At 40.2% G+C, this 130,957-nt stretch overlaps 3 protein-coding genes across 14 annotated transcripts; 1 reads left to right on the forward strand and 2 right to left on the reverse strand.

Moving 5' to 3' along the window:
- Positions 1-12,824: 12,824 nt before the first annotated feature.
- Positions 12,825-85,491, reverse strand: PARG (poly(ADP-ribose) glycohydrolase). 4 transcript variants are annotated; one of them, XM_082310652.1, is made up of 19 exons: positions 85,045-85,491; positions 81,725-81,791; positions 78,241-79,224; positions 77,555-77,647; positions 75,519-75,705; positions 74,231-74,353; positions 72,812-72,895; positions 71,641-71,715; positions 54,032-54,124; positions 51,703-51,860; positions 38,882-38,961; positions 36,338-36,398; positions 35,555-35,630; positions 33,046-33,193; positions 27,926-28,004; positions 26,998-27,106; positions 22,570-22,675; positions 17,044-17,172; positions 12,825-16,269 (listed from the first exon to the last, which is right to left on the reverse strand). In XM_082310652.1, the coding sequence occupies exons 1-19, from the start codon at positions 85,223-85,225 to the stop codon at positions 16,100-16,102; spliced, it is 3,003 nt and encodes a 1,000-aa protein (XP_082166778.1). In that variant the 5' UTR covers positions 85,226-85,491; the 3' UTR covers positions 12,825-16,099. The 4 variants fall into 4 exon arrangements, with proteins under 4 accessions (XP_082166778.1, XP_082166780.1, XP_082166779.1 ...); XM_082310654.1 differs by lacking the exon at positions 77,555-77,647 and having other exon boundaries at positions 12,826-16,269; positions 75,519-75,702; positions 85,045-85,478; XM_082310653.1 differs by lacking the exon at positions 77,555-77,647 and having other exon boundaries at positions 12,826-16,269; positions 85,045-85,478.
- Positions 85,492-85,579: 88 nt separating this feature from the next.
- Positions 85,580-109,901, forward strand: TIMM23B (translocase of inner mitochondrial membrane 23 homolog B). Of its 4 annotated transcripts, none has more exons than XR_014228052.1 (9): positions 85,580-85,742; positions 86,309-86,367; positions 89,472-89,565; positions 89,789-89,873; positions 92,200-92,258; positions 94,471-94,581; positions 103,343-103,788; positions 105,093-105,198; positions 107,246-109,901. XR_014228052.1 is itself a non-coding variant. In XM_082310663.1 (7 exons), the coding sequence occupies exons 1-7, from the start codon at positions 85,646-85,648 to the stop codon at positions 103,456-103,458; spliced, it is 621 nt and encodes a 206-aa protein (XP_082166789.1). In that variant the 5' UTR covers positions 85,580-85,645; the 3' UTR covers positions 103,459-105,079. The 4 variants fall into 4 exon arrangements, 1 of the variants encoding a protein (XP_082166789.1); XR_014228053.1 differs by lacking the exon at positions 107,246-109,901 and adding an exon at positions 105,554-107,218; XR_014228054.1 differs by lacking the exons at positions 105,093-105,198; positions 107,246-109,901 and adding an exon at positions 105,554-107,218.
- Positions 109,849-121,577, reverse strand: NCOA4 (nuclear receptor coactivator 4). 6 transcript variants are annotated; one of them, XM_082310657.1, is made up of 11 exons: positions 121,495-121,571; positions 117,956-118,051; positions 115,200-115,353; positions 114,605-114,745; positions 114,396-114,484; positions 113,785-113,893; positions 113,106-113,177; positions 112,297-112,443; positions 111,057-112,067; positions 110,591-110,680; positions 109,849-110,004 (listed from the first exon to the last, which is right to left on the reverse strand). In XM_082310657.1, the coding sequence occupies exons 3-11, from the start codon at positions 115,338-115,340 to the stop codon at positions 109,999-110,001; spliced, it is 1,806 nt and encodes a 601-aa protein (XP_082166783.1). In that variant the 5' UTR covers positions 115,341-115,353; positions 117,956-118,051; positions 121,495-121,571; the 3' UTR covers positions 109,849-109,998. The 6 variants fall into 6 exon arrangements, with proteins under 6 accessions (XP_082166783.1, XP_082166785.1, XP_082166784.1 ...); XM_082310659.1 differs by lacking the exon at positions 121,495-121,571 and adding an exon at positions 116,437-116,498 and having other exon boundaries at positions 117,956-118,174; XM_082310658.1 differs by lacking the exon at positions 117,956-118,051 and having other exon boundaries at positions 121,495-121,577.
- Positions 121,578-130,957: the final 9,380 nt, after the last annotated feature.

The following is a 130,957-nucleotide window of genomic DNA, read 5'->3' on the forward strand; positions in this document are numbered from 1 at the left end:
GAAAGTCCATCAGTGGAGTGAAAACTTAGGAAAAATTGCAATTCATAGCAGACACAGAGCCAAGTTTGCCAGTTTGCTTAGCATCGTTCTCATGCCAGGTCCGGACTGAAAGTGTGTTATGCGTTAGACAGGTTTTACACTGGATAAAATGTATAGCACAGGATAGTCACGACAGGAGACCTTATCGCTCTCTACAACTACCTGAAAGGAGGCTGTAGCGAGGTGGGGGTCGGTCCAAGTAACAAGCGATAGGACGAGAGGAAATGGCCTCAAGCTGCGCCAGGGCAGGTTTAGGTTGGATATCAGGAAAAATTTCTTCACCGAAAGGGTCGTCAGGCTGGTCGAACAGGCTGCCCAGGGAAGTGGTTGAGTCCCCATCCCTGGAGGTATTTAAAAGATGGGTAAACGCGGTGCTTAGGAATATGGTTTAGTGGTGGACTTGGCTGCGCTGGGTGAACGGTTGGACTAGATAATCTTGAAAGTCTTTTCCAACCTAGACGATTCTTGATTCTATGAAATGGAAGTCAGATGTGAGATTGTCTCTTGTGTTGAAAGACACACTGCCTCACCACGATTTATTTTTATATTTATGCTTATTTTCTGTAGCACGTCAGCGTTAATCTGACATGTTTTCTTACTTATTTCTGCCTCTTTTATGTCTTAACTCAGGCATGAGTTAACAAAACTAGAACCAACCTATTTGAGCAAACCAAAGCACGTCTTAACAAAACTAGAACCAAGCTGGTTTTGGAAACACACCGTGTTGCCCACTGGGGGCACAGTGTGACCCATCGTTTGTTCCGCGGCATGGTATTGCAGGGCTCTCTAATGCCTTGCCTCTGTCTTTGCTTGTTTCTGGTACATCGGTTTTCTTTGCCGGATCAGCAGCTACTTGCAATCAGCATTGCGGTTCCTGTGGTTAACTGCTTCACACAACTCTCTCTCTAGCACAGCATGACTTCTCAGTAGGCTTGTTTCTTCAAAGGGTAATCTCATAGGAGGTGGTCTGGATACAGGATTACTCATAGAAGGACAATCTCATTAATAGCTTCCCCTCCTGAGATAGATATATTTATGTACTTTTGGCAACTCTTCATTGTTATTGATAATGTAATTCCACTAGAGACAATGTTTACCAGAAGTTCTCTTAAGCCAAGCACAGAAACTCCATTTTACTTTATTTCCCAATGTGTTTATTGCACATGAAGACTACAAACTAACATAGATTCAAATCAAAAGTATCATGTCTTCTTAAAGCAAGTCAATTTGGAAACGGTAAAGCATCCTCTCACTCTGAGCCAAACAATAAACACAGTGAATGTCCTATGGGGCTCTGGTCATTAGGCTTGTCTAATATTTAGATCTGAGATTTAAAACACTTAGACCATCCTAGACCAAACAGCTCCAACGAACGATTCAGTCTGTTTTCGAAGGTGGGGATTTGGGGTTTTGCTGCTTATCCTAGGTAGACATTTCAAATAAGTGCTAAAAAACTTTTAAAATCCCTATGAACAGTAGCAGAGTAGTGGCACTCACTCTTCCAGTTGGGATTTGCACCGATTCCTTGTACAACATTTCTCCTCCTTTTCCACAGCCCTCTCAGTTGGAATATCCTGAAATTATTTGGCAGGCACCTCTTCTGCCGGCCACAGGAGCCTTTCCTGGGCAGGGTACCTCACTTGGGGTGCTCGCAGCTGCTTTGACCCTTCTCCCCAGAAGGGCTCTACATCTCGAGCAGCTCACACAGGAGGGTAACCACAGATTCTTGCTTCAGGCCACACGCAGCATAATGAAGACCTTTCCCCTTCCAGCCCCGGCCCTGCATGCCACGGTCTCCCCGTGCAGCATCCAGCGTCCTGCCTGCTGCTAAGCACCCTGCGCTGTCAGTGCTCCACTTTTGTCCATTAGTGTGAAAATATATTAATTGTAAACATACTTTTCAGCCTGGAGTTCACACCATGTTTTCAGGAGGAACCAAATTACTTTTAGCAGGAACTGACAACTGCCGAGCGCTGCCGGGCAGTTCCTCTGGCAGATTTCTAATTCAAACTTCCCTCGGTTTGCTCCGTGGCTTTTGCTTTAATTCTAGCAGACATATCTGCATTGAATGGGGAAATGTTTTTGGTAGCACTAGTACAGATCTGCTTTGAGCTGAGCTGCTGTGTAGCCAGGGTGACAGTACTACATTTCATGGTGAACTTACTTATTGCGCTCCCTAAAACGGCACATGCTTAGGCATTGGCAGAAGGTTTCTTTGAAATAGCACAACGCAGTGCTTCATGCTGATGTTCTCAACGGTTGGCTCAAGTGGGTTCCAGCATCTGGGCATACCTTCACGGATACTTCCCCGTGGTAGCTACACGGCCACATTCAGCACGTTTTACTACTACAAAGTCAGCAGGTGAAACCATGACCCTAATGAATCAGCAGCATATTTCCGTTCACTTCAGTGCTCTCCCCCAGTCTCTTCTCTCTTCCTTTTTTTGTCAACCGGTGTCATTTATCAGGCTTTTCTCCCTCCCCAGTCCTACACGGGAGAAGCTTATTAATTACCTCTGACACCTCCTGCAGTGAAGTTTATGTGGGGAATTTCACATGGGTTATTTCCATTCCCTTTGCTTGCAGAAACCTTGGCGTTGTGTGCCACGAGCTTCAGTAATATCCCTGACTTCCCAGAATAAACTTCCCCTGGTAAAGGAGACATGGGCTGCTGGATGCCTGAGGGAGAGAAAAATCGGTCCCAGTATTGGGTTGCTGCTTCTTGTATTGGGCAGGTTAAGCGTGAGGCAGCGAGGAAAGCCAACAGCATGCTGGGCTGTGCCAACAGAAGCACAGCCAGGAGCTGGAGGAAAAAAAATTACTGCCCTTTCCTCAGCAGTAGGGATGACCTGGGGGGGGTCAGCAGGAAGACAGAGCTGGCAGAGCCAGGCTCTTCACAATGCTGCCTGGCAGGAGGATGAGAGACGGTGAAATAGGAGTGGTTCAGTCTAGATACAAGGAAAACAGTTTTCCCTCAGAGGATAAACAAACACTGCAACAGGGCCCCAGAAAAGCAGTGGATCCTCCATCCTTGGAGGCTTCAATATCCAACTGAACAAAGCCCTGAACAGCCTGGTCTGACTCCAGTGTTGACCCTGCTTGGAGCAGAAGTTGCCCCGGATGACTTCCAAGGTTCCTTCAAACGTGACTGAAGCATCTATGATTCATACCAATTTCACAACAGAAGTCACGTCAGATCTAAGGTTAAGCATGCAATCATTATTTGGTCAACAGACAAACTCACATCGATACTTTTATATGGATAGCATCTATCTTGGTTTTAATTATTCTCTATTCTAAAATTTCAGGCTGTATTGCTCTGGAGAAAACGGTAGCTTAGAAGTACACAATGTTTTATTGGAAGACCAAGATCACCAAAGACTGCTCCTCAATTGATTCTGGCCAACAGGTTACTTTCAAGTGACTTTATTTTCCAAACGTATTCCTGGGTAGAATCAAACTGCAGGAGACCATTTGTCTGGCCACAGATCCGTTAGAGAGAGACAAGCTAGACAACAGAGCTAAATGAAAGGCAGGAAAACACAACTTCTACCTGTCTCTTTCACAAGTCTTTCCTAATAAATTAGCCCACTACAACTACAAGAACAAAAGCAACTGTTGCTGTAATTATTTCTCTGATATGTCATTGTATTACCATTAAAATATCAGAGTAAACAAAGAACTACAGCATATACAATCAGCAAGTGAGTCAATGAAAAAGGTAGGTTAGCAAGGAACTCTGGCATACAACATTTATTATAGCTGCCAAATGACGAATTCATGTTGAAATTAGCAAGAGCACTAAACTTAATTTGTCCTAGTATTTCAATGGGAAGCTAGTATGTTTGCAGGAGAAACAGCAAGAAGTTTTCCCACTAACTGTGGAAGTAGATCACCACTGGCACTGCAAAAAAGCCTGCTAGCATTTGGCATGTTGATGATGAACGAAGCACTGCCAACTGCCCTTTCCTTAACCAACAAAGAATTGAAAATGCTATTTTTTCTATTTTACCAGTGGATTAGGAGAAAACTGCTAGAAAATTGTTTTCAATATTTGCAGGTGTTTTCGTAAGAGAATCCTAACAAAAATAGAAGAAAATCTTTATTTTTGATAGCTTTCTTTTAGCTACGTCTAAAACACACTATGTTTTTTTAGATTGTCCCTTTAGGTGAAAAGTACCCTGACTTCATCATACTCAACCAGAAAATTATCCTCATCTCTTATTCTATACCACTGGCTGTGTTTTCTTCAGGAGGATCTATTTTGATTTTTAATGGTATTTATCCTGATGAGGGAATGTGTAATTATCTTCCCACTTCTTTCATTTGGAAGAAAATAAATAAGGCAAGACAGTTCTCCATCAGTTAAAAAACTTCTGGGGTATCTGAGATTTGTCGCTCTCACTGGGAGTAGGGTTTGCTAATGAAGCTTTTGAAGCCACAGTGGTGGTGTCTGATTGTAATTGCTGAAAGGTGACTCTTGAAGAGGTTTGTTTGCACTAATCAACACCATGTTGTGCCTCAAAGCTAGAGTTCCCTTAGATGCACTGTCCCTGGCGAGTTATTCTGCAATAACTAAACAGGGTTTTCTGTTTACTTCTGTTCTGGCACCATATCTGTTTTTTTAATGGGATCCTTTGAAGCTGCTCTCCAAACCTGTTGTACAGTTAAAACTTCATAATTTCTTCCTAACACTTTCCTCTTGCAGCCCCCAACCCCTTCTCCTCTGGTGCCTGAGCCAAAGAGACCTTCAGCGAAAGTGTTAGTGTAAAATATCCAAGGGCTCAGGGGTGGGCTGGAAGTATCGAATCTATTACGTGCAGAGTAGCAGTCATTTCTTACTTTCCTGATGGCGGCCATTTGGAAACATTACGTTCACAGTGCTGGACACAGCTGGACAATATTAGAGAGTGATTCTTGTTCACAGCTGAAACAGCTCTACGCTTCCCTTAATTTCTGTTGCCTGTATCTTACTGTACAATTGTTCTCCAGTAAAGTAGAAAATAGTCTGAGTGTCTCAGTTACCAAGGTGAGCTTACTGTTCATGCTTCACGTGGACTGGTGATCCGTTAGCAGCCACCGTATCACTGACTATTCAGAAAAAATAATGTTGGTGTTATAGGAAAAATGCAACAACTCACCCCAAACTTACCCCCAGCGTGTTGTTTTGTGCTTGTTTTATCAACTCAGAATAAATTGTTCTAACTTTGCTCTAAATTCCTTTCAGACTAGATTGCTGTGCAGTTCAGGCCGTCACGTTACACAGGTCCTCCTGTTTTACAAAGTCTTCACCCCTCGATGCTGAGCTCGCTGAATTGTCTTAATGCTTAGTAACAGGAGGCCGTTGTGGTGCTCAGGACACAGCACCATAACAGCGTCCAGCTCTCTGGTCTTCTCCGCAGGCCAACGGATGCCTGGATGGTGCTTGTTTCACTAACGTGAAGGAAGTATCGCTACAGCTCCATTTTAAGGCATTTTGAGCTGCATGAAATCCTAGTCTGATTAATCATAGTATCACCTTCAATGCACAGTACACTACATGAAGAACATCATCATTGAGTGAAAGGCAGAACCCACAGCGAGATGAGTTTTGGATTGTAATGATGCTAGTGTTGGACTTTTAGCCCTATTGATTTGGCAGCCTAAGGCAATTGCAGACGCTGTCTTAACGAACAGACCTTTCCTGCATAGCCCCATTCCCCTGGATGTGCACAGTGCCTGTGAAAGGCTGTCACTGAAGCCAATTAAAGAAAAAAACATTGAAAACTCTGTAAAGGTGTTTGGAAAGTGAGAAATAAATCCTACCTGTCATTTCCTACTCAATCCAGCTAGCAAATCATAACCCTCACTAATTACCACCCTTGCACATTGTAGCAAGGGAAGGATCTGGCTCTGAAGAGCAAGGATTGCATGTCACTTTGGGGACTGTGATTAGCCAAAGTCTTAAGTAAATGAGTTTGAAGCTGACAGTTCACTCAATACTCTCAAGCCACTGAGCGTAGCTGGCACACACTGTCACCACGGGCGCTTTGCGCGCGATAGAGGCTTAGTGGGAGCGAGCCGGGAGGCTGAATTACGATTCCTGTTGCAGACAGGGTGAACCTTTCGGGCTGAGGCTGAGATCATCGGCTAGACACCGCTGAGGAGCCGAGCGCAGTGAGGCCATCAGACCAGAACAGAGATATAAAGCAAGCACTTCAGTAAACAAAGAGGCTTTTGCAAGGAATTAACACCTTCTCAAGCATGGGACAAAACACGCATGGGTTTCACCCACCAGGTCTGGGTTTGTGGTACTCCTGTGTTTTACCTGTCAGGAAAAGGCGCTGCCTGTGTCTGCCGGACACCAGCTGAGCAGGGGACCCGCACGAGTCCCTCACCTCCTCCTGGCTCGTTCTTGCCCTCAACCCACTTCAGAGAATTTCCCCCACCCGGGGATGTTCCAAATACTCATTTTTGGAAATGCTTTAAGATACAAACTACTAAATACAGCATTAGGATACTTTGGCCACTAGTTGCTGCTTGCATTATGTCTCAGCCCTAGAGAAATCTTAAGGCAGCAGAGAATACCTGGCGTTATTTGTTATTTCAAGATGCTGGTCGTTGTGATCCATACATTCCTGTGCGTGCCGTTCAATAAAACATTGGCCGAGTATTGTGAGAGATCAGAATCCAAAGCTGGATTTAACTCCCTTAAGTCATAGCTCTGTCAGGTCATTGCCACATGAATTTTCAGAACAGCAAAGCCTTCCCCTGCTGATTTAAGTATATAAACGCATTATTCGGTCATAGATTAAACATTTTTCATGAGTACAATTTTACACAGATCTGTCAGGAGCTTTTACTGGACTGTAGCAGAAACCAATCTCAAAGTCATTTATTAACATTTTGAGGCTATCTGAAGGTCACATGTGATCAAGATTTGAGGCAAAACAAGGGGGATGCTTGTTTAAAGCAAACAGGAATTTGATTAGCCTTGAAACCCTCCAAACCACTGGGGCCAAAAGCTTTCCTAGCAGGCAAAGGAGGTTCCTGCTGTCAGTCGGTAACAAAACCCTTCCAAAACTGACATGCAGAAGGTGCAGCTTCATCTGAGTGTTTCCAGCTCTCATGCCAATGACTGACAAACAATTTTAAGACTTCAAAAACTTTAAAAAAAAAAAAAAAAAGTCAGTCAAAAGACATAGAGCCCCAGATGCTGAAATCAGATGATTTTAGGAGGTACTTAGTTGTCATTAAAAACATCTATTCCTCATGATTGCCCGCAATCAAATGGTCAAGTTTCAGATGGGGGGGAAAAAAAAAGCTCCAGATTTGTTGCATTTTAAATTTAATCTTCTGGGTTTAGCCGCTAGTTTTTTTGTACATGGAGTTGGCAGAATAAGGGAGGGGTGGACTCAATCAATCAGTAGGTCTTTTTTTTCATCATGAACGCTCAGGGAATTGCCATCACCAACAGTAAAGTCTAAATGCCAGCTAGCTGAGATTTACAACGTGGAAGAATTGGAAGCCTTCCTTTCTCAAAGTTACGGTGTGTTCAATCCTTGCCCAGAAGACACTGATTTTTTTTTTTTTTTTTACGTTTCTCCTCAAAATGCAAAAGTTTTGATTTTCCACAGAATGTAAAATCAAACATCCCTTCATTCCTGCCCCACATTTGCTGCAGGTCAAGTAATTATGAATAAAAATGCCACTTTGTTTATATGAGTTCCGTTTATGACAGAGATTAAGTTATGAAATTTGTACTCCTGGCATCTTATTAATACTGCTCTGCTGTAAAATTCCTCAGGCAACAGGCGAAATAATGACTTAAAACTGCAACAAGATAATTACCTTACAATGCAGGCATTTTGACGAGAGTTAGCTCTGGATTTGAAAAGACAATTTTTTAGGACCTTATCCTTTATATAAAAGGGTGTGAAACACTTACAATCACTTTAATTTATTTCCATGGCATTTTGGTTTAGATCCAATCAATTCCTAGTACATTAAGGAAAATCTTGTCATTATTCAATAACGGGCTTTAGCTATTCAAAGCAATTTTCTTAACCTTTAATTCTGAAAAGGCAAGTCTTCAAATCTTAGCAAAATTAACTTCGTGCCGTGGTGGAACGCTTTGATCTATACAATATCTTTATTGCATCTGGTGTGCCAAGGTGCTTTGATGAATGAAAGAAATCAGCAAATTCAGCACTTGCCTTCAACTTCCAGCTGAAAGCCCAGCATACACGGTGCAGAGCAGCGATGTCCTCGTTGACGTAAGGCCATGAAGGAAGGTTCTTCTGAAGCATCTCTAAAGCAGATGACATAAACTACATCTAAATCTTAAGTGGACACTCTTCAAAATGAATTGATTTGATTTAGCTTCCTCTGCTTTCAAATGGAAGTAAACAAAGCTTCTTTCTGCTTAGTGATAATCCACACTAATGTCATAGTTCAAGACGATGAACTTTCCCAAGTGTCCCTTTGTAGGTAACACCTGATGTGGGAATAGCACAACAGATTAATCCAACCAATGAATTTCCATTACGAGTGGAGCGGGTCAAACTCCTGCAGTGGGGAAAGATCTCCATAGTGCATTCCATCCCTGTCAGCCCTGCAAAGCCGATACGCGCCCGAGGGGACACCCTGCCTTCTCTACACGTGGATACGGTTTCTCGCTTGCCCAGTTATTGAAGATCTCCAAAGGGGACAGCAGCTGCTCAGGACCATTAACATGGAAACATTGTTACTGATGAAGATGCACCAGCCCACTGAAATATTTCAGTGAAAACCTACTTTCTGCTGTTCCAGCTACACAAAGCAAAACAACTTGACCTAACGAGGCAGCCTGGAAAAAATTTTCTATTAATTTCTTATTCCCGATTATAAAGCTGCAATATTTTGGCCATGTAAGGTGCTCACGCTTGTCATTTCCTCACTGAGCTCCAAAATGAATGTGACTTACCCGGGCACGGTCAGAGCTCATATTGCTGTTCTCCAAAAAACGTCACCTTTTTTTTTTTTTCCTGCTGTAAGCAAAGCAAGACTACTGTCGGCATCCAGTCAGGGCAGTCTTTCACAAATGAAAAACATTCATCAAACAGGCACCTAAGGAAATCCATACAGGCATTTCTTGGACATCAGCATGTGGGAGATGGCAACGCAGCAAATAGGAACGTGGAAACAAAAATCAGTTGCCTCCCTAAAGTGTTTTCTGCCCTCTTTGCAAAGACCTGCAAACTTGGAAAGTAAAGGCTAATCAGAAAAAAAACCCTCCCCGAAAACTGGTTTTGATAATGATTGCTGAGAGAATCTAAGCATTACATTTGGAGAGCATGACTATAGCAGATTCCTGTAATAAATCTGAAAATGGTCAAGTTTACCCCTGATTTTGCCTATGTTTTCCTGGTTTGTTTTGTTTTTAACAGGTACTATTAGCAATTTCTGAGAATAAATGGTAACTGTTTCCCATCAATCAAAATAATTTTCTACCTATCTCTATAAAGTGAGTGTAAAAGAAAAGTGTCTTTGAGCCAGAAGATTGCAGCTTTCCCCTTTTGCCTCTTAACACACTCCTCCACCCTGAAAAGGAGATGCCAGATGCCCAATAGCCATTACGGAGCATGCCCCACCAGGATTTACAGAAGTTTATTTTCTCACGCACTCCAGACATTGCTCCTAATGCAAAACACAGTTTACACAAAAGCTAGAAAACATTCTACTTCCAGGCAAAAATACCGGTAATGCCTTTAACCTTTAGCTAAGGTCAGACATATTTAAAAAGCGACAACGTAAGCATACATTAAAACAAACCATTTGTAATTTGTCATAACTGCCTTCCTACAAAAATAGCCTTCGGAACTGAAGCTCAACATTTGTGTAGGGACAGCGATTAAATGCTAATACGCGTACCTATGTCTTGCATCCAAACGGGTAGCATCTTGTGTGGCACTGCACTCTCTTTCTTGGTAACTTTAAACACGGACTTTAAGAACAAACCTGCTCCACTGTTTTTTTGCTCCTTTCCTATTTAGCAAATGCAGTTTTTGTCTGGGCAGAATCTCACTTTGATAACATTAATTGCAGAAGGAAGCAGCTGTAGTAGGTATAAGAGTTCCAGGCAGTTGCAGAAGGCATCCCTTCAAAGAACAACAACAACAACAAAAGCTGTCACTGAACTGGGCCTTCCAAGAGGACCAGTTCTACAACCGAGAGCAGGGCAGACAACGTGTCTGTGGAAAGCTCTGTACAGGGTGGGTACGTCATTACCTGAACGTTACGTGAATTCTCCAAGAGGAGATTTACACAAACCAACGTTTACCACTCGGGTAGAAAGAGGAGTTGGGGCTTTTCAGTAACCTTCACCTAATCAGGCATGCTTTTACCGTTTTACACGCAGTGAAATCCCCTCGTTGTAGTCCATTGCTCTGGAAACTTGAACATGAAAGCAGTCCTCTTAGATACTCAAAAAGGAAAAGAAATGGGCAACAGGTCTCCCATTTTTAATAGCACCTGTTCGATTTACCTTCAAAAAAAAAAAAAAAAAACAAACCACAAAACACAAAACCTGTCTTTTTCTTGTTGTTAGGTAGATAAGCTACGGAAAGGATTTTCAGTGCAATCCATTTTCCACTGGATCTAGAGAAGAGCTGACTGTAAAGGCTGAGGCGTGTGACCTGTGGGTACCAGACAGCCAGCAAGCACAGTCAGATTGTAAAGACAGTGCAGTCTCTCTCTCTGTCGTGCACAGGTTCCACTGTCCTCTGCTTGGTAGATTTACAGCTGATTAACTACATATTAATGATCTGCACTCCCTGTAGTTTGTGACAGCTGCTTTAAGCTTCCGCAGCGTATGTACCAACTCGCCGGCGGGCAGAGCGCAGTGTATGCACATCCACAAACATCCCAACGGCGTACCGCAGCGTTACCAAGAGGACCTGGCACACACCAGCGCTTCCTTTAACTGCGTACCAAGCGCCGCTTACCGGAACCACGTCACGTCACCCCGGCTGGCAGCTCGGTTAAGCAGAAATTGATGGTATTGCTGTAATGGAGTTATCAGTGACAGATACCTCCTATGCAGCTTCCAGGTCACACTCACTTAAGCAATGATAAATGAGCACGAAACACTGTGAGCACAAAACAAGATCATAAATACTCCATTCTTAGTTAAAAAAACCAACAACTTCAGACAGCTGCAGCATCTTGCAGTTTCCATGGTTTCATGGATATTCTCACTCTTGTCAAAAATCTACCACAAAATAGTGAAAAGAAACTTTTTGCACATTTTAAAAAAAGAAAGGATAAAACCCCCAGTCATCCATCCAGAGCAAATATTGCATCACCCTACACTGGCTAATACGCAAATACTTTGGTGAACCTTACAGAGTTTATAACAGCTTTTGGTATCCCAAGGTCTGACATCCATCTGTCCGTCCTTCTGTCACAGGGAGCTGCTTAGGCTGAGCGGAGGCAGACTGTTTGGAAGATAAACGTCAAAAGTTGTGAAATTCAGTTGTCTGGGACTCCTCTATCCAAGTACTGACACAGGTGGGGAGCCAATGGTTTGCAACAGAGAAAAATGGGAACAGCCGTGGGGAAGCAGCCTTTGCAATTGTGCTTTATCCTTAAGGAGTTATCTCCACAGGCTCCAGTTGCTTTTAAGGATTAATAAAGCGTGTTCCTGAGGGTGTTTGCTGATTACACTTAAATCAGTGACAGCTTGGCACAGGAGGGAGCGGCAGCTGCTTCCCCACTGCAGCAGCAGTGTGGGAGCACCTTCTCCTGCTTCCCCATCACCTGGGATTTACAAGGTTCAACAAGAAGGGCATCAACCCTTCCCCACCCAGTCATCACACTACCAGAAGTCCGTCATCTCCAGATTATCCAACACTCAGTCAAACACCTCCTCGAGAGAATTGTATCATTTTTTTCCATTTACATGAGAAGAATTAAATCCAAAACCAGGCATGACAAACCATGCTTGAGGATGAACTGCGAGCTCGCCTGCAGCAGCCAGGGCACCCCTGCTCGGCCACCACCCAGCTGCTCATTCCTGCTCCTGCGGGCACGCCTGCTGGTCCACCTCTTCGTTACATTGCTGCTGTACTACAGCCTAAATCCTTTAGTATGAACACCGCAAACTTTAATAAGCTCAGCTACATCTAAAACCTTAGGAACAATCATAAATTATATTCTATCCTTATTTTCTGTCATGCTAAAAACAAAAATTAGTTCCTTACTGGCTTAAACCAAGATTTTTTGAAAAAAAATTCTAAATCTTTTCATTTAGGAGGATGTCAGTCCCACTTTTACAGACCATGGAAACATTTATGCAACATGTTCATTATTTACATCTTTTTAGGGTTTTATTTGCTTATATTTAGTTATATTTCCTTCATGAAGTTCAAAGAACAACCAAACACTTACTTGCTTACCAAAAGCAAACTGGGAATTAGCATGGAAATGTCTGCATATGGCCATACGCACGTATGGAGTCCCACACTCATGCTAACACCCTTCCAGTTTACAGTAGTTACCTCCTTTTTACATCGCTACGCAAATGGGAACCACCACTACAATATTGTACAGTAAGAATAAACTACTTAGCTATATTTTCTGTGCCAAAATACTTGAATTATTAAATTTACTGCTAGAACTATCTGTACTATTGCGCCATGTACATTCAAATGGGCTGGAATTTCTCTGTCCTGGGAAGCATATTACAAGACAAAGCACACAATATTGCTTCAGTCAGAATTTTTTAATCGTATTCCTACAAAATCATGTAAACATTAGCATACAGATCTGGAAAAATCAATATAACGGTGCATAAACTTGAAGTTTAGAAGAATGTCAGGAACACTTCAACAGTTTATAAATTAATATATACAGTAATGGGTACTCATCATTAGATAAGAACACCTCAAAACTGAGGAATTTAGGTGCAAGAGCTGTAAAACAACAGAAGTGCTCCGACACCAAACTTGACTATGAGGCAACATTGCAATCTAGATGACTGCCTGTTGTTGTTTCATATTAACCATTCAATTTAGCTGCTAAAAAGTATAAAACAAAAGTTTTGGTAGGAAGTTTATTTTTATTTGAAATCATATAGCAAACATCCTTAAAGTAATAAAAAACCCAAAAACCGGAATACTCCATAAATAGGTTTCTAGAAGAGAGAAACTGACGCTTACTAGGCTGCACAAAGAGATCGTCGGCGTCTCCATTCCACGCTACTTCAAACAGAGCACCAAAAGGCATCTCTAGCTAAGGAAACCGTTTCAGGTAGTTTATAAATGGAGAGTGGCGGGTGGAGGGAAAAAGAAAGAAAGATGCAGAGCACGTACTGGGCTGATGCAAAATTCCTGCTTCCACATGCAGCATTCTGGGCAGTTTAGCTCTTTATTGAATTAGAAAGTCATGGGAATGTAAACACCATTGTTAATTTGTTAACTCTGGGCTATTTTGCTTAAAAAAACCCCAAAACAACCAAGAAAAATATAATCTTCAGCCTGTCTGCGATCAAAATCATATTCAAAGTATTCTTACAACATTGCCCTTTACAAGATCAGGGACACACAGCAGAATGCAGGATACATCACACTCCTTCAGATGACACATGCAACAGAAAATGAGTTAGTATTTTCCTTTTCTCCTGTCCATACAACCATATTTCATAAGGGGAAAAAATGTATGGTAAACATATCCTCAAGACTGATCTCAAATAAAAGGCATTCTTCCCCATATTAGAAAATTCTCAGATATCAGTGAAAATACAGACTGCATAAAATGACTGGGATTGTTCTGGAAACACTTGACCCTGCAAAAACTCTCTTAACTGGATACCCTATATGATCTTCAGAGAATCTTTCCAAAGTTGAATATATTTTTCTGTTTCTAGAGTTGAACTGGAATTTTATGCCATCTGATTTTGGTACATTTTTCATACCTGACAAATCGCTTCCCCTCACAATGAAAATTAATATTACACTAATAAAGATGTATTTATTTACAACAAAGAGGAGGTCATATCTCGCCACCTAAAGCTTTTTGCTATATTTTCTTCCAGTTGTTCAGGGGCAAATTCTGTTCACCTGTTCAATAGGAAATCCTGAGTAGTAAGGTGAAAGTTTGGCAGATAGCACCAATTTTCCATCACTTGTCTTAATTAACAGGGTACATTTATCATTGGCAATGCATCTAGAAGCACTAGCGTAGTTAAACCTAAATACCCAAATAAGAGCTTACTATAAAACACTGTTACTCCTATTGCCAGGATGCGAGCCAACGCTGAAACACCAGGAGCAGGAGAAAAGATTGCCGCTAACTCTGAGGACACAAGCTGCAAACACAGAAAAAGGCCTGAAATTCTAGCCCAAATCTTCTCCTCATAATGGATGGGGGTGGAAAAAACCACAGCTGGTGGGAAGAAAAGGAAGAAACCCTTACACTGCTGTGTCTGTCACTTTCCAAGCTGCCCACTTAGCATTAATGCAAAGGTGCAGCACTCTGAAGGTGTTTATAAATGACCCAAACTCCTTGCTATTGCTTCCACCAGAGCAGCTCGAGCAGCGAGTGCTTTATTGTAAGCCAGACTGCCAACAGCTTCCAGCATTTAATTCCCACGTTGTGTTTCAGGCTTGGAGAGGTTTTATCTGACATTAGCCAAAAGGATTTGTTGGTACTAGAGCCTTAGCTCCCTACATTTCCTGCTGCGGTTTTTACTTGTATTGCTGAACTGGCAATAACAACCACGACAGACCTGAAAAATCTAACACATAGGAGGCTAAACTAAGCAATTTGGGCTTAAACTTAAACTGGGTTTAAACTACTAATGGACAAACGTTTCATTGGATTGGCCCTGTACATAGATCCGGAAAAGTTTTATCACAGATGCATCTGCAGTTTTGTGTAAACTATTAATGTGCTACAGCAACACTAATTTGGTATTCACAGAGATAGTAACAGCACAGTTTTTACACATCTTTTGCCCTCTCTTCATTGTTATCGGTCCCATGCCTAGAAAGACACAGGCGCAAACTCCTAACAAGACCTCATGTTCTTATCTGTAGCCTGCAGACTTTCCTCCCACTGATAACATAAGCGATTTCCATTTCCTCACTCACGTTATCCCATGGGGATCTTATACTCACATATGCGCACACTGCGATAACGGAGAAGTGATATGACAATATAAACACAGCTAGCAGACCTTAATTCAAATGATATCACCAACAACAGTGAACCTTGAGAAACTTCAAATATGCTAACATGTCTACGACCTTGTTCAATGTTGTAACAGATAGCACCAACAAAGCGGTATTGAGTTTCATGTGAAAACGTTTCCCTTTGCTTCTAACTTTGGTCATGCTTTTCATTTTCCCGCTCTCCCATACTTCATTTTTTCTCTACTTCTTCATGCTAACTTTTATGTCTGATTCGATACAGACAATGCAGTTGTGAAATGCATCATAGCTCCTCCAGAATCTTTCAATTTTTAACCATTTATTAAAAAAATAGATTAAACCCAGGACATTTTAAGTTAAATGAATGAAAAAGTTGATAAGAACAACGAAGGTACCGTGGCAGTCTTAAGGACGTAATCAAATTATGACAATTTTCAGTAAGAACGATCATTACAACGGTTCTCTCTAAAATCATCCCAGGAGTTACATGCCTGCCTGTACTCCAGCACTAAGCTTACATGAGAAATCTAGATAACATCTCTGAAAAATAAAGGCAAAAGAGTACAGAGAAATCTTCTGAAGTCTTTCAGCAATCTCTTGACTGAAATACAAGTGTGTACCAAAATATCCAGCTTAACAAGGTATAATGCAAACCAGATTTACCAAAGAAATCTTTTCCATACACACATGAAGAAGGTTTTCATGTACAAAACCATCAAACAAAAAAATCTTGTCTCTCAAAGGTGTTTTTTTTTTTGTTTGGGTGTTATACATAACTACCAATGCAGTCAATATATACTAAGTTAAGCCAATTCATACATTATACCCAGCAATTCACACAATATACCAGTGGGGGGAGATGAACAATATTCTGGTCAAATACATTTATTTTAATCCTCAAAGCACAACCCTTTTTCTTCATCATCATCATCATCAGTAGAATCTGCATAGGACTCAACGGTGTTGTATATGAAAGAGTACAGCTTGACATCTGGTCCTGAAGTAGAACAGCTTCTGCATTCTTCATTGTAATATCTCAGTAACAGCCTATAAATGTCCCCTTAAAAATAAAAAGAAATAATTAAAAACCATGTAAGATCATGCCATATGAAGAATGCATGATTGCAAATGAAGACTAGAAATGCACACACTCTGAGACAGTGGCTAGGAACATCTCTTTAAATGAGCAGTGAAAGAGGAGGTAGACAACTGTACAAGGGGAACGTGACTGCTTCCAAGTTTGTTCAGAACATACGGTGAGCTCCCTCAACTTTCTGCTGAGCTTTCTGCACAAGCCGTCCGAACGTTAGGCTCGCATACGCATTACTTACAAACGTATTGCCAATTACCTAGCTTTATGCTTCTGTCCCAGAAATTAAAGACATGTAACAATTACAGTGGGGCAACGGATACACTGCGTTTCTTGTATTGCTACTGGATAACTCATCAGATCGCATCTTGCCAGAACAAGACAGAACCACTGTAAGACAAATCTATATCAAGAATGCGTAAGCAGATTTTACCTTTTTAAAGCATTTTGAGTTATATTAAAAACTTTTGCAAACCTTCTGTCTACCACATGTATCTGTATTTTCCAAATTCTGGAGCATAACTCTCAAGTGAATTAGAAAAGGATTCTAGAAGTCTTTAACAGATTAACATTGCACAGTTGACCCTGAATCAGAAGAGTTCCCCACTCTGGAAACAGGTACAAATAAACCGAGACCCATTTGCTTGTGTTCAGGACTTGATGACAATAATTCTTATTGGACAATTTCCACGTACAGAGACGATTAAGTCTCTTTGCTGCATGAAAAGATTTCTTTATGCTCACCAACAGTTTGGCCCTTCTCACAGAGAAAAGTGTGCATGCTGTAAATATCCCGCATCAGCTCCATATCTCCAAAGGTAAAATAAACAACATCACGTCCAGCCTCAGCAGCTGCCAATATCTGTATTAAGGCTGAAACAACAAAGAAGATTGCACACATGAATACAGGATAAAACAATTTGCTGAAGGGAAAAACACAGCCTAAGTTTACAGCAATTAATCATACCACCCATCTCCAGGTGAACACTGCAAAGCAATTTCAAAAATGGCTAGATAAGTATTACTTCCACTTTTAAAACAAAGTAAAGAATACTGGGCACTGCAGCTCGGAGCGTTGAAGTGTTCTGCTGGAGTCACCAGTGACAACCACCCTTACTTTCCAGATGAACAATGTGCTTAAAAATCAAAGGGGTTTTTGTGGTCCGTGTCCACCCCCAAGCAGCACGCAGCCATTAAATTATCCAATAAACGTGCGCGACAGAGCGCCATCTGACATCCTGGTTCAACCTGCGTGCATCAAGTCACAAATAGCGGAGTAAAAAGCATCCATTAGCGCATCACAATTTCCATTCTCTGTCACCCTTCAGAAGGAATAGAGCCAACCCTCTCACTAAATAAGCTACACAAAGCAGGAGCTGACCCAACTTTTGGCTCCCGAGAGGAGATGTATGGTTCTGCAGCCTCTTACTGCACAATCTGAGGTGTCCATCTTGCCTGTAATAGAAGTATGCAGCATGGAATATGACCTATAAAAAGTGAGTGGTGATGCCAGGAATGCAATTCAGGTTATTTAACTTCCAGCTTTATGTCAAACTCGCTGGACCAAGCTGCATCCCAAGTTCTGTCAATGGCTAACATTACAAAATAGACAGACTTTGTTTTCCTATATGGAGAAGAAAGAAGAATGCTTCCTATCTTGGAAACAGATTTTTTGAAGATTCATCTTGAGAAATCATCTGGGGTATTGATCACTGGTCCAGCTGAGCCAAGCTAATGACCCACTGCAATTGGAGAAAGTGGCTCTGGTCCAGCTGTCCAGCTACCTTTTCTCCCTTCTTGCCCACCTCCTGACTTTCCTGCAGCTCTCAGGTGCTCATCAGACATCTCTCTGAGCCAATTCCATTCACCAACCTGGCAGAAAAGTTACATGACAAAAGAATAAAAGCTAATTGTGTTCTGCTAGATCAGCAGTTGAATTGGCTGAGTGAAGGGTCTGCTAAGAGCCAGAGCTGATGCAAGGGAGGGCACCAGAACATATGGCCAAGAACAGGGAAGGAGACAAGAAAAACCAGGACGCTTTTAGGTAGCACCAAACTATTACAAGAGCGCCGCTTTTTCATCAACCAGTACTGTGAGGCTGGAGTGTCACAGATGCATGCAATCAATCAAACATTCATTTCAGGTAATGTTACAACAGTCCAAATAATGGAGCCCAGCAACTATTAAATCTGTTGCGGCTTGTCTTATTTCAGAGCCTATGGGTGCAGTTCTGATATTAATTCTTTCCTTTTCGACCCAGTAAGTAGAGTTAATTAAAAAGTGATTAATATTGTCTTTGTAAAGATTAATTTTAAATAAAATAGCATACATAGTGCATTACCACCTGCTAGTGGAAACTAAATACATAGCTGTTCGTAGCTCAGCTCAAGAATCTTTCACATTTTTAAACGGAGACCTAATAAAATACTTCATTCTTTAATCAAAAAAACCTCTTGTAAACCCACAGCTAAAATTATAAATGACATGATTCACATGTGAAATTAATCTCAATCTGGGAATGATATTTTAATTAAACTACTGAACCAGCTGTGGATTTGGTAAAGCTTCAGTAGTTCAGCTTTTAAAGGGTCTAATTAACTAGCTTGCATAGGGGAACAGAACCTAATGAATCTTATTATTCATTCCAAACAACGAATGCAGTTTCACTTTACAGAAGATATTAAAAATATCCTACTGTTTATTTTGAATTGCTACAAATCTTATGAAATGAGGGTCAAAATTTCTGTCAAGAATCATCAATGCCCAGAAGATTGTGAAGCCTGATATACAATACCACGTGAAATTTCCGTGCTACTGATACAGAAAGGAGCATCACAGGAAGAGCAACAGAGCCTGTGGTACAGGGGACTGGAGGGATTTGGGGTCTCTTGCCTCCTGCACCCAGCTGACGTGATCCATTTAACTCTTCTGGACTCACACCTGAAGGACTGCCTGTGCTGACATACCTTCTTCTACCACCCAGCAAGGGTGGTAGAAGCATAATACAAATCCCTCTGGGGACCCAACTATTCCCACAGGCCCTACACGTTCAGTCTCTTTTACCCAGAGGAAAGGATGTTATCACCAGGGACTCCCCTACTGTGGTACCATTGCAGCAGCGTAGCCCAAGTCCAGAGCTCAGCGCGAGGAAAGCGGCACCAGAGACACAGCGGGGGCAAGCAGAGCGGAGCTCCACTACTGCAGGCACAGCAGTGCCACGCAGGGTTAAACACCCAACGCTCCTTGCGTCGTTGCCTATGGTGTCCGTTCAGAACTGCAGTACTATCACGGTAGCACCTCGATATCACACGCATTTACATGAGGCAAGACGCATGCTTTTCTCTCCTTCCACTAATCCTACAAGGGTCTTTTTAAAGCTGATGGCAGTCTTCCTCTTGAACTTTATTTTCTCAGATAAATAAGAACACCAATTCAGCTAGAGAGCACGCTCTCACAATCATTAGAAGTTAAATGTATGTATTTATGAGGTGCCTCACCAGATCATCTCCTTCGCATTTTCAATAAAACAACACTTCTCCAATCTTTAGACAGTTGCACAGAGCCCTTGCAGCTAGTAATTGTTAAATTACCCTCTGGTTTGAAAGGCAAGACAAAAATCTTCCAACTTCTCCCAATTATATAAACATATTTTTTCAGTGTTGAAAGTCTTAAGTTTATACTAAAATTTTGTGGAAATATCCCTAACTTAGCTGGAATCTGTCCTGTTTATGTACCAGGTCTTTAATTTATAAAGCCAGATTATTTTTTTCCTCCCTTAAGAAGACTTTAGTTTTCGCATCATCTGTGACCTTGGGTGAAACCGTGTTTTATACACAATCATGTTCCCTTAATTCATGACTAAAAAAAACCATGATAAAATATATTAATGCATTATGGCGCTTATCCAGTTATATCCAATTACATCAAATGCTTTGGTGATTCTGAAGTGTCTCTTACAGATCCAGATACTACTTCTGAAAGGACAAGGGTTTATATTTAAGAATGTTAAATGGAAAAGCAAGATTTTAAACTACGAAAACTATTTTGTCATTGCAATACACTGTAAAGCCCGTGTAGTCAATAAAAGCTATTTATTTCAGTGGTTCAGGGTTCAGTGAAACAGTGATACTGATCATCTCAGAGTTTTATAAAACATATTCTGAAATGAAGAATTTATGACCCCCTATGAAGTGTAAAAGATTATTCTCCAGTGCAAGAGATTTGCTTATAATGAAGTGAAACCATTGAGAGAATTTGCATTTCAGAATAACCCTATACGGCATTTTAGAACAAAAGGGAGAAAGAGCTTTAGCACTTATGACTGTGCAGGGAGTATCTGTGAACTAGAAAAGGCTTCATTTGGTTATCACACATCAAATACAACTCTATTCTGACAAAAACGCACATGACAAACTACTGTACTCTTCATAGCTCATAGTTTACAAAAAAAAGAATGAAGCCATCTTGTTTCTAGTCAGCATCAGCTCAGACAAAAATGTCACATACTAAAAGACTAACTCCATATCCCATAGCACATTACTGTCATTTAATTCTCTTTATTAAGTATTGATTTTTCAGAGTCAACTAAGAAATTAAGCTGAGTTTACAAAAAGAGTAACTGAAGTGCAAGTTAAACCAATGTCTTTCTTTGTAAGGTCTGCCAAAAGAACAGGCGAAGACTTGAGAGTATACACGTAGATTTAGATGAATTTTTTTGTAACAGCAGCAGTGCTGTAAATTGCTGTTAAGTGTTAATTGTCGCAGACTTTGGAAAAAAATAAGGTTGATCCAAAACAAGAGGAAAAGTTACATAAATGAAAGCTCAAACTAAAATATTAAGTTAAAATGAAACTGAGAGAATGTTCAAGTCTTTACATGCTCTTGTTCTGCCTGGAGTTCATACCCAAGCTATGAAGCACACCTCATGGCTCATTCCTTTGTCTACATCAAAGACTTTTCTTATGGGCTGCCTCACCACATGGACTCGGCTCTGGTGGTCTTTGTCAGTATGTTTCAGTTTTGAGCTCTGGCCAATGGGGAGAGGAATTAAAGCATTGCAGTGAGCAATCCCTATTCTAAAAGTCACACCCAGTGTTGAACAAATAATGGCTTAGATCAGATGAGCCATATTTTTATCAGAAACCCATACATTAAAAGAAATATACATGGGATATTACAGTTCAGATCCAAGAGGAGGCCTTATGCACAAAGCATTTATTAAACCTTCCTAACATAGTCATAATCAAGTATGATCAGATCCTGCAATAAATACCACTTCTGATATTGATGATCTGCACTTGGCAGCCCATTTTATCTAATGGTAATCAAAAAACAACTGTCAGGAAATCAATGAGCATTGAGAAGAAAATAGATGCTCAATGAATAAAACATATTAAGAAAGAAAATTAATGAAGCTGGTAGCCTGATGATTGTTTGTCTCAATGTCACTACCTAAAGCTGTTCAGAAAAGCAAATTTTAAACACTCTTCAAGTGTTTGAAAACAATAAAAATGTAAATTTCTACTTAGAACTATATGAATCAGGATATCAATATAAATGTCAGGATGCGTCAGTTCTTGACTTGATGGGAAAAACTCTTACATGAATGTAGGCATGTGATATCTGCTGCATTATAAATACTCCAATTAAAAATAAAAACACGAGAGAGTGAGTGATATAGCAGGCAAGTCAGGAAAGAAAGAAGCATGTCTGAGTGACTGGAAACCTCTCTGGCATACAGCAATATATTAAGGAGCAAAGCTAAACATTAAGCATTGCCAGCAAGTTTATGAAACCTTGCAAATTACCAGGTATTTTAAACAGCTTTGCAGAGATACAAATTTTAGGCATAATCTGAAAAGACTGCTCCAGAAAGGTCAACTGATTTACACGATTGAGAACTGCAGTGAACATGTTCTTTTGTGAACTAATATTGCATGTCTGTGCTTTTGAAGGTTTCAGTGCTACAAGTCCTTGTAAATCCAGCATTCCACCATCACATACTTACCTCAAACTTTAAACAGAAAATAGCATATAAAAGCAGCATGCATTTTTGTTGTTTAAGGACACATTACTCATGGCCTAAAGATCAAAGCTAATGAACCAGTTCTATGGACAGTTTAACTATTATTCTGATTCTTGGCTAAAATGTATTAATTCAAACAAAACCAAAAAATGTACTTGAACAAAAAAAAAAAAAAAAAATAAGGCCAAGAATCAAAATCTAAGTTATTTGTTTCATTTGGACATTAATGAATTGCTACAATTTACCTTTTAATCGGGAGTCCCCTCCAAAGGCACCACATCCCCAGTTTCCTGTGGCTATGGCAGAGAGATGTTGAGGTGGAACGTTGGGTCGAGAGAAGCCACAGTAGGCCTGCAGGCAGACAAGAGTCAGAAGATGAAGTTGACAGGCAATCTAATGACATATTTTCAAACAATAAGATGATAACAATAATCAGTATTGTCTTCTAGCAATACCAGATTCAAACTACTTCAATGCACCATTAGTTTTCCTTTAAATTTAAGATCAATCACTAAAGAATTTAAGGTAAGAAGAATTTTGCCTTATTTGGATCCAAGTTAAAAATTAAGTACAGGTGCTGACTCCTAGGGATTTCATCACAGCTGTAGGAAACTTTTCAGGATAGCCAGAGCTGAGAATAATAGTAGATTGTACCATGTTTGTTGCTTTTCAGCCCATTTAGCATACATGACAGCTGACCTGCTGTGTCCAGTATTACTGAAATTCCTCAAAACTGAAAATAAAATACAAAATGGCATCTTAGAATACAGGTCTAATGCAATAAATGAGCATAGGAGGAAAAAGTGTGATATTCACTAAGAAATCTTGAGCAGGTGCTTCCATGTATAGAAAAAAGTATAAATCTCTTTGGGAAGTTTTTCAACAGTACAAAAGCTTATTGAATTGCTACAATTGTCTGGGACAGACTGAAGTACCCACGGTTTCACTCCAATCTGACCTAAGCTGCAAATTCAGACTTCTGTTAGTTATAATTTAGCAGGGTACCATGATACAGAGTTTGCATAAGGAGCACTTACGCATCATCAGGTGCGTGCAGCTTCTTGAGCTCTCTCAAGTCAGAGCTATTAGCGTGTTTAATGTCCAAAGCACATTTGTACGAAACTAGTGGGCCAAGCAAGGTAGTACTCTGGTTGCATGGACAATAATTCTTCAAATTCCACCCTCCCAGTGAGGGAAATGGATTGGTGTTGCAACAGCATGCCATTTTCTTTTCAGCTTTTATTTAACGGGCATGTATTTCTCAACTTGCCAGGACATGGAGAACAAAAACTGCCTCATCAGACACAATTAGAAAGTCAGCAAATACATGGAAGGTCTTCAGCAGCCATGAAAAGAAATATCTAAGTAAGTGCCTCCCTATGATTTTTCATAGCAAATAAAGGATAAAGATAAAACTAATCACTTTTTAAAAAAAGAGACAACACACCAATATTTTAAATAGGTTTCACCTAGGAATACAGGAACACGAAAGCTTTCCATGCAGTTTTAAAGCAGTTGCTTCCATATGGGAAGAAGAGCTGTTCCTTTTTAACTACATAAACGAAGCTGTTTTTAAATTGTACACAACTTCGAATATATGGTATCTCATATATCATTTAGAAGTTGTGTGATGTTTATAATTGGTTTGTTTTCATATAAAACAGTTATTATAGTTCTCAATTTTCACGTTTGAAACATAACTGTTCTGCATACCATAATTCTGAGGGAAGCATTTCTTGCCAAAGATGAAGCTGTAGCTTTTTGTAATCAGTGACTATCAAAATAGGCCTAATGACATTTATGAGTGGGATTGCAAGCCCAATTAGAAGTCAGTTGTTCCTTAGGATTTGCAAAGTGGAACTTGCAACTGGAAAAATTATTGCTAGTGAGAGTCTTTATTAGGCAATAATCTCAAGGGGCTAGCTAAGATGAAAAAGTGACATCTCTTACACATATATCTGCAAATCTTAATACTGAAATCAGATCAGATGATTTTTTTTTTTCTTATTCTGAACAGCTGTCTTTAGACAATATTAATCTTGTTTTCTGAGTATAGGTTAAACCAGAAACAAGGGCCAGCCTCAGACTGCTACCTTTTGAGAAAACTAACCAAGAGTGAACATCTGGTTCTTCAAGACAAATGGATCTTATAAAGGAGAAATCATATAGGCTTATAAGGAAATACAAGTTGTAAGAAGAATCACTTTAAGTTGTGTCAATCATTTCCTAATGTCTAAGAAAATAACAGACAAACAAAAGAACCTCTGGAAACAAATGGATGCTGAGCTGTGTCTACTAATACATAATACACTTGTATTTCAAAGCCTGTGAGCATATACTGTGCTTACTGAGTCCTGATTTATTAAATCATAATAGAAATGGAGTTGCAGCTTATTCCATCAACTTGTTTTCACCCATAGAAAAATCACAAGGTTATTGTTAATTTTAAATCAAACTGAAAAAAAACACCACAGTACATTCAAAAATATTTGATTTGTTAAAATATTATAGAACCTCCAATAAACTTAATGAAATTTTTACTGTAGTAAACAGAGAATTAACTCAGGCTTAAAATTTTCTTTAAATACCAGTCAGTCCTCAAACAACATCAGCCAAACAGACACACTGTATAAAAGTTGCATGGATCTACCATAATTTATTTTAAAAATCCAAATGCAATCAATAATATTGAAAATTGTAGGCAGATCATAAATTCACTAGAGTAGGTAATTTGAATTTTGTATTAAGATATCACTGAAGTTTACAAAATTTAATTTACTGTCTTTTTCAGGGCTAATTTCATTACCAACCATGAAGAAACAAGCTGATGAATGTTACTTTAGTCAAGATGCTAAGGTTTTACAACTAAATTAAATTAGTCCTTCAGCACTGTACATCATTTTTGGGAGAGGGAAAAAAAAAAAAAAAAAAAAAGATTAGCGCTCAGGTATATTTCCTTTCCCTTTCCAGCTGAGAATTAGGAGCACGCTGCCCTATGCTTGAATTTATTTAAAATGCATTCTGTATTATTCTATACCCTCCTACACTACAGAAAGCAGGAGACTTTAACAATGGTAGTATTGTGCCCTTATATTTAACACCCTAGCTAAAGCAGAAGCCCACTGTATCTATAAACATAGAAGCACACTAAGCAGACTTTATCATTAGCATGTTTTGAACCCAAATATAAGCACACTAATATAGTATAACTGTATAAGCATTCTTGGACTCAACTGCCCAGTAAAAATAGCATTGCCATTACTATAACAGGCCACATACCTTTCACTGCCTATGCCTTATCCTAGCCATGCAAGGCCTTCATTCTGGCCCATTAGCCTTTTTATTAACTTATGAGAATTTGATATGTAAACTGGAAATTGATACCAGGCATCTCTTGTTAGGACATAAAATTTATGCATGGGATAACAGCAAAGGCCTTGAAAACATTGGCACAGGTTGAAAGCTAAGGCCTCAGAACTATAAACAGCTCACTGATAGCAATTACTAGTCATTGAAAAAGTACAACTTCAAGAGCGGGGAAAAGACTGCTTTAGCTTCAAGAAAAGAAGCAACAGCAAAGCAAGAAGAAAAACAGACAACGTGAAAATCTCAGCCATGCAACATGATAAAGCACCTGCTGTGGCTTGGGAAAGTAACCGCATGTTCCCAACCATTATGCAGCACATAGTCCAGGGCAGAGACCAAAGGCTGGGAACCATCCAGAAACTCAAGTATTGTATTTAAGGACATGATCCCCAATTAGGAAGGGCAAGGGATAGAAAAAAGATGCCCACTGCAGTTCCAGCTTCCCTTGTCAAAGAGCTCTTCAGCCTGGCAACCCTGATGACCAAGACTATCAAGGACCATAGCCGTTGGCGCTAACTACGCAGTTTTGTATACACACAGCTAACGCAGGGTAAGGTCAAGGACTGACTGCTTTGAATACCTAGTGATAATGATTAATAATGTGCAAGAATTATTAGTAGGAAGTGTGCTGTTTCTGAATATCGGTCTAAAAGTCTTGCTTGGCCTGATTTATCAGTCTTATGAACACCCCCCATCACTGCAAGCTCTAACTGGCACGTATACACACATATTCAGTTGCCACAGCCCTTACAGCTATTGTGCAAATAAAGATAGGAGATTTATGAACAGCTGGACTTGATCTCAAAAAGACATCAATATATGAAAAAATAAACTCTCAGGTAATATGTCAATACTCCAAGAGCAAACAAGAAAGGTGGAAGAACAGCAAGTGACACCGTTTTTATGAACTATCACCATGTTAAAACATGAGGCACCCCCTTCTCCACCTTGACTGGAGGGCTGAGTAGGATTCAGCAGAGACAATCATGGGAAGAGAACTTAAAATCCTAATTTAGAAGCAGGACAGGAAAGAGTTAACAAAATCTATATCCAAATTTCATTTATATCTTTGAAAGTTAAATCAAATACACCTTTGAATAGTATATCAAAGGATAAGAGTCATTCTATTTGACAAGCTTCTGCTTTAACATTGGACACCAAAACCCTGGAAAGTACACTTTTTATAAGAGACACAACTAAGCACAAACTTACTTAGCTGAAGATAATAATACAAAAATATTTGAAAAGGTACTATAAACATTAATGAAACAGCCTTAGACTGCAGGCCGTTGTAAGAGGTTACTGGCCTTGTTGAGCTCTCTTCTAATTTTCTCCGGACCAAACTGATCAAGGAAACGTCTGAAGTGAAATGCATCTATAGCAACAATTTCAGTGTAGCGTCGCTGCCATTCATCCCTAAAATTGGAGGGAGGAGAAAAGTAGATGACATTAGTTGTTTAATATTGGCCATATAATTATATCCAAAATGAGCAATTCCCTGCAGAGGTACTCTGTTAGAAGAAGCAAGAAATGTGAGCTCATAACAGGCAACGGAGAAGTTTTTTTTTTCCTTTGTGGGTCAGAAATGAAAGCAGCATCAGAAATCAGACAGGTCTTCCTATAAATTTAGAAATACTCTGGCTAGACTTTGGGCATAAACGTGAAACAAATCTAATTACACAGCACTATTTATTAAGTACGTAAGAACACCGCAAGGTCAAAGAAAAGCACTTCAGCGCTCTGTCTTCCTCCAACATTTCAATGAGAGTACATTGTGTATGTTTCTATACCAAATGAATAATTTCATGCATACACTATGATAACATTGTTGGAGAAATAAATTCAAGAGCTCAGAGCTTTCTACTCAGGTTCATGGTATTAAATCGTATTTTGCCACATGTCAGCTGCACTGTGGCACCTGAGGTATCATTGTCAAACTTCTTGTGACATTACAATCCACAGTTCAGTCAGCTTAACAAGAAATTGGATTAAATACATATAACTGTAAAAGAAGTTGGTTTAAGAACTGACATATTGGCAGGTACCATTTATTAGTATTAATATCTCATTATTAATATGAGATAACTTTCTTAGCTTGTTGGCTCTACTGAAGAGAGCAGGATAACAGTCAAATTCTCTATTAAGGCAAATGCTAGGCAATACTTAAAGCACCAAGTTTGCAAACTTATAGCATTCGTTTATTCTTTCACTTGAAATATTTATGTGGAACTTTACCTCGGGGTCTTATCTTCATGGCTTCTTGCCCACCGGTAAGTTTCTGCATAGCCTGTATACTCACTGTACTGCTCAGTACCTGAAACAAATGATGTTCTGTATTACATACAAAATATATACATATTTTTTCACTTGGAAAATCTTTCATAGGAATCACTGCTTCTCCAAATGAACATGCAGCTCTCAGAAGCAATGGAAAATAGAGATTCATATCTGCACCAAGAATACAAGATCTTCTGGTAACCAGTAGAAGCTTCTTTTCGCATTTGTTCAGCAAGATTCCTGCACTATGGTTCCTGACATGAATTCTCAGCAATTAATGGCATTGAATGGACTGAAAGGCCGCTGCTCTCGGCTGCGGCGGTCAGTACCAAGAAGCTACTTCTGTAAAAGCTCGAGGACCCACAAAACCATGGTCTGGAACATACTTGACTGCTCTGTGAAAAAGTCCAGCAGGGTATCTTGGCAAGCATCAAGGGCTGTAAGAAAGTAGCTCATTAAGACCTCCAGCAATTTTAGCTATCATGCTCTACTGTGCCAACTCCTTTTCAAAGGTTTATCCCAAGACCAAGAAGGAGAGCATTTTAACTGAGAGTAAGGATCAGAGCCTTTCTAAAAGGCTGCTTTTCACCTCATTCTACTGAACTTCAGGACCTCGCTTTGAAACCTGGGGATGCACAAATGTTTCAAAGAAATACTCCTAAAGTAATGCCACAGCAAAATCACAACTTTTCCCCGTTTTGAGCTCGCAAGAGCTGAATTTCAAAAGTAGGTGATAGAACAGAATACCTTGTTTGGAAAATTTCAGCTCATACAGGTACTGTTTGGCACAAGTTATAAACAATACGAGTAAGAAGAGAAGTGTTAAGCAACCCCCTAATTACAAACAGTGACAGCAGCTACGCCTATAAATATAACGGAAAAATAGGTTTTAGAAAGACCTAAGCTGATAGCACAAACCATCTGATTACTAAGACAAGAGTAATGCCTAACTGTTGCACAGATCAGTGATACTCTGAGAATACAAATGTTTAAATTTAATGTCAAAGTTTTTCAATCTCTAAATAAAAAACTAAAAAAGTTGCAACAATCAGAAACATAAAACTATATACTTTTAACCTCATCTGACAAGGGAATTTGAATGCTTGCTTTCAGCAGTCTTAAGCATATGAAACATAAGCTGTTAAAAACTGTTTAAAATTATGCATATACTTCAAGATGTTTTCCCCATTTACCCAATTTTATTTTACCTGAAAAGACTTAACAGCACTTCTTTAAGTCATCTGCCCTATTATCCACTCATTATTTATTTAGCTTTGTCTAGATGATTAACCATACTGAGGGCACACAAATTCCACTCAAGGCTATTCAGAAAAGTTGCTATGGAAAATGAGCAGGACGGTAAAAGATTCCTCACCAAGAACTCACTCACTGTTACAAAATCAAACTCCTCAAAATTGTGATGGCAGAATATGCCTATATATTCACACACATTCATGCCCTCATACAAAGGACAACTGTAAGCAGATTAAGTACTCAGAAGTCAGCCTTCTAATCGAATTGTAGGCTATCAACCTTCAGTAAGACTTTTCTTGATGTAGGTAAAATTCAGATTTACTGATAGGCTTGGAAAAACTGTCTGAGCAAGTAGTAAGAAAAGACAGACAAGGGAATTACGTGACTTTTCTGACAGCTCTCTTGAGGGGACAACATAGCAAAACTTCCGACTTTGAAAAGGAAGCATTTCCTTTGGTGTCTAGCATGTGGAAAGAAAAGACTAGGTTATCAAGATATTGTAACAGGACAGATTAAATGACAGTCAGAGTATTAAGCTGACTTTTTCAAGGTTCATTGTTTTCATTAATTTTTATGGAAGTGCAGTGTCTGATGATGAAAGCACCAGGAAACAAACAAACAAGCAAACACATATATTAAAAAAAAAAAAAAAATTCAATAACAGAAACTCAAAGAAATCACATGAACTCTAAACTCATGTCCCAGAAACCCAAAGTTAATGAAAATCAATGGGTTTTCATAAGTGAAGGTCTGGAAATTTGTCACACAAAAACGGTTATTCAACTGGCAGCACTTTTGCCTGTGAACTACTGGGATACAAACTGCTGTTGCTGGGAGAACAGAAGCAGCACAGGATAAATTCGATATGCTAATGTTTCTGGTGAATCTTTTTTCTTCCCATAAAAAAAATAAAGGGGTAAAAAAAAGCCAAGCCACAAATACAGCATAATAGCACAGTTCCATCAGAACTTTAAAAACAAGCTACAAAACAAACTAAAAAGGCCTGCCTAAAGTCAAAAGAAAGTATAAACAAGTATTATTCAAAAACACATTCTTTGTGAAACTTGTAAGTTACCGCATCAGACAAACAGTGAAATTGCCAAGTGTTAGTGCTTATGGGACCTCATCCATCTAGAAAGAGTTCCGATTATTACTAAAAATAAATATACCTTTCTCAGACTCCATAGTCTAGCTTCATTTGCATATGATCTGTATGGCATTATAAAGTTCCCAGGGATTGGGAAAAAAAACTACCGTACTGTCCCTCTATTTCTTATGAGCTAGAAATTATACCTCTGAAGAGGCAGTACCACTAGCACTGAATAAAAAGGAGTACATGTGAAAAGCGCAAGGGTATAGTTTTGTGATCACCAATATAAATGCACGTTTACTGCCAAAAGTGAGGGGAAGATCCTTCTCTCCCTTTCTATCAGTTTTTCTGATCCTTATCGTGTGCCACCATTAGTCTTCTGGCTCTCCAGACAGAGGCACAATCAGCCTGCTAAATCCAGCTGAAAAACAATTTTTCCCCTCTGAGTAAATTTTCAGCTGAACCAATTATCTGATCTCATTTACTGCACGGGTAATATGCTTAGAAGTCTCTGAAAAACGCATTGCTAAGATGCAGTCAGGACCGGCCGTTGTTCAATCTGTAGATTTAAAGCAAACATGGAACACAGCTTAATCTGCTCGTAATACTGCCTGAGTATATGTGAACTGAAAGAGGGGAGAGAAAAGAAAAAAAAAAAGAAAAAGAAAAAAACCTGAATGAAAAACACTGACACTTATTCACAGCTCTACCAGAAATGCAACTGTGGGAATCTGCTGCTGCTGACATTTCTGTAGGTAGATGTCTGTGCTGAACAACTTGACTGTTTGCATGACCAGTTCCATATTCATTACAGCAGTGATCTTAACCAGATCCTGTGCAATCACAACAAATTTAATTTTTCTCCAATTTCTCAGACTCTTCTGCAAATTTAAGCTACACAGTTATGCCCATTATGCCGCTGAGTCAAGATGCATCACACAGAATGTAATTTATCAAGAGGATTGTGAGACTTGGCTAAGAACCGAGGTGGAAGAGCTCCAGGAATGAAATGAAAATGATGGACTGGCCATTTCCATTACAGAAGAACACCATATCACAAATACTAATTGCAAAACACTATAAAGTACAACAGCTCAAGAAAACTAAAATTATACTGCCGCAGGGAAAAAACACCCTCACCTTTATTTGTTCATGCCAAATCACTAGTTTTTGCAGGGGAATTGAAGGTCTTTCAAAACATTCACTTAGTGTTTTCCCCCAATCAGTTATTACACAGACCAATAGCTGCACTCTTTTTTTACCGTCTCCGGAGGAGCCTCACCCAGAGGACAGTACTTCAATATGTTAATCTTCTTATAGTATCATATCCAAAATACACAACAGAAATCAGCAATGGCCAAGAATTTTCTGACTCATTTTTTTAAAAGCCAATTTATCAAAAAGTTTTCAGAGAAAAGGCATTAGTTTTGGCAGGGTGGAAAACCAAAATAAAACATTGTCTTAAGATTACCAAGTATAAGAATGAAAACAAAAGATGCTCTGCCCAGTACAATCAATAGCTCAGGACAGAGTAAGATTTGCAAGATCTAAGCTCAAATTTCTACTGTGCATGCATGTGAGAGAAAGCAGTGCTTTGGAAGGACTTTTGCAAGAACTGTTTTCTAATACCTGTACAAATTCCTGACTCTTGAGGCAGCTCAGGTAACTAAAACCAACATTTTTACTACAGCAAACTGAAAAATATAAAATATACATAATCCATTATAATATTTGCCCAGAGGATCTCTCTGATCAAACATTTTTTTCTTTATAGCCAATCTTTAGAGTAAATAAAAAAATATTATAGCATCATTTTATTTTTCAGTTATGAAAAATGGTCACTGTGTTCTTGTATATAGAACTGAGACACACACAGCATGACCTGGGCCTCTCCAGTTCTTAATAGTGACATTTGGTGTTTTGATGCTAACTGTTTTGATTCAATGGATAATAAAACATTCCAAGTTCTATGACAGACGTGGAAACAAAAGGAAAAACATTTTCAGCAAAGCACTGGACAGACAGCCCATCTCCATACACAGCCCCTCAACAACATACTGGAGAAGCATTTAGTTTTTGATGTTGTAATTATGAACCCATAACTAACTTACAAGTAACACAAACACATGTTCTTAACTTACAACATCAAAATCCTTAAGAGACATTTCCTGACTTTCTACCCTTTTTAATGGATGCTGATTTTCTCCTCTTCCACTTCTTCCCCTTTTTGGTAACCAGAAGGCAGTTCTTTTTCTCAAGAGTTTTCAGCCCCACTGATCACATCAAATGTTACAAATTCCAGACAGGAACAAAAAAACCCAAACCACGCTGCTTTAACGTAACAGAAGCATTACCCGCTAATAGCCGGGACCAGCTAATAGCTGGTAATTGTGACTTTTACCTATATTGCCCAACAGTATTCTTTAGCTAGGCCTAAAGACACTGAGTCCTCAAACACATTCATATAGGATTAAAAAAAAAATCTGTCTGCTTGCTGTCACTTTTTTCCTTCTTTTTTTTTTTTGTCTCCTTCACAAAATATCTATTGGAACAGGGGCCCTATGGTCTTAAGAGGTGGGGTGAAGAAGGAAGCTCTTTCTCAAATAAGTATTGAATTTTTTTTTCTTCTGTTTTTTATCCCTACAGCATTTAAACATACTAAACTTCAACTTGAAGTATATTTTCTACATATAAAACCAGAATAAGATGTGAAACATTTTCTGCAAAGACTAACCTGTGATGATAAGACATTCATTGTGATCCAAGACTTCCGTGATGAGCCTCGACACAATCAGTTCTGGGTTGATTAAAAACCGAATCTCTTCTTGTACTAGTCCTGCTCCAGTCACACCACCTCCAACAAAACGGTTTGCAAAATCAACCTAACAAAAATATATTCAGGAGGATTATGAGATAAGCAAACAGCATAAAATCCTTTCATTTACCAAGGTAAATGAAGTCCTGTAGAAATTTCAATAATTCTGTTGAAATCTGCTGCTATCACTTAAAAATACAAGCAGCAGAACAGAGCCTGATTAACAGCATGCCTTTCTCTTTTTTTCCTTTCTACTTCTCAGAAAACTTAAAACAAGTCAGATATTACACAGCAAAATAAAGTTTTGCATCTCAAATGCTCTCAATCCAAGTTTTGTGGGTTTTCTTTGAAGAGCACATATTTAAGAATAAAACTTACTTCAGTAAACGTGAAAGACAAAATCAGCAAATTACAGTATTCTTTCTGCATTTTATGGACATTAAAGAACTATTAAGTTGTCCTTTAATAAGCATTCTGCCCCAGCTGCCCACACTGAAGCATTTTTGGATTAGCATTGCCCCTGTACCAGTTGTTCTGTACCTAAAAGTCTCTCTTATGAATTCTCCTTCAAACGCACTTGAACAAGGCAAGTAATTTGATCATTAAGATTTCTGCTTGAAACAGAGAAGCTCTGGACTTTATTTCTTGCTGCAATAATACATATTTTTCAAATTACATTTTTATATAGACAACAGTTCTAAAAGGATTTGGTTTATTCAATAAAGTGATTACTATTTATGCAAATTCACTGCCCATATAAATTTATAATTTTAAAAAGTCACTGCATCTTTCAAATGCTATTAGCTTCTTACTGATATTTAGATAGCTGATGAGAGCTATCTAAATATCAGCAAGATATTTACAGGAGGGGAACAAAAGTTGCTGCAGTGACACGAACATCTGTGTAGATGACAAATTGATTGAGGAGTCAGAGTCGAGTCCAAATCACACAGAGCGCCAGCCGCTACAACAGCACGCGTTCCTGAAGTCTGTTCTGGAAATACCAACACACTTTAGTTGTTTAAGATTTGCTGAACTTGACTATGATAAAAAAATGTAACATGAAAACTACCCAAATGTTCAGTGCGTCAGGGCCCCAAATGCACTTTAACTGTGCTGAGTAGCCTCACCCTGGGCCCCCATCCTTGCCTCCGGCACATGGTCCCCATACAAACACACACCCTTGTCCTGGACCTCACCTGAGACACATCGTGTATGGGCCCATGCCCAGCCCTGTCCCCTGCTGATGCCCACTTGCTGACCAGACATCTAGGGCTGATCTTGGTGACCTGACTCATCACCTTGCCTTTGTCTGATGACCGCCAGCCTGTCAGCAGAAACTACTGTTGTCACCATCCCTGCTCTGCTTGTCCCGGCCAGCAACCCTGCCCACTGAGGCTGGGGTCACTGCAGACTCCTGCATTGTCGTCTTGCCTTGGTCATCCTGCTCCCTCCTGGAATAAGCACTCTTCGTCTGAGCAGTGGCATTTTGTTTGATAAAACTTTCAATAGCCAGGAGGAAAAATATCACATCCTAGGCAACGCTCTCTTTTACAGGGTGCAACAGAAACAGTACGTGAAAAGGCATAATTCAACCTCTCACCTCTGAGGTTATAGGATAGTTGAATAAAGAGACAGCAGAAAAATGGTTATTATTGAGCAGTTGCTGAGTTCTTAGTAATTTCAAGACACATTTGAGTGCTCAAGTTTCATAAAGTCATGAGACATTTTAAAGTTTGAACAAAAAGCATTGCAGAAAAAAGTCCTCCTATTCTCCCTCCTCCTCTTCCTTTGCAGCACTTGTTCCCAGCTAAAGAAGTTGTAAATTTTTTTTGGTAAATGAACTCTAGAGGGTAGACTTTTTTTTTTTTTCTTTTTTTTTTTTTTTTTTAAAGAAAGACAAAACCCAAACAACTAATTTGAAAACTCAAATGTGTTTCTTGCTATAGATATGGACAGGACATCCTCCTTATGAATTTCTTCTGCTGACTGGCTCCCAGACCGGAACAGTGGTGCTGGCAGCAACAAGAAAGTCTCCTGAACCACTGACCTGGTCACTGTCTGGGGCACAAGAATAATTTTTTCAAAATAAACTGAAACCCTTGACAACTCATCAAGATCACAGCCTGAAACTTTTATCCTGTCAATCTTTGATCCTGGTTTGAACCAAAAGACCTGAAGCTGTCCAAGGCTTGTGATTTTCTGTCAGCTCTCTCTGTACCAGGTACGTGTGCAAACCTACTTGAGCTGGGGAACACTGACAGTACTAAGACTGCCCATGGAATTAATTTTGATGTTTCTTTTGCACTGCATAACATCTTGTCATTTAAGTCAACTGATGATAAATAACAACTTCGTTAAGCTGGCAGACCATAAAAGTATGACAAAAATATGACATAAAGCCACCTTTACTGTTACATGCGCTTACCTGTAGCATACCTTGTCCACTGCTTTCGATGGTGCCTTCATAGGTGACATGCAATCTAGACAGTTTTTTCTGAGACCTATCATTGAGGAAAAATATTGTACAGAAAGGATGATTATAGAATCTCCACACAAAGACATCCATTTTAAAAGGAAGCTCATTCAACCCAAACTTCTCACACACCTTAACACAAGGTGGTTTAAAAAAACAAAACAAAACAAAAACAAACAAACAAACAAACAAAAACAAAACCCTGATGGATTCAAGAAAATGCCTTTGCCTTTCAGAAACAATTTGTAGAGGTTCAATGTAGTCAATTGTTCAGTTTCTCCACCTCTTTCACCATAAAGCCCCAAACCCGAAATTGAAGTTCTATGCTTTTCACACAAGTTTGTCCCACATTAACTCGCTAATCAGCAAGAAAGCTGCAACACTTGTGTTTTCATGCTGGTTATCACCCTATTTCATTATATTTCCTGTCATTTCTGAAATCAAGTCATCTCTCTCTTTTTTCCCCACTCAATCAACAGCACTGAAGATGTGCTACTGTTTTAAAAATTCAGTTAAGACTTGTTGGCTTCACAGGTGAACAAACATACTGGAAAACTCAGGGCACTCAAACTACTCGTGGCAGTTCACCCACTTCACTCTGTACTTCTCTCCATAACAATCTATACCAAACATTGTTTTCTGTAGTAGTTCCAGGCCTGAATCAATTCCATATGAATAGGATGCAGTTATCACTGGCGTAAGAAATTTCTTACATTAATAGGATGTTTGACTTACCTTTCCCAGTCTGGAAACTCCTGGAGACACTGCCTTGTAAACGTCACCAATCCCGTAGGTTCTACAGGCAAACCAACCCCAGAGGAAAATGCATTAACTGCTGGAGCTTTAGTCCTTAGATTATTTTAAATGGTAAGCTTTTAAAATTACAGCAAACATGATTCTTGGCAGAAACACAAGAGCTTAACTTTCCTCAAGAGCAGCTTTGAATCTTCCCCTAACAGCCCATGCTCAAACTGAAAACAAGTAACATGACCAAAATACTCACTTCTCTTCTCCCTTTGGAGTTCGAGTATTTTTCTTTTTCCAGATCAAGGAAAAACTATTTCTTAAGTGATTTTCACTTAAACTGTAAACACTACTAGAAAGACTCAATAGTTGAGGTTAAAGTAAAATGTGCTGCCGCTTAGAAAAAAGAAATTGTGAACCTTTAGAAGTGACTACCATTCAGTGCCAACAGGCAATGCACAGAGTACTCAACCTATGGATGGATGAAGCAGCAGCTCGTATTTCCGAGAAAGTCCTACTATGTCAATAAAGATGCAGTATTAGTGGATTCCAAATCAAGCTATTTTCAGCCCTGCCAGGATGCCTAGTGAAATTCACTGTATTTCAACTGAGAAAAGACTCCTGCCCTCAAGAGAAAAAGAGGAGCCATTGCTCATTGAAGGAAGGATGCATTATTATCTTCTCTCCTTATTTTACTCAAAAAAGTTCAGTTTTGCAACAGAAAGAAAATATCAACCTTTTATTAGGTGATGTCATCCTAATAAAAACTTCATTTGAGACCCAGTTCTTTGCTCCAGTAAGTCTACTGCACTGGCTTATGAAAAACATTCAAAGCAGTATGTAAAGCACAAATATATCCTTCCAAAAGCCTTAAATAATCCTACGTTTTTCTTCAAAATTATAGGGATTTAGGGGGAAAAAAACAGTTGCTTGCTCTTAAAAAAAAAGTACACAGCTTTCAGTAATCAAGTGCTTTTCTACAAGGGAACTCTGGTATCAGTGGCAATATTTTACACATGAAGCATTCACCTTTTGAGCACAAAGTCTTCAGCTGATAGAATCTCCACTGTGTTCTTTTACAAGGAATTCAATTACCATTTACAATAAAAAGAGGTGCAAAATTATTACAGTAATTTATAGAGTTAAGTTACTTCAGTCTTACTAATTGCTTGGACAAAAAAGAACAAGAAATAGGGTCTTTTAAAGGTATGATAGGAATTTTTAATTCAAGAATAGAGCATTCAAGATTCTCATTAAATATTATTTAAAGTTATAACATTAAGAAATCTAATATGGTAGTTTCATAAATCATGTTCCCAACAGATCTCATATGAACAGGGGGTCAGGGACAGCTGCATAAATTTAGGATTTCATTTGCATGAAAACATTATTACTCAAGTATAAAAAAAGCAGCTAGTGCACTATATCCCTTCTCAGTCCCACACATAGATCACAATTTACTTTTTACCTCAGAGATTTAGTTCTAGTGACGTTGCTGAAAGTTTGATAGCTGAAACAGGATGTAGCTACATTTAATTTGTGGTGAATTAAAATGATGAACTGAAGATGGACTGAACCAAGTAAAGGGATTTTTATATTTAATAGCTTAAAGCTGTCTTTCTTTTAAAACAAACACTTCTGAGAAAATATGAAGCTAATAGTGAAATACTGACATGTAAAGAAAAAGTTCTTTAAAAAAATACTATAATAAGGATATTACTGCAGATGTGACGTATGCTACTGCAGTAAAATCTCTTTCTCCCCCAAAATACAATATATAAGCTCTGATACAGTTCTCACAAAATAAATCTATTTTTGAAAGCTTATGCAGGTGTTCAAATTCACGGTAACAACAGAAGATCTGACTATGCACACTAAGGAAAATATTGCGCTAACTTCTAAAAGAGTTGGGGATATCTCATGTCTTGCTATCACTTGTTTTATTTGAACTTCACAACAGCTTTGCTGTGGGAGAACAGAAGGGAAAAAACCTGAAATATCAACACAAGTAGGGGAAAATCCCTCAGAACTACAAATATTATAGTCAAAGGACTAAATGTGCATACTGCAGGAAATCTGAAGCTTGATTCAGAATCTTTAAGCTTGTGATTTTAATGACTACATATGGTGCTAAGTTCCCTCTACATTCTCACTGATGCAGTGCAGCAGTAGTTGCATATATTACAAACATTATACATATGTATATTTATATATACACATATAGACATTTATATACACACAATTTTAATATATATATATATAAGGGGTGTGAAAATGTATCTCTCTGTATTTTACACATCCCCTCATATATATGTTTTCAGAAAAAAGAAAACAGAATAAGCTCTGTGTAAAAAATTTAATGGCATGCATCATCTATATGAGAAGAAGTGACATGATTATGAAAATCAGTGTGCGTGGCAAGCTGGCTTTTGGTACACACTTCCATCATAATGCGGCATAGCCATTTCTAAATTTCATGGGATTAAATTTTGTATGTATCTGCTTTGTAGCTCAAAAAAAGAATAAAGGATATACTTTTTTCTGTGACTCTCCTAAAATAGCAGAAAAGGGTCTTAAGTTTCTCAGGCTTCCTTGGTGACCGTCCTTCAAACAATCTGAAAAACAAGAAATAAAAGCAATTAATTAGATTTCAGGGAGATAGTGCATAGTAATTAGGCTACTTACTAATTGTTATTTGATTTTTTTAACTATTATGCACATATTTCAGTTAGCCTTGCATTTATATACTCCACCATAGAAAGAACTCTCTAGACAGCCCCTCTGTAACATGGGTCTTTAGGAGTAACAAGTTCGTTCGCTTGCTAAGTTTCTGATGAAGATGCTAAGTGAATGCCTATCTCACTCATACTGATTTTGGAATATCAAAAAACATAATTTCAGTATGAACACCCAGGAAAGCTGCTAGTTTTATTTGCAACAGACTGGTTTGGATGCAAATAAGTGACTGAGGGGTGAAAACGTGTATGTTGAGTACTCCAAGATCCAAATGTCTTACCCTACTTTCACCTCAGTGAGTTGCAGAGAAGAATTAATGCAACCGTATTGCTTTCAAGAGCTGCACTGCCCCAGCAGCGTTTCTAAAGAACAGAACCTACCCCCAACAGAAACAGCTTCAGCCACTGGGCTACTACTGGCATTCTAACATTCATTTGTAAAAACCTAAGCATTAAAAAGAAGCATCCTATTTTTAGCCATTAAGTGAATGTATTCTTTTAAGGTTAGCTGAAATACTTTTACTGCATCATCTATCTTCCAGCAACTCGAACACGCATTACTTAATTTCACTTCCAACAAAGTGACAAGGCATTGTTATTGGCAACACATAATGGAATTTATCTGGAAGGAAGAACAGCGGCGACTTCAGAAATAATATCCTTTGAGTAGGAAGTTCACTAAAAGACGTCTGATACAGTGAAAGCCCCGAGGATGTAAGATTCCCCCGCAATAAACAGTCTAAGTAAAGGAATGACACAACATTATTCATTTGTTTCCATGTACTGGAATGACAACCTGCCTTTAAAACCAGAAAGCTGTCATGTGAATTTAGCTTTTACTAGTGAACTAGATTTTTTCAGTATTTAAAAATTCTTATGAAGTATACATGCTGAAGAGATCAATTACATCCAAAATCTATATTAAGTCACAAAAGCTAATTTTAGAATGGTTAAAAAGGTTTCATAAACACTTTTTTATTCTTTAAATAATCAAGCAGGACTTTAAGAAGGCAAACTCCAGACTTATACAGTCTATTTTAAAATGGGCCAATATGCAAGTTCTATCAAGGGGTTGTGCTTGCACAACTAATAAGGGGTTCGTCAAAGAAAGAGTTGGGGGTGGAGGGGTGTGTGTGTTTGTGCAGGTCTTGCCTAAATGCATAAATTATCTCTGACTTTTCATCTGGAAGTTTCATTTGGTATGAATCCTTTAACCTGGTTAATTTATCCATTAGCCCAATCATGCCTTTACTAGTTTTTTTTGCCTTTTTACATCAAATTGAAATCTTGCTTATGTTGCAAACTCTCAGGAGAGAGTTCTTCACGTCACAAAGGTGATACATGGTTCAGCATTACTAGCAGACTGGGCAGGAGAAGTCCAGAACTGGAAAAAACTATGCCCGAAATAAGTCAGATCAAGCTAAAAGGCAATGGCAAGGCAGATGAATTTGGTTTCATCCATTACAATTACTCACCAAAATGCAGTCACTCTGTCAACCAGGGAATTTCAACCAAATATTTTTTTTAAATCTGAAGTGTTCAGCATTGGCCTGCCTTTTCTCTTGTTAAAAGCTGCGATAACTACCTCTCTTCTTTCTCCTCTTGGGTCAAAGCTAGAAGCTGATTTGCTTCTGAAAAAATCTCATTTACAGCAGATAAATATTCCCAAAACACCATCTATAATGAGAATAATAATGAGAAGAGGTATCTGTATTTCTGTTGTAGCCCTATATGGCTGGGTAAAAACCACAGGGCAGCACAAAAGAATTTGAAAAGCTCTGGGTTCTGGCACAGGCATCCCTTGCTGTAGAGGGATACTCCATACAGTGGGGATAGAACAACACAGGGATGTTCAAAATTATCTGTATTTTGACCTAGTAGCTATATGCATCCAGTAACTACATGCATCAGATCTTTTATAGCAGTTAACCCAAGAGCTCTCATCACCCTTCTCCTCACAGCATTTGCTTTTCTTCACTATGACATAACATAAATTGTACTTTCTCTTGAAAATCCACTATTAAATACAGAAAAATAATTTTTGAAAAATTATTTATTTATTAAAAACAAGAGCAGGCAACACCAGTCCTGCGCACACATTTTAGGACTGAATCCACCACAAATGATGTTTGTCCAAAACAGAATGCACTCATAAAAGGACAGCCGTTTATGGCAGGTTGAAGATACCATGTCTTAGATTAATATGCTTAGATTTACTTCATATTTTCTGTGTCTAGAATTTACTTTATTAGCGAGCTAGTGGCAAACTGAAGACGGCTATCTGTAAACATGCTTTTTATTACATATATATGTTTGCAAAATACAAAACACTAGTATATTGCTCACATATTTTCATGTAACCAGACCACAAGGAACCTTTGTCTTCAGCTGTTTCAAGTAAAAGTGCTTTACAACATTAGGAATTTGTTTTAAAGGGCAATCAGATCAGCGGAAAAATCCCCACAGATTTTAATGGGCTATAAATTAGCCTAAAACCCACATAGTATCTAATTATTTAAAGTTATTGATATTCATTCAGTTGAATTTGACTGCTTCGTATGGTCTTTTAAATTTCCACAGAAATCGTATCACAATGACATCAATGATTCAGAAGACTTCCAGCAAGCTATACTAAAGTCAGAAGAAGAAAGAAAAGCACAAGAGAAAACCCAAACACCCTCCCCCCACCATACACACAGGCAACCAAGCTTGCTTAAACACAGCACAAAGTAACCACTCATCTTTGTGAATGCAACAGTAAAAGCAAGTGATATTTACAACAACCAAAAATGGCCCAGTCCTGCCCCATTAATTTAAGTGAGGATAAAACATGGCAGTTATGAACGTTTTAACCTCAAACCTTACTTCTGAAATGATCAATTAGGCAACATTATGACGAGTTTTATTTCTGAAGCAAATATCTCTATTTTGAAGAGCAAAACTAGATGAGGCCATCAATAAGATAATAAATAAAATTCTTATTCAAGCTCCGAGACACAGATCCTACTAAAAAAAACACCCAAAACGTAAGTGGCAACCACATAATCAATTTCCTGACAGAAGAACCCAAGGCCAAAACCCATTAATTCCAATTAAAGAACTCATCCAAGTGAAGTGCACTGTAAATCAAATGCAAAGCACTGCAAGCCCACTTTCAGTTGAAGTAATTGAAATATTACTGGCAACTGCATATGTAAGCTGTTTTGCTTTGTACAAGATGTTCCCACTGCCATGCAGCTAACTTCAATTTAGCAGATACAGGAGCAAAGAAAGCTTTCAGGGCTGATCACCAAACACAGCTGCAAATTTATCTCTGGCTTTCCGGCTTCCAAGCCAGGGTAGCGGCAATGTTAATCAAATAAAAGGCCTCTACAGAGATACACTTAAGTATTTGAGGAATCAAGGTCAGAGATTTAAAAACATAAGAAAGTAGATGTGTGAACAATGTCATAAACACAAAGTAGATTGTTAAAGTCATTGTGGCTAACTGAAAACTCTTTCCTAGCAAATATTCAGACGCTTAATTCAATTGTTCTGAAAAGAAATCCTATATAAAAGAAATAAAATATTAAAAATAATAAGAACTGATATATTGGGAAAATAAAAAAAAAATAAAAATTACTCAACAACTGTCAGTAAACATACAGTAACGTTACAAGGCAATAGTTTATATTATTTCAATAATTATTACAAAAACATGTGCATATGTTTTGCATTAGCTTTTTCCTAAAATTTTAGGGTGGGAAAAAAGCATTTTAAAAGTGTAATCAATGTTCTGGTTTTTGCAGTCTCATTGACTGCAAACTCAAAATTGTCTTATTTTCAACCAACATTTCCACCTTAGAAAGCTGGAGCCAAAAGCTCTAAAGAACCTGCTCCTAAGTCCTTCGAGTGCTGAGACAAGCAGCAAATCTGCAAGCTACTTCAAAGGGTGCATTTCCAATGATGCAACATCAACATGACTTAATAACATTAAGAGCTACACAAAAGTAACCTTGGCATGCAAATAGTTTACTGGGGAAAAGTTGAACCAGCTTAAGTAAACAGTTCCGAAATACATTGTTTCTGATTACGGTATAATTAAAATACAGTAGTTTACTTGTGAAATTTAATTTCCAAGGAGCTAAATTGATCCCTTGATGTTACTTGAAGAACTGGCTCCAGCAATTTTTACAAGCAGAAGGAACCATTACGATCATGTGGTTTAACCTCCCAGTTAAATAATTTCATATTGGTATTTCCATCCCCAGCTTGTATCTTCCCATCCCCAGGCTGGGCTTCCTTTGAATGTTTCTTTTCAAAGAGTATAACCATGTCTTTACATTGAAATCAGAACCTATCATAAGACTCAGAAAGCTGTCCATGCTGTAACAATATACAAAAATTTGCAATATGGAATTGTACTTCAAAGAATACTTCCATTCATAAATTCATGACATTTCATGTGTGCTGTTTGCAAAAGTGTGGATACACAATTTTATACTTATGGTCCCCACAGTTAACTACATGTGTGTTTTCTTAACTACCACAGGCACTTAGAAGTGCCTTCTCTACTACTATAGTTGAAGACACACTTGTATTGTTTCTTGTATTTTAGTGTGATCTCACTAAAGGTAACATAGCATCTAAGCAAGTGCAAGACATTTTACTAAAACCTCATTTTTCTCCTACAAATAAAAGTGGAAGGATTTACAAGGAAGTAGTATGGATAGATGAATTTCACCCAGTAAAGGGACTGAGCAGGGGATGCGATGGAAAGTTAAGGCAGAAATTAAAATAATGAATAGACGTTACCTTCAATCTCAAGAACAGAGCTAATCCCTAAGCAGAGCTTTAGTCTAACGTATAGAATGACAAAACACCTGGAAAAGAGAATAAAATAAGCACCTTGCTTTTAGTATCTTGGTGCATTTCAAAGCCTAAGCTTATCTGATGTATACATGTAGGGGTGGAAATACCATGCTTACGTATGTTACTGTCAAACTTGTATTACTCTCCGTATGATTGAGGGCTATTTTCATTAAAAGGCTGAGCATTCTCAATTGCTAGCAATCTCAATGGCAACTACCAAAATTTCATACTGATACACGAAGCCCTAAAGGAAAAATTAATATAGTGTTGAATGGCACAATAAACTCATCATTTAGGATTACATCAGTTGCACCGGGGAGCACACAAGAAGCATCTCTTCCATCGTTCCCCTGCAATTCCCCTCTGCCCCCCCCACCCCCCCCAAAAAGTGGAGTTCCATGAACAGAAGAGAAAAATAAAACTCTCCTTTTTTCAAAAAGAGTATCATATTTGTAATGAAGGTTGGTTTTTGGTTTTTTTTTAAGCTTTGATTTGCAATGCTAAGCACGGTTGATCAAAACACTCTGTTTGAGTAAGGGTTCTGTCACAATATTATTTGACATTTTTATTCCATTGTGCTCAAGGTAACCTTAGTCACACACATATTAAGGACTAGCTATAGATATTAGTGCATCTAATGTCTAGGAAATCTGTATGCATTAATGTGCACAGAGAGAGAGAACTCCATCATGTAAGAGTTGGACTGTGTATATAATTATGTGTGCTTATCACATGATTGCACAGGATAGAGAACAATCTCTTTCACTCTCTAATATATGAAAACAATTCAGCCTATCATATAGGAATAACTGGAATTACATTAATTACCTGTATCCTTTACCTGAAGTATTTTCTGAGAAAGCTGTTTCAATTGATTATGTATTGGGTGGAGTTCCCCTCCATACAGAAATATTTATCTACCTTTTAAACCAGACTGCTACATCACTAAAGCTTCACTTCAATGAAAAAGATGGAAGATAGTTCCAGTCAGTCACTGGTCAAGGACTTTTCATGAAGAATGGAGCTGCAACAAGTGTTTCATTGCTACCATTTACACTCCCTTTATCAAGAGAAATGAATTACACAGTGTTTCATTCCTCCTTACATACCTGTAAATTTGTGAATACCAATACCCCAGACCCACTTCTGGTCTTCAAAGCACCCCAGGGGGCGTGCAAGACAATCCACTAGGATGCAGGAAGAAAATGTTTTTGTACCATTCATAAAATTAAAAAAAAAAAAAAAAAAAATAGTGTTTATTTCATCTTTTTCTCATCCTTTTAAAATTTCTTTTCTTGTGCATGTTGTAGAATATAATATATTGGTACAGTAGCACATGTATGTAATTTATAAGTAAATAAATATGCATATATTGGGGGTGCACGCTCAAAAATTTTTTATGGATAGGTATGTGCTATCAAAAAAAAGTTTGGAGACCTCTGGCCTAGACAGCTTTAAATACTTAAACATCAATTACACAATGTAAGATAAGGAAACCTTAGCAAATTTAAAATGGGAAATTCTTATATCCAATAGAAAATATAAACCCTTACTAGAAAGTCCTGCAGCCATTGAAAATATTTTAAGTGAGAACTAAAAGTAAGGCTACTCAGAATATCAAAACTTTAATTCATGAAATTTGGACTTTATATAAATCAAATGCAGAACAATCCAGATGAGAAATTCCTCCCAGAAAGGTGAACAGCAGACAAATGAATCGGCTCTCTGACAGCACAAAAGGAAATGCCACTGTCCAGATTGTGCACTTCCCAACAGGAAAATGAAGCACAACCGTACACAAGCCAGGTACAGCAACCTCAGTTCTGCTTTTCGGGTGCCTAGTGTATGTCTCTTCCACTTAATAACATGAATTCCATCCTTCCATATTAAAACCACTTTCCTTTTCTCTGTTTATACAGGAAGTAATTCAGAGTTTCTGAATTCCCTTGGCATCAAGTAGGAGAAAAACAATACACTCAATAATTCAACCTCATAGGCAATTTCTTATTTACTGTCATGTGTCATAGGTACAAGCTGTCTTCATCTCAAAGTTATTTAAGAACATGTACTATTCAATACCCTTATGTTTAATTAGAACTTCATCTTTAGAATAAATAGTGACTTTTAAGAATTGTATAAACAAAAAGTTGGGCAATATAATTTTATTGGTAATCTAGATGCAAAAACTATCTTTCCGTCTCAGACACTCACATATACTCATAGCTCCGTTCCCTGTGCTTTTCATTTTGGACTTTTGCTTACTGCGGCAAGTAACTTGGAGCATTATAAACCTGTTTTAAGAAAACATTTTGGTGATTTAGGAGTCTTAAAATACATCAGACTGATACTTGACTTTGATGAAATGATAAGGTGCTAACTCCAAGTACTCAACACCAAAGAACAGCAGGGTAAAATGTTTTACCCTGAGGATCTAAAGCAAAAGACATCCCACAGCATGGTACAACTAAGTTCTGGACTAAATTACTATATTTACTAAGCTAACAAAAAAAAAAAAAATTCAGATTGAGTACTGTTTTAATCACTACAGCAAAGTACGCCAGACTTGTTAAGAATAGTGTCCTTTTAAATTTGGCTATTTAAAGAGTATTTCATCATTTACCACACACAAACGTTGATGTTAAATTTTTCAGAAAATGATACTCTTTTTAAAGTATTCCATCAAGGGCTAATTAGAACATATGCCTAAGGTAGGCATAATGGAATCCATTTTGTAGGATCAGTGTCTAAATTCAGAAAACCTAGAACCACTTTTCGTAGGAGCAATGCGTCTCTCAGTCCAAACCAAGTTCTCTCAAAGTCGCTAGATAATTTATTCCCCAGAGAATACTCATTAGTGTTGCAAAATTGATGTTGTTTATGAAGAGACAATTGCATTACTGGTAAATTAGATTTCAATTCTCCTGCATAAACGTACTATACAGTTTGCCCATTTCCTTTCATATATTATACATTCCATGAAAGACATATATATCTTAACTAGTGGGTTTTTCCCCCTCATTTCCAATCACTTGAAATTACTTTAAAGGTTTGTTTGATAAAAGATGAAGAAATTCAGTCCTAGTGGAATACTGGCAGTTTCGGACCAGCACATCCACTAATGTATGTGCCAAAAGATCCAGCAGGCTTATGTCATCAGACTACTACCTTCAGTTTTGAATTCAACCTCAATTGCTTTGATGGGAGCTACTACAGATGCATAGTATCTCCAGTTTAACTACAGTAGTTTTTTGAAAAAGGAAAACAGAGGAGTTATTGTAACTCGACACAACAGCTAATAACAGATCCATAGCAGATCCATAGCAGGTCAAAGACAGCAAAAGCAAAGTGGGTCTTTGACAAGCCTGTCTCCCTTTCAGTCATAGAGAACACTGACTCGAGGTTGCCGAAGTTTTTTTCCCCTTATACTTTGCTTTTACATATACTCAAACTACCTAGTTTCCTAAATTACCAAATTCTACAGTGTTAAGACATAGGTCTGATAACTTGGTCAACAGAGGGGAATAAAAACCTCCACAGCGCGGTCTTGTGTGATAGTGGACAGTATCCATTTCAGCACCTTATAAAAAAGAAATGCAAGAAAGCGTAGTTGAATCTTATCTTTAATATATTTCAAGAGGAATATATTTTTCATGGAAGTGCTATGTTAAACCACAAACTACTCACAAAGAAGATTAATTATGAGCATCACCATAAGAAACTATTTTAAACTGTGCAACCAACATCATAATTGTAGAGATGATCTCAGAAGAGTCAATGCAATTCATGCTCTTCTGTGGAAAATTTAACAGAAATAGGAACAAAATGGCAAATTTAATTATTTCTTTCTTTTGTGATGAGCTATTTTTGCACAAAGCTGACGATCTATTTCCATCTTACGTATTATAAAAGTGTTTTTAAAAAGAAAAATTGAACTGTAAATTTAGTGTGATATTTTGAACAGAAGCAGTATTTTATGCTATTTAGTATGATCTAATGTTTGGCCACTGAATGGATGTCATTCTAGCTACTAGAATTCATAAATATTAAAGCTCTCAAAGTTAAACTATGAATTCCATTTTATTAACTACATTTGAAAAGAATTATGTAATTAATGACTTAAGAATCATAATAGGCCCATCCTTGCCAAGTACAAAAGGGAAGAATTCAATTAAACTACTGAGTATTTCATTATACACAGGTGACTTTCAGTCTGTAGCATGATGAACAATCAAAACAGACAGTCAGTGTCACAACATACTATTAAACTAAGTGCTTCAGTGTCAAAAGAGGAATGCTTGCTTTTTTTCTCCTCTCATCTGGCAAGACCAACAGGCAGGAGAGGAGAGGTAAAGCATGGCTGACTTATGTTAATACTAACACATACAATGGTCTTCGTTCCAATCAGTTGCAGTTATTAGTGCACACACCAGCATTCCAACAACTTGCCATCATCACTGTAGTAACAGTGCCAAGCACTGGTGCACCAGAAAATGCTGAAGAGAGGGAGAAGGGGAAAAAAAAAAAAAAAAAAAAAGGGGGGGGTGGGGGGGGGAGCTAAAGAAAAAGTAAATTCTCAATATCTTGCACTGACTGTCTGTTGTTCTGTCAAACAGATTTGTACCTTGGGGGGAGTAGGGGTCTAAGTCACAATATGCTAGTTAATACCACATAAAAACCTAAAGCAGGGAGAAGACTGGGAGGGAAGAGGGGACACATTTAAATGTAGAAACAGTAACTATTTCGTACTGTATACAAAAGGTACTAATGTTTAAGTCTGCATAAAGTGAACTGATTAATTACTGCTGTGTAAAACTGAAAACACAGAAAGAAACAGCTTATGCAATTGTGTTTCTAACTTAAGGCACAAATTTTATTTTTTCAGTCTCAAAGAGTTGAGGGGAGGGGTGGAAGCCTTTTGTATGAACATAGCAAGGGCATGCATAGTGGAATCGAGGAACACCCCGTTTGCTAAAGAAAAAATCCCTCAAGTGCTAGCATCCGCTCAGTAATTTTGCTTCGTTAGGGAACCATGGCAGATTATTTTTTGTACCCAAAGAACAAAGTTATTCATTCTCAGTCATGCAGCAGATGAATTACACTGAGGAAGAACAAAGTCTGGAAAAAGCTGCAGACCATAATACTGTGGGGAGAAAGGGTTGCTGTGTGGAACAATCTGTTATGCCCATAACGTAAGCAGACAGAGCAGAGCAGCAGCCTCCGAAGCCTTTACATCAAAACACTGTTATAAAGATGGGAAAAAAAAAAAAAGTCACAAACATTTTAACTTCAGTCATTGCCTACTGCCTTTTGAGTACATCCAGCTTCACGAAAGGCTTTTTTGTAAAAGCTGAACATACATACTGCAATGGACCAAACCTTGTCGTTTTTACAAGCCTGAAACAATAGCTGAAAACACGACATTTTATTCTCTGTCCTTGCTACTGAAGAACTAACTTTTCAGGGCAAGAAAATACAGGGTTGACAGGAAGAAAAAGAAATAGGATACTATCCATCCTCCTTCTCCCCCCTCATTTTAGATTTCAACCAAGTCAGGTTATATACAGTAGCATGACAGAAAACCGTAAATTCTTGTAGTCCTCTCTCCACCACTCACTCTCTTCAATCTCCTTTTGCTTTTATCCTGCCAGTCCCCCTCTCACTGACACATTCCCTCTTATTTTATCCACTGCCTGTCACACTTCATATTCTACTTCACTAATCTGCTCATCATCAAATGCAAAATACACGGGGCGGGGTGCGGGCGGAATTTTGGTCCAACAAATGGTTAAGTAAAAAAAGGACTGAAAAAGGAAACTGTAATTATATAAAAATTGCATAAATTGGCAAACACTGAGAAAGAGCCACTTTTAATCCTCAAGAACCAGAGGACATCAGCTTCCCTTCTTTTCTCCAGTTTGGCAACAATATTCTTGCACTTACACGAATAAAAATGGCTTTCTACCCTGCGTGACTAAAAGCTGAGCATCACCTCATCCGTAATGCAAGAGGAAGGCCTGAAAGTTGTCTGCTGTATTACCCCTTTTAAATAACATTGTTGGAACTTACTATGAGTTGGCACCAGGAAGCCAAGTCAGAAAACAAAGTTAGGACTGACTGGAATAGGGCAGAAAATCCTGAACAGTTAATACTTTATACTGGTCATTCTTTAAGTCTATGGCAGGAAACTATTTACCTAATAATTTGCCAAGGCTTTTTTATTTAAAAGTAGTTCAAAATATTATGCCCTGAGTTAACCACTAGTATTACACTGTACCACCGTGACTTTATATTGCTGTGCAATGTTCATAGAAGATAATATGAATTTACTCCAGTGATTCAACAGCATTTTATTCTGTAATTGGTAAGAAATTAACTGCTTGATTTATAACATGCTTAAGTTACAACAAAACCTGGTACCTTAATGTTCTTTAAAAAAACATAAAATTCAGCTAGTCATGTGTAGCTGGTGCAGTCAAACAGAACTGTTTCCAGAACTTCACTGTCTTCTTTCACTGCTCTGAACATAAATCTTTTTTAATGCATGGATGGCACTTTTCACTTATTTGTTCTTAGGAACTAATGGAAAAATATGCTGAACTGTATGGCACATTAATGCCCACCCACACTTCTCTTATGTGACCTACTGCATTGTTGGAAAAAACACCAAGACAGTGACCCTGGTCACAGTATAGAGAAACCTGTGCTAGCCCTTAAAGACAGCAAGCACCGAAACCTTTATTAGCACATCAGCATGCCTGACAATTTATTCTGGGAAGTTCTAGTCTAATATAGCTCTTATGCCACACGTACTCAAGTGTACTGGATCACAGGTAACAGTATTTTTATATTTCGTCTCAGTTTTCAGAGCATATACACTACATATGTTAACTGTGAAGAATAAGAAAAACTCTAGATCAATAATCTATCCAAGCTCCAGCCTAATAAACTTCAGGTTGATCTACACAGACGTGAATGGAAGTGCCCAGAAGACAACAAACTCTCATTTCTAATCTACAAACCCAGGCGAACCGTAATATTCTGCAGCAGGAAACGTCTCCATCCTCTTCCCCCATTTAAAACTGAAATAAGCATATTGAAAAAATAAAATATATGAAGAAAAATTTCTAATAAAATCTGTCTGTAAGCTAATGTTGAGGAAAAAAGACTAAGTGTTTGTTTAGAAATCAGAGTATCTTTAATTCTTATTGCAATCTTGAAACCTTTTTAGGCTAACTTGTAGCAAAAAGAACAGGTTTATTTTAACATGCAGCTCTACAACTGCCTTGAAATGATAGGAGATTGCATGGATGCTGAAGAATCAAGTCCTATTGATCTGACTTAATGTGCAGATCACCACCGCTGACACAAAGGAGACAACAAACATGGCTGGGGAAACACTGACCTTTAATTTAAAAACATATAGAACACTTAAAACACAACTGACATATACCATTCGCAGACGAATGGCTTATGAGGAGGGAGGGAATTGTATCAGCCTAATTATGCCAGAGCAAGAGTGTGTCTGTGTGTGTGCATGCATGAAAAAAAGAAAAGTTTAGAATATTAAGCATATCTTCCTGTACACAAGATCCTTTCTTACATAGTTGCATAGTTTTCTTTTCCCTTAGAGGTAAAAACAGGAAAGACAGAAAGCAAACTACTGAAATTAGTGACAGAAACATGAAAGAAACAAGGAGTTTCTCCCCTAAATGACAACAATAATATTTTCATTGAAGGGTTATCAGCTTCATTTACACCTGAGTGCCATACCTGTTGAAGTTAATGTCTGGATAACTAGAATACTCAGACTTCATCTTCGCATTGCGACGTGGAAAAGTACAGAAGAAAGCATTGGCTAGAAAACTAGCAATCTGTTCCTGTGACATTGTGATGGAGTGATTCATCTTTTGTTTCAGTAGAGGTATTGGCTACCAACAAAAGAAGTGAGGGGGAGGGAGGGGCAGGAGAGAAGGGAGGGAAGGAGAGAGAAAAATAATTAGCTTACGCATTTTAAAAGAAAAAACAGGAGCACAAAATTACATTTGTTAAATTAGAGCAAGAGTAATTTAGGCCATTGGTGAACCCTTTAATCAGCAGCACCATTAAAGTCAAGAACAGTTTATTCAAGACAATTTGGGAAAAGCTTGCTTGACAAACTGCAGATTTCTAAATCAATAATAAAAAGAAAGACCAAGAAAACACAACTTATCAAACAAAACCATGGGGAATGGAGAGGGGGAAAAATAGATGGGATGTTGCAAATCCTGGGCAATCTTAAAAACTGAAGTAAAAACCCACTTTCAATAGCTGTATAGTTAAGAACCCTTAAGGAATGCTTTCAGCTACAATAACCATGCTTTATATTTTACAAAGAAATGTGGAAGTCACGCCACAGATCATCACTCTATGGCTTGCTTTGAATTTTTGTCTATCCTGCTTGAAGAAATAACACTGATAATATTTGCAGGAAGTGCATGATTATCCATTCTTTTAGAATCAGAATGAACAAAAAGCTCAGCTTCACTTTGGTCTTCAGTTTGGAGTTTTATTTGAGACTAGTCAGGGTTTCTTTAATATAAAAAGAAACAAAGGGGCAGAGGAAACCAAAAAAACCTGAAGTGTTATGCATCTTCCATTTTATCAGGCTTTAGCCTCCTGATTTGGAATTTTCGCTCACCACATTCACAGCAATTTTTTTTTTTTTTATTTTTTTTTTAAATTACGTGATAATACTGGGGTGGGGGGTGGGGGAATATAATTCCAACTGCTAAGGAGTCCAGTAACAATTACAATAAACCCACTTGACAGCAGAAAGAGAATACAGTTTTCACCTCTTCTTCCAATATTCTCAGCCATCATCATTAGCCTAGCTCCAGGAGAGCTGAGCAGCTACAGTTTAATCCTTTTAGCTGTGAATACAGAAACTGCTACTAATTTAGACTGTTGAATACACAGCCCTGTTTACTCCACAAAACAAATAAGTTTTCCTTCATTCTTATAACTACTACATTCATGTTCACTGAATCTCATTCTGTCTTTTGGCTATTTAATTAACAAGCTATATTATGATGTCTGAAGTCACACAGCTAGAGGGGGGAAAAAAGCCTGAGAAGCTCTCCCTAGTAAGTTCTACAAGCCTATAAAAATAGGATATTTTGGACAGTATGTTATATTAGAACAAATTTAGCTTTATGTCTAAACAAAAAAAAAAAAAGTCTGAACATTTTTCACAATTTACACTGCCTAGCAGTACATCATCTTTATAAAAGGCATTACTACAGGAACTTGCAAGTCTTATGCTTGACGTTGTGTTCATAAACTTCACAGCATTCTCAAAAACTTCCCCCATCAAGTGACTAGTAAAAAAATTTTTAAGAAATATTCATACTGTTTGAAATTATACAGCTACTGTAGGACCCCTGCAGCATAACAAAGTAGGGGGAGATTTTCCCTGCTCCTGTGCAATAAAATCACTTTAGAAAACTGTAACAAAGGAGCCTACAAATTAGAGTTGTTACCCTGCTGATGTGTTACCTATCATACATCCTCACTTACTTGATCAGTCCTATTCACTTTTATCAGCTTGACTACCTACAGAACCGATTCCCATAATAATAATAAAGAATTAAAGTTTGTATGTGCGCAAGTATTGTGATGCTCTAACTAGAATAAAATATGCTCCCAAGTAAACGAGGGCTTTATGAAAATACTACTTCTAGGATTAAAAAATTTCTAAACTAGAAAATTAGATGTTTTAAGATTATTCAAGTATTTCAGTTTAAGTGTGATTTTCAAACCTGAAAGGTTTCATTGTCATCTCATTTAAGAAAAGCAAGAAGCACTCCAGCACATAGAAAGGAAAGCATTACTGAAGTTCAGAATAAAAATATGACAGCAAGAGATATATTTTTACATTCTATTATATCATTATAGATGTGCATTGTCTGTTCTGCTCCCTAGGCCTCAGCTACATTCAATGCAAAAACTATAGCTTTTATTAAGAACATAACGTGATCCTGATGTTTTGACCTTAGCCGTTAGTTACAGTTCGCAGAAAAGTGGTCTGCCACAGAGCACTTAGTCAGCTCCGTTTACCTACCTGGGTGCAGATACTAGGGAGACAGAGTGCCAGCTTGACCATATCAGGAAGAATGGACTGGAACAAATGTTGAGCCTCTGCATCTTCAAGAACCTGTTAAAAAGAAAAGAAAAAAAGAAAAAGAAAAAAAGACGACTTTTTACCTCAGAAACAATGATTGTACGAAAAGTTTGTGAAAACAGGACCCATCCAAAAGAAACGAGAGAAAAAAAATAGGTCCTATTAGCTTCATGCAAATCTGTAGCATTTTTCATGGTAGTACCTCACTGCATTTTACCTTGCAATAATCCACTAATCGAAATACAAAAACAACTTTCAACAGCTGCAGTTGAGAAACCAAATGCCCTATAAAGGAACCTTGAATAAGTTATCATTTGACTCTTTCCAAAGCAATGAACCAAATTCTCAACTGGTAAAAATCACTACCTCACCACAAAAGTACTGGAACAACCTACTTAGTCAGGTCATAGTCCAAGACAAGGACCCGCGACATTCTCCTGTTATGGACGTATGAAACGCACTGCTGGGTCAGATCAGTGGTCCCTAGCAGCAGCAGCAACAGGAAATGCTATGCAAGAAGAGCATGCAAGCCTGGGCACTTTCTGCTGCCCATCCCTACTATGTTCCCTCAAGAACTATAGCCGCTGGATTACATATGTTAAAGGGTGCAGCCTGCCTGGTCCCACACGCTGAAGTTGCAATCTTTTCAGTGTCTTCCTGTAAGACAGCTGATCCTATGACTATTTTAGCTGCCCCTCTCTACCTGCTCTAACATTCCTCCTGAGAAGGAGAGACCAGAATTGACAACGCTCAAAAAAATGGGCACACCAATGTTTCACAAAGCTTCTCAAAGCTTTTATACTGAAGACCAAGTCACATCAAACCCTTCCTGTCCTATTCTCAATTCCCTTCCTGACACTGGCCCACTGTTGACATGTTTGGCTGCCAAAGCATATCAAGCCAATGCATTCAGAGACCGTCCAGGATCTCTCTTCTAAGTTGCAACTGCCAGTTCTGAGCTCAACATCGCATACCCAGTGTTTAGATGAACCCCCCCACACCCCCATTCATGTATCATACACCTATTTTTAAAAGGTGCAAAAGGTTCTTTATGGTGGGCAATGCTTTTCTAAGAAGAGCTAAGATAGGCACATAAATGGGAGGTTGTGAAAAGAAAAGCAACATAAAGCAGTGCGGCTGCACTGCTTTAAAGCAGCACAAAAGCATGCCATATCCTCAGAAGTCTCACATTCTGCCGTATGAACGGGCTGAAGTGAGATCAAGGAGAGAAGCACATTCTCCATCTTCCTGTGCAGTGGTGCAGTTTTTCCCCTGATCTAGGGATGCAGGCACCAGATGTGACAGGCTGTTAGATTTGCATGCTGCGTTTAAGGCAAAAAGCAGAGAGAACACACAACTTGCACTACAGCTGGGGAACGGAGCACGAAGGTCACAGTTCAGCCTTCTGCCCCCCTCTTTCCCCTACATCCAGGGAATTAGTATTTGAGACTACCTTCTACCAGTTTCTAGATTAAAATCATTAAAATTCTGAAACTGTGGCTTTAAAACTACAGAACGTTATTTTTCAAGTAAAACTGTTAGAAAATAATTGGATTTACTACCAATTTCACGCAAAAACAATAGCAGACAGAATGGACAAAACAGCATCAAGGTATTATCAACTTTAGTCTCTGCAACACTTAAGGACTAATTGTGAAATCACAGAAAGTGATCTTTTTAGTCATATAATCAAAGCATTGTCATTCACGCTTCAATGGAAAGTTTCACACAGGCTTCAGAATGTAAAAAAGATACTGGCAATTTTCCTGAGAATAGGAAAATACAGTGCCTCTGATTCAAAGCATACTGTTCCCCATAAACGCCAAGCTGAAAATATTGTTTGAAGGCTAACAACTTCTGTTCTTCCAAGATCATTAAAATAACTATAGAAGTATCTCTACTCTATTCCCTCCCGTTCCAAGTGATATAAAGGGATGAGAGTACTCAGGAAGTTAAAAAACAAAACACAAACGAATGCTCAAAGGACAAAAAACTTATGGCAGGGAAGGAGGGGAAATAAACCAATCCCAATACCTACACAGTTACTTTGTATGCATTATGTATGCTGCTCATGGAGACGTACAAACAAGGTTTTAATTCAAAGTTTTAAATTGAAACAAGAACTTACAAAGAACAGTAAGCCTAGGAAACATGAAAATCATTTGATATTAATAGAGGAGGAATCCAAGTAATATACAAATTATTACTGAAAGTCAACCTTTTTTTTTTTTTTAAGGTTAAGAAATGAACCAGATGCATCTCTCTCTCTCTCTCTCTCTCCCCTGTTGTTGGCTGCATAAGCACCTACATATTTACACAGTACAAGTCAGATATTGAAAATTATGACCTAACTTTTAAAATCATCTGCTCTAGCAGGAAACTTTGCTCTGTTCTTCGGCACAATGTTTTTAAGTGCCATAAAGTAACAAAATGAGCATTTAAAGGCTGGAATTTCAGATCTCCGTACATAAAATCAAAAAATGAATATGTAAGTTAAATCTATTCAAAGGATGACACTTAACCTCAGATGTCTACCAGGCTGTCAAATTCTGATATTCTCTCCCCTTCGGGTAACACTTCCTCTCTTTCAAAGTTGACATATAAATAGTGGCTGCTATGCTTTGCTGACTGCCACAGACTATACAGTATCACTTATCTGGTGACACATTATGGCACTGGACTTTGTCATAGCTGTCAAAACTTCAACCTTTTCTTTATGCTCCTTTGAAAGCAATATAATAATAGTAGGAGACAATTTCTTCCCAAAACAGAAGCAGGGCCAGCAATTTTACAGCTCAGCCCTGATACAAAATGCATAACTACAAAGTTCACTTCTTAAACTCTCCAATTCTACTTTTCCTTCTCTTTACCTTCCTAATGTTGTACAAGAACATGCTCTCCTTTCCACATGATTCCTATGCATGACTTTTACTAGACCTCCACTAATGAAAACCTCAAAATTTGGAGCTGTTAATGCCCAGAAGTGTTCCCATTGAACTTCAGACAGATTATTCTTACATGTAAATGACAAATGGGTGGGTGTGTGTGTGTGTGTGTGTGTGCGCGCGCGAAAAGTGTTGGGTGCCACGAAAACCTTACTACATTTTCACAAGGTAAGTCACTTAAAGGACTCCACAACTTTGAAAAGATTATCATTGTGAGTGCTAAATCCACAGACCTTGCCAAGAAACTCCTAACTCTGCATCGTTCTCTACCCGAACCACCAAGCAGCCTAAGCATCCCTGTTTTGAATACTCCCCTATTTTGGCAAAGGTCTCCTAAATATTGCAGGAAAGCACATCAATAGTTTTCAAGCTCAAACATAGTTTGTTTCTTCCCAGAAATGTTATAACTTGACAAAATAGCTGCTGCAGTGAGTAATCTAAGAAGTTGTTCAACTGGAGGTGCTTTTTTTAAAAAACAAAAACAAAAAAAACAAAACAAAAAAAACCAACAAAACACAACACCCAAAACAAACAAACAAACAAAAAAACCCTTTCTCCCTCTCCTCTCTAAAAATAACTCCTTGGGGGACTAGTCAGTCCTGTGCTTCCCATTTGTGTCTTGAGACTATAACCCATTACTGAACAGTGGCAGTAAGCCCTAAATATGTATCCTTCCTTGCTTTAAGTTTCTTTAAAAACAAAACAAAACAAACAAACAAAAAAAACCCAAAAAACAAAAAAACAAAAAACCAAAAAACACCCAAAAAACCCCCAAACCCTCCCCCCCCCCCCCAAAAAACCAAAAAAAACCCCAAAACTTGAGTCATGGCAATACCCATGTAATCATAACTTCCCCTTTCTGCCCATGGACTCTTCCTGTACAGATAACATTCCCAGGAAGTTTCTATGAAAAAGAACACCTGCAAACCCCTGGCTGCTTGGCCCTCATCCTCTTTTGACCACTAAACCCACATGCCACCACAGCTGCAGCTTTGTAGACCGACCACTGTCACTGCATATTCTCAGATATGCTCAGTGCAACACAGAGCCTGGTTTTATCTGTGACAGTCTTTTCAGACTTTGAAAGCAGCAAAAAAGAACACTCAGTCATGGAAAGTAAAAGGATTCCAGGACGTGGAGGGCTGACAACACAACTACATCTGACAGACATGCCACAATGCAAATGCCAACCTGGGAGAACCTAGCAACAGCACAGAGAATACCTGGTCACAGAATTGAATGAAGATTTATTTAGAAGGAAACTCTCTCCAGGAAGCAGTGACTTGCACTGATGTAAAATCCAGCATATTTAAACCCACGTTACATATTCTACTTATCTGTTGCTGCTTAAAGAGGGACGTGTCGTTCTATCTCGCCAAACACACACATGCACCCATCACATTTCACCAGTTCCCATGTTCATCTGATAATTTCCTGAGATCCTTCAGCTTGCTAACACTACAGGAAAAGAACTTGCGTGGGGACGAGTAGTCTTCCTCTGCATTAATAAGTTGAACCAGCCTACCAAAAAGTCATGCATTATTAGATGTTCTGCAGGGTGGGTGGTAGGTGAAACAGAACCAATTACATCCCTTGTCAATGGGCTACAAAGGCAGATACCAGTTGCAACTCTTCTCACTGAAAAAGCAGTAATATTCTAGTTAGTATGAGCCTGTTACAACAAGCACCTCACTTTGAAGTAAATTTCCTAGTACAGGAACGTCTGTATTGATTCAGTAATGTGCTTTTAACTGTGTACAATCTTTTTCAAGACTACAACAATGCAAAGATTGAGAAAGGACTGGATTTCCATTGTTAAAAAAATAACATTTGTTTTATAATTTAAGGAATTCTAAAATATGAAATGCTTGTCAACAACTTTTGATAAAGAAAAATACATGAAGTACCATAGCAATTTCGTTTTTAAACAATTGCTCAGTTTCTCCTTTCCTTATTATGCGTACATGTCCTTTGCAGCATCCTTCAGGATTTGAAATAAAAACAAAAATATATTGTTGACTTTGTTTGTAGTCCTCTGATCATGCAAAAAATTATTTAGGAATGAAATAAAAGCAGGGGTTATACCCTGAGGGAAAAGTATATGGAATCAGAGTTGCAAAGCATGACTTGCCTTTTGCCAAAGAAATCACTTGGCGATTTCATCAGTATTTGCACTGGAGTGACTGATTAAATGAACATGACTTAAGGCTCCAATTCATAAGATGCAAATGGTTCAGCGAGCCGTAGCAGAGGTAAGAGCTCTTGGCCAAACTTGCATTGCAATTTTGCAAAATGAACATTTATACTGCAGCAAAGAGGCCTGACTAAACGCCACCATAAGTAATGGCCTCTTGTCACTATAAACCAGTCCTCCAAAATGTAATGAACGAGTATGCCTGACAGTCCTAATAAGAAGGATCTGAGGAAGCATGGGGTGATAGTGATGGTAGAGAGTTTAAATCTAAATCTGACAGCTCATCAAACCAAACAAACTGCACATACAGAACACAAATTTGGACAGCTCTATCTATCACAAGGGAAGGTAGAGTCATCACACCAACAGGCAACCAGCATGCTAAGACAGCAATGGCTTAATGCTTTCATTTTGTTTGGTTTTACTTCCTCATATTAACTTTTGTGGCAGGATATGGACCAACTGAACCATGTTCTTAAGGATGAAGGGGAAAACTAGAGTGCTTCCTTCAGACTTTGTGTCTTTTATTTCCTAATTCTAATGGATTTTGACCTTCTGACTTTTTTCCTTCCCAACTGCCATAATGCCTCATGCACTTAAACTTACTTTGTTTCAGTTTGTAAGTGTGCTGTACCATCAGTTCCTATACTGAACTGTCTTTCCAGTAACAGCTTTCCTAATTATTTTAATGAAGATATCATATGGTTAGAGGTGGTAACAGCCTCCAAACTAATTAGACAAACTGCGTAACTTCTATGTACTCTATTCACAGTAAGTTCATTCTCCTAATTTCAGGAATAATTTTTTTCTTTTTCTTCACTATCTTCAATTTGTCTCAAATAAAAAAAATATTTTACAGATCCACAGATCTGTATATTATTAAGACCCACATGATGAATACTTCCAAGCTGAAAAACTTGGTTGCAAATAGAGGTGTAGCATATAAGAGTATATATAGCCTACCTAGACATAACAGCATTATTAAACCTCCTCCAAGTCTGCAATTCAAAGAAAATAAGAAAGAAAGATATGCGAACAAAGCAATACTACTCACTTTCTCACAAAGAGAAAGATTTGCTCAGTGCCACACGCACGGAATATACAGGTGGAACATGCCACAAAGTCTAAGACAACTCAGAATGGTCTCCTGAAAAAAATTTGATCAACTTCTGTAATTTTGCGATTTTGGTGAGGATAACAGGAAAGGCAAAAACCTGAAGTAAAAAATGTATTTGGGGAACAAGGACAACGGGAAGTTGCGTTTGAAGGCTTAATTTCTTTTTAAGACTGTTAACAGTCTTGTTCTACCCATAAGCATTTAAAATGCTGCTTTTTTTTTATTCAACGCATAGTCTGTACCTCCCTTCCAAAGGCTCCCATTTCACTGTCAAATGGGACGTAAGAGTTCAATTGTGCTCTTGCACTATTCTACAAGATATTGGTTCTCATGCACTTTTGGATGACGTTAACAATCTCGATTTCCCACTTTTTTTTAAAAGTGTATTCCACAGAACCACCTCCCCGGCACCCTGAGGCATCTCCTTCACTATTCCCCTCCAGCTAAGACTTTCCTTTGAGATGACACTTATACAAAAACTTGAGCATACTTAAGCAATCACAACACGTGGCTGCTCCTTTAGTGCACTAAGCAATGTTGTCTTCCTCTTCTCTTCCTTCCAGAGCAGCCTGTACTTATTTACTTGTTGTCCTGTCTCATACAGAAGTCACGTGCTTTTTGTATGCTGTGTAAGACTTAAACATGGTGGAGTCCAGATCCATGACTAGAACTCCTCGGTGCCAATAGAACAACCAAGCCACTGTCTATGACATTTAAGTCTTTTACCTGAAAGTAAACCAACCTCAGACTGCCAACCTGTACTCCCTTTCTTTCCCTCCTTGTCATAAGTGCTTTCAAATATTATAGAATCCTAAAAGCAGACTCTCTCAATTTGTTATTTGGAACAGCTGGGGAACAAAACAAAACAAAAAAGCCTAAACAAGTTCTTACCAGGTGACTTTGAAAACTAATATATTAACTTAATACACCCTCAAATATCCAAAACAAGCTTCACTAAGTCATACTCTCTACAAAGCCTTTTCTTCTGGACAGGGAGTAGATGAACTATACTTAAACACACTGTGCCACAACTATCAGTGTATCTGATACCTAGACAGAGACACTAGGCTGTAGCCCACTAATTTGTATGCCTATGTAAAACAGACTCTTTGTCATAATGTAAAATATTATACATATAAACAAGATAGAAACCTAGAAGCAAAGTGGGGGTTGGGAGGCGTGAGAATTTTAGTTCCCACGTTATTAAGTTAATGAACTTCCAAAACTGCAGGAGAGAATAAACTCTTATCTGCCTCCTTTAGTTCCCTTACAAAACTAATTCAGTAGGAAACACACTTAGCTGTCAAATCCATCCCATTTCTTGAGCAGTTGTCTGATTAGAAACCAGAGGAAGGACAAAGTAATCTTTGGAGGGAAGAGGGGAAAAAAAAACCAAAAAAACATAGCACTGGATTATGCGGAGAAGAATCTTATTTGAGAAGAAGAATGCTTCTGACATTTATCAAAACCACAAACTGACACTTCAAAAGGAAAAAGGAAGACAGCTTACAAGGCAGAGGTTAATTCATTTTTGTTTAATTCCCCCCTCCCCGAAGGCTCATTCACGTCTTCTGCCAATCCAAACCTGGAATGATCTCTCAGGTGTATCATCCCTAACAATGGCAACTTTGTTTTCAAAGCTTTTCAACATTCTAAATAAAATCTGAGAGAAAAATGTATATTTATATTGCCATCTCCTCTTAATGGTTTTAGAAGCCCAGTTTATACTTCTAAGGTAGTGGAAATCTAACCTCAATCATTTTCATTACTAATGAGTGAAACCTCAGTCCTGATTCTCTGCAGGCCACCAACCAACTCTACCTGCACGTTCTTGCAGAGCTATTCTATCATGAGTAGAAGCACCACAAACATTTCCAAAGCACTGGCAGAGTCCTGGGAAGAAAAGTCAAATACTGATTTCTAAATACTTTTGAGTTACTCTTGGGAAGTACAAAGTAGTGGGAAGAACAATGACCTTGTTTCTACCGCAGCACTGTAACATGAGGGGGGAAAAAAAAAAAAGTACCTTTCATCTGACTGATGCAAGCTAAGGGTGAAAACAATCTCTTTCCAGGTTCATTCAAAACTTTTACCTCTCTAAACACGGGGCGGGGGCGCGGAATGTTTAATATTGCCATGATTTTAAAAACATCCATTAAGAACCCTAGTGAAGCCATCAGATATTTAATTACAACTTTTTTCAACCACTTTTGAAACCAATAACCTTGGCACTAAAAGCTTCATGAGACAACATAGCCATTGCCCTTATAAAAGCTGAATTTTCTTTAACATTACCAAAAAAAACCCAAGCACAGACAGAAGGGGAAAAAGAAGGATCAACTGAACATAACACAATAGCACTGTAGATAGACTATAGACTATCTTTTGCTTGGTTGTCAGAATTATAGACTCAAAATAACCAATATCTTGAGAAAAATATCCAGTAATTCAGATTATATTGGCGAAATAAGACCCTCAGACCATCTCCGGGGTACACACTCTGCCACCTTTGCAAACCTGCTCTTTAACAAATGCATGGCAACTAATAACAAACTCTGCAAGGAAGCAATACAAACAAATTCAGTTTTTCAGATGAAAAAGAATGAGAAGAATTGGGCATATAGTTACAATACGCTTCATTTATGCCTTCCTAGTCATCCTAGCAATGGCAATGCCTCTTTATCGCTTCCCTACTTCCATGTACACTTTTTTAGAGCGTTTCTCTTAAAAGCTTTGACCATCACCAGTTTTTTTTATTCTAACTGCTCCAGACATAAAAAAAAAAAATTCTGAAGGCACAAAGCAGCTAAGGAAAGCCACCACAACCAAAAGGAGCTTCTCTTAGTCATTTGGGATAGATAGGTGAGCACAGATAAATGATGATTTACACATAATCCAATGGAAGCAAAAAAATCTGTCCATCAGCCCCCTGTTCCCACAACAAAATAAGCAACTCTCAGAAGATAGCTTTTAAAACCAGAACATTTATATTTACTAGATTTTTTTTTCCTTTTCTTTTTTTAAACAGGAATGTTCTCAATACAGTGAAAAACTACGGAAGAGATCCTCAGGATGTATCTTTACATTGTCTCAAAGCATTAAATATCCAAAAACACTTAAGACACAATATAATTAAAACTTGACACCTGGTATGCGTACATATCCCGTCCCTGGTAATTCTGAGCCAATAGTCTGATGCAATAGTCATTGCGATGGTGCTTACAAAACATCATTTAAAAGATACTCAACTGTTCTGCTGAGAAAGTACAGAAAACTAAGAATAAGCCTGTAATTCAGTACTCAATGCCATTTCTCCTCTACAATGCTTAGCTTCTAATATTTTGAATGTGTACAAGATGCATATTCCCCCCACCCCAGAAAAGCTCACATTTTGTTCAATATGGGGACAAATTCCTTTCTGCTACTGTGAAAAGAAAACCCTTCATGGCACACTCAAAAGACCTTTTCAGTTTAGATTTTAAAAAGGTAATCTGATGTAATGAAAATTGTTTGAAAACATCTGGACTAAAACGAAATTCAACAAGGAGCAATGGATAGGCTATTTTCAGCCTTGGGACATTTTGTTTCTTGCTTAAAAGCCTACATTTGTAGTGCTGACATCTCTGTACAATGCTCACTTCTGTTTGTACTGTCCAGACAATTATAAAAATGATTTATCAAAAACCCAGTCACCAGAACAATTTGGTACTTAAAAATTCCTTCTATTCCAGTATCACTGATTATAGCAATCATTTTTTCAAGCAGGTCATTCAAACAACAAAACGTACAGGAAAGATTGACATGGTTCATAAGACCTGCTAGGAGACAAGAGTGGGGTAAAGCCTTATTAGAACGTAAAAATCTCCCAAGATATGCACTTACTTAACAGTAGCAGGTGCCCTTAAACAGTTTGGTCTTTTTCAAATGAGTGAAAATCCAGAGCTCAACCATAATCCAACTAGATTATACTACAGTCGCATCATCTTCAGATGTTGCATTTATAGTCCTTTTTTTAGACGAAAAATTGAAATAATGGTTAAAAAAAAAAAAAAGTGTAATTTCCACAATTGTCCAGGTAATTTCCAAAATTTCTTAAGGTTATTAAATTAAGGTTAAGGTTAAGACAACACACACTTAAAGGCTGTGTGGTTCTGTGGCTGTTTGAAATTTTGCAATTGGAGTATTTCATTGACAAGACAGTTCTTAATTTCATTCAAATCAGCCCAGTGATCTCAAAACGCAACCAATTCTTCTTAGACAGGAAACAGACATACTGCCAATATTTGCACATCTGTTTTTTCTGCTCAGTTCTCAAACATTTAATATGGTCTGTCTTAACTCAATTACTTGCATCCAACACATTTTCTGAAAGTATCAAGCTCAGGCCAAATGTGCTAGTACACTACACAGCAACATACATTCAAATGAGAAACTATACTTAGGCAAAAAATGTACTAAGCAGATTCTGTAGATATTCTCCCAGGTCTTACTAGGTTTATGCTACAATTCAGCAATTCAATAACACACATTTGTTAGTTTTTTCAGTGAAATACAAGAATTTTCTTCTATTTATTTTAATTATTCCTAAGTGCAAAGCATTGACTAACAGAAACAAGACTCATTGTAATACGCTTCATCACTCCTCACTTTAAGAATATTCTCCTATATTCTGGAATCTGTGCAGAACACCTGCAGTAGAAAAAAAGTGATCTCTTAGAAAGTGCGTGCACATATCCATAGGCCAAAATTTAAATAGTAAGGATTTGTGCAAAAGAAAAATAATTTCTAGTACAATAATTACCTTCAATTTTTCAAGAAAAGGAAACCAGACTTTTGGAAGAGCAAAACATCTGTAATATGGATGTGTGATATTTATGGAAAATAGAAAAAGCTGTATTTATAAATTAATTTATTTACATATTTATCTTGCATATTATATATTAATAAGTTTATGTATTTGTAAATGACATTTATAGAAAATTTGAAAAAGCTATTAAATGAGGTTCTAGAAATTTACAGGTAGACACTTGCATGTAAAAGCAGACAGTAACAAAGCCTCACATCCTGACTGTTCCGGACATCTGAAAGGATCTAGCATCCAGAATTATGATTGCCACACAAGTTTTAATGGAAAGAAGCAGGGAGAAACGGGAGTCCTTTTCTAATCCTGTTTCAAAACTAATTACAGCTGTAATTGTAAGACAAACATTTTTAATAGCCCATATTCTATAACACGTAAAAGCATAACTAAAGGGTGAAGAAAAATAGCAACATAGTCCTTCAGCTTGACAACTGACCTTGTTTTCTTGCTACGTAGCTTTTTATCAGATTTTAGGATAAGATGAGATTTGTGCCATACAAAAAAACCTGCTAACAGCCAGTTTTGAGGCTAAAACCAGTGAACTCATGCTTGACTGGAAAAGGAGAAAAAGGAGCACACATAAATTGGTCTGGTACATTCTTCCTTTTCCTTCATGCTGAAGGTTCTTCTCTGCAATTAAGTAAAGACAGAAGAGACTGTTCTTTTTAAAGAGCTTTATCATGTTTCTTTCAACCTCATAGAAAAACCCAAATCTAAAAGTTATACATCTTATTTCATAATAGAAAAGGATTTCCTGAATGCTGAATTTCTATGGGAATCAACAGCAAATATGCAGATCCTGGTCATTAAATAGATTGATTGGCTTCAAATAGCTTTCCCAAAAGACAAAAAGACCATAAGACATGCATAAACAGGCACTGCAGACACACACACACACACACGCTTTTTCCTACACTAAAAGCCAAATCTAACAGTTGGAAACAGTGTTATACGGTGGAGAATGACAGTGTCTACCAATAGCATATCCCCTTTAAGTCTTCCTACTTGCATCAAGTAGGCACCAAGGGCTTAAAGTTCTGCAGAGCACCTGGAAAAACAAATTTTAAAAGGCATAAGTGCCTTCAAGTGACATTCATTTAAAATGTCAATTATCTTTATTATTTTGTCCTCCTAAAAGAGGCTAGTGTATAGACACCCATGCCTTTCTGTCAGCAACGTCTTATATTGGTACTAAGCCACTATGGGACCTGTGTGACAAGGCCACTTCTGCCTTTTAACTTCAACTCAGCAAAGTCTTAAGAATGTAAAAATGGACAAAAGTTCATGAAAGCCCATCAACAAAAGATGCCTAGAAAAGTCTAACAGCAAAAAAAGCAAGTAATCAGCAGCACTTCCTCACAACACACTTTGCTTGCAGTAATCAGTTTCAGACGTTTCCAGAGTCTATCACAGTATCTGTGTAGATGTCAATGGGATCTTGCTACCACCAATTTCTCCAAATCCCTTCAAAACCTTTTGTGAAGCCACAGCGTCCTCTGCATCCCCTGACAAGGGAGTTCCACAGCCTTTTATTCAGTATCTAAATAAATAATTAGTTTTGTCTGGTTCTGAAACTCTTACCTGCTAGGAACACCCATCTGGTGGTCCCTTAACTGACGTACTAGAAGAATGAACAGTCATTTCCTCTTCACCCTCTCTTACATTCATTTTGGACATCACTGTCATACCCGTTCCTCACTTCTCTCTTAACTAAGATGAAAAGATGAAACAGTCCTAGCTTATTTCATTCCTTACATGGAAACTATTACATACCTTTACACCATTACTGACTGCTCTCATTGTATCTTCTCCATTTCACAGACACAAACTTTCCACCAAGATGATCAAGCTCAAAGAATCCAGACAAACATAAAAATAGTTATGGATACAATGTGAATGTCTGCAAGATGTATTGTGATCCACTTTTCAGATGACTCACAGAAGCTCAGAGACAATCACTGTCTATGTCACACAAATTTACCTAAACTCCAATCTTTGGTCTATGCTTCCTAAGAGATCAGTCAAACTTATGTCTAAACTATTTGCAACTTCCAACACGTGAGTAATCACCAGAGATTACAGTTTGTCTTTTAATGACATGCCTAAGTACTGGATTTAATCCTTTTCAGCACTGAATCGCATACAGACATTATTTCACGAAGTAACCTTTTAAACACAAATATTTGGGGAAGTCCTGCATATATAACATGAGTCCCTCTCTTTCTGCTTTGCATATACAAAAAACCAGCAAGAGTAGCTAAAAATTAGATGACTAGATCTGATTCTTTCCTTTTACTGAAGCATATCAGGATAGCCTATAACTTAGATAATTTGCAAGTAAGAATTGAAAAGCATATGAGCATTATTCCTTCGTTTTCTGACACTAAAATGATGTCAATGCTATAGTTCTTCTCCAAGTTTCAAAGGAGTTTAGAAGACTGAAATTAAATCACTTGAGCAATAAAAGAGCCCATCGTTGTTTCATTGCCTGCAGACTTCCTTTTTGTCACTTTAAGTGTCTTACACATTTTTTCAGTAAATTTGTTATTAACTTAAGTATTGCTGCTAAATCTCACAAGTTTTAGATAGGACCAAATCACTGAGTTTGATACATCTCTACTGTAAAGGACAAAAGCAAGTTGTGAGGCTGCTCACTGACTGGTTCACTTCAAAAGGAGCTCAGATTTTAGCGACAACAGAGGTTCTATATCACAAAGGTTCCTGAAGCTTCACAACATAAATCCTGCTGACTTAAGTTCTCGTATACTGTGCAACTAAAACTGAATTTAAAAGAAGGAACACCTCTAAAGAAAGTTATGCACTGCTTATACAGTGTCCTGTCATTTGCAGATTTAAACATTCCTCTGTTCCTGAAAGAGCAGGGCAGATGCAAGCAATAAGAGGAAGAGTTCATGAAACAACATTAACAGGAATTATGCTTAAGTTCTAAGAGACTTTAAAGCAATACAATAAAAACAAAGTATGTCCAGAACAAGAAGGCCCAATCTAAAGCAGCAGACCATGTGACTGTCAGATGATAAATGATAAAGCCCTACTTTTCCCTTTAAATAAAGTTGCTGTTGTTGGAGATTTGTCTAAGATATAAGCCTTGAATGACCTCACTAGTCTTATTACTTCATGCACTTGGGAAAAAGCAAAAGAATTTGGTCTTGCCTGGAAGTGGAAGGGCAGATGCACAAGAAAGAAAAATAAAAACTACTACAGTATGTAGCACTGTGATCAAAAGCATGTAATAAATTCCCAACCTATCATCATTCACATAAATAAAGCTCATCTACAACACATTGTGGGTCCCAAGACAGCTCCATCCACAGCAGTTTCCTCACATTTCCTTTTCTGCTTGTTGTTTACTCTTTCCTATCTGGCTTCTAGGTAAGTTCTGGGAAAACAGATGCAAGGATGACTTTCAAGTGACAAGAATTTTGCAAGTAAGAAGAAAAATGTCAGCACTAATAATTTTCATCCACTAAGCAATAACTTGAATAAATCCTAGGCCTGTTTGCCAATATTAACAAACAGATGGCAAAACAAATCAATACAACAGTGTAGAAATTCCACAGAGGACAACAAAACTGTCAGCTGTCTGAAGCAAATAAGCTACCAAGAGCTTTACGTACATTACTGATGGGTGCTATGAACTTTTTAAAAGAAACAAAAAACGCCTAAGCTCACAAATTTGCTTCACTGTACAAATAGGAATTTTACTTCCACACATTAACTGGCATACAAAAGAATCTTTTGAAAATAGTGTGAGGGCTCCCTCTTCTGACAACGCTTTGGACAAACTGTAAAACTAGTCAGCCTGTACATGTCAGGGTATGTTGTTTTAGAAAAAAATCCTGGCTCACATACATGATATTTCTTTCCCATTAGTTAAGAAAGCTGAAAGTGTTTTAGTCTTAAAGGAAAATAAACTTAAGTCCAAGAAACTGGTAATTATTGTTATTACAAGGCAATTGATTTGAATCTTAAAAGTAGGATTTAAAAATAATGCATATTTTGACTGTGTAACTTGGAAGGAAACTACCTAAAACAGGAAACACAATGTAAGACTGATATGAAAGCATTTAACAGATTAATAGGTAAGGTGACCTGTGTCCAGAATCAGAAGATAAAATAACAAATGGTACTTTATAATTTATCAAGCACAGACCAATTGAAGTAATATCTGAATACACTGGCCTTAAATGAATCACTAAAATAGACACCATTAGATTTGTGGACCCAGCTCCCTTCTAAATCAGACCACAGAATTCTTGGTTAAGAATGTACTGGAAGTCAATAGTGCCCAAGAATATAAATAGATATTTGAGAATCATAGACTCTGTTTTAATATTTTTCTTTTAATAGATATTTGTGACTATTTCTCCCTCTGTTGAGCTGCTGCCCCTCCCTTTGGGCTGATTACTCAAGCTAGCTTTCCTTTCAACCAACCCTCTCAACTTCTGCTGAGCAAATGTCACCTGAAACAGTTCCCCTGTTCCCTCAAAACCATAAGATAAACAACAAAATACACAAGCCAACGGTAAGACCTTAATCATTAACTCCCAAATACAGTGACTTCAAAAGCTACACTTCACTACAGCTAGTATATTTAGGTCATTTCCACAGAGGATCTCAACTTTTCACTCAATAGCTGCTCATTTAAGCAGACTGCAGTCTTTCAAAGCAGACGCCTTGTTAATTTACAGAACTTGAAGAATTCACACAACCCTTAGCAATAGAAAAGATTTTAATATCTCTACAAGATGTATCCCCTCCACATCTGCTGTTCATCAAATTCAATATATTTAGTAAACAAAGCCAGGGTAAGGTTTTCCTCCTGTGGTCTACAAGAAGCCACTGTCTTACAGTGCTTCACTGTTCCTTATTTAATATATTGCTGCACTCTTCACCTTGGTCTAAAATCCATGTTTTGAAACAGCTCTCGTCCCTTCATCTGGGAACCTCACAAATAAATCATCATTCCCAGGTGACAGAAACTGCCTGTTCACCCTCAGTGAAAGATTGATGCCTGATACATAGTTTATTTCCCTATTGTTCCTCTCTTCTCTGGAGACAGCTGATATTACTTACTCACCCTGGCTGATGATCTCTGAATCTAATCATCCATAGTTTCCAAACTCCCAGGTACACAACATGAACACATCAGGACAAGCTCAGTTGCGTTTGTAGCAATACTATGCAAGTCCGGTACATTCCTGAGTCAGATTTTTAAATAGCTTGCTTGTACTTTAAAACATTCCAATAATTTAAATATGTATTCTTTAATAAAACAAGACTGAACAGTTGAACAGGCCAAGTTAATTTTAGTTAGTACAAGAGGAGCAAAGAAGCCAAATGTCCACAGCCTCTACCATCCAGCCATGACAGCCTGAAAAACAGAGAGACCCCACAGACGAGAGGAGGGAGCACTAAATTGGCAAGATGGGCAAACACAGTAGCTCTCATGGCTAGAAAACATGATACCACCAGTATTTTTATAGGTACTTTCTGTCAGTAATAACAATACTGTGCTGCATGCAAAACAAAAAGAGTATTCTGTAAAATAGTGTTCCCTATACACAATGGAAATAGGGAATAGAAAGAACAGTTCCTCTGATCACATGAATTAAGTAGACATCTATTTTAAACACACATAACTAACAAAATTAACTTCAAATCAAATTTAGTTTCCACTGAACCTTAATACAGCTTAGCAAGCCCCTCCCAAGAAAACAAGCACATGCGTTTTACAAGCACTTCTGAGTCAGTGGAAGAAAAATACTATATGAGATGCAATAGAAATTGTTATCTCTCATACTGGTTTAATTAGCATAGTTTCTGAACGTCACTCAGGATGTACATTAATAACAGCCCAACTTGCATTTGCCACCTACTATTCAGTTTTCTTTTCCATCCTCTTCCAGGAAGGTAACAAGAAGTCATAAAAACCGCTCCAATCTTTCAAAGGCTCTACGCTTTAAATTCATCATCTCAGCATATAGCAAAAACCAGCAAAGCACAGCCTATACAAACACCAGTGTAATATTACATTAAAGTTGTTTAAAAAAGGGAAAAAAGAGCAAGACTTTTTAAAATAAGAAACCATTACACTGGAAATTATTAATACAATTTATTAATAAATCTGGTGATCATAAACAGAGAAAAGGCATTTCTCACCTTACCTTCAATAATCTTAGTTGTTACCGAAGCACCCAAATTACCTGGTTAGGATTTAAAATGAATCCAGTTCATAAAGTATAATTATCATTTCAACTTAAGTTACCAGCCAAATAACTGTCCACATAGATGATTAGTACAAAACTTTTACTCTTGAAAAGGGAAATAAAGCCAAAAGCACTGAGACGTATAGACAAAGTAGTCAGGTACATTTCACTTTTCTTCCTATTTTCAATCAACTTGGTTTACCTTCTCACAGAAGTCAGTAAGAGCAGTGAAGTCCCATTTCTTGGAATAAGCAACATTGTATCTCAGTATAGCCTCCTGGGGAAAGAGCACAACAAAATAAAGCTTAGAGATACTTATTAACAGAAGAAAAACGATTTTATGAAATTTCCTTTATGAAGTAACAGTACCATCTAGTGGCTACAGCCTGTCACAGAGCCTACCAAAACCAGTAAGACTACTAATATGGTGCAACTCCATGATATTGAATCCTGTATTTTAGGTTTGGCATTGAATAAGCTTTAGTCTACAGGTTTTTCCTTCTAGCACAAAACAAGATAAGGCATGCTTGGATCTGCCTACAACACACAACGTAAACACTCCCCACCCCATGCTTGCTCTCTTTAAAAATACCCAAAAAAGTGTGCCTCAGCAATGTAGCAGAAGTTTTACCGATTTACGAACTTAAAGAATCAGAACCACAACAAAATTAGACAGGCCCTTTACAACGACAACCACCTTCAAAAAAATCTCAAGAAAAAATACCAAAGAAAATAGTATTATGAAGGGAAGTTTCATCAGTTCCCGGTGGAGCACTATTTATTCTATTAAAGTTTATCTGTAGCTTTTACATCCTCCTCCTTCCCTGCCTTTCAGGTAAAATCTAAATTACACTGTTCTTCACAAAAACCGTAACAGCACTTCTAAGCTGCTCCAAATCACAATTCATTAAAAGTCAATCAGAACTATAAGAGTTATCAACAGAGCATTAGTCTCCAAAATTTACAGATTTTTGTCAGTGGCTTGAATTGTTGCAATTTTAGTGGAGTATACTGGTGCGAACAGTTGCCGTTTCAAACTCTCTCAGCTGTGCATCGCCCTACCATCTGGTTCCACAAAAAGCCTACATGCTACATTTACCACAAAGTAGTAGATACCGCTGGACAAACACAGCTTTGTGTAGACTTATAAAAGACAACTAATTTTAATAATACCTAATAAATTCAGTGGTAACACTTAAGATGCATTAAGACCCTTAATGCATTAGAGAATCCCTTAAACAGCATAGATTTTTTTTAAATTTATTTTTATAAGTGATTAAACAAATAAGACCAAGCCAGAATCACTAACAGTACACAGAGAGCCTGAATGTTCTTATATGTATATAGACTTGGTTCCAAATGGAAAAGCTTACCTTCAAATCATGCGAGCAAGTAAATTTGTTAAGTAAGGCAGTTTGGATTAGTTCCCATCGACTTCCAGCAGTTCTGTCTCCATTCTTTAAAACAAAAGCCCAAAACAAAGTCAGAGTAAGTTACTCAAACCAGAAGGACATATTTACTAATAACTGTCTTCCTTGCCACATTTCTAAAAATAAAGTTTGCTTTATTTGTAAAGTTCTTTAAAAATAAACCACATATTTTGAGTAACAGTAAAGTACTTTTGCAACTTCTAGTCCACTGCATTCTACTTCCTGAAAAGTTCCTTTTTAATTGAAGCATTCACAAAATTCATAAAGAGCTCTTTTTCACATATGCAGCACTCTACCTCATGCCATCTCAAGGACAAATAACATTCAGTACATTCCTTGTGAAGAAAGTGGAATTTGCAGATAAAACATGACCACAGTTTATAAAATCCACAACTCAAAAATATAAACTGAACCAACTTTATAAAAATGTAATATTAAGAACAATAAGGGCACAGATTATAAAGGCATATTGCTGTGGCTGACTTGCGCCAACCCAAATTTAAGACATCCTGTGATATTTTTCCTCAACAGAAAGTCTTATTGCCCATTGCAAGCAATAATGACATTTCTTATGAGACTACCACAAGGGCAGAGACAACTTGTCTTGCCCAACTGGCAACAAAGATCTTATCAACACTTTATCTCTGAAACATCAATTAAATTCACTTTATACTGTATCTGTACAATTGATAAAGGAAAAGACTGAGAGTATTTCCTAGAGGCTATAAAAATTCTCTGTTCTAGATTCAAGTATCAATAATCATTATACAGTCTTCACCACAGGACACATTTGCTCATTTTATTCACCACAGTCTAAAGTATTTCAGCAAGTATGTTTAAGTAAGTCTCCAGCAGTGACAAGAAATACCAGATCAACAAACCATGCAGGGCCAACTCTAATCTCTCCGCCACTGTTTTAGCGGAACAGCAGACAGATACACCTCATTCTACCAGCAATACCTGACAGAATATTATAATCAGAATGTCGTTACAAAGTCATTCACATCTTTTGGCATCCCAAATTGCTTCACAAAAATATATATATATATAAAAAACATATAAATATGTAAGTATATAAATATATAACTTATATGGAGCTTACATTTCATATAAGTACAGAAATACATACACCATCAAATCAATGGCTAGGTAAAATAACTACTAGGAAAAAAAAAAACCAACCTTCTGCTCTGTCTGAAGCATCATGACCTAGAACCTAGCTTTTCAGATCAGGTATGTTCATCTATTTGATGAGTGATTCCATACACTCACTTGGCTAACTGAGCAAATGCAGTAAACGGAAAACTCATCTATATGTAAACAAACTTATTTGATTACACAACTGTAAATACTTTATCTTACCTCATCCTCTACAGGGTATAAATTTTGTTCTGAGCAGGGCATTTTAACATGTTTGTTGTCCCACAAATCTTTGTAGTGAGTTGGAAAAGGTTTCGGCACCTCTCCTTCCCTCAGAAGATCTACCTGCAACACAGAAAGAGGGCAGAAAAAAGCTCAGACTCTACTTTAAAGTTTTTAAATGGAAGAAATAAAAAGTAAGCAAAAAGATAGTTAAAAAAGCTCTCATCTACAGCCACCCTTTTTGGAAAGGGGAAAGTTACAAACCGACCGCGTGATGGATATTCGGGGGGGGGGGGGGGGGGGGGAGATCTGTTACTCCTATGTTATACTTGGTGAAAAGAACACCACCTTACCATTTGACCTCTTGAAACACACTGAAATAAAGGTAATACATGCAATTATTTTATGTCCAATTAACAGCTAAATACTCCCTCGTTTATGAATTTAAGTATCTACATAGTTTCATCCAAATATTTTCAAAATGTAGTTTCAAATCTAACAATAGTCATGTGCAGAAATAACATGTTTTAACCTAACACTGAAGAGGATGAGAAATCATTATAGATATAGCAATATTTCAAATTTACTCCACAGATTATCAGAAATGTAAAAATAAATAATGCGATGTCCTTAGAGACTTAATCTGCTATTTGGCCTTCTGGCAGCCCTGATTCAGAACTTGCATTTAAACTCAATGTGCTTTTCTTTTGTTTGCGATTTATCCATGACCCTACAGGTTTCTGGTCACATGTTTTATTTCAACACTAATTTAACTGCATACTACTCCAAAGGATTAAAGGCAAATATATCAGATTTGATCTCAAATGCAGTGGTAAAATTGCTAGAAACTCCTCTTCGTTGTCTTTTTCATATCTTGAATATCTTGAGCCTTTTGTATATCTTGAACCCAAAACAGAATCATGTTAAAATGAAAATATAACATGAAAATGTTAAAGTACAAATTTTACTTGCAGACATATTTAAATTCCCACAGTTTACAACTCAGACAAGAAAGTACACACACAGCTACGCAAAAGAAAAATAATTGTCCCTAACAAGCCAGAGGCAGTAAAACCATAATTACATTTCTTCTGGATCTTAATACCCTAATTCTATGCACCAGAAAAGTCAATTTTCAGGAAAATGAGTCGCCCCAGTCTGCTCACAAGGAACAGCAAAGAAAGATTTCCACAACCTGCTAATACTATAAGACTAATGTTTGGCATTTCGTATTATTGAACAATTCAGTAAGAAATTCGATTTCAGGGAATACACTGAATTATCGTACTCTGACGGTTACTGTATGATTGGCTGAGGGTCGCAGATGAGGAAGACGGGCCCCACACATAGGCATTCTTCTCATCTCTTCAATTGGTGTCCCAAACCATTTCTTATTAGTTGGAAGAGGAGGTGGCATGTATTTAGGAATCTTCCTTCCGGGCCTCTGGGGTTTGAATTCACACTTTTCTTTTCTGCTGTTAAAATAAGATACACAGAAACATTTTATTTTCACTGAAAAACCTGGTAGGCAAATACACAAACTTCCACTCCAGGGTTACATTGGTAACAGAGTCAGTTTATTTGCTAGCCTTTGCTGTGGCCCCAGGCCAAAGCTTTATTTGGGGAAAATCACCACCACCAATAACCTCCTCCTCCCCAACACATACAAGTACATTTTGTCTACTAAAACACTCTTCTCTACAGGCTTACAAACACTTTCACAGAACTGCAATAGGTTAGCAAGGCAGGGTTCTCCTCTGCAGAGTCATTCTCTTTCCCAACAGGATCTGTTTATCCAGGGACAGGAGACAGACTGATTGGTCTGCATTTGTCAGGATACCCTCTACAGCCCCTTCTGAACTGTTAGAAAACAAACACACGTGCATGCACAGATGCTCATATTCCTTCTTCAAACTAAAAAGAAAAAAAAAAAAAGATAAACTTCTTAATCACCCTTTCTCACTAGGGTTGTATTCTTCATGCCAGGCACACAATACTTGCAATGGAAGTAGAAATTTAAAAGTAATCCAAAAAACACTTGCAAAACTCTAATATATGCAAGAGCAGATAAACTAATCCTCTTTAATGATCAAAGCTATTTGCATGGATCTGAGATATTTTGGGGAAGAAAAATCTGAACTTGCTGTATGTTTCATGTAACATACCAGATGTTTCTCATGCAAGAGAAAGTTCTCAGAGTAAAATGCAAGCCAAGTTAAAAGCCTACACTTTGAGGTACTGTTTAGACCTCTAAATTCCCCTTAGCAAAGTTACTCCACCCTTGGATAAAGATGTTGTCCAACCTGTTCGCTGCATCTATGCATATGCCAGTATCTTCAGGTGCAGACAATGCCTTCAACCTGGCCGATCACATGCAAACGGTGTAGCCACACCAACATGACACTGGGTACAGGCCCACTGTGCTCATCTGAGAGCCAAAGGACAATTCTGGCACAGCATTACTGATGACTGAAACCTGTTTGATACACTACTACTTCTTTCTCCGCAAGTTAAGACCTGAGCCGCTCTATTATCTGCTGTGGACCTGGCCTAATGAAAACCGGGAGGAAAGCTTTAAGATTTTCTAATTGCCCTCTTAAGCACTATAGACAATACCACAATTTTGTCTGGCACTGAGGTTTATAACCTTCACATCATCTTGTTTAGGCCTCAAAAAGAAAAAAAAAAAAAAAAAAAAAAAAATCACTACAGCCTCATACTCTACTGTACTAATTATTCGGTAAAGCGCTGCTAGGATTCCCATCTATCCACACAGCAAAACTTTTGCATGAGTTTCCCTTCTCAAACACAGATTTATTGTAACACACGATGCTTTAGCACTGACAAATGCAAGCCTCAAGCTCTGCTGCTTTGCTACAACAGCAATTCATTTAAATTAGTGATAAGAGTAGTCCCAGAACCCATCAAACTTTATGACCCCCTTCTCCATACTTTATAGCAAATTCTTCATCCATCCATTTTTCCTAAGAACTACCTTTTTTTGTTTTCCAAATCCACTCACAGCCTACTCATCTCTTAAGATTTCTCAGATGCAAGCTCCTGCTGCTAGTTAGCCACCCTCCTCCTCTTAATTTCCTTGAAAGGTATGGTTTGTGCTGCTCCAAACATCCAGAAAGGACGTCCCAGTAAAGATGTGCGAAACTACTTTTTTGCCCTACTTTAAGGACTTGAGTCTACTGAGATAATTGCTTATTACACCAACACACAGTCCTCTTGTTTCTGCTTACTCCTTTGCTGTTTATTCACTTTCTCAGCTCCCACTGAAACCTAAGTTCTTCAGAGCAGATATCCTTTTGTCCTTACACAACAGCCAGCATAAGGAGTCCTGGGTCATGCTCAGGGCTTCCATTTCTATTGCTGTAGTGCGTGATCACCAGTCCTTCTCTCTCCCCAATTCTGAATAAAGCAAAAAAAAAACAAACCAAAAAAAACCAAAAACAAACCAAAAAACACTGGCACATATCTCTACAACTGCTTTCAAAAGTGAAATTTTTCCTGTCTATTTCAATCAAAGCATCAGTAGCACTGATGCTTCAACAAAATAGATTCATTATTTTTGATAGATGAAACAAAAAAAAAAAAAAAACAAGAACACATCAATTTCCTCAAGTATTCCAAATGAAACAATGAATGCTAGAGCTACACTCCATAAAGCACTCCTGTACCACCATTCATTTTCAAGCATTAAAAATCCCATGGTCTTAAATCACTTCTTTGATAAAGAAAATCAACTTCCTGCAGTGTCTTTAATTCACAAATTTAACAGATCTCCAATGATTTAAAAAATTGTGCTGGACAAACATATCCTTTAAAAAAAAGCACAGGTAGTCCCATTAAAAATAAGTTACTTCAAGCTTACATCAAAGTTGTCTTTGTATCTTAACATACATTTTGCAAAACTCCTTATACAATCCAGCCTCCAAAGTGCTATCACCAAAGAGGAAATTTTCAAGTGTGAAAAAACATATGAAGAGGCAGACAGACGCTACCTTTTCTCCTCAATCTTAGGTATCCTCATGAAGTGAGAGGTGATTTTGGAGTCTCTCTTCACACCCTGTTTTGCACCTTTGCATTCTGATGATGGAGCAGGAGAGATCCCCGGTGACTTTGTATGCAGACCGTCCTCTTTCACAGAATTATCTATTTCCTCAAAGCTTTCACAGCCCTTGGCAGAAAAACGTGACTTTCTTGACTCCAGTTCAGCATCCCCATATTGAATTCTAAAAGACTTGTTTATGGATTTTGACATATTAGTCTCCTCTCGCTCATCAAGAAATGGACTCGTTTCTTCATCAGCCTCTGACCCATGACAGCTATTTTTAGAATTATCTACATCCATTGGTGACTCTGGTTCACTTTCTTTCTCAAAAGCAGGTGAATCCCCTGAACTGCTCTGACATTTGCTCAGTTTCCCAGGACCTCCAAGATCAGATACACAAGCATCACAACCGGCATCTGAAAGTGGACTTTCCGGAACTACATCCCTTTCTTCTTGTTCACCCATTAAACAGACAGAATTGCAACTCTTCAGCTTCTGTGAATTGCATGAAGCCACTTGTCCATCTGTCTCGGTGTCTTTTGAAGAAAGTTTTGTATTTCCCATTTTCAAAGACCGGCCTGATGATAATTTCCTCTGAGCCCAATTGTCACTGCTTTCGTCACAGCCTCTCTGAGTCTGCTTGCCAGTTTTGTGCATCTGATCAATGTTGGCATTTTTGAAGAGGTCTCCAGACTGCGTCACCTTCACAGGCTCTGTGTCCAAGACTGGATCTTTGTCCTCAGCCTTCCAGTCATACATGCTGCCTGTCTGAGGCAAATTTACATGCTTTGCACCAACTTCCGCAGACATTTTGGAATAATTTTGCTGACAAATATTCTCTAGCTTTTTCACATCATGCTCACAAAAGTTCTCTTTTTTAATGGAAGTCATCTTGGGATTTGCTTCAGTATTGTTATTAATTTTGCTGTGTAAGCTGTGGAAGAGAAGTAAGGGAATTTAAAGTCTTATCTCCAAATGAAATTTCTGTATATATATATTTAGAAGAATTACTATAAACATGCAACAAAAACTACAGAATTTTACCCATTATACTCTGTATGTGAGCACTACCAGGATCAACAAGTTTTACTGCACTGGGTAATGTAGCTCAGTAACAGTCTATTTCCATTTAAAGGCTCCAAAGGATGATGAATTGGTTGCTTACCTTAGAAATCTATTCCAGTGATTCATTATCCTTATTTTCAAATCTAAACAGTAGTAAGCTATGATAAAGTCCTCCTTAACTTTCATTTTAATCAGTTAAACACAGTGAGCAAGGAAATCAATGGTTTTGTAGCCATTCCCTCAGAGCTACAAATTCATCTTTTAGAAGAAGAGGACACAGTAGTCCATAGTCTCAAAAACATCCTATTACTTCCTTACTTTTATAAGCAGCCCATGACTCTTCAAAAAAATCACAATACAAAAGCATAAGAGCAAAATATATTTAGAACCGACAATAAAAATTAAAAGACATATTAAATCAATTATGATTTTTAAAGAGAAAAATAACCTAATTTGTCCTGCACTGTCTTACACAAAGAACAGAAAGAAATGTGTCCTAACAGTTACACAGGGAAATGAAGCAAGTTTTCAAGAAGACATTTGAAAGTCATTTCACACTTACACACTATTTTTTGTATCAGTGTATTGATAAAGAAAAATACTTAGACGCCATATGAATATTAAAAAAACCTGACTAGTTTTGGTGAATATATCACTCTAAAAAATACCTTCTCCTGAATGTATTGTTACACCACCATATATAACCAATGCAAACTAAGCACGCTAAACTCTCTATGTCTGGTCATTGCCCAGTTTCCCATCTTCCCATCTAAATAGGAAAATATGTAATGTATCACACAATCCTAAATTCAGCAACTGAACATCTTAATAGATTCCTGAAGGCATTAATTCTCTCCATGAATGGCAACAGATCCTCTTCTAAATAACCACTCTGGATAAAGAGATAGCATTCACACCTTTACCACTACAGAACAAAAAGGAAAAAAAAAAAAAAAAAAAGAATAGAGAGGCTTGGAGCAACAGATAATAGCTTGGAACTTCATCCATAGGAAGATAATTTGAAAACAAAAGGATTTTAGAGGGTTTTATGTTATGATAATTTAACTCCCCATCTAAGCATTTGTTCCTGCACTGAAAATTTTGATGAACAAAAATGAAAGTTATGTTACTGCTGCCATCTCAATAAATGACTGTTTAAAGGTATTGACAACACTTGTTGTCAACTTAAGATGAGAAATCAAATCTAACACAGTTTTCAAATTCAAATAAATTAAAATTGTGATGTTAACTGCAACAGAAAGGCACATGAAGTGTTTACACAACCAACCTGCTGCTTAAAACTGACTAGGCTGTTATCTGCCAGCGAGGCTGCAGGAGGGCATATAAAAGCAATACTCTAAAGGGAATAAAAAAAAAAAAAATAAAAAAATTAGTTTCCACCTTAAGCATCCTCTTAACATCTTTGCTTTACTGCAACCTATAAACCTGCAATTGAGCCCTGCGTACTTCTGTATTAATCATTATCACACGTTTTCCTAGCTATTTTAGCACTGCTATGGATTTCAATTTCTATTAACAAACATCAATGAAAAATAAACCAGCACATTTACAATTGCAATTATAGAAAAAAAAAAATCCAATATTTCTCTGCACCAGATAGTTAAAACTCTTAGAAGTTTAATTTTAACGCTGCCTTGCAAACATTGCTCCTGACAGACTACAGAAGCAGAAAATATCAAACTTCACTTGGTGCCATTCAGCAGCAAAACTTTTATAACATCTTTCACAAAATAACCTGAATGCACATTTGAGCACCAGTAAATTCTGGCCCAAATTAGATCAAGTTGCACATGCTTATACTACAATCACAGTCCAATGAGATGAACCAAAACAGGCTTTTGTCTGTAAATTAACAACAGAACCGTGAGTTGAATGCAGAACTGTCAGCCAAAACCTGTAACTGTTATTGCCCTATATTAAACAAAAATAAAAGCAGAGCTGTTGACTAAGGACACAGTCTGATACTACAGCTAACTCGATCTAGTGGTTGGCTGCTGCTGGATGCAGCAGTCCCACTTTGCCTTCCCTTGCTGCAAGTTCCCAACTTTTTCTTTGCAGAAGCAGCAGTATTTATTCACCAAAACAGCGAGGTGCTTCAGGAAGTTAAGTCAGCAAAAAATTTGGTTTTGGCAGGGTTAGAAGGGAGGGGTGGGGGACCAGTTAGCTTTTTGTAATGAAAGTCTGTCAGTTAGCTATACTCAAGAGGATGTGCCAAGGTAAGGAAAGCAGCAGAAATGGAGTTGCCTTTTTTTTTTCAGTGGATAGCTGTCCTGGCAACCTGCACTTTGAGTTCCCCATAGGCCCACTCAAAGAACACAACTTATGAATAGGTATGCTGCACACTTTACCTTTTGGACTCCGTTGTCTTGGGTCCTTTATTCTCCAACCAAGTGGTAATTGTCCGTTGCTTACAAACTGAAAAAAACACAGTTCACTACATTATTACATGAAACATGATAAAACTGCAACATGATTGCATATGAATAAGATAACTTGTACTGAATGAAGATAAAAACACCTCAATTAAGTACTCATTATCATCTCTACTATAGGGAGCATCCAGACTAACACTATTAAAACTACATGTGATGCAATATTTAATTCGTATCAGTCAGCAGCTGTAGCTTCTGTAACAATCTTTACAAATGCCAGACTTGGTGTGTCATGTTTTTTTTTTTCATCCAACATATTTTTTAATATGGTTTAAAACATACAGTGACTCTCTAGGTTTTTTTTTTTTTTAAAAAAAAAAAAAAAAAAAAAAGAGCACCTTGAACTTTCCTGCTCTCATTATCAACTTTAATTACCACCACCACTTTGAGTCTTGAAAGACTTCTGCTGAATTTTGGAGTGAAGAGGCAACATGACATAGCTTCAAATAAACAAACAAACTAACAACCAGGTAACTATAAGACCCAGCTGAGAACCTTATTTGTATTCAGCATACTGTGAAACATGAGACTTAATACAAAGATTGTACACATTAGAAGTGACAAGCGCTGAGAAAAGGACTTTTTCTTTTCCCCTCCATCCATAAACAATTTATAAAGCCTATCAATGCTTACTCCCCTGAACAGCAACAGAATGTGAAGGAGACATTTTCAGATTTACTACCAATGACATGGCTCCAGTGAATGTGCTCAGTCTCTGTGATACTGCAGTTCAGAAAAGCTTTCAATAGAACAGGAGCACATGAACTAGTTACGTAGAGACTTGTGGGGGGAACAGGGAGAAAAAACTCAAAACAGTTATTTCACAACTGGAAAGTAATCTCCATTAGTATAAGAACGGTGCTTTCTAGTTTTGTTTTGTTGCTGTTATTTAAAGGTAATTCTGAAAATTTGGCAACTAGCTTCAGTTCCCTTTCTTTCCATTTGCCAAGAGAAGTTATCTACCTGCCACTGTTGACTGTGCAAGGTGTTTACTCGCTGCTTTCAACTGGGGTAAGTAAAATCTGTAGTTCCTAGTTCCCCTATTGCAACAGTAGTTTTGCAGAATTTAAAAACCAGTACAGCAGATCTGGCTATTCTGATTAATAGTTACCACAGAAAGACTCAGCATTTTACTGAAAAATGGAGGTTGTGTAACTTGTAGCACAGGTAGCTTAGGCCATAGGTAACTTAAGAGACATTGTTTCATAAAAGCTTTCCCTAACATTCGAGGCCTTGAACACTTTTCCACAGCTGGTTATCAAATATTCTCATCAAAAGTACAGAATTTCAAGAATGAGAAAGTGATCTCCAGAAAATGTTTAGATCATTTTAAGTTCTTCTGAAACAGCACAAACAATAGTGCAAAATTGCCACCATGTGACTGGGACACCAGGGAGTAATGCCAAGCTGTATGTAGATTACCTAAGCACAAGGATACCTGTGCGATACTCAGCCATTCAATTTTTCAACAAACACTCAGCTTCACCCCACTCGGACAAAAATAACAGCTTGATGGATTTTTACAAACTAAAAGGTTTTTATTTCTAAAGATTCACTAAAACTGAAGTATATTAGTCATTCTGTTTACCAAGTTTCACCTTCTTATATTTGAAGTGTTAATCCAAATTGCCTACAGGAAAGGGGAAAGAAGCAGCCAGAAAAAAACCTGAAGAGACATGTTAAAACATGGGACGAATAAACCTCTTCAAAAGGCAGCTGACTACCTCTTGAGGTATAAACTTGTGTCGAGGAAGGAATACTTATTCATTAGCACAATAAACAGAAATGATAGCAGCAGCATCAGAACAGAACAGAATGGCTTTGGTCTGAACTTTCACATCTGACTAGCCATTTAAACCCTATAACCAACATAACACACATCATTTTTCTTTAATACTACTAACATCTCTTCTTGCTACAGATAAGGTGATAAAAACATAAGAGGCAACAAAAAGACAATGTATGCTTACATTCAGTGTAAACAATAAAAATAGACTTTGGCGTAATTTTTTTTAAAGTGGTCTCTAAATTTCTATTCAGGATTCCCCAAATCATTCCCATAAAACAAACCATTCCTCAGAATCTACCACTGAGGAAAACAACTGAATTTTTATAAAGTTCTTACTTATCACTCTGTAGAAGTGCATACATATAACTTCAAACTATTATCTACTCAAAGTTGCCTCTTAGTTACTGGTTACCGAGGTTTAACTCACCAACTGAAGACCACAGCAAATCTGTTTGGTGGTTTGTTTTTTTTTTTCCTTCCCTGCATTCCTTTCTATTCCTGAAATAGGTACTTTATTGTGCATTAAAATTTTATTTTGACAGCATGAGCTCCAAATAAAAATAACCTGAGGAAGCCACGTGGGAACTTCTACGCAGCTTTGTTACCCGGCAGGAGGGGCACCGCACACGACCAGCAGTGCTCTAGGCCTGCAGCCGCATGCCCATGGGGGTTCCTGTCACTGCTCTTAGCTCCCCTTGTCGTGATAGCCTGGCACGACACCCCGCTGAACATCAGTTCTCTTGCAGCAAGTATTTGTCCTCTCAACTACGAAACACGCTACCTTTAGCGGCTCACGCCTCGCTTGGATGGTTGCACTGTTACTGAAAGTTTGTAAAGAATCAGGCATAAAGCCAGGATAACGAATCCTGTACCCAAAGCCGTCTCCAAAGGGTAGCAACGCGCACCGCCCGCACCACCGGGCTCGGCGACGCGGGACACGCCGGCTCCGGGAAGCCAACTTAGCCACGACACAAGCCCGACATTGAAGGCCAGCTCCGGGGAGGCTACGTGCACCGGCACAAGCGGCCTCTCTCCATTTAACGCTGCCCTACCTACAGCCTATCACGCCAACAGAAGCACGGCAGAAATACAAAAAGCAGCAGGGAGGGACACCGCAACTCGGCGGAGCCCCCGGCGGAGCCCCCTGCCCGCCCCGGCCGCCTCCTCCCGCCAAGCCCCAGGCGCGGCCGCGGCTCCCGCGGGCCCAGCGGCGCCGGCGGGACGGGGCGGCGGGGGCCGCCGGGCAGCGCTCCGGCCCGGCTGGGGCAAGTTCAGCACCGCCCAGGCTCTGCGGGCAGAGCCGCCCCGTCCCCCGGCACCCCGAAACCGCCCAGGCCGCCGAAAGGGGGGGGGGGGGCCGACACGGATGGACGGACGGGGACGACCCCGGCGCTCGCCCGGCCGCTCCCCCTGCCCCGGGGAGGGCGCAGCCCCGGCCGGTACAAACCTTTGTTCCCCACGGCGGTGGCGGGGCTGCCGCCGCCGGAGCTGCTGCCCCCGGGCCCCTCCTGGCGGGGACCGAGCGGCGGCGGCGGCGGCGGCCGCTCTCCTTGGGAGCCGCCGCCGGGGCTGGCGGTGCTCGGCCGGGCTCTCTTCCGAGGGGGGTCCCGCCCGCAGCCCGCACTCATCCTCGGCGGGCCCGCCTCCGCCCGCCCGGCCCGCCTCAGCCGCGCGGGCCCGCCAGCGGCCGCGGGGGCCAGGCGACAGCCGCCCCCCGGGGACGGCGCGACGATGCGGCGGCGGCGCCTCTGCCCCTCCGCATCCTCCGGCCCGCAGCGCCGGGCTCGTCCCGCCGGCCGCCCCCTCGGCGGGAGGCGCGGAAGGAGCGGCGGGGCCGGGGCCGAGCCGCGTCCAGCGAGAGGGGCCGGGGGCTGCCGCCGCTCGCAGCAAAATGGCTCCCCGCCCGCCTCACCCCTCTCACCATGGCGACCGCGCTCCTCCCCTCGCCGGCAGCGGGCGCGCGGGCCGAAAAGCAGCGCGGCGCGCTTTACGGCGGCGCGCGGAGGTCGTTGCGGCGGCGGGCGGCGGGCGCGGGGCCCGGCGGCGCCATGGAGGGCGGCGGCAACTCCAAGGGCACGGGCCTCGGCGGCCTCTTCGGCGCCGGCGGCGTGGGGTACTCACACGCCGACCTGGCCGGGGTGCCGCGTGAGTACCGGCGCGCAGGGGCGACCGGCGAGGCTGGCTGGGGGGGGGCGGCCGGTATCCGCTTCCCGTCAGCGGGGCAGGGCCGGGCGCGGCAGCGCCGCTCTCGGAAATCAGCATGGCGCGGCCTGGGGAAAGGGCCGGGCCGGCCGAGCGAGCGAGCGAGGGGCCGCGCCGCCAGCGGGCCGGGGCTGGGCCGGCCGCCTCGCCGGCGGGGAGCCGAGGCAGAGCGATTCCGCCGGCTGCCCCTGCTGGGGGTTGGAGGGGAGAGAGAGGGCGAGGGCTGCCGCTCCGGCTCCGGCCCCGTCCCTCGGCGAGGGGCCCTGGTTACAGAGACGTCGTCTGCGTCCCATCCGTGCTGCTCCTATAGCGATTCCTGGAAACGGGGGTGTCAGTCGGTGTCGTAGTTTAATCGGTTGCGCAACTTAAGCGCAGAATTTTCACTGCTTCTGCGCACGCGGTCTGCCCCCTTTTAACTTGCTGGATGTGAAATTGCCACTAAAATTGCCACTAGGGAAATTGGCGTTAAAGTATTCTCTTTTTTTTTTTTTTTTTTTTTTTCCTTTCAGTAACTGGAATGAATCCTTTGTCCCCGTATTTAAACTTGGACCCCAGGTATCTTGTACAGGTGAGAAGGCAGCTTGTTTTTATTGCCTTGAACTAGATTCCGTTGTTTGTATGGTCATACGTGAAGACCTCAAAAACCATGCAGCGCTGTGCAGCACGTACTGAAGTCTTGAACTGATGAACAGTTGAAAGGAACGATTTTTTCAGTACTGTTCTTAATAAAAGCTTGCAGCGCCATGGCATCTAGAAGAAAACCAGTGTTAGTATAGAGGATATGTAAGACAATTGTGAATATAAGCCTGCCGCTATTGAAAAGAGGAGGTCTCCCTCCCTACTCTGAGGCATACAGCCCAAACTTGTGCCCTTGCACAAGTTCTGGCATTTGTCACACCCTCCACTGAGCCCCTTCAGTCAGTAAAGGCAGCCAGAAACTCTCCACTCTTTTGATGGATTAGGTTTCTGTACTGTGATGAGTTTGATCAGTTTACAGAGGTATCCAGTCAAACCCCAGACCTGGGGGTACAGGCTTTGTCATCGTATGGGCTGTCATCGCAGCAGCAGCAAATTTCATACCACTTTCCTTATGCCATTTCCCAGCTGAAGGGAGACCATCATGAAGTAGAGCTTTCCGTTTTATTCTACAGAATAACATAGCTATCGTCCTTACACACCTTAATATTAGTTGACATAACATGATGGCCCATAGGCCACCATAAGGAAAGTAAAATAATTTTAATGTTTTCCTTTCTCAGCAATATTAACTATAGCTGAAAAGGTTTAAGTTAATCCAATAAGGATGCATGTCCTAATGATTTTATTTAGTCAATATTTTCTATATATTTATATATGTGGCTTATATTACCTGAGAACATTAAATTTTGCAGAAGTAGCACTGAAGGTCAACAATTGTATAGTATCTGCTAATCTGTGTGCCTTTTGTTTCATGGTACACTGGGTCACTGCTTCTTTTGTAAGTGGAAAGCTCTGAATGCAGTTCTAGGGGCTGCTTTTTATATTTCTCTTTCACTAGAAGCTGTTGTAGTCAAGATTACAAAGTAACATTCCCATAATGGTAGAAAACAGGGGATATGCCTCTGTTTGAAGTGGGTGCACTCTTGCCTGCTGTTGTTGAGTGGTCAAAAAAATGCTAGGTGATTATTTAGACCTCTTCCGAAAATACGCTCTAAAGGTGTCTTGTTTAGTTAGTACAGTATATCTGGGAACATGTTGGTATTAAAAATGGTATAACAGAGTTTTTGGAACAAAAATGTGTGTATACTAATAGTTGTTGTTTTTTTTTTTTTTTTAAAAAGCTTGCTTTAAAAGAAAAGAAGGTATTGGCATTAGTGTCATGAGTAACTTATAAAACAGTTCTAAAAAAACCTATTGACGTAACACTAGAGGCTACCGTTTGTGCTGTGACACTTCACTGCTCTTCATGTTTAGCGTTAGCAAATACATTGAAATAAAAGGGAACAAGTTGCCCAGACAAGCTGTGGGGTCTCCATCCTTGGAGATGTGCAAAACCTGGGTACGGCCCTGAGCAACCAGCACTAGCTGACCCTGCTCTGAGCAGGGGACGGTTGCACTAAACAGTCCCTGCAGGTCCCTTGCAACCTTAACCATTCTGTGATTCTAAAAATTCAAGGAAAAAGAGATAGCTAATATTTTGGAATGTAAGAACTTATTAGCCTTTAAAATTGGTTAGTCTGTGAAGGTGTGTGTGTGGAGTAGTGAGGGTCTCCTGTATTTAAAGACCATCCATTTGCTTTCAGAATGGAGAGGGAAAGTCAGCCTCATTGTTGAGAATCTTATATTTTGATCCTGGCCTTCCCATAATAACAAATAGTACAATGGTACTCATGACTTTAAAACCCACTTTCTTTGTTAGTCCATTAACGCAGGCACAAACCAATGTGTTTTCTGCAATGCTTTTGTTACCTTCAGCAGGTATGCATTCTATAATAGCATGGCAGCCTTTGTCAGAAACCTAGAGGACGGGCTTCTGAGGTGGCTGTCTCTATAGAAACATAGTTTACATATAGACAGCAATTGCTTCATCTTGACTTTTTGGACAATAGTGAAAATTGTAAGAAACTGCTAACTAGTGTACACACTGAATTTCTCCAAATATCTAGTTATGGGGAAGATAGAAACCATATTATATGTTCAGTTTATTGATAAAGTAGTCACAATTTTAGAAGCTGTATATTTTTTCTGTATTGTCATCCACGTTTAGTGCCAAGTATGGACTAAGAAAACCCCTCAGAATGCAATTGGTTGAGCCTACAGTTGTTGCGGTCATCTATCAGTTAAACAGAGGGTGAATAATACTGTGACTGGAAAGCATAGAAGCACAAAAAGAGATCTTACTCCTTTAGCACCTTATCAACGTGTGCATCTTGTCAGCGTCTCATATTGAAAAAGTGCCTTGGCCCACCTTATCTCTACACATGCGCTAGTTATCAGCCCATTTCTCTAGCTTTTTAGACCAATCTGATTTACGATTTGTCTACAATTACACGAGCCTGTCCCTGTGGGAGAAAGATGCAGAAGTAAAAAAACTACCAACCTCGCATATTTCATGCCTGATCATCACTAGTTTTGAATGTATTCCTTGCCTTTTTCATGTCTTCAAAATAGGTCACTTAGTGCAAGGAAATACTTCTTTTGGTACAAAGGCAGTTTTTCTTTAGTGTCAAGAGTGGGAAACCTTAACGCATTACTGCATCAGTATAGATTGCTCAGTGAGCAAACAGTGCTGCGTAATCAGACAACAGGAAGGTTTTTAGAGGGCAGTGAGTCTTGTATTGCCTGCTGCAAGATGTAATAAATAATTAAGCAAATAGTCATTTAAAAAAAACAAACAACCCACACTATGAATTCCTTCACTGCCTGATGTAATTTATAAAAAGTTAGGACAGCTAGGAAAAAAAAAAAGCTCTTAGTTTATCTTTTTAAAGTCTTTTTTCATTCTTATTGAAGTATACACATAGTATATTCCATCTTTGTGCTAGTGTAGACAACAGTTTTCCAGAAACACTGGTTGTATCTATTTTTTCTTTAGTTCATTGTATGGGTTAAAGAAAAAAAATTTAATATTGCCTATATTTTGAAGCAGGTATACTTGGAAAATACAAAGGTGTTTGTTTTGTTTTCCCCCAGGATACAGATGAGTTTATCTTGCCCACAGGAGCCAACAAAACTCGAGGCAGGTTTGAGCTGGCCTTTTTTACCATTGGAGGATGTTGTATGACAGGTAGGTGGTTGGGTTTTTCACTTTTCCCAGCTGTCCAGGTAACACCTCTGTACTACAGTAATTGACGAGATTGTAAATGTCTTGTTCTGCAGTCTAGTCTTACATAAACAGCTATTTAACTTCAGTCTATACACTGAGGTCTATTCTCAGTATTTGCTTCTAGTATTGTTCTTTTTGTTCCTTTTTCTTCTTAAAAAGTAATCACTGATATTATGCCAACTAGGGGCAGCATTTGGTGCGCTGAATGGTTTGCGACTTGGCTTGAAGGAGACACAGAATATGGCATGGTCAAAACCTAGAAATGTACAGTAAGTATTTAATCTCAAAAAAAGAAGTACACCTTAGTGACAGAGTTGTTTCTTCCAGCTTGTACAAAGTTAGATCTGAATATACTGCAAAAATAAACCTATTTTTGTGTTTTTACTAGGGACAAATGAGAGTCAGTGATTGTCTTCCTTAGGTTATGAAATGTTTCTAGTTATAATGATGTTCAGTTCAAGCTTTTTTCTTTTCATTTAGTGACAATTGGTATGCCCTCTGACTTACCTTAAATATTTGAGAATAAATTCCTACTTTGATATTTACTTGAAATCTACTTCAAAGTCAAAACAGTGTTTTTATCTGTTGAAGTATTCCCAGGAGAAGCACAATTTAGTTTGAGCTATTTTTTGCTGTGACTTATCTGAGAGTGAGTTCTCTCTTCTTTCCCAAACTTTCCAAAACCAGGAAGAGATTAAGATGCAGAAGCTGGGCCTGCGTGGATTTGCATTGGGGATGACATGGTGCAAGTTGTTCTGGATTACAGCCTCCATGAACACCCATGGCATTCTTATGTTTTCACCTTACCTAATTGTTTCCAAGAACACAGTGAAGACAGGAACACTTTTTTTTTCATGCTTCTCCTTCTAGAATTACTGGTAGTTTAGACATAACTATAAGAAAACTTAAGTGCCTGTGAAGGAGACATAGGAAAGTAGGGAAGTGAAATAACTGGAGGAAACAATTTTCACTCTCCCAGAATAGTTTGGGAAAAGAAAATTTTAGAGGAGGAATGTAGTATTTCCTTCTACAGTTTATGCTGGCTCTGCTCCTTTTAAAATATTGTTTCTGTACACTTCGTCCCCTTCTTTACCATCTCTAGAATTAAAGATAGAACCAAAGTATTCCCCACTATAACTACGACTCTTCCATAATGTTCTAGATGAACAGAATTCTATTTTATGTATTCGGAAGGAGCTGGGTCAGACAAAAACATGTTGTTAAGCACAAACTTTGATGGATCGAGCCCAGCAGGTGGCAGTCAGCACACATGCTGTTGTTAGTCCTTGCCTTTCAAGGGGCAAGGCCTGTTGAAGGTCATCACCTTGAGACAGTGTATTAAGTTCCATGTTTCCCTAATCAGATGCAGGGAAGAGACTTGCCTAGCTAGATTTCCTTCAAATTTATCCTTAATATCCTTTACACAGATGAATTTTGCTGTTAGTCCCCTGTCATCAAATATCTCACAGTATGTCATGGTTATTAAAATTATGCATTTTCTCATCAATTCAGAATTAATGTAATGTTAGCAGAATGAGAGTGGGGATTGTAATTAGGGGGAGATTGTCAATACCCTAGCCTCTTGGATTTTTCTCTCTTGTTTCAAAATGAAGTTTTCCATTATTGTTTAGTTCATTACCTAACCATATACAGTTATGGCCTGTGTCTCCTAATGAAAATTATAAAAAGGAAAAGTAGTGGAAAATGAACTCAAATCAGAAGGAACACAATGTGTGACACTTTCATTGCTTTAAATGATAAACTAAGTTCCAGTGGTAGTCAGCTGTCCAGAGCAGTACTGTGCCTGTGATAGTGTTACACTGCTGGGAGATAAAGATCAGTCATTTCTTCTGGCTGCTGTTGTCACCGTTCTGGAGACAGCTGATGCCAAGAAGAAGTGGCATTGTGCTTCCCTGAGAGTGCGCTAAAGATTTGCTTTCCCTCTTTAGCGCTAGTCTGGAAGCATACATACAGAAATACTCAGGGTACTTTACCTTTTGTTGGGTGCTAAGTTTGACAAGTGGAAGTGCAAAAGATTGCCTCTTTTCTTCTTGACTTGCTTTGGTTCAGACTTTCTTTTAATACCCACCCCGTTTGTTCAAGTATCACCATGCTGCCTGACACATGGTCCCTGTATTGCTTGCACCTTCTAGAAGAACACTCTAGCTTTCTTGGAGCTCTCTTACCCAGTTAAATCAGCATATCAGTCATTCTCAGTAGCTACATGTAGTCACTGTGTCAGGAACATATATCAGCTAGGGTTAGAAAGTCATTTGAACAGAAGAGATTGGATTCTTGGGAAGGTGCAAGTTTGACTTGAAAAGAGAGCAAGATTTTCTTAACACTTGACAGGACTAAATATTTGCCTTCAGCATTGCATGCATTATTATTTGTAGTATGCACAGTAGAGGAGATTATGTATTACCAAGCTGTGTGCTTTTCCTTACTGTTTTGTTTTGAAGGGCTTTTGGTTCATTATTCCAGTTTTATTAGACAAATGTATAGTGTAAACACATTATGCCTACTATCGTAAACACTGCCTCAATGTAAACACAGAGAGCTAAAGGTTTTAATACCTTTTTAACTCCTTTATAGAATTCTAAATATGGTGACAAGGCAAGGAGCGTTATGGGCTAACACTCTGGGATCTCTGGGTAAGTAAACTCGTTATTTTGTAAGACAAAGAGTTTAAAGGTGTAACTGATGGGAAAGTGTATTCTCTAAATATTCATTATGAAATCTATCAGGAAAAACCACAGGTTTTTTTCTTTGGGACATGACAGCATTTCAGTAGACATTGAAAAGGAAATTAAAGGCCAAAATAGGATTTGAAGCATAAGTAGCCAAAAGCCTGTAATTAAACCCCAAAATTTTTAGTATGTTACGAACAAGACTCTAGCTATGGAATGACAGGAATAACTGAAAATTATGTGTAATGCTTACTTGTTAATAAGTTCCAGTTAATTCACAATTTATAGTTGGACACTTCTGAAATAACTTTACTAACCTAAGAAGAGACTGAGTGGTTATGTGAGCAACTGCCTGATGCCTGTTTCCAGTTAAAGAGTCAACAAAATGTTTATCTGTAGAAGAAACATGATGGTCACTACAAAGATTTATCCTTTTATGATGGTAGCTTAGCTAGAAAAATCACATATGAGACCACCAACTTTAAATCTAAATGTTGCTTATAACTAATACAGGTTAAAAAAAAAGAGAAAAGAAAATGATCGCAAGCCTGATGTATGAGAAAGACATTTCTGTGAACTGAGGTTTGAGGGGGACAGGAAATAAAATCACATCAGTTGCCTCAGAAAAACAACTGCAGGTGATTTCATAAAAGTCAGCGGAATAACTAATGCCCTAGAGAATGCAAGCTCTTTGGCTTCTCTCCCACCCCACTCCTAAAAGAGCAAAGGGTGCTCAGTTACTTTGAAAGGAGAAATCCAAAACTGATTAAATTCTTTTGAAGATTAATGATGGAACTCATTGCCCCACAAAGTGATAACAGAAGAGAAATGATCAATATTTAAAACAGAGATTACATCATGTTATAACCCAGTCTACATATATATGAATTTTGAAAAATGCATCAAAGCATAGGCTAAGTTGCATTTACTGCGTTGTTTCAGTCTTATTTCTAAAGAGTAGATTAGCTTGCCATTTAACTCAGACATCAACTTTTGAGGCATAGAATAGAGACCACGGTTAGAGATGGGATTCTGAACTACAGTGAGAATGGCACTTTTCATAAGAGATGCATATTACCTAGTGAGTTTTATGGTGCGATTTTGGGGGGTTTTGTTGGTTTTTTTGTTTGGTTTGGTTTTTTTCTTATTTTGTATTCCAAATCTAATCAAAGCATGTCTGAAAACCCAGATGCAGGCACACTACAGTTCAAGGTTCCAGGTTAAGTGACACATTAACAGGTTTTTTCAGCTGTGTTTGAAGAAAGATTACTCAAGAAAATGTTTGTGCATTCCAGTAACAAATTGTTATTTTTCTTATAAAATATGGCCTCTGAAGTCAGAGTTAAGCAGAACTTGATATTTTGGGATTTGGTATAGCTCTGCCTTGTCCTAACTACCAGAGAAGTTCCTTTCAAGGAGCTGAAGTATTTTTGCATCTTATTTCACTTGTGCAGCATTTCTGTACCTCAAAAATTCCTGTTGTCACTACTGACAATTTTTGTCATTCTGTTCCTGAACAGAGGTAGCAACATCTGGGTTAAACTATTTTAAAAAAGTGTTGTTGAATTCAGCTCTTCCTTCCCCTCATTGTTAATACTACATGCTACTAAGACAAGGTAAAATACTATTGCCTATGCTGAATGGAGAAAGATGCTACTGTTCAGCTCATTGACATTAATATCGTTGCTTATGAAGTATTTACATGCTTTTTAGCAGAAGTAAAGATTTCAAATTCTTGGAGGACAAGGGATGAATTAAAGTGGCATGGTGTCTTTATCACTTTAAAATGATGACATACTCGACTGTTATTTGTCAGCATGAAATATGATTATATCATGAGGCGTGAGGATGGGGGTGCCTTCTCCCTTCATCAAAATGCATAGATTATATATGCATCCATGCTAAAAGCCCATGCACTTCTTTTTCTAATCCTTTCTGGGACATTCCCCAAAGTTCTCCTAAAGCAAAAGGCCCTTCAGGGACAAAGTTTTCACACACAGGCAGAAGTGAAGCAGCTGTAAATGTCAAATCCCAAGCAATCTAATCCCCCACTTTAAATAAACAGAAAATCTGTGCTTCAGAAGCATAGTCTAAATACTGAGCCTGGATTCTGAGTCTTGTGTCTCAGAGAATGGGAGCTTTAACTTTAATTTTTTGATATGTTTTTCTTTCCCAGCTCTACTCTACAGTGCGTTCGGAGTCATCATTGAAAAAACACGAGGTGCAGAAGATGACCTGAACACCATAGCTGCTGGAACCTTGACAGGAATGCTATACAAAAGCACTGGTAGAGTAGCAAAACGTTTCTATTTTTCCTCTTCTTGTGCTTTATCCTAGTTGTTAGGATTCTCATTACTTTTACTAAATACTGCCCTGCTCTGAAAATCGGCAGTGTAAAAATGGTACACTGGGAACATAGAACTAGAATGTAGGTTTTATTTTTGCAGCTCCAGGTACTATCACATGAATCACTTGTAATAATTTTCATCTCGATGCAGTCAAGCTGTGTTCCGTGTATTCCACCCCCCACCCACCCCCTTTCACTTTGGAAGATAGTTCCCATTTGCCTGTATCCACTCATGGACTTGAGCAACTATTGGTTTTATTCCTGCTATACTTGAAAAACATGGCTAAGAATGAGCCGGGTATGTATTTTATACAATCTAACGATAAATCTGAGTAAACATTTGAGTATTTATTCAGTGTGTAACGGACATAATTTAGCTCTCATGATTATTTTATTAGTCCTGTGCAAGTCAGAAAGAATGCAATTTAATTCAGCTAGGATTTTTTTTTAAATGCAAGTTTTCCTTAAGTAGTCTTATCTCTGTGAAAAAGAACGTGTGGGTTAGGGGATATTGAACTAATAGGTCTCAGTTATCTGCTAGATGCAATGCAGTTAAGTGTCTTTTTTCAGCTAATTGAAACTAATTTTTTAATGCCAAAAAGGAAAAAGCTTAAAGTGATGCTGTCTACTTCTGAAGTTAAGCAACAATAACTAGAAATATTAAAATGAGATTACCTTCTCTAAGCATAAATGAAACAGTGGTATTCATCCAGTACAATCCTAAATAGAGCATAAGGCAAAATTGCATTCCAAATAACGATTAATAAAAAATTCACTCTCAAGAAAGTGAAAATCAGGAATTCAAATATAACATGGATCTTTTTTTTTTTTTTTTCCTTAAGACAAAAGATTTTGGTAAACCAGTTTTACAAATTCATGTCATTAAAGTATGCAGAGGGAAACTAATATATTTATAAAGTTATTACTTAGCTGTTTGTTAAACTGTTGTCTTGTGGTAGGACTCTAGTCTTTGCATAGTGGTCAAAACCAACAAACAATGTTATTTGAGAACAGCATGGCTTTAAGGTTAGTTTGCTGATGCATACTGAATTGTTTGCAGAAGAGAGGGTCTGATCTTCATCAGCAAAATGCCTGTTAACACATATTCCAAGCTCAACAATTGGAGGGATAATCTTTTCTTAGAGGACTACTGGGTACCACAGACTGACATTACCACGGGGGGGAAGTTTTAAGTACCTCGAGAAAGTTTTGGCTATATGATTCACCTGTATTTTACTGAGGAGATAATTCTAGAATTAACCTATGTACTTTTGCATATCTGACTGAGCCTCAGCATCTTAGAAGTGCTCCTGAAGGCCAGCTTTATCAGGGCAAAACAGTTTGAGAAGTCTTGTTTTCCTGTTGGCCTAGACTAATTGAAACGGGAAATAATTGGCTTGAGCAGCCTTCATAAATACTAGCTTGTGCACTTAACCTTGCAAGAGCACATAGCTCTTTTGTAATCAACTGCTTATTTGGGTTTTCATGAGTGATATGCCAGATTGCCAACAGCTGGATAGGGTAGCAGTATAGAAGTCTTAACATCTTCTGTAGGAAGTTATCATTAAGGAGAACTGCCATCTTACACTCCAGCAGAAGCTTTCCCCTTACCTTTCCGAAGTATAGAGCTGGCATTATGTGTAATCTCTTTTTTTTTTGGCACAGTGCAGCCATGGATAACTACTCCAGGCACATGCACAGTCATCTGACACTACAAAAAATTTTCTTGCCAGTGGAACTTCTATTTGGTAGCATAAGATCTACTGAGCTAATAGTAGCACCAATAAAGGTGAACGTAGTGAATAAGCCTGTATTCATTACAGTATTGTATTTCAAGTATGTGTTGTACGTATGAACCGTAGTGTACAGAAACTCAAAAGAAATACATTTTTCACCGTATAGAGGAAATTTGAGTGGCACAGTACACCTTAGAGGTCAAGGATTAGTTCTGGAAGTGAAAAAGATGATATTCACATCTGTTTGAAGAATTTAATTACAATCTTATTTTCCTTTTTTTCTTTTATGCTATGTCTTACTGCTTCTCCCATGCTTCCTCTCCTGTCACCTTATACCAGAATGCCCTTCCTAATTCTGTATGGTAAAGCTTCCCTCTAAGTTATGCCTTTACCCAGCATCAGTATATATTTACCTAAAAAAATCTTGAATATTTAAACCATATGCAAATGATCAGTTCACATCTGTGACATATATAAAAATTATAGTCATTTCCTGTGTTACATGGAATGCCGTGTTGTGATGGCATTAAAAAAGGAAAATTTGAAAGCCATCAGGGACATTTTCTGTTATAAATCCCCATATTTTAGTGTCACACCATTTCAAATCAAGGGTGTTCTGTAATCCACAAAGGGTAGATACAGATTTGGAGGCAACGCTGTTCAAACACTCAGATTTCCCACTTCCATCATTCCTGTTTTGTAAAGAGATCAGGAACGTATTTAAGAAGAAACTGTATGAAGTATGGCAGGTTTTTTAATTATGACTTTCTGGTTCATGTTTAAACATAGCACTGGTGGAGGAATCCCATCAGCAACCCTGCTGCACTGAAAAATACTCTTGGGTACACTACAAAGCCTAGATTGAATTTCTGAAACAAATGATTAAGCCTTTGCTGAGGGGGAGGAGTAGACAGGAAAACAAAAAGTGGGAAGACTTTTTCAAGGCAAGATTTGTTGCCCCAAACTGGTCCCAGTTTTCACAATTTGTCCTTGTAGAGGTGTTAATCATTACCAAAATGCCAGCAGTCAAGCAAAAAAGGCTTTCCAAAATATGCATGTTCTAAAGCCATTAGATTGTGAGCGGTTTTGTGCAAGGCTACTTAAGACACAGCTTGTGTATAAGAAGATTAAAAAGTCTGCAAGTAAGGACTGTGGAGTTCAGCCCTGCTCTGTTCACTGGAAGTGGCATTAGTCACTGAAAGTTCCCCCTTACAAGTGACTAAAGCAGTTAAGTCCCCAAGACTTCCGATGGTCCTCCTTGAAGTGAGTCAGATGCCATTAACCTGACATTATACACAAGTGTTAGGCTGGAATCTGTCTCGGCATACCGTATGGCTTAGATTAACAGATGTTGAATTGAGTGAAAGTAAAATGGATTTGAGGAACTTTGAAACAGCACACTAGTTGATCCCTTTGACCAAAGTGATCTCTAGTTCTCACATTTGTTTGAGATGAAATTTAATACTAAGATTACTTACTAGATTTTAGACCAAATGTAGCAATGCAAGTACGGCATTAACTTGTTACTAGACTTGCAACTTCGTGGAAGCTGTGTTTTGAGCTCACAAATTGAATGTTCTGGGTAGAAGTTGAGTGACGCATGAAAGAAAACCCTTTGTGTTCCTTTGCCAGTGGCCTATGTAGTAGAAATGTTGTTGCAACTTAGTCAGCCCTGTTAGAGTTTTGCTAAAGGGAATCTGATAGCCTAAGTCCATGAGGATGGCTTTTCCATTTAATAAGCTACTATTCTTTATTCTTCAATTTCAAGCAAAGGCAGAAATTAAGATCTGTTATGCCAAGTTTTTTCTGATAAATGTTACTAAGCACAAAAAGTAACATATCTTGAAACAAACAAATATGTAGCCCCCTTGCATGCATTTTCAACCTCTTTTCTAAATCAAGCCTCTTTAGTTTGTTTTCTCATAATTGTATTAGTCTCTGAAAGTAGCAAAAATCACAGAGATGATTGTCACCGTGCACTACGTCACTGTTATTCCCTCCCACCATGAAAATGCACATGGTTCCAGTCATCATGTCACAAAGGTAGAGCTGGCTGAGGATTTTGCACTCCTCCTCAAGCATGCAGGATTGATCTCTCAGGTAAAAGATACTGAGCTAGGTGGGACTTTGGTCTGACCCAGTGTGACAGCCATTAATTTCTCATTGAAATTCCTGACAGAGACTTCAGTAAGCAAAAAAGTTAAATAACCTTTACCTCTTATCTGAGGGTTGCACAGGTTGTAGATGTTCTTTTTCTTAGATAATTTTTTTTCTACTCAAGGTTAGAGAAAACAGGAACAAAAATAAAGTAATGCCTTGGACAAACTAAATTATTTTGTTTACTGTACTTCTGTGCAGTAGGAACCCAATACTTGATAGAGCATCTCGTGCCTTTTGCACAATAGATGTTACATGATTTGGTATAAAATGTTGTAAATCTGAAGAGAAGGGAATTCCAGGCTAGCAATAGCTGAAGGGAGTAGTTGTCATTTTAAGACCTCAGAACGCAACCCTGAAAAGTCAATATGTCATTGACATATTAATTCATAAAGTCATTATGAAATAATTAAGAAGGGCTAAATGTTTTAGTGCTAGCAGTAAAGTCTGGCCAGAGCCAGTGATATTCAGGGGGTAAGAGTTCAAGGGAGTTGTGTTAGCTAACTACTTCTTGAGCTATAAAAGCCTCTTCCCTGTGGGCTCAATCTGTGTTTTTCTTTGGACCAGACAGGATTTTTTTCTTGTTTCTGTTTGGTGGGGAGGGGGAAAGAGGAGCTTTTTGTAGACTGCTGCAGGTATGGCCCTGGGATGGCTTAATTTTCTGCATTATTTCAAGAAAAGCAAGTAAAGGATTTGCTTCTGAACTTTGAAGTTCAGAGCAGTCAGGTGTTTTAGGAATTACGAACCTCTGTTAAAACCTGCTTTTAACATAACAGGTCTCTAGGACTATTAATCAAATGGTGTTTAGTGAAAGGATTTCGGTTTGGGTCTGAAATAAGAAAGAGAAGGGCAAACTACAAGCAGATGAGGCTTGCTTTGTGACTTGAGGGCCAATGTCTAGGAATACACATGGTCACTGAAAGCAGTGCTGCAGGGATTTTTGGGGTTCTTGCTGGCATTTACAGCAGCCGAAGTAGTCTCCTGTCAGTCAGGTGCTGCTGCTTTCACTCCGTGAGAAAAGAGGGAATTTTAATAATGTTTGCAAAGTAACTTCAACAGCTTTAATACTTCTAAATTTGTAAATTAAATTCTAAATTCTTACTGTTTTTCTAGTTTAGCCTTCACACCACAGTAACTACAGGACATTTTTCCTGTTTCAAGCTTTGTTGTTTCTGTATTTTAAGCATAATACTGTCTTAGCTGTAGCAGTATGAAAGTGGAAGATGCTTTTCTGGAATGTATCTTGTTTTCAAAAATAAATTTATCAGTTTCCTCAGTAATTTCTGTACCCATAGACTTTGCCCACACTTACAAGATTTCATAAAACGACCCCTGTGGAGCAGCAGGAGGAAACTGTCAATTTTCTATTGACATAGAACCACCCACAGGTGTTCAAGCAAATGTCTGCCTGATGGTTCAGAGGGTCTGGTTAGCTACCACTGTGCTTGAATGTGGAGCAAAACTGAGGTTGCCTTGTACATTTGAAAAGTCAAACCCTTTAAAGCATTTAAAAATATTTTTGTTCCTGGAAGCCCTAAAGGAAGAGAAACTGTTTGCATTCTGAATATCTGAGAGAGAGAGATTGGAAGACAGAAAACTAATTACAGCTGAAATATTACACTTCTTTTGTTTGGCATAAATACGTGGGCCTGGGTTTTCAGTTAAGGTATTTCTGATGTTTGCTGTTGGATGGTTCTTGCTTTAAACATCTCAGGAACTGTCCCAGGGTAGTGGAGTAACACATTCTGAAAATAGAGACAGTAAGGTCCTAAATGGAAGATTTTGCCCTCATGTTATACAATATAGGGAGTGGTTTTACCTACTATATGGGTCAAGTTCAGTGTTAGGAGTGGATCACGCTATGAAGAAATGCAAAGCTGTGCTATTAGAATGTTGTGTGTCATTGCATAGTGTACTCTGAAACCTATTTTAAATGCATGGAAGAGGGACAGTACTCTGTGGTGAAAGGGTGCAGCAGCTAAAGCCAAACAGAGAACTAAATTCTCATTTAGAGAGCATCACATGTATCTTTGGAAACCCCTAGCAGCTTCTCAACTATTGTGCAAGTTGCCTGATCTCAAAATACCTGCTTTCAGAAATGTCTGTCAGCTGAAACTTGAAGTTATCTTACTCAGACATGCAAGATTAGAGGCTTACGACCACATTTCTAGCAGGGTTTGTCAAGGCAGACTCGGTATCAGAGGCTTGCAGAGAGTGATTGCAGAGGAGGGGTGGGAATGTGTTCTATCATGCAAACACAGCTGGGATGGGAGTGGAGAATTTTTTACTTTTTTTTTTTTTTTAACAAGGTAATCTTCTCAGAGGGCTTAACATTTCCTGCCCAGCAACCAGGCTGCATTCTGCAGTGCATTACTGTTTAATGTCTGCCACAGACCTGGAGGTATTTACTCAAACACAAACCTAACCAGTTAGGGAAAGGAAAGTTTTTCTCTCTCCCTTTTTTGTAATTACTGTGGATAGTTCAGAAACCAGGTGCAACTGCTACAAAACAAATTACCAGTACAATTTTGTAGCCGAGATGTAAGAAATGTTTCTTACCAGGTTCCCTACATGTTTTCTTCTTGGATTTTTTCTAACCAACTCAGTAATGCACCTATACCAACTGCACAAGTTTAGTTCGTGTTTGTGAAACAGGCTTCCACTGAAACATCTTCAGCAAAGCCCCCAATTTGTCTGGAAGACCTACAAACTGCTTTAGGCCCGGTGGTTGACACTTTGTAAGTGGATTCAGAGCTGCCATCCTCACCTGGCTGACCTTAGCACATGAAAATATTAACATTTTTTTTGTGTTTGGAGCAGTGCATCTCAGCAGCCCTGTGTCCAAGTCTGCATGGATGCTAGAAAGTAACTCAGCTGTCCAAATTAAAGATGATACCTTTCTTGTACAATCCTAACTTCCAAGAATCTGGAACCAGGCTTGATCAGCCTTCAACCTACCTTTCTTCCATAGGAAGAACAGGATTTTACGGGGAAAGGAGGGGAATGGAACCTGGGGGCTGAGGGAGGAGCCTATGGGAATAGTCATAGCTCTGTACCGTGTTGTGTTCTGTGAGAACGTTTCACATTTCGTGCATTTTCCTATACACCAAAACGATTAGGAGCCCTCTTTGGGGCTTTCTTCTGTGAGCAATTGCTTCCTAATATAAACAGCAGAAAATCAAGCTCTCTAATGTTTTATTCATTTTCCCAAAAGTAACAAGGAGTTAGTATTTTTACAGATTCTCAAATATTTGTTTTGCACAAAGTGTCCTTTAAATTTCACCTGTGGCTTTTTGCCAGAAGCAGCTTGCACATGGTTAGTTCTGTGTACCCAGCTGCAACCCCTTCATGTGAAAAGCCTTTTGTGCAACTCCATTTGCATTCCCAAATCCTGATTTAGGCACATAGGTGCATAATCAGTATGGCTTTCCTTAGAGCTGTAGAGTTCCCAACAGTGAACTCAACCTAATATCCAAATAAAACTTTGAATCATCATAGCTGGTCTGGCAGTGAAATCTCTAGAAACTACAGCTAGACATGACCTCTAGTACCAAGTCCAACTTCTGCTATCACTTCTGCACGTTCTTGGTTTCGTTACGTGCCTGGGCAATGTTGAGTAGGTTTAACAACTCCAATGAAATCCATTTGATCTTGCAGCACAGGTAACACAGTCTCAGTCTAGCCGACGCCAACAGCTTCTTGCCCCACTACAAGCCTAAATGCAACTCTGTGAGACAACTTTATGACCCATAATGAAAAAAAAAAAATCACTGATTACTGAGATGCATTTCTTTTCAAGTTTGAGGAACCTGAATTCCACTATCCGTTCTACCAATAAAGCGGGCAGGTTTTATCTGGCTGTAAGTGGAAACTGGCCTTGTTCTGTATACTGTACACATTATCTAACTTGCTTTGGCTGGGATTGACAAACATTGCAGAACCAAACTCAGTGAAGTTTTCATAGTATTGAGAGTCATACTCTCAGGTGTTCGTGTGCATTTTGTTCGTAGTGCATTCTGGGATCTTTACCAAGACAATTTCTATTAATGAGGAACAGAAACATTCTGCTGTTTAGTAAAAGCAACAGAAGTCTCTACTTCTGCCCCTGTACACCACAACCCTCACATGGGTGGAATGGAGTTGTGGTGCCATCTGACTCCTAGCTCCAGCCAGGTGTGCTGGCTGCTGGGATTAGCCAAACTTGCCCTGTATTTTTGCCTACTACTTTTTTCATTTACCTTTTGATTTTTTTCAAAAGGCTTAAAATTCCAAAGACACAGAAGCTGTTCTGCGTGACGGCCCTCGTGAATCTCTGGCGCCCAAGGTCATGTCCACATCAGCTGCTGTTGCGTTCACTTATTCCTTCCTGCCCTTTCTCCTCCCCCCCAAACCTTGTTACTGTGATGAATATGATTATTATTCCTCATCCAAAATCCTAAATGGAGGAGTTCTTAAAGCAGGAAGAGATCATATCTGTCTGTAAACACCTGCATTGAGGACAGATGGAATAGATAAAGCAGGACTTGGGAAAAGCCATTGTGGCAGTTCACTCAGGCAGTAACATAGTTTGAGAAGTCATACCAGCGGAATTGGGGTCAGGATCAGGAATGACCTTTCTTGAGCCTGGCAGCAGCTTAGAGGGGAGGGTAGAATCAGCACAGGTACCCTTTCTAGAAAGTTATTCAAAAAAGAAAAATTGTGTTTCATTAAGATGCCTGATGGATTTGAGCAGCTTCTTGGAAGTTGCTGTAGCTGACCATTTCCTCAGATGTAACTTTAATGGATTTTAATCTGTTTCTCTTTTTCAGGTGGAGTGCGTGGGATAGCACGAGGTGGTATTGCAGGTCTGACGCTTACTGGCCTCTACGCTCTGTATAACAACTGGGAGCACATGAAGGGCTCCATAGCCCGGCAGTCCCTCTGAGCAGGGCAGCCGGTGCTGGACGGAGGACACGCTTGCATAGTCACCAATCAAATCAGCTGCGAGATCTGTCTGGTGCCCCTTCCTATTTTATTTACAATTAGTGTGAAACCGAAGGAAGCTATGCTGGGAGGAACCTCTTGACACCGTGTAGCTGGACTGGCCCTTTCTTTCCTGCCAGCCAGTCGCTGGAGAGGCAGCAATACTTGTTGGACCTGCAAGGGAACAGAGTGGCCACCGAGATAGAGTCTCCCTGACACGCTCACCAGCTAGCCCTGGGCCAGAGCTACGAGGCATGCTCAAGTCCCATAGCTGTACCTGCTGCGCTACCAGGTTTGTTTGGTTGCGTGTACTACAGCGATAGCACTGCATAATAAAGTCTGTGTCCATGGAGCTATTCGCTGCAGTCTTTCAACGTGCATCACCCGGCCGGGCAGCGCCCGGGCAGCTGGAGCCAGCGGGAGCCTTAAGTAGCAGCTGGCACAGGGCAAGGCTTGTTATTCTGGCAGCGCAGGGTAAGCTGTAAAAAGGGACATCATCATTAATAAAAAGGGTGGTACTTAAGCAATACCGTTTCTACGCCTTGCTGTTCTTATTACTGATAAGACAAAAATGGGCAGCATCCAGTGACTCTTTATTTACAGTTTTGTTTTGAAGGACCAGCGTGATAAAATCCTGGGGGAGTTAGTGGGTGAGGGGAAGTGAACTAACAGGCTGATTGTCTCCTGATGCGAGGTGATGGTGAGGCATACCAGGGCTTGACTCCACTCCCTTATTTGCTCCAATAAATAAGGAACTGGTTGTTTCTGGGTGAGGTACAGTTGCTGTTGCAGAACAGCTGCCAGTGGGTTATCAAGATATTTGGGTGCTCCAGGACTTCAGAACTTGTTTAGCCAACGGTTAGAAACCAAACAGTATAAGTACTCCTCTCGTTGCCTATTACAGGATTTTTAATTAGGGATATGCTCCCCCCCCCCCCCCCCAAGCGATGTTTGTAGGTCATTGGCAGAATAAAGAGATGTGATGAACCTACTCCTTCTCCAGTGTTAAAATTAAACCATGTAGCAAGCATTGTTTGCAGATAAATTAAACAGTAGGTTGTAAATTAGTTCAGTAATTAGAGTTATTGTATAACAGCTTAATCCTTCAGGTTTTAAATAGAGTCTGTAAACAATTAAACAGGTCTGAGACAGTGCGAAGGCAGGGCAAGGGAAAAATGAGAAACTTACCTCTCAGTAGACAACTTAATGCAAAACAAGAGGTTACGTTACTTGAATTCTCCCTACTGAAACAGCTCTTGATAACTATGTTGCATTCACAAAAATAGAAACAACAACAAAAAAAAAGCAGGAGATGAAAAGTAGTAGCTCTTACCTTCCTCTGAGAAGAAATTCAGCTTTGTTGAGAAGCCTTTTTAGGAAGAGGTTGCCTCTGAGACTGGCTTTTTATAGAGCAAGTGTTTTAGCTAACGAGCCTTCACAGGTGAACTCAATTAGCTGTACGGGGATGCCAGGTCAAAGTAGATGCTTTATGCCAGCACTTAACTAGCTGTAGCATAAAGGAAAGACAACTGGTCTTTCCTCACCGGCTTTGTAAATGCTGTTTCCTGTTAAGCCTTATGTTTCACTGTCTTTTAGTGGGCTGTGTATCGCCGTTGTGGTGTCAGAGCTGGACCTTCTAGCCTGCATTTTTTTTGAGGGCCATGCCACCAACAAAACTGCCCTACTCACAGGCTGCAGAAAGGTGAATAGGCGCGAGCTGCGCAGTGCTGTTGGGTGGGCCATCAGGAAAACGCTTGCACTTTCTTCCTGAACTGCTTTTTCTCTTCCCCTTGGCATTGGCGAGTTCCTCCCTGCCCATGTTTCTTGGTCGCCGTTAATAGGACTTGCACTCCTACATGCTCGACAATGCTGGATGAAGGATTGCTAGCCAATTTGGGGGCTGATGGTGGTCGCTTTTTAAGCGTCAGGAACTTCGCAATGTGTCTTTTAGTTTTGCTAGAGACTTTTTTTTGGAACTGAAATATGACCCAGGAGCTCTCTGCCCCTAATGGAAGTGGGAAAGCTGTGACGCTTAACAAATGTCTTTTCTCCTTTAGGTGCACTGGAGATAATGTCGGAACAAGCTTTTGTAAGTTCAAAGTTGTCACAACCTTCAGGCTAGGCTGACTCTTGAGACAACTCAGCATGTTATCTGGGCTGCAATAACCTCAGATTTCCTGGACTTGCTTGCCTCAGGGGCAGAGCTGAGTGCATTTTTCTGAAAGAGCTGTGTTTCTAGGGCTATTAAAAGCTTTGGTTCATAACCTGTTTGTGTATGGAGTGATCCATAGCTTGAGCTATGAAATACAACCAACACAGAAGCAGCAGTGAGGGAGGTAAATTTTAAGTATGGAATGCAGAGAAGATCTTTGTGATGTTCTGTATCAAGACTTACTGTGTTCACAATTTAATGGTGAACAATCTGTATAAACTTGCTACTTAAAGCTGTGACCAAAAGTGTATCTGAGTTCAGTAGGACTAAAAGGAAGTAAAATCAAGTTGCAGACAGGATTTGGCAAGCCAGTAACAGCCCTCCCCTGCAGTATTACATAAATAATGTGTATGGGTGCACGGGAGACCTTGGCCATCTTGAAGAGCGGTGTTTTATCCTCTTGCAGTGCCAGTCATGGCACCTAGTTTTGCTGATAGCTCTGAGACAGCTTTCCACGCTGTGGCAGCAGGTGAGGGAGTCTGAGATAACAGGTATAACGAAAGCTTTTTGAACCTTGTAAAGCTGCTTCTGTGCAGTCTTTGGAACGGAGAAAAGCAATTTCACCATTCCCTGTCAGCAGGTGACTTCTCGTACAGTTGGGGGAATTTGTTGAAAAAAATCACTAGTCATGTGGTAGGAATCTCCAGCTTCCTCAATGCAGCAGAAGCGGCTTCTGAGAACAGGAGGGAAATGTATGCTAGGGCAGAAAAATGATCCAGTGTTCATAGCTTGTTTCCTCGGACCTAATCTGGGACTGAAAAAGAAGGGGGGAAAATACTTTTTTATGCCTTAACAGCAGGTTACCCCGTGCATAATAAATCGTAGATAGTTAGGAAATTGGTATGTTTTAGGTGGAGCTTCGTGCACTCTGTGAGTATCGGCCTGTGCTGTTGAATGCCAGGCACTGCAGGGACACCAAAGGGTACCACAGCCTGTTTTGGTACTTTCACAGCATCGTTAACACTGGTCTCGTGTTCCCCTCGGGTGTCCCTTCCCCGCCATCAGCCGCCCTCTCTCCCTGCCGGGCGAGCGCGGCTGCCAGGCTTGCACCGCAGCAGGTTTGGGTGGGCGGCGGCGTGCCCGGGAGCCCTGCCGGCAGCCCTGCTCCAGGGAGGTACTTGGGAGGGAAGGACGCCTCCGCTGCCACTCGCGCCCTCCTGCTCCTTTCTTCACGAGGCTCTGCAGCCGTGCTGACTCACACCTTGGCGAAGGGCTTCCCCAGGCTCCGTGTGTGTATCTAGCAGAGGGAAGTTTGCTTTCTTGACTCCTAGCCTGCGCTGCTGCCACCAGTATCTGCCTGTCAAGCGCTGGCCTTTCCACGGGCTGAAGTCTGGGGCGCCTTCCCTTGGTGCCCGCAGCAGCTGCCCGGGGCAGGGGCGTCACGGGCCTTCACCAGGCAGGCGCTCGGCTCGTGAAGAGTCTCCCACCTGAAATTAGCCATAAAGCTCCATACCTTCACCAATACACACGTTATGTGACCACAAAGCATTTCGGTTATTTTGCACAGAAGTGAGTTAGGGGGATTTATTTGTTACAGAAACTCAGCTGAGGAAGAAGTGGGAGGTACCTGCTCCAGCTCCACAGGGAGGGAGAGAAGTAGAAGTAAGCATTTCAGAGAGGACCCCATTCCTCGGTACAGTCTGGTAATCTCGGATTGCTCAAAAAAAGGTCTGCCAGTGTTAGCCGCAGAAGCCAGGAATAGCATTCCCTGCTCCGGCTACTCTACCGCCCTTGTCTTTGGAAGACCTGAAGTATTTTTCTCCCTCTCTTTGAAAGCTATACTGAGGATGTGTGTTCAGGAGTTCTGCACGTGGCTGCTTCTAACAAAGAACCTCTAGTCCATTTATTAAAACTGTGTGTATGTACACCCACGCATAAAATTCCAGATACCGTGGTTGAAAGGCTGCCAGGCCCAGCTGCACGCTGTCTCATGAGAATGTTCTCTTAATGCTACAACGCAGCCTGGATTAAGTCACTTCTGCCAGTTTAAAGGAATGGAAAATCCTCCGAGGAGGAACAAAACATGCAGGGAGCCTGATGTTCAAAACGCCCGAGAGCAGAAGAGCCAGAGAGGAACTAACTTCCAGTTGCGCAGCCAGACCACAGATGTTCTGCAGCCATGGGAGAAGAGGACAGAGGGCCACTAAAATCCATAAATCCTCCTTAAGTATTCAAGAGTGATTAAAAAAAACATCATTTCGTCTAAATCTGTATTTCTTACAGCAGCTGAGTAAAGGCCAGGTGACCCGGACGCACCAGCCGCCTGTCCAGGGGCGAACGTTTCGGCGCAGTAACTGACAGCCCGGTGTGACTGCGGGGCTCCGCGCCACTGCAGCTCGTGGTGAAATGAAGAACTAAAACGTGCGAATCCAGTCCGGGCACGGACGCACAGCTGCAGCGGCATCCAAACAGAAGTGAAGTAGGCAACGTGCCGCAGCATTTTTTGTTAACCGCCTTGCAAAGGAGACGTACCACACCTTGGGTTGCAATTATTTTTTAATGGAAAAGACTAATTGATGTTTTACATAAATATCAATTAGTGATAACAAGTCAGTTGAGTAAGTAAAGGAATACATACCCCCAAGTTTTAAAGGCTCATAATGAACTGACAAAGTAGCACACAATGACGACTACAAGGAATTATAAGAGGTGGGCTGCACGTCAATCACCCGCATTAAGTTCAACTGCTAATCAAATTAGGCTATTATTGGAGTTAGTCACAGTGCGGTCTTCCCATGCAGCAACAAGGACACGTTCAAAGGGGAAAGTGAACTTCAAAAACAGCTTTCTGCTTCCAGCAGAAAGCCCCAACTATGAACGTACGAAAGCCTCAAGTGGTCCGCTGACGTTAAGCCCTTTTGGGGTCCGGTTTCAGATGCGCAGCGTCCCTCCCCTCAGACTAAAAACGTATTTTTAACCACATGCACAGGTTCTGTCAGACGGGAACGTGTTCACACTGCAAAGTGATACCAAGGTTGGATCTTGCTAATAATTTCTTTTCTACAGTGTTGTGAAGGACTGAAATCCCTTTTATTCCCAGGCAGGCTGCAGGGATGGGGAGAAGGGGAGGCTATTTTTATAGTCATTAAGAACAATTTGTTAAGTGAGTAGAAGCTGCACCAGAAACTATGTAACTTCACAGTTTTTCATGCAAGCTGACAGGCATGATCCACATTTCCATCTAACATCTCCACCCTCGTCTCCTACGGGCTCAAAATGCTAAATACCTACAGAGGTATTGCTCACACTATGTCCACAAGCTATAGGGATCAGAGGTACGTGTCCCCGCTTTCATATGCATAACAACATGGAAACCCACAGCTTAAATATCTTTAAAATGGATCAGTGAGAGCCACGCAGTTTGCCAAGTTAGTGTTTCCAACAGCATGACATCAATCTGATGACAAGGCATCAAATTCCCCAAATATTACCTTTAAATATTATGTGGCTAAGATGCCTGCTTTCCAGTGGTTTAGTCAATAAAAGTTCATTATGAATTATCTAAAACTAGCAGAAACGTACACATTTCACCTTACAGCTTTTTCAGTGAAATTCAAATAGTTACTAAATGCTGGGGACGTGGTAGGATCTGATCTACTGATGCATGAAAATTAACACCCTACCCTGTTCTCTGAATGGCTCAAAAATTGGCAAGAAGAGTTGTTATTCAAAACTAAATTACCAATTCTCCTGTCATGTGTCAGGTCCCATAAATTCATGTCTTTTTCAAAATCTGGACTACACATACTCAGCCGGGAGATGCACCAATACAAGACGCAAATGAAACCTTTAAAAGTCAGCAACTGCTCAATAAAAGAAATTGCTTCCAAATACAGCCTAAGTTATCTTGCAATCCCAGTAAGCTGGAACCCAACCCATGACAAAGTTGTAGCAGCTGAAAGGAACGGCAACACTTCTAAAGTCACTGCTAAAGGTGGACGTTTCACAGCACCAGAGAGATTTTGCTTTATATTTGCACTGGCTTCAACATACTTCAAGTGAGAACCCATGAAAGAAGATTCACGTAGTCCCATAACAGACACGAATTTACTAACACCTCTATAGTATCAGATTGCTTATGCTCAGTGGGTTTACATTTCAGAATTAATCATAACAAAAAGGCATCTTCTGCACCGTAAATCTGTTATATGAGAAATCTTTCTTTTTGTTATAATTTTAGAAGAAAAAGCAGACGGCAAACACAAACACAAGAATTCAGCTGGCTGCAGTCACTCAGCATGATGTGCGATTGATCAGCAGGAAGGGGACGATTTCAACGCTTCCAGTTCTTCACATCTAAACAAATTTAAAATTGTGTTATTCTCTTTGATAAACAGAAAGCAACACTTTTGGAAAAACACATGTATAAAACACCGGGGGGGGGGGGCAGGAATCATACTAAAATACTTCCTAGGACTGAGTATCTTGCCCTTTAGGGTTTGAAGTACGCCTGCTAAGAAGGACTTTTGTCATTAATTTCAAAAACAATTATAAAGAGCTATCTTGGTAGAGAGGAGAAACGTGATGTCAGCTGTAAACACACTACTGAGATAAGAAAGAAGCTGCCTGGAAATTTAGACATTAATTGCACATTCTAGTTACAATAGAAGTTACCAAGATTTTACCAAGCGTCAATCAGTTGAAGAGTGATTTACTCAAGAACATTAGTAATTCCCTCCCTGGCTTGTGATCAAAAGAGGAGGAATAAGGAAGAAATAGCATGGTCCAAGCTGTTAGAAAGGTATATGGGGAGAAAATCACAATGCTGTTAAACATTACATATAGAGAACTCTGAAGATGTCAGTTAGCTGCCATCATCTGTATTCTGTACCCCTGAGTTATGTTTAGGCTCAGCTGTTCTAATAGATTCTGTCCATCCTACCTGTAAAGGAGTCCGATACAGCCATTTTTCTTTATCTCCATTGAGTTTCATACAGGCAAAAAGGTCACAAACTGCAGGAAGGCCAAAGTCCTGAAAGAGAAGTCACCTTAATTACTGATCTCCAAACATAAATACATTCTCATGCACCTTCAAAGTCTGTCGAGTGTTCACAAAGACAAGAAAACTGACTTGAGTCTTGCAGATGAACACTTTCTTCATTTAGTAAGACTAGCTATACTTCAAAATTAACTTGTTTTGTGTTAAATGCTGGCCTCATCTAATTAAGTAACTACGTAATAATCACTGAAAACATTAAAAGAGCTAGGAAACCTAAAAACTGTCAGTCAGTATTATCCAGAAGACCTATGAATTTGGAAGAGAAGGCAGGCATTAAACTCAGTAGAACAATAAACCCAGCACAGTGGCTTAAGACACAGCAGTAACAAAAACTTATGAACATGCTCACTTGTGCTTTCTTGCGTAGAAGCCATTTATCTTCTGCTGGAGGCGGGTTAGCATTTTCTGGGTTGTTTGAAGTCAACACCCAACTGTTTACGTTCAAGGGGAGGTGGAATGGAGCCAAGAGGTCTAGGAAAGGGCTCTTGAAACTAGTATCTGCTTTTTCCCTACTCGCCTTTTCTTCTGCACTTTCTGGTTTCTGCTCAGACTTGGCTAGCCAGCTTGTCAGAGGCCTTTCAAGCAATACTTTCAAGGGTTCTGCGATCTCTGCTGAATAATCCGCTTTCTCTGCACTAACGGGTTCCCCTGTGAGCTGCTGTGCGGGGTTAAGCCAGGTGCTGGCAGCAGACTTTGTCTTCTCATGCTCAGGGCTTGGTACATCTTTCTGGCTGACCGGAACTCCGTTTTTATCCTTCCCTTCTTTCTTCAGAAGCCACCTACACAGAGCCTCTTTTCCACAGTTTTCATCACACACACACTCCGAAAAGCTGGCACACAGCTCATTAGCTTTGCACACATCTTCCACCTTAAATGGGGCCTGGGGATGCTGAAGAAGCCAAGCATTCACAGCAGATGTAGTGGGTGATTTCTTCCCGTCAAGATGCTCATTCAGGCACTTCAGATTTCCCAGGTTCTCAATTTCCACACTTTTGAGCTGGCTGCCACAACAACTGGTACATGTTTCAGCTTTGAGGAGCCAATCATTGAAATTAAATTCTTCCCTAAAAGGTTTAAATTCATACTTCCATTTCTCATCTGAAGCACTACTTCCATTTTCTGTGTCAGGAGTAAGCAGCCAGTCAGAAAGGTCCATCTCTTCTTGTCCAAGGGATTCCAATTCCTCCACCTTTTCAATAGTGGAAAAGGACGAGTTGAAAGTAGAGGTGGAGTCCTTGCGGCCAGGGGAGTCTGTCTTCCCAGGAACATCACGCTGTTGATTCTGCAGGAGCCAGTTTTCCAAATCTTTCAGATTTCCCCAGGCTTGCTCAAAATAGCAGACTTTGGAAGAATTCAAATCCTAGTAAAGACACATTGAAACGCATCTATTAACACTAAAAGACAACGTTCAGTAACTGCTTCCACAGTTACAGCTTGGAGCATTCCGACAGTAAATACAGAAGTATTAGTTGAACATGAGGCAGAGTGAAGAGAATTACAGAAGCTTTAATTCCTACCACATTCCGCCTGCAATCAGATACTGTGTTTCCATCTTTATTAAAAACTAGGTTAGTGCATAAAAGGTTTACCTGGCTGGGCTCTGACACACATTTTTGTGTAACCCATTCTTCAAGATTGGTGCTGGGAACATACGGAGCCTGGCAAACACCCACAGGTCTGCTTCCAAGTAACCAGTCAGCAAGCGAGGCACTCACTGTCCCATACAATGTTTTCTGCTGAGAAAGAATGTTCTTCGTTACGAGAAAGTCTAATTGCTGAGGTAATCTACGGTGAACATCAAAACAGGCATTCAACATGCATCAGTATTTCTGAACCAAGAGAAAAACCAGTCCCTTCCAATTAAGAAAAAAGTAAATCTTCAATCGCCTGTATGACTTTAAGCCACTGCACTGATAGATTGTTTTGTGATCCCACATTCTTCAGAGAGCAAATGACAAGAAATGGAAGTGACAATTTCTATAACGCACAGTTCTGATAAGCGCAAACCCAGCCATAACCCTCCTCGTTACTAATTTGCTACCTTCATTCACCGATTCTCTTCCTGTGCAGAGCCCAACATAAGATTTCCCATGAATTTCTGCATTAAAAGGAATTGGACAGTTCCAAGTCCTGACTTGGCAACATCAAGGAATATTCAATTACAAAATTCTGACTGACGGTCACACTCCAAATTCACTTTCATACTATGTTCTTGCACGTCTGTTCCTGGAGCAGCTAAAACATCAGATCACTAATGCTCACCACAGCAACTGTTAGTGGCTGCTCAAACATCTTAACAAACAGAAGTCATTGCTCAAGCAAGCTAACGTATTGTGCTTGAGTTCTCCTCTTCCCTTTAATACAATTAAACGTTCACAGATACAAGTCTTAATCTTACCTGCTCACAGTTCATTAGGGCACAATTCTGCCCTGGGAACCAGGGAGAAGTATTCTCTCTCTCTGAGGTTTGCTGTAAGGAAAGAAAAGTAAAAGTTAATTTAAATCTCAATTTTGTCCCGTTTCTAGGATGAATTCTACAACAAAGCAGAAGTAAAGCACAGTTACAACTGGTCAGTTCTTTGTGGCTAACAATTTTCTCAACATTTAAAAACAGAATGGAGAAAGATTTACTATAAAAATACTACCTTCAGTCCACTTCCTTTAAGAGAATTATCTCCAATAATACAGGAGATACACTGCTTACGTAAGAATCCCAAAATATATATATCACAGAAAGCCATATACGATGTATAACTATTAGTATCTAAAGAAAACCATAACATTAATTTTCAGTTGCTGGAATAGAGTAAGAATATAATCATCATTCCCTCAGTCTCAGCCAAAATATATTAAAATAACACGTACGTAACTAGATCTAAGCTCGGTCAAAATCAGAACTACATGCAATAGTTCATAAAGCACTATGTATAAATTATACAGCTAAAACTATGACTCGTACACAAGATCCATTCAAGCTATAACTAAAAGTAGAAATATCACTTGGAATATATCGCACTACTGCCTCAAAAAAAGATTTTTTTTCAAATATTCCAACCCACAAAAGTCTTGGTGCTTACCATTGTTTTAATTGAACCAAATGAGGTAATAGCCTGGCGAAGGTAAGATGTGTCAGCCTCAAAATTCAGGATGGAAGACTCCTCTGGTTTAAGAGTAAGACTTTCCAGTCTGAAAGAGTAAGATAATTGTATATTTATTTTTTTCTTTCTGTAACTATCATCTTCATCTGTCACGTTTTGGGAATCAATCCATTATTTCATAAAAAGGCTTCCAAACTGACTTGGCACTAATTAGGTAACAGAAAGACTTTTAATACTTCCATAAGAATAAAGAGATGCCTATCCACAAACGAAGAACAGAATAAATAGCCAGCAAAACACAAGTTTCTCCTTCTTACTTCAATTGCCATCAACAACTAATATTTGAAATAATCTGCCCAAATGAGTACCTCCACTGCTTGTTACAGTCCTGTTTTTTCAATCTAAGATAAAAAAAGATGAGAGGAATCATATCTCAGACTGCTTTAAAGATCTTGTTTCTAAGAACCATTAAAAATGTGGAAACGGTGAGTTAGATCTATTATTAGTTCTATTAGAATCAAAAATCAGATCACATTCCTAAGACAAAATAAATGCCAATTGGGTTAACTTGCATCATAAAATATATTTACCTCTCCAGGCAAACTGAAATCTGGTTTGCTAGTTCGTTACTACAGGAGCGTTCCAGCTGATGAATAAGGCAATTGAATTGTCCCAAATACTGTACGGAAGACAAAACACATGTTATTGTTTTGGCTTCTAAGATTAAAATTGAGAAAATACTTGCGAGGACAAAGTTTACTTAAAAATGCCAGTGCAACAATTTACAGCCAAATCTTACCCAATAGAGCTGCTGCGCCTGCTGCTGCAACGCCTCCTCTTTCAGCTGCTGAATGAGATCTACCTGCTCGAACAGCCAAACTTCACGGCTGCGCAGGCATTCCAGGTGGCGGCTGATGTGGCTGTGAATCTTGGCTTTTACCTGTAAGGTAACATGGACCATTTCTAGAACATCTGTCAAAGAGTATGAACAAGCATACGTGCGCTGATTACAAAATAGTATCTGTCACCGGTAAGTGGTATTTTTGGAGCAATTTATTTCTCAAAAACTAACCACAGTCACCCACAGCACCACATGACTCAAGTTATTAAAAGTTCCAAGGCTACCTTTAAAGAAGTATCAAAGAACAATATTATTTGCAATATCTCTCTATTCTGATGTTTCAGCCAACGGCTTTAGTAAATTCTGCGTGCCTAAGCTAGTAATACAGGAATACCTTTATCAAGAGCATGACCAAATTACACAGCAAGATGCTTGCAAGTCTCTAGGAAAATTTCAGACCATCATCATAATAGAAAGTACCCTGGAATAATAAAAACTCTCATTAAAGTCATGTTAGTTATTAAAATATTTTTTAAAAAGAATTTAAAATTACCTCCCGCCAGTTCTCTTTAATCTGTTGTTCAGCTTTGACAATTCCAGATATAGCCGTTTCCAAGTCCTTCTTTGCTTGAAGGCACTTTGCCAGAGGCTCACTGCCACAGGAATTTCTGTTTCTATCTTGTGGTGGACTCATTCTTGAAGTGTTCCTAAAACACAAGGAAAAACAATTTCTTAATAGTTTCTATTCCTCTGTAACAGAAGAGGAAGGGCATCATATGAAGAACCATCTGCTCTACTTCACTATGAAGGTGACAAAAAAACTCCCTAAAACCCTACACCGATGCAAGTTTTCTAAACATAGATAAAGCTTTATCCAGGAGCGACAATGGTCTCTCAAACACCCGGCCCACGGAATTTGCACAATCGCAGGAAAACCAACAGATATTTGACAACAGCTTCAACCACAGGAGCTTAGTCAATCCTCCCCTGCCATTCACCTTCCTCTGGCTTTTATGTCTAGCCAGCAAATTCCAGCAGCTGAAGGCTGATTCAGGCAAGGTTCAGCAGCTCTGCTGGAGCTGGGGGAGAATGGCCCGGCCAGGGGCAGGAACTGTTTCAGTCACCCTTTTTTCAGCTGCAGGCAAATGAACTGGCTCCCATAAATGAGAAAATTCTAATACAGTTTGATCAACTGAAAAACCAAGTGTTGACACACAGATCGCTCTTTACTAAGCTGCAAAGGCTGAAACTTAGAGCAGCTGCCCATTATTTTTGTTGTGGTCACAGCCACAGTAACTTACTCAGCTTCAACATATCCTCAAGTAAAAGGGGCTCAAATACAACATTTCTACAGAACGTACACTGGTAAGGATTCTGCAAGTAAGGGAAAAAAACTAAATATGGATTTTTAGTAAAAATGGGAAGCATCGATATAAGCATTTTTTCTAAGCGGTGGGTATTTTGTGACCAAAGAGTTTCATTTCTCCTGTCAGTTTCATGGGATTCCTGAAGCACTAACTAAAGATATGTAGTAAATGTTCTATTTAAAACAAGTCTTCAGCAATGACAGCTATGGAAATTCCCAGCAGAATTAATTAAAGTGTACACATGTGCCAATCTAAATATTTCATAGATTTTACCACTCCTCTGGAGAGAACTAAAAAGAGTATTTTGAATATGACGAGATGACCACAGAGCTTGTGTTACTGAGCGGCTATTTAGTCTGCAATTTCCAAGCCCCATGACCATATAAACCGTAACCCAAAAATCCTTCTACAGCCAAGACCCACCTGATACGTATAAGTTGTGTACTTCAGAGAGCAGAGGGCTAGAAGAGGTTCGCAAGTGGAAGCTGACAGAAAAAGCAAGGTTGGCTGTGAGGCAGCGGCAGAGGCTGCATCTCCCTCGGTTCCCTCCACACCACGGGCTTCCCGTCTCCCAGGTGCCCCCAGCCATGAGACACGGAGCAGGCACAGAAGCCCCACCAAGCCCCCGCACGCAACTCAATCCCATCCTCGCCATAACATCTCACCTTCTAGGAAGCACAGAGCACAACTACAAGAGAAGTGAACTTGAATTTATTTTTTAAGCTTATGTTAATTCTACACCAAATTAGACAGGGTGCAGAAGTCCAAAATACATCATTCTCCATTCTGTGCTATGAATGCCAGTTTTGTCCTCGTATTTGCATACTCTAATTCATTCACAGGTTCAACTCCGTAAGGTTTCATGATTTTCACCTTGCTAGTGATGTTCAGCAAAAAGTAAGCTTTCTCTTCAAAACACCCCTTAGATTTTATCCTGCTTGTCAACTCTCTCATGTACAACCTACAGGAAAACATAAGTGGGAGCCCTAGCTCTCAGATGTTACCTAAAAGTTTTACTGCAAAGGCAGAGATATAGCCAGCCAAGAAGATAAGGATGTTAGGTATATTAAAAGCTATCCTATACTCAAAAGTAAACAACAACAACAAAAAAAATCATATTGTTCCTTATTATTTCATTCATCATACCCTTACGTAACAACCGTGTCAAAGTCTGAAAGGCTACATGTAACTGCCATGTTTGCTCGCACAGTGCATAATGTACTTAAGAGTTTTGTGAAAATTATGTTAAGCTGTGTATCTACAAATGGCAAGTCCAAAGTACGCTGCATTGCCATTTACTTGTTTTCTGAATTTATGCCACTAGAAAATTGGGCTCAATGCCTGAAGAAATGCAACTTTTTCACACTTTGCATTAGCAACTTCGTACTGGCACAGTCAAACTTAAGAAACTTACACATGCTCCTCTAATGATCTCTGAAAATACTTGCGTTTGTTGCTTTTCCGGTTTTTCATTTGCTTGCAAGAGTCTCTCTCCAAAACGTATACAGAGAGAATCAATGCTGCTTTCCTCCAGCCAGCCAGCTGTTGTAAAATGGCTGTTCTTATGCTTTGTCAAAAATCAGCCAATAAAACTAACATTACCGTTGAGGATGAGAGTCAATCCATCCTTCTTTTCAATTTCTGCAAGCCTCTAACAAAAACAAGCGGGGATAACCACCTATTTCCTTGCTTCCCAATTATCTCCAAATAGCACTAGGAGTTTAAGACATTTTCAGGTCCCCCGCTCTGAAATAACCGAGATCATACACTTAGGTTCAACAGCAACAAAACATAATTACTTCTGCACGGGATACGTGGTTGCAACACAGAGTCACCATTTTTGCCAATTTCCACGTCACCGAACTGTTTCCAACCCCAGGGAGGTATCCCACCACGGCTCTATTTGCGTCACGGGATGCCCCCCTCCCCCAGCAGCACTTACTTTCCGGGCGAGGAAAGCAATTCAGCAGTGTCCTGCTTATAAAGCTGTTTCCATTTTCAACCTTCCATTCCGCAGCAGCACGGACTCCAAAGCGCCCTGAAACAGTCACACGCAACTGTTTCAGCCCCGCTGCAAATTCCGCTCCGAGTCCTGGCCCGCCGGGGCGGACGCGCCCCGCCCCAGCCGCAGGCGGGGGGCGAAGCCGGCGGGCGGCGCGGCGCGGGCAGCCGGGGCGGGAGGGGAAGCAGCCCCGCGCCTTATCGGGGCGGCCAGCCCGCGCCCCGCCCCGCGGCCGCACGTCGGCAGCGCCCGGGGGAGCCGCCGGCACCGCCCCGGGGGCGCGGGGGGGCCGGGCCGGGGGCGGCCGGCGGGGTGCCGCGTTGCAGCGCGCTGGTCCGGACCGGGGGCCTTTCTGCAGGGCGGGGATCGGGCCGAGGCGCGGCCATTTCGCCCCTGCCCGGCGGAGGGGGGGGGGGGCAGCGCCAGCCGCGCTCCCCTCCCTCCCCTCACCCGTCCTCTCATCTAAAATACCGAACGCCTCCTAGCACCCCACTGGCAGTTTAAACCGCAAACCCACAAAGTTCTGCAACAAAACCACGATTTCTTGCAACTCCAGCGGTGTGGCAACGCGCCTGTTCCTGCTCCCAAAGGCGGCGAAGCGGGCCCGGGCGCTGAGGCGTCGGGCAGCGGCTGCTGCCGGGGCTGCCAGCCCGCCCGGCGGCCAAACTACGCCTGCCCCCCGGCCGCGCACAAACCCCGGCAGCGAGAGGCCCCCGGCCCAGCGCTGCAGCTGTGAAGTTCCAGAAACCCCGCTGATAACAACCCGGTTAACTCCTGGAGGGACTGAAATACACAGTTTTTATCACCTCTACTCTTGCTTCCACAGTTTCTCACGCAGATGAGGAAAGCACATGTGCAGGCTTGCATGTAAAAACGTTATAGCTATGAAACAAAAAGAACTGCCCAAATGAGGCTGGAAGATAACATTGTTGTTCCTAATCGCAAAATAACTACCAGTCATCACAGACAGATTTTTGGCTCTTTCTATTAACACCCAAAGGCCTCACCTAAGGGCTGTCACTGCAAAGACCCTGCAGACAAAACTTCTGGTCACAGCAGGACTTCTAGTGCTGTGTATAATCTCCCATCTCCTACAGGCTGCCTGCCTCCGCCCTGAGGTGGTACTTCCCACATTTGCCTCTTTTGCTTTTATTTGTAGGTCAGAAACTGCTGGACAAACCCCATTTTTTTAGATTTTTAATGAATTATCACGTGGCTGGGGAGCAGAGGAGGGCACAACCCTTCCCCACCTACGCAATCTGCTAACAGGCCAGCAGAAAACTGGTTTTACCAGCCTTTCACTTTCAGCACAACCATCCCCGCTGCCGAAGATCATTGTTTTCCATTTCAAGCTGGTGTTGAATAACATCACAAAGATGCCCCTGCCAGCCTGTGCTGGGGAAAGGCTTCTGAAGGGAACAAAACCTCACGTCGAACAGACTCTATTTATAAATGTGCAACGACTCCTTTCAGTTGGCCGGACAAGGCTGTTCCGACCTGACCTCATGTGGTTTTAAGCCAGCTGGCTTGTCTGAACTGAAATCCTTCATTTCCATTTTACCCCACCAAAAAACAGTAGTTCCTCTTAAGTAACTGTCCCAGATTAGTTACGTGGGAGTTGTGGTCAGGGAGTGAAGTACTCTAAGTACACGAGACGAATCTCAGAAATTTCCATTTACATCCAAATATAACAAGCATTTTATACAGTACAGCATCAACATCGCGAGCCAATATCTGCGTGGAGCCTCTGCTGGCAGCAATTATTTTACTCCAAAACAAGCGTGTATCACCATTATTTAGAAGTCACAAGCCACATGCAGAAAAAATGACCTCCAACAGTTCTCTGAGTAACAGAGAATGTGAAATTGACACCTGAAGGAATAACAATTTAAAAAGTTTCAGGTAATACATTTTCTAAAATTCAAGTACGTTTTACCTACCTGCACTGTATTGGATCTGTGCCACAAACCTGAACACACACAACTGCCCTTTCAGTCTATTTTAGCCCTGGCAGAGCCTGGCCGGTGCACAAAGCGCGTGAACCGAGGCATCTTCACAAGAGCTGGTTCTGTTGCAAGTCACCAGCGCAGCCGAGACAAGAAGTCTGATCATCATTTTATTCCATCGATCGTTAATATATTTTTTAAGTACAGCACAGCAGGCACATAAGTAAAATCCCAAAATATCTGAATATGAAGGCCTGAAATCATTATGCCATAATTACATACAAGACCAAAGTAGATATCACAGAGTGGAAAAGACGCTGTTATCTTTACACAGATTTTACGTTACAACACAACCATCTTTCAGACTTTTGCATTTAAAACCCTTTGGAAAACAGCTGACAAATCCCTTGCTCTGCTTGAAGCATATGGCCCCAAAAATAGCATTGCCACGCTCCTTGTATATCCATCAATTCAACGTTATGCACTTGCAGAGTTATGAACGGTACTTTTTAAATGACTGTCAGCTTTTTTTCCCCTCCCGTGACTGCATACTGTACCTAAAACCTCAGTGGAAGACAATTTTGTTCCTCTGTCAGCTTTTCCCTGTAGTCCCAACCAGAAATACCGAGTTTAATGCTGAAAGAATGACTAACAAAATCCCTGAAAGCTCTGGCTGAAATTTCTTAGCCCCTACCTAACGACAGATGTTTCCCAAACTTTCAGCAAACACGGTGCACCACAACCCCTCATTGTTTCTAACTCACATTGTTGCTGCTTATGCAACCTTTGAAAAGCACAGCTGCTGACAAGAGATTTTGATTTTTCAGCTAAGGAGTGAGATGACTTTAGGAGTGCCAGCAGCTTAACTTCCCACGGGCACAAAAAGAATGCGAGATCAGTAAAAAAAAAAAAAAAACAAACCCTACGGCCTTGCTATTCGATCAATGCTAGCCCTGCAACACAGAACTGTAATTTCCTGACTGACCTGCCCGACCCACGCCGGGCCGCCCGAGCGACGTTCAGCTGATCGCTCCTGGGTCGGGCCCACCCGAGGAGGGTCGCCGGGCCCCACCCGAGGAGGGTCGCCGGGCCCGCCCGGCCCGCGGGACGCCTCCCCTCCCGGCGCAGGGCGGCGGGACCCCGGCAGCACCCGGCACACCGGACCCGGCGGCGCTCCGCCGCCTTTGCGCGCCCGCCCGCACGCCCTGCGCGGAAACCCGGCCTCGCAGCGCCACGACACGCGGGGGTGCAGCCACCACCTTCTGAGCGACCAGGACGCGCGTTTCCCTTCCATCAGCCTGAAGCGGGCGGCGGCGCCGGGACGGCCGAGGGAAAACCCTCACAGAAATTAACGGCACATCGCCTCCCCCGCCGCAGGGCAACGCGTGTACCCCCCCCCACACACACACACACTCACTGCGCGCCACCGCCGCCCGCCCGGCCCGCGGGGGACCCCGGCCCTGTCACCCCGGCCCTGTCACCCGCCCCCCCGCCGCCACAGCGGCCGCGGCCCCCGGCCAGGCCCTCGCTTACCGGCACGGAGCGCAGCGCTCTCCCCTCGGCCCAGCGCCGCCGTAGCTGCCCGGCGACCAACGGCCGCTCTCGCGAGAGCGCCGCCCCCGCGCTGCCCCGCCCGCCCCCTGGCGGCGCGGCGGAGCGGCTGCGGGGCCGGGCGGCCGTCGGCGCCGCCGTGGCGGCGGGGGAGGGAGCGGAGGGCCGGGGCGGGGCGGGGCGGGCTGCGGGCGGACCCCGCGGGGCCGGGGGGGGCTGCGGGCGGACCCCGCGGGGCCGGGGGGGGCTGCGGGCTGCGGGCGGACCCCGCGGGGCCGGGGGGCGCGGAACCCGGCAGCGCGGAAGCAGAGCGGCGGAGAGAAGCGGCGGGGGATGCTCTTCCGCAAACCAGCCCAAAACCGTGAATCACAACACGCCCGGCGCAGCGGCCGGCTTTACACAGTACCTTTTTTCGTTTGTGTCTTGCCCCAGGCGTGAAGCAGAGCAGAACCTTTCCTAATACCTGCCATCACAGTTTTCAGCTGGGAAAAGGATCCGGGTACTATTCTGGAGGGTTGCACTGCTGCTGCCCGTGCTTTTAGCTGCTCAAGGCAGGGACATCCCAGCCTTTGCAGGACCACCCAGCCAGCACCTCCAAGAACGCATGTCTGTGAAGCGCTGCCTTTCGTAGGTGTTTGCACAGCGCTTAAAACATACATTAACAGAGAGAAAGGACTTCAAAGGGAAACCCAAGTAGCCGCGCAGCTCTGCATACGTGTGGTAGCTGGGTACCATCTCCTACACACAGGAGCTCCTCTGGGCACAGACCAAGGAGCTGCTCTTCTGAACGGGATCTTACTTGTGGGTAGGGCTCATGGCTGCAGCCAGAGTACAAATAGTTCAGCGTTGACGTAAGAGAGAGTGGAAGTCAGCCACCGAATCCCAGATGTGCTGTTACCCTAGGAACCTGCATTTCAGGTATTTGGCTGCTTCTTCTAAACATGTAGGAGACAGAGGCTGTGCTATATAATCCTTCTCTGTGTATTTGGATTTCAGAGAAAATAATGCCGGCCCTGTCTGACCTTGAAAACCAGCAGTGCTCATATACCTCTTGTGGCCCCCCACCCAGTTACCCAGCAGGACTGTCCCAGGTAAAGAGGCAGGCAGGCAGGCACAGCGGACGAAGCGGTTTGCTGTTATGTCTTCCATAGGCTTGGCCAAGGCAATGTCATAATCCAAATGGTTTGAGTGGTTTTCGTGGAACCACTCACGCTGGTAGATTTGCAGTACACTCTTTGTGTGGATTCATTGTGGCTAAGGTTATGCATTCCTAGGAGGATTCGCCAGTCAGATACAGCTTCCATCTCAGCCCTAGAAGAATTTCAGAATAAGGAACCATACACATATTTTTAATGGGCTCTTTCCTCCCACCACTGATGGCAGTACACGCTGCTCCTCCCTCTGCCATTCCCTTAGCCACACCAGATGTGCCGTTTTGCCCAAACCTACATAGCGGATCAAAAATTGAAATGTAGAATGGCATTAGCCTAAGCAAAGGGCAAATTAGTAGTCTGCTAAAATAGGGGCAAAAGGTTGGGTAGAGATGCAATTTTGTGGAAAAATAAACAAGATGATCGCCTCATGTTCAAACAGTAGCAAAGATGGAGGCTTAGGTACTGTGTTCCTCCTCAGTGCTGGATAAAACTGTGTATCAGTATTGACAGTAAGCACCCAACCAAAGTACAAAGAGAAGCATTTTGGGTGCATAAAAGGGATCTACATACACGTCAAAGATAGTTAATGAGGATTAATGCATGCGACTTTTCCCTTGGGAAGTGTATGACACTGCATAATGTGCTCCTGTACCCAAAATTCAGTACTACTTCTTGCCGAATGGGAATCACACATGTAGTCCTGCACCATAAAGCCCATCCTTCCTGACAAGCCACCACTTGGCTTTGCCTTGATTCGGCAAAAGTGCTTAATGACCCTCTTTTTATGCTCAAAGACTTCTTCCTTGCTCGGCTGCAGCGTGAGAATAAAGGGCAGGGTGGGATTCAGCCCTCCACAACCTCTTGAAACAGGAGCCTCGATATAGAAGTGGAAGGTTTTCCTGCAGTTCTTGGGTATTGGCCTGCCAAACTCTACTACTCCCTGCCACCCAAAACACAAAGAACTTGAAGAATGTTCTCTGCTGCAATGATTTCATAGCAAATTTTATGGGGTTTATGCACATGTTCTTAAAGAATGTTTCTGGTTCCTGTTTAGACCATTCCTCTTTCAATAACTGCAATAATTTAGTTGAAGAGAATCAGTTGCGTTAACTTCTATGTTTAACGCCCCATAATGTAATTTACCTGTTCTGCAACTCTACCACGCAGTTAAGCAGCACATCGCTGCCTTTTAAAAGGGAAATAAAGCAGCGCAGCACACTGGCAGCGGCCCAGCATGCACAGCACAGCTGGAGGTGAAACCAGGTGCCAAGGCAGACCAACAAGCTGACAGTGGCTCCTCTCAGAGACAGCAATGGTCCCAAAGCGGAGTATGGAATTATAGAAGAGGCATCATTGTAGGCATCAGGGAAATTCACGCAGTTCTCAGGGGAATCGCCAGTTGCTTCAAGCTCTGCTGCTGGCAGCAGGCTGTTTTCTCTTTGTCCCTGCCAACCCAACCGCGCGGCCCTTTCTCCTGCATATCCTCTCTGACGTCTGTCCTTGGTCCCCTTCCAGGCTTGCCGTGACCTGGCACTCGGTCCCGCAGCTGCACGCCAGACCCCTCCCCAGCCATCCCCCAGAGCTCATCCCGCCCATGGCCGGAGGCCGACCTCGCAGCCACCAACCCACCCAAGGAGCCGAGCGGGGCATCTGTCTGTTGTGCTTAAGCCCAAGGCTTTACTTCCCTGCAGGGGATTTTCAAAGCTCTCTGCGCTGTATTTACTTGCCTTGAATCTTTGCTTTTTGTGTCGAGCTACTTCAATGCCAGAGATAAACTAAATATTTTTGAACTCCCACACAAATGGTTTCATATATGGACCGTAAACAGATGTTTTAATAACCTTTTCCTGCACCCTGCGCTCGGCCTTTTTTCTTCCTCTAGTTTAAGGATTTCTCATTTCTGCAACCTTTTTTAAATTACTGTCTATTCATCTGTCCCACATATAGTCTATCCCACTTCACATGAAACAGAAGTGCAGAATACACCTAACTCCACATGCATCTTTCATTTAAAGAGGTTCCCAGAAAGTTTTTCTGTAGCTTCTCCAGGAAGTCTCACCAAAGGCAGAACTTGCTTCTGGAAGCAATGGGCTGCAATGAGAACCCAGTGTCTGTGAATAAGGCACCCGCCACAGGCGTGAACAAATCTCTTACTTGTTGTGGTCCAAACCTATCAATGCAAAAAATAACAACAGAAGTTTTAACCAAAGAAGTGTCATCCTTGAGTAGAGGGACAGAGAAAAGGGACAGATTTAACTTGTGACAACAGAAATGCTGTCTCTTCTGCAACAGGGGTTACTAGCAATTGTAGAGGGAAATACCTTCATTAATGTACTACTTCATCATGTATGCAATGAAGGTATTAGGACTCCATACCCTATGCACAGACAAGTTGGTCAGCACATACCCAAACATTCAGATGTTTGTCAACACAGCATCTTTTGTGTGATAGATGCCTAGGCAAGTAGGTTTTCCTAAGGGTCCCACACATTCTCTAAAACAAAACCATGGGTATGACCATTTTAATCCTCATCAATTTTTTTCCTTATTCATTTTTCCCTCCTGGAACCCTCCAAACCTTCAGCCGGTAGGTGCATCTCAAACAGCAACCACTTCATATGCCCGTATCCTTTTGCAGAAACAGGAGATCCTTTGATGAATGGAAATTAAATGTCTTCCCACCTATCAAGTGGAAAGCACACTCAGTTCGGACATGACAGATAGGTACTGTAGCTCACACGTGCTTTACAAACGAGAGGAATGCCCATGTATATTTTGTGGGTCACAATAGGTTTGACCACATCTTCAATGACAGCAGCGATGGCCCAATAGCTGCGCAAAAACGTGCCAACGCAAAGTATTATTTGTCAGTAAGTGCGTTACTGACTTCATCAGCAACCTCTTCCAAGACATCAATATTCGTGTCACTGAAAAATTGTCATAAAGGCTGTGCATACCTGTAATGAGACTTGCCAAGGCCAGGCGTGTGGCTTTGCTTCAGTGCCTGATATAACTCTCCCTGCAGTGTTTGGCTGAAAATACCCTCTGCCATAGTTTGCTGATCAGTCTACAATATGCAGAGAAATACATTCAATAAGCAAAGTCACATCCCAACAGTGGACATAAATCCTTAGTCACGGGCATACACCACACAGTCATATTTTGAATAACTGCTTCGCGCACTTGGGATGTTAAAACTGCTGTAAATTTAAGAAATCAGAACATCAATGGAAAAGTTTCCCATGCAAATGTAGAGCTCAATGCTAAAATTTCAGAGACCTGTGGTTTCCTGAAGAGCTGGGTTTCGGGGTTAAAGCCCCATGCCTCTCAGCCTGCAAGTGACTGGCTTTTGGGCCAGGGCAGCCGCTTTGCATTTGGCTGCTTGGAGGATAGCTCAGATGCAGGCTAGTGGAAAGCAGTCGGTGTTCAATAACTGGGCATGAAACCAAGTTTGAGTGGATTTCAAGATATTATCTCCAAAAAACTATTTATGCCCAGAGACTTGCTTTGCATTTGAATTAGAAAACAAACAAACAAAAAGCACTTGATCCTGCACAATGTATTTCTCCAGATTGTTCATTACCTCTTGCTTGTTACCACAGGGTTGAGGAGATGAGCTTAAACTAGGCAACGTTATTATTAATCATCTTCGGCAAAAGACAGTTGGCTTCTGCGATGCTAAAAGGTGGGAAAGTGATACAGGAAAGAGCTGGTGTCTGGCACAGGGTAGGACCCTCCAAATTTAATAGCCCCAATAGAGAGGAGTACTTTATTCTGTATAAAGGCATATAATACCCAGATATTCCATTTTTCTATGAGAGAAATAACAAAAAACTCTAAGAACCTAAGGAGGAGAAAACGCGTGGGGAAGGCGCCGACGTGGTGACCCAGGTGGGGTGCTGGCCCCACCACAAACCCCTGTATTCAAACAGGAGGGACGGGCCTCCGGGGAGACGAAAGCAGAGGAGACGCACGTCCCCACTTTCTGCAGCCCAGGCAAGGTCTCGGCTTCAGCGCCCAGGCACAGCACCGAAGGGCTCACGCTAGGAGGGAGGGAGGCATGTAAGCAGCGTATAATTTCAAACAATTTTAACAAACCTAAAGCTATTTTTACAAAGCTTCAATCTACTTCAGAAAACTTGTTCTGTCACAAACATAGATTCAGCCTGTAGTGAAATAGCTGTGTGATTTTGGTCACTAAACATTGTGAACATTTTTTCTCCACGTATATATACACATACACACAAATTCCAGGCAAAATGGAGCAGGAAAGGACTCTCAGTGCAGGCTTAAAGCACAAGGGCTGTTTTAACAACTAGGCTGTGTTATGGCTCTAGGGCTTGCTCTCATTTAAGTGGAGAAGTGGGTTATTGAACAACAGGCGTCACACAGTCTAAACAGGTCTCTTCTGCTTTCTCAGAAACACTTGTCTCACGTTTTTTCAAGGTCCTTTTTAAGAAAGCAGCTACAGCAGCGCAGCACTAAATTAACCCCTAATTCTACTGTTAGACTGAGGCCGATACTGAAAAAAGCATAACGTTTAGCAAACACAGATCACTGTGAAAGCAAGGAAGAAATTACAACATAACCCATCACACCGTGAATTCAAATTAACGTACAGGCTTTCCTAAAATTGGATTCTCTGAGGCAATGGCATTTGTAGGGTTTTCCAGACAACGTGAACACAAGACAGCATTAAACTTACCTACATGCAGGCATTTCTGCTCAGTCCCAATCTGGGGTGAAGCAGTTTGCACTGCAGCCAGCGGCAGGGTAAGCAAATTGTCTACAACCATTGCAAAAAGCAATCAGAGGAGATGAAAGGACTGACTTTTTATGCATGTGTCATTACTGAGAGCGTTGTGTCTGTGGCAGGGGAAGGACCAGAAAAGCCAGCTCCTGCCGTTGCTGTCAGGGAAGTGCAGCGCAGGTCAGATCACGGCTTCCAAGCCTGGATGGTTCTGTGTGCTTCACGCACTGCGAAGAGCTGCCCGTCAGCGGTTGCGCACTGGAAAGCACAAACAGAAGGGTGTTTCGGCAAGATTCACTGCGCAGGGAGCTGTGACCCCATCTCTGTTTACAGTAAAAATTGTGGGAGGTGAGCAGGGACCAGAAAACGCAGGGGCGAAAGAGTGGGTCTGTACTGCCAGGCTGCGTGCCAGCCGCTGAGCGCCAGGTGGAGCTGGGAGAGGTAATCCTGGCCAGCAGGAGTTCACGAAAGCTCTTGACCCAGATTCGTTATGTTACACTACCTTTAACACCATGGGGGACAAAATCTCTCCTTCTTTACGCCACTGAGCCACCTGCGACACCGTTGTTGCTGGAGTTGTCCTTTCTGCCCGCAAGCGAGCAGGAGCTGGCTGGAAGAGGATGCAGGCCTGCAGTGTCATTTCCTTCCTTGTGTTTCCCTGCTTTGTTTTCTAAGCTTCCTTCACATGTTATCTGAGTGGCGTAGCCCGTAGTATATTGAAAGGCTGATAATAAGATAGATGACATCTGTTTAGGTCACATATTAGATAGGATTAACGCTTCTAAAGACTTACAAGCTACAGCTTAGTACTCTGCTATCTGAACACATTGGCCCTTATACATGTGATGGCTGTCAGCTCAAGACCCAGCACTTCTGCAGCCTGAGAAAGATAGAAGCTGGACATCCAAGTGACCGTGGCAGAGGATATGCACCATTCCCTTCGCTGATGTAGACGGGCAGTAAAAGCCACAAGCGACTGCGTGCTTAGTCTTGTGAAGGAGCTCCGAGAGGAAGAAATGGCTCCACAGCACTGGTTTTGCTCAGGGCAGGGGTGCTGCCCCACAGAAAACGGGTACGCTTGTTCCAGCTTGCAGAGGTGAAAAAGGAGCACACCCATCTTTGTAGTGGGCAGAATTTTTGGCTGCAAGTTTCTTTTTGAGCGAGAAAAGGAACAACCCACATGTCACCCATCTCTTGCCCTTTATAAACCGCATGGCTCTGTAGAGTTACCTGCTGTAGAAGGGCAAGGGAGTGGGATACCCCGGACTGTAACATCAGCAGAACACAGCACAGCTCCCTCCCTCAGCAGGCACGCAGGACTTGCAGACACGAGCAGCCCAGGGCTCTATGCACGGGCTCACAGGCATTAGATTCTCTTTATTTGCAGAGGGCCAGCTGGATCTTGTGACCTGTGTAAACAACAAGGCTTTGGAAAAAAGCTCAATAGGCACGTTGTGTTCTTCTTTTCAGATCCATAGTTCTGAACAGAGGGAAAAGAAATAGAACTTAGAAACCAAAACTCACTTCACTCTTAGAGTCCTAAAGTCCCCTGAAAGGAAAAGACACAAGTGACTGACACAGCAAGTCCCACCAAGTTATTTAACTGGTACCATAGGAGTTAATTAGAATTATTTATTTCCAACTCGTAAACCCACATGCTGCCTCCTTCTCTCTTGTCAATTAACAGTATTACTTAGCACTAATAGACTGCTTTCATTTTCAAGGGGCTTAAGAAGACAAATTAATCACCTCAACATGTCTGAAAGGAACAGATGGTAATGAAGTATTAACGTTGCAATTTCACAGTTGGAAAAGCTGCTGAGAGAGGGGGCTAGCAGTGTCTGGAGGGCGCCTGGCCCCACTCCCTGTTTGGAGCTGGGGGTCCTGGGTCTTGTCTCTGCTCTGAGATTCTGCTTTATCCCAACCTCACTGCACATTGTTTTTCCTAAGCAAAGCTACACAGTTTTTCTTATTCCATCTTTAACAGGGAGTAACATCTTTCCAGAAGGCTTCTTACCTCAGCACGTCTTCAGACAGGTCATTACTGCTTTGGATTTAAAAGACTAAATGTCTATCCAATAATGCAATTAGTCCAGCTTGCCATTATTTCTTACTGTCTATAAGCAGAGAAGTGATCAGGAAGAAATACCTTCCCCGGTCTGTACAGTGGAGATGCTTTTGTCCCTGAAACATCTTTGATTATAGTTGGGCACAGAACAGCTGATTACATTTTCCTCCCCACTCGCTCCCACCCCAGAGGACCACGGGCACAGGGCAGTGTCACTCCGTGGGGGCCTTTTGGCTCAGCTGTGCAACACACAATTTCTTAAGCTACGTCTGGAAGGAAGAGAAGCTCATTCTAGAGCAGGGGTTCCTAAAGCAAAACCTGTGTATGAAGGGTGAGATCTGTGGCCATCCGTAGCAGAACCCACTCAGGATCCAGGCTGTAGCAACGAAAGGTCTCTTCCAGCAGCATGAGGCCAAAGGCAAGTGGTCTGCAAACCTCGCAGGTTGAACCAGGGGTGAGAGAGCCCACAGCACTCCATCACGGGGCTGCCAGCTTCGGAGGGCCCCTCAGCTGCACACCCCCATCCCCGCTGGTGTCCCCTCATCGCCCCAGGGGCGGCAGGAATCACTGGGGAGTTTGGTACGGGGCACCTGCGTTACTGGGCCTGGAGTGAATTGGGTTAGGTGGCCCTCCCACCTGATCCCCAGCCATTAAGCAAGCTGTCACAAACACAACTCTAGGAGGCCATTTCTCAGCAAAAAATTAAATTTTTTTCAGGAGAAGACCAAACAAACACACACAATTATTTTAAAACTAACTGATAAGAAACTGACTAAGCAGCTTTTTAGGTTTTTTTTTTTTAAATAATTGACTTAACTATGGAAGGTTTTTATTTAAAACATTGAGAGAATATCCTGTATTTCAGTATTTAACTCCGCAACCAAAGATTATCTCAAATTACAACTGTGCAATGCTAATAAAGTCAGTCAGTGGCAAATGTCTGACAGGTTTTGGCCTCTCCTCCAGGAATGGCAACAGTAAATATGGCGATACATCTCCTTTGTTACGAGAGAGAGATAATAATTCAGAGTGAAATTAATCATTATAACTCTTTTTCAGAGCTACTTCATCAGTATACTGATATCAGTATCAGTTCCCTTCATTCTGTGCTGAACCACTGACCTAAGCATCTCAGCCCATTATCAATCCTATAGCCATCAAGTAATATATACAGTTCAGTCCTTCTAGAGCCATTGGTTACCATCTAGGGATGATATATCCAAAATACTGCATTACCAGGTGGCTGTTCCCATATTTCAAGGGAAAGAAGGAGCACAGGCAAAAGGGTTAAGCTCGCAGTGTGCCAGTGCAGCCCTCGCTGAGGATTTGTGCAAAAGGCAACCCCGATTTGATCAGCTGTAAATGGTACCTGAGCATTCAGGCTAGGGAGCAGAGGCAACGTGATGCAACGTAAACTGGTTTTCAAAAGGTTTCAAGAAAATCACACACCTTGATTTCACCCTAGCTTGACAA

This window comes from Platalea leucorodia (assembly GCF_965183815.1).
Source record: "Platalea leucorodia genome assembly, chromosome: 4".
NCBI lineage: Eukaryota > Metazoa > Chordata > Aves > Pelecaniformes > Threskiornithidae > Platalea > Platalea leucorodia.

Bases quoted from the DNA above. Each gene is read 5' to 3' on its own strand.
- NCOA4 (XM_082310658.1), bottom strand. From the start codon at position 115,340: ATGAGTCCACCACAAGATAGAAACAGAAATTCCTGTGGCAGTGAGCCT. The intron at 114,746-115,199 runs GTAATTTTAAAT...GTTACCTTACAG, and splicing joins TTAAAGAGAACTGGCGGGAG to GTAAAAGCCAAGATTCACAG. The intron at 113,894-114,395 runs GTAAATATATTT...TTACTCTTTCAG, and splicing joins ATTTCAGTTTGCCTGGAGAG to ACTGGAAAGTCTTACTCTTA.
- TIMM23B (XM_082310663.1), top strand. From the start codon at position 85,646: ATGGAGGGCGGCGGCAACTCCAAGGGCACGGGCCTCGGCGGCCTCTTC. The intron at 89,874-92,199 runs GTAAGTATTTAA...ACTCCTTTATAG, and splicing joins TCAAAACCTAGAAATGTACA to AATTCTAAATATGGTGACAA. The intron at 92,259-94,470 runs GTAAGTAAACTC...TTTCTTTCCCAG, and splicing joins TAACACTCTGGGATCTCTGG to CTCTACTCTACAGTGCGTTC.
- PARG (XM_082310652.1), bottom strand. From the start codon at position 85,225: ATGAGTGCGGGCTGCGGGCGGGACCCCCCTCGGAAGAGAGCCCGGCCG. The intron at 38,962-51,702 runs GTATGGCACTCA...CTTGTTTTTCAG, and splicing joins CCAGACATTAACTTCAACAG to ATTGTTTGAAGGACGGTCAC. The intron at 36,399-38,881 runs GTATATCCTTTA...GTTTGCCTGTAG, and splicing joins TAGGAGAGTCACAGAAAAAA to AACCTACGGGATTGGTGACG.